This window comes from Caenorhabditis remanei, chromosome II (assembly GCF_010183535.1).
Source record: "Caenorhabditis remanei strain PX506 chromosome II, whole genome shotgun sequence".
NCBI lineage: Eukaryota > Metazoa > Nematoda > Chromadorea > Rhabditida > Rhabditidae > Caenorhabditis > Caenorhabditis remanei.
Genome location: NC_071329.1, coordinates 2,448,293 through 2,591,276, shown reverse-complemented (window position 1 = coordinate 2,591,276; position 142,984 = coordinate 2,448,293). Strand labels below are relative to the sequence as shown.

At 38.3% G+C, this 142,984-nt stretch overlaps 22 protein-coding genes across 22 annotated transcripts in view; 13 read left to right on the top strand and 9 right to left on the bottom strand.

The window, feature by feature from the left end:
* Window positions 1-82, bottom strand: part of GCK72_004092 (uncharacterized protein) — a gene marked incomplete at both ends in the record, with an annotated part of 983 nt that extends 901 nt beyond the window's left edge. The window contains one exon of the mRNA XM_053724458.1: window positions 1-82. This exon is cut by the window's left edge and continues 16 nt beyond it. Coding sequence (XP_053588652.1) covers window positions 1-82 — 82 coding nt within the window.
* Window positions 83-39,233: 39,151 nt separating this feature from the next.
* GCK72_004091 (uncharacterized protein) lies at window positions 39,234-47,695 on the top strand (the record flags this gene model as incomplete). The annotated part of the gene is made up of 12 exons (XM_053724457.1): window positions 39,234-39,273; window positions 39,320-39,439; window positions 40,518-41,360; window positions 41,765-41,871; window positions 42,711-42,836; window positions 43,297-43,444; window positions 43,493-43,902; window positions 44,688-44,802; window positions 44,851-45,299; window positions 45,352-45,441; window positions 45,703-46,225; window positions 47,562-47,695. 12 exons carry the CDS (start codon window positions 39,234-39,236, stop codon window positions 47,693-47,695), a joined length of 3,105 nt encoding a protein of 1,034 aa, XP_053588651.1.
* An 862-nt stretch (window positions 47,696-48,557) lies between these two features.
* GCK72_004089 (uncharacterized protein) lies at window positions 48,558-52,596 on the bottom strand (the record flags this gene model as incomplete). The annotated part of the gene is made up of 3 exons (XM_053724456.1): window positions 48,558-48,757; window positions 52,422-52,506; window positions 52,555-52,596. The coding sequence occupies 3 exons, from the start codon at window positions 52,594-52,596 to the stop codon at window positions 48,558-48,560; spliced, it is 327 nt and encodes a 108-aa protein (XP_053588650.1).
* Window positions 49,699-50,705, top strand: GCK72_004090 (uncharacterized protein; the record flags this gene model as incomplete). The annotated part of the gene is made up of 2 exons (XM_003098370.2): window positions 49,699-49,781; window positions 49,835-50,705. The coding sequence occupies 2 exons, from the start codon at window positions 49,699-49,701 to the stop codon at window positions 50,703-50,705; spliced, it is 954 nt and encodes a 317-aa protein (XP_003098418.2).
* A 3,577-nt stretch (window positions 52,597-56,173) lies between the features above and the next one.
* Window positions 56,174-56,836, top strand: GCK72_004088 (uncharacterized protein; the record flags this gene model as incomplete). Its single annotated transcript, XM_003098315.2, has 3 exons — window positions 56,174-56,476; window positions 56,530-56,616; window positions 56,720-56,836. 3 exons carry the CDS (start codon window positions 56,174-56,176, stop codon window positions 56,834-56,836), a joined length of 507 nt encoding a protein of 168 aa, XP_003098363.2.
* A 197-nt stretch (window positions 56,837-57,033) lies between these two features.
* On the bottom strand, window positions 57,034-58,540 carry GCK72_004087 (uncharacterized protein; the record flags this gene model as incomplete). The annotated part of the gene is made up of 3 exons (XM_003098326.2): window positions 57,034-57,380; window positions 57,621-57,702; window positions 58,064-58,540. 3 exons carry the CDS (start codon window positions 58,538-58,540, stop codon window positions 57,034-57,036), a joined length of 906 nt encoding a protein of 301 aa, XP_003098374.2.
* Window positions 58,541-61,158: 2,618 nt separating this feature from the next.
* On the bottom strand, window positions 61,159-62,739 carry GCK72_004086 (uncharacterized protein; the record flags this gene model as incomplete). The annotated part of the gene is made up of 5 exons (XM_003098313.2): window positions 61,159-61,248; window positions 61,987-62,090; window positions 62,144-62,295; window positions 62,443-62,523; window positions 62,594-62,739. The coding sequence occupies 5 exons, from the start codon at window positions 62,737-62,739 to the stop codon at window positions 61,159-61,161; spliced, it is 573 nt and encodes a 190-aa protein (XP_003098361.1).
* A 4,394-nt stretch (window positions 62,740-67,133) lies between these two features.
* GCK72_004085 (uncharacterized protein) lies at window positions 67,134-69,534 on the top strand (the record flags this gene model as incomplete). Its single annotated transcript, XM_053724455.1, has 4 exons — window positions 67,134-67,194; window positions 67,242-68,535; window positions 68,584-69,409; window positions 69,457-69,534. 4 exons carry the CDS (start codon window positions 67,134-67,136, stop codon window positions 69,532-69,534), a joined length of 2,259 nt encoding a protein of 752 aa, XP_053588649.1.
* Window positions 69,535-69,976: 442 nt separating this feature from the next.
* GCK72_004084 (uncharacterized protein) lies at window positions 69,977-70,708 on the bottom strand (the record flags this gene model as incomplete). The annotated part of the gene is made up of 1 exon (XM_003098347.2): window positions 69,977-70,708. One exon carries the CDS (start codon window positions 70,706-70,708, stop codon window positions 69,977-69,979), a length of 732 nt encoding a protein of 243 aa, XP_003098395.2.
* A 1,136-nt stretch (window positions 70,709-71,844) lies between these two features.
* Window positions 71,845-72,588, top strand: GCK72_004083 (uncharacterized protein; the record flags this gene model as incomplete). The annotated part of the gene is made up of 1 exon (XM_003098350.2): window positions 71,845-72,588. The coding sequence occupies one exon, from the start codon at window positions 71,845-71,847 to the stop codon at window positions 72,586-72,588; it is 744 nt and encodes a 247-aa protein (XP_003098398.2).
* A 437-nt stretch (window positions 72,589-73,025) lies between these two features.
* GCK72_004082 (uncharacterized protein) lies at window positions 73,026-75,444 on the bottom strand (the record flags this gene model as incomplete). Its single annotated transcript, XM_053724454.1, has 4 exons — window positions 73,026-73,103; window positions 73,151-73,976; window positions 74,025-75,336; window positions 75,384-75,444. The coding sequence occupies 4 exons, from the start codon at window positions 75,442-75,444 to the stop codon at window positions 73,026-73,028; spliced, it is 2,277 nt and encodes a 758-aa protein (XP_053588648.1).
* Window positions 75,445-76,499: 1,055 nt separating this feature from the next.
* GCK72_004081 (uncharacterized protein) lies at window positions 76,500-78,575 on the bottom strand (the record flags this gene model as incomplete). Its single annotated transcript, XM_053724453.1, has 4 exons — window positions 76,500-76,777; window positions 77,303-77,453; window positions 77,769-78,135; window positions 78,478-78,575. 4 exons carry the CDS (start codon window positions 78,573-78,575, stop codon window positions 76,500-76,502), a joined length of 894 nt encoding a protein of 297 aa, XP_053588647.1.
* A 6,435-nt stretch (window positions 78,576-85,010) lies between these two features.
* Window positions 85,011-87,303, top strand: GCK72_004080 (uncharacterized protein; the record flags this gene model as incomplete). Its single annotated transcript, XM_053724452.1, has 3 exons — window positions 85,011-85,352; window positions 86,832-86,982; window positions 87,026-87,303. 3 exons carry the CDS (start codon window positions 85,011-85,013, stop codon window positions 87,301-87,303), a joined length of 771 nt encoding a protein of 256 aa, XP_053588646.1.
* A 6,817-nt stretch (window positions 87,304-94,120) lies between these two features.
* Window positions 94,121-99,179, top strand: GCK72_004079 (uncharacterized protein; the record flags this gene model as incomplete). Its single annotated transcript, XM_053724451.1, has 4 exons — window positions 94,121-94,272; window positions 95,888-96,536; window positions 96,595-96,681; window positions 98,196-99,179. The coding sequence occupies 4 exons, from the start codon at window positions 94,121-94,123 to the stop codon at window positions 99,177-99,179; spliced, it is 1,872 nt and encodes a 623-aa protein (XP_053588645.1).
* A 947-nt stretch (window positions 99,180-100,126) lies between these two features.
* GCK72_004078 (uncharacterized protein) lies at window positions 100,127-101,752 on the top strand (the record flags this gene model as incomplete). The annotated part of the gene is made up of 4 exons (XM_053724450.1): window positions 100,127-100,224; window positions 100,854-101,217; window positions 101,265-101,415; window positions 101,475-101,752. 4 exons carry the CDS (start codon window positions 100,127-100,129, stop codon window positions 101,750-101,752), a joined length of 891 nt encoding a protein of 296 aa, XP_053588644.1.
* A 652-nt stretch (window positions 101,753-102,404) lies between these two features.
* Window positions 102,405-104,398, top strand: GCK72_004077 (uncharacterized protein; the record flags this gene model as incomplete). Its single annotated transcript, XM_003107727.2, has 4 exons — window positions 102,405-103,088; window positions 103,146-103,214; window positions 103,820-103,929; window positions 104,119-104,398. The coding sequence occupies 4 exons, from the start codon at window positions 102,405-102,407 to the stop codon at window positions 104,396-104,398; spliced, it is 1,143 nt and encodes a 380-aa protein (XP_003107775.2).
* A 922-nt stretch (window positions 104,399-105,320) lies between these two features.
* GCK72_004076 (uncharacterized protein) lies at window positions 105,321-107,240 on the top strand (the record flags this gene model as incomplete). The annotated part of the gene is made up of 4 exons (XM_053724449.1): window positions 105,321-105,995; window positions 106,049-106,117; window positions 106,732-106,841; window positions 106,892-107,240. The coding sequence occupies 4 exons, from the start codon at window positions 105,321-105,323 to the stop codon at window positions 107,238-107,240; spliced, it is 1,203 nt and encodes a 400-aa protein (XP_053588643.1).
* Window positions 107,241-108,181: 941 nt separating this feature from the next.
* On the top strand, window positions 108,182-109,846 carry GCK72_004075 (uncharacterized protein; the record flags this gene model as incomplete). The annotated part of the gene is made up of 5 exons (XM_053724448.1): window positions 108,182-108,395; window positions 108,438-108,841; window positions 108,891-108,959; window positions 109,251-109,360; window positions 109,498-109,846. The coding sequence occupies 5 exons, from the start codon at window positions 108,182-108,184 to the stop codon at window positions 109,844-109,846; spliced, it is 1,146 nt and encodes a 381-aa protein (XP_053588642.1).
* A 404-nt stretch (window positions 109,847-110,250) lies between these two features.
* Window positions 110,251-116,727, top strand: GCK72_004074 (uncharacterized protein; the record flags this gene model as incomplete). Its single annotated transcript, XM_053724447.1, has 8 exons — window positions 110,251-110,321; window positions 110,451-110,535; window positions 110,748-110,824; window positions 111,604-111,742; window positions 112,685-112,867; window positions 113,590-113,724; window positions 116,201-116,316; window positions 116,571-116,727. The coding sequence occupies 8 exons, from the start codon at window positions 110,251-110,253 to the stop codon at window positions 116,725-116,727; spliced, it is 963 nt and encodes a 320-aa protein (XP_053588641.1).
* A 3,115-nt stretch (window positions 116,728-119,842) lies between these two features.
* On the top strand, window positions 119,843-126,205 carry GCK72_004072 (uncharacterized protein; the record flags this gene model as incomplete). The annotated part of the gene is made up of 10 exons (XM_053724445.1): window positions 119,843-120,039; window positions 120,111-120,204; window positions 120,359-120,441; window positions 121,309-121,835; window positions 121,944-122,017; window positions 125,265-125,378; window positions 125,431-125,652; window positions 125,695-125,793; window positions 125,840-125,941; window positions 126,059-126,205. The coding sequence occupies 10 exons, from the start codon at window positions 119,843-119,845 to the stop codon at window positions 126,203-126,205; spliced, it is 1,659 nt and encodes a 552-aa protein (XP_053588639.1).
* Window positions 121,479-121,906, bottom strand: GCK72_004073 (uncharacterized protein; the record flags this gene model as incomplete). The annotated part of the gene is made up of 2 exons (XM_053724446.1): window positions 121,479-121,743; window positions 121,794-121,906. 2 exons carry the CDS (start codon window positions 121,904-121,906, stop codon window positions 121,479-121,481), a joined length of 378 nt encoding a protein of 125 aa, XP_053588640.1.
* Window positions 126,206-128,747: 2,542 nt separating the features above from the next.
* Window positions 128,748-138,418, bottom strand: GCK72_004071 (uncharacterized protein; the record flags this gene model as incomplete). The annotated part of the gene is made up of 16 exons (XM_053724444.1): window positions 128,748-128,867; window positions 128,953-129,267; window positions 130,775-130,873; window positions 130,919-131,068; window positions 131,190-131,284; window positions 131,335-131,408; window positions 132,726-132,812; window positions 132,890-133,234; window positions 133,722-133,840; window positions 134,167-134,626; window positions 135,353-135,642; window positions 135,687-136,057; window positions 136,724-136,828; window positions 136,886-137,042; window positions 137,116-137,264; window positions 138,142-138,418. 16 exons carry the CDS (start codon window positions 138,416-138,418, stop codon window positions 128,748-128,750), a joined length of 3,213 nt encoding a protein of 1,070 aa, XP_053588638.1.
* Window positions 138,419-142,984: the final 4,566 nt, after the last annotated feature.

The following is a 142,984-nucleotide window of genomic DNA, read 5'->3' as shown; positions in this document are numbered from 1 at the left end:
TGACACTTGTCTCTGAAACATTGGTGTCGCATCCATTGAATTCATGTGTACCACTTTTGTACTCGATTGCGCCATTCGACATTTTCGATGACTTTTCTGCAATTTTTCTCACTAAAACTATTTGAAATAATTTAATCGCGAACATTTTTTAAAAGGTTGAAAACAAATTGAAAGATCGAAAATCTGTGCGTTTTGCTGGAATTACTTTCACAAAACAAGAAAGGAACCCACGTATTTTCATCCAACTACGGTAGGCGAGAAAGTACGCAGAGTGTTTGCGGACTTGCGTACCGTACTCGTGGCAATAAATATGTTTTTCCGTTAGTTTAAAGCATACTTGCAAAATTCCGGGCTGGCCCGCCGGGCCGGCCCGGCCCGGCCCGGTCGGCCCGGATTTGAATTTTTGAATTTTTTTTCACTAGAATTTTTTTTTCAATAATTTTTTTGTCTGAAAATTTTCCAAATTTTTTCTCAAGAATATAAAAAATCAGTTTTAAGCGAGTTATGAGACCTCAAAATTCCAAAAATCGCTCCCCGTCGTCATTTTTTTCAGTACATTTCAATAGAAATTCTCCTCGTCTGAACGTGAAATGCATTCATAATTGTTCATTTTTCGAATTTTTTTTTGAAAATTTTTGAAAATATTGCTTTCACGTGTAGGACGAGGAGAATTTCTATTGAAATGTACTGAAAAAGTGCACGACTAGCATCGATTTTTGACATTTTGAGGTCTCATAACTCGCATTAGACGCATTTTCAGACATGAAACCAAAAGAAATGTATCTTTTTCCCAGACTTGCAAGATTCCGGGCCGGGCCGAGAAAGCTCCGGCCCGGCCCGGCCCGGTCGGCCCGGATTTGAATTTTTGAACTTTTTTCACTACAATTTTTTGTCCAAAAATTTATTTTCTGAAAATTTTTCATATTTTTCCTGAAGTATATTTTTCAGAAACCTTCGAAACCTACAAAAAATTGTTTTTAAGAAATATTTTTCAAAAAAAATCTGGAAATTTTCGAAAAAAAAATTTGAATTTTTTTCAGTACTGAACTTCCGGGCCCACCGGGCCGGGCCGGGCCGGGCCGGGCCCTGGATATTTTCATTCCGGCCCGGCCCGGCCCGTTGCAAGTCTGCTTTTTCCTGGCTTTCTGAATCGATTCATATCAAAAACCCTCAATTTAGAACTAGTTGTGTCCCCCTTTAAAATTTTTTGCCAAAAAATTTGAAAAATTTTCGAAAAAAAACATTGAATTATTTTAGTACTGAAAATCCGGGCCGAACCGGGCCGGGCCGGGCCGGAGAAATTCTGGTTTCGGCCCGGCCCGGCCCGTTGCAACTCTGGTTTAAAGTTCGAACTTTTGCAAAAAGTAGTATAAAAATGTCTGGTTTTTTACTCAAAACTCGGCCTGGTCGACATATTCCATGCAAATATTACATAAAGAACAAAATATTGAGGATTTGATGACCATGAAGCATGTTGAACAAGAATAACAAAAATAACAAAAAATGTATTTCTTAACCGAACTTTTGCACAATTTTCAACGATTAAAAGAATCAAAACAGAAGAATGAGTACTTGGAGATTAAACCATTTTGATAAGAATATCGAGCACTTTCACTTTGGTATTATCCGACAACATTTCATATTCCGGAGACTGATGTAATTTCTTCACCTTCTCCACTGTATCCAGTTCACGAATACACTTCTCCAGAAGACTCGGCAGCACATACTCATCAGCCAACAATATCATCTTCTCATTATCGATTTTTGAGTTGTTGAGGAGATGATAATCAGAAATACTTATGGCAGAAGAAACGAGAAAACGACGAGCCATTTCTAGAAGTTTCTCGGCAGTTTCGTCATTAGGGAACACTTGATTCGGGTAGAAAGTGCTGAGAAGAAGAGCGAAATCTTCGAATGAAACATCTTCGATTGGAATTTTATCCATTTGTCCTTCTTTGAAATTCGATGAGAAGAGTGCGCGGAAGTATTCGGAATGGTAGGAGAGGAACTGAAAGACATGGAAAATTAATCGATATTTTACGAGAAAATGAAACTGACCGCTTTGCTAACATGCAGCTTCTTTCCGTCGACAATCAGAATCGTGTCATTCTGATCGGACGGTGCAAACATCTTTCTGTATTTCACTGACTCTACAGGAATACACGGAACGAGCGTGTAATTGAAACTGACGACATCATCGAAATCGTGGGTACTGACTTGTTTAGTGATTATTTGGTGATCTTCTGTCAGTATCACATCGATTTCGGCTATGAACCAATTATCTGCTGATTCGATAGTAATGTGTCCAGTGATTTCATCGACTCCTTGTTTTTTGAGTTCACTCCAATCGAATTCCCATGTGAAATCGATTAGTTCAGAGTCATTTGTTGTTCCACTCCAAATACTGTAATTTAATTTTTTAGTCTACTGTGAAAATAATAAAGGTTCGACAAGGATTTTCAAAAAAAAAATTCGCGCAAGCGCATAAAGTTCTGGGCGGAGCTTAAACTGCAAGCTTAAATAAGCGGCGCGGTTCTAATTCCAGTTGTTTTTTCCAAATTAAGAACCGCGCCGCTTGCAGTTTAAGCTCCGCCCACAAGTTTATGCGCTTGCGCGAATTTTTTTTTGAAAATCCTTGTCGAAACGTTGTTTTTTTTTCATAATACTTCACGAGTGGCTTTACTTACCATTGAATGTTATTTTTTACACTTGTCTCCAAAACATTTGTGCTACTATTGACTACGTAATCTACGCTTTCACAGGGTCTCAGGATGAGTAGTGAAAATAAACGCGCTCCGCTGAAATCAGCTGAAATTTTAGCGCGAAATTCAAAATAATTTTTATATTTAAAAATTTTATCTATTTTTTCAATAGAATTGATCTCGAAAAGACGCGCGACGGTCGAAAAACTGACTGAAAATGCGGGAAAACAGACATAAATCGGCTCAAAAAATGATCGATTAAGCTGCGTATCAAAGTGCCACAGTGAAACAGCGAATTGCAAAAATTAAAATTTGAATTTGCCACCAATGTCTAGTGGAGCGCATACGATTTCACTACTCACACCTAGACCCTGTGCGCTTTTGTATTCGATTGCGTCATCCGTCATTTTCGTTAGTTTTCTGCAATTTTTGCTATTGATACGGTTAGAAATTGAAGAATTTATATTTAAACGAATGGAAAGCGAGAAAATCTGTGGGTTTTGCTGAAACAAGAAAAAAATCCACCTGTTTTTCAGTCAACTGTTCGAACCTTTCACGAAAACACTTGCAGATGCAAAAACCAGAAAATAAATAATAAGGATTCCATTACCATGAAGCACGTTGAACAAGTGAATCATAACAACAAATTTATTTCTTCATCAAACATTTGCAAAACTTTTAACCATCAATGTGATAAAAAATGAAACTGATATTTTTCAAATCACATCGAATCCACGAGACGCTCGTACAATTTCACCTTGGTCTTATCCGATAATTGGCCATACTTCTCCGATTTCTTCATTTTCTTCGCGTCTTCTACTGTAGTTATTTTACGAATGCACTTCTCGAGAAGCGTCGGCATTCCATACTCGTCAGCCAACCACAACATCTCCTCGTTTTCGATTGTTGAATTGGTTATCAAATGATGTTCAGCGCTACTTATAGCAGACGATACCAGAAAACGACGACCCATTTCCAGAAGTTTCTCGACAGTTCTATCAGTTGGGAACACTGGATTTGGGTAGAAAGTGCTGAGAAGAAGAGCGAAATCCTCGTAAGAAACGTCTTCGATCGGAATTTCATCCATTTGTCCTTCTTTGAAATTCGATGAGAATAGAGCGCGGAAGTACTCGGAGTGGTAGGAGAGAAACTGCAAAAATTGGAAAATTAATCGATATTTTACGAGAAAATGAGCTTACCGCTTTACTAACATGAAGCTTCTTTCCGTCGACAATCAGAATCGTATCGTTTTGGTCAGATGGCGCAAACATCTCACAGTATGATGGTTTCTCAGAAATGGAGGTGTAATGAGGAGTGAGAGAATATTCATAGTAGACAATTTCGGTATTATTAATGATTCCTAGATCTGTTGTGACTTCTCGGTTATTTTCAGTCAGTTTCACATCAATTTTCATTGGAGGGAACCAATGAAATGCTGATGTGACAGTGATGTGTCCAGTGATCTCATCGACTCCTTGATTTCTGAGTTTGTTCCAATCGAAGTTCCATGTGAAGTTGATTTTGTGAGAGGAGAAAACACTAATGTTAGGAATTCTCCCGGACCAGACACTGGAAAAAGAAATATTTCAATACTACCCATCCGCCGGTGGCTCGTTGCTCAATTTCGATTTACGGCGGCTTTTGACCGTACTTTAGCCATAAAAAAGTTTTATACTACGGTAGTCGCGTCGAGACCCACTTCGCGACCCCAAGCAGAACATGATCTCACCATTCAATTCCCTCATGAGATGTTGTCTCCAAAACATTGGTCGTTCCATTGATGTGATAAGTACCACTTTTATACTCGATTGCGGCACCCCACATTTTCGTTAATTTTTTCTAAAATTTTTGTAATGAAAACGGTTAGAAATTGAAAAAGGTATTGAAGAAACTGTCGCGAAACCATTTAAACAGAAACAAATCACAGTTTTTCCCAAAAAAGTGACCAACATTTCATGAAATTTTTCATGTAACTACGGTAGGCGAGAAAGTACGCAGAGTGTTTGCGGACTTGCGTACCGTACTCGCATTGATGAAAAATGATGTCCGGCGGCGTTAAAGAAACTTGAAAATAGTCACAAAATGTTATGGATTTTTCAACCTTGAAGTAAATTGAACAACAGTAACAGAACAAGACATTTATTTCTCAACCAAATTTCTGTTTTTTTAAATTATTAAAATAACAACGTGTCAAGAAATAAAACGACGAGTTTTCGTTATAATCAAATGAAATCCATGAGACGATCGAACACTTTCAACTTGGTCTTATCTGATAAGTGTGCACACTTCTCCGATTGCTTCATTTGTTTCGCTTTTGCCAATGTATCCAATCCACGAATACACTTTTTGAGAAGTTTTGGCATTCCATATTCATCAGCCAAAAACAACATCTTTTCATTATTGATTTTCGACATTTTAAGAAGATGATGTTCGGCGACTTTTATGACTGAAGAAACCAGAAAACGACGACCCATTTCTAGAAGCTTCTCTACAGTTCTGTCAGTTGGTAACACTGGATTTGGGTAGAAAGTGCTGAGGAGCAGAGCGAAATCTTCGTAAGAGACGTCTCCGATCGGAATCTCATGCATTTGTCCTTCTTTGAAATTCGATGAGAAAAGTGCGCGGAAAAATTCAGAGTGATAGGAGAGAAACTGAAAAAAATTGGAAAATTAATCGATATTTTACGAGAAAATGAACTCACCGCTTTACTAACATGAAGCTTCTTTCCGTCGACAATCAAAATCGTGTCGTTTTGGTCAGATGGCAAAAAAATCTCTTCGTATGACGGTTTCTTAGAAGTGTAATGAGGAGTGAGAGAATACTCGTAGTAGACAGTATCATAGGGAGAAAAATCGTATTCGAATTCATTTGTGAATTCTTGATTATTTTCAGTCAGTTCCACATTCATTCTCTTTGCAGTGAATGCATTGTCTACTGAAATGAGAGTAATGTATCCAGTCAGCTTATCGACTCTTTCATTTTTCAGTTTGCTCCAATCGAATTTCCATTTAAAAGTGATTCGAAAAGGGGAGTAATACAAGATTCTTTTGCTCCAGATACTGAAAAATGATTTGGTTTTGTTTCCGGACAATTGGACATCATCAGTGTGCTCCACCGGAATAAAAATAAAAAAATAAAATTTTATGGTGAAAAAACCGGTGTTTCCCCCGTTTTCGCCGGATTTATTTGAAATTGGTAACACACAACCAGACATTTCAAAACTGGACATTTCGTAACCGGACATTTCGAAGCCGGAAATTTCGCAACCGAACGTTTCCAAACCGGTTGTTTCGCAACCGAACACCTTGAAACCGGACGTTTCGCAGCCGGGCACTTTGAAACGGGACACTTCGCAACTGGACGTTTCGCAACCGAATGACACTTGGAAACAAAATAATTCCCGTTGCGAAACGTCCGGTTTCAAAATGTCCGGTTGCGAAACGTTCGGTTTTGAAGTGTCCGGTTGTAAAACGTCCGGTTTCAAAACGTCCGACTGCAAAATGGCCGGTTGCTGTCACGTTCGCTCACGTTGAAGTGTTTGCATCATTTAAAAAACCGGTGAAAACCGGTTTTTCAATATTGAACACCGGGGAATTTGGGTGAACACCGGTTTTCGCCAAACTTGCCTCCGGTTTTTATTTTTATAAAACCGGGAAATAAACGGGTTTTCGCCGGTTTCTTCACCGGTGGAGCACACTGGACATCATTATTTCAATAAAAGCTCAACTCACCATTTAATTTCCTTATTTGATTTCGATTCCAAAACCAATCCAATAGTATTGCCATTCACCGGATGATTACCACTTCTGTACTCGATTGGGTCACCCAACATTTTCGTTAATTTTCCTGTAATTTTTGTTATTAATGCAACTAGAAATTACAGAATTTATTGGAGAAACTGTCGCGAAAAAGTTTTAAGACGGGTAAAGACCGATTAAAAATAGAAAACTTGTTTTTTGCTGAAATTAAATTTGAAATAAATGTGAGAAACAGTTCAAGGAATCCACGTATTTTTAAAATTACTACGGTAGACGAGAAAGTACGCAGAGTGTTTGCGGACTTGCACACCGTACTCGTGGAATTAAATATGTTTCTCCGTTAGTTAAAAGTTCAATTTTACGCAAAAAAAACTTGAAATAGTATTAAAAATTTTTATTTTTTACTGAAAATCCGGTCTGGTCGACCTTATCCGTTGCAAATGTTACCAAAGCCATAAAATATTAAGGATTTCATCACCAAAAAAGCAGTTTGAACAAGAATAACAAAAATAACAAGAAATTTATTTCTCAACAAAATGTTTGTACAATTTTTAGTATTAAAATAACAACGTGTCAAGAAATAAACCGGTGAGTTTTCGTTAAAATCAAATGAAATCCATGAGACGATCGTACACTTTCACCTTGGTCTTATCCGATAATTGGTCATACTTCTCAGATTGCTTCATTTGTTTCACCTTTGCCAATTTATCCAATCCACGAATAGACTTTTTGAGAAGTTTTGGCATTCCATATTCATCAGCCAAAAACAACATCTTTTGATTGTCGATTTTCGACATTTCCAGTAGATGATGTTCGGCGACTTTTATGGCTGAAGACACTAGGAAGCGACGAGCCAGTTCCAGAAGTTTCTCGACAGTCTTGTCAGTGGGAAAAACTTGAATTGGGTAGAAAGTGCTGAGAAGAAGAACGAAATCTTCGTAAGAGACTTCTCCGATTGGAATTTCATCCATTTGTCGTTCTTTGAAATTCGATGAAAAGAGTGCGCGGAAATATTCGGAGTGATAGGAGAGAAACTGTAAAAGTTTGAAAAATTAATCAATATTTTACTAGAAAATGAACTCACTGTCTTGTTAACATGAAGCTTCTTTCCTTCAACAACCAGAATAGTATCATTTTTCTTAGAGGCTGCGAACATCTCTTTGAATAACGGTGTCTTAGAAACGTCGGTGTAATGAGGAGTGAGAGAATAGTCATAGTAGACAGTATAATTTCTACCAAATTCTTTTGTGAATTCTTGGTTATTTTCAGTCAATTCCACATTCATTTTCTTTGCAGTGAACGCATTGTACGGTGAAAAGACAGTAATGTGTCCAGTGAGCTTGTCGACTCCTTCGAGTTCACTCCAATCGAATTTCCATTTGAAATACGTTCGATAGGGGGAGCTAACAGAGCAGCTTCCGGTCCAGATACTGAAAAATAATTTGGTTTCAATAATATTTCCGTTTCGTTTTCTTACAAAACCATTGGATATCATTATTTCAATAAAAGCTCAACTCACCATTTAATTCCCTTATTCAAATTCGATTCCAAAACCAATTCATTAGTGTTGGCATTCACGCAATGAGTATTGCTTTCGTACTTGATTGGATCACCCAACATTTTCGTTAATTTTTCTGTAATTAGTCTTATTAAAATGGTCAGAAGTTGAAGGTTTTATTGAAAAAATCGTCAAAAAAAAACCATTTTAACAGAAAAAAAACAATCAAGAAACTAAAAAATCATTGTTTTTCCAGGAAAAACAGTTTAGAAATAAAGTGAGCAACAATTTGAAAAATCCACATATTTTCGATATTACTACGGTAGGCGAGGAAGTACGCAAAGTGTTTGCGGACTTGCGTACCGTACTCGTGGCAAAAAATAATATCGTGCGTTAGTTGAAATTATATAAGAGTTCGAATTTTTCGCAAAAAAATTGAAATAGCATTGAAATTTTTGATTCTTTACTGAAAACTCGGTCTGGTCGACCTTATTATCCGTTGCAAGTGTTACCAAAGCCAGAAAATATTAAGGATTTCATCACCATGAACAAGAATAACAGAACAAGAAATTTATTTCTCAACTACAGTTTTGAACAATTTTTACTGTTAAGAATAACAAAGATCCAAGAAATAAACGGTGAGTTTTCGTTAAAATCAAATGAAATCCATGAGACGATCGAACACTTTCAACTTAGTCTTATCCGATAAGTTTTCATATATCTCCGATTTCTTCAATTTCTTCGCCTTTGCCAATTTATCCATTTTGCAAATACACTTCTCCAAAAGAGTCGTCATTCCATATTCGTCAGCCAACCACAACATCATTTGATTATTGATTTTCGACATGTTAAGAAGATAATGTTCGGTGACTTGAATGACTGAAGACACCAGAAAGCGACGAGCCAATTCCAGAAGTTTCTCGACAGTCTTGTCAGTTGGGAGCACTGGATTTGGGTAGAAACTTTTGAGAAGTAAAGAGAAATCTTCAAATGACACTTCTCCGATCGGAATTTCATCCATTTGTCCTTCTTTGAAATTCGATGAGAATAGTGCGCGGAAGTATTCGGAATGGTAGGAAAGAAACTGAAAATTTTGAAAATAATCGATACACGGCCTCCTGCAGAGGCCCTCTCAAAGTACTGCGCGCAGTGCATTGAGAGGGCCTCCGCTGGAGGCCGTGTCGATATTTTATGAGGAAATAAACTCACCGTTTTACTAACATGAAGCTTCTTTCCGTCGACAATCAGAATCGCATCGTTTTGATCGGACGGTGCAAACATCTCATCTTCTGATGGGCTCGCAGAAATGTAATAAGGAGTGAGAAAATATTGATAGTAGGCAGTATCGTCAATATATTTGCATTCGAATGTTTCTGTGATTACTTGATTATTTTCGGTCAATTCCACATTAATTTTCTTTGCAATGAACGAATTTTGAACTGAAATGAGAGTAATGTATCCATTGAGCTTGTCGACTCCTTCATTTTTAAGTTTGCTCCAATCGAATTGCCATTCGAAATAGAATCGATTGGAGGGATAAGCATAGACACCTCCGCTCCAGACACTGAAAAATGTTTCGTTTCCGTACAAAATAATTGGAAATCATTATTTTAAAGAAATGGTTTACTCACCATTTGATTCTATTGGGAGATTTTTTTTTCGATTTGAAGATAGTAGTACCGCCACTCAAATAATGAACGTCACTTTCGTACTCGATTGTGGCACCCAACATTTTCGTTAATTTTCCTGCAATTTTTGTTATTGAAATGGTTAGAAATTCAAGAATTTATCAAAGAAATTGTCAGTTTAACAAATAATGTGAGCAACAATCAAAAAATTAACTTATTTTTCATGTCACTACGGTAGACGAGAAAATACGCAGAGTGTTTGCGGACTCGCATACCGTACTCTTGGAAATAATTATTTTTCTCCGTTAGTTAACAGTTCGAATTTTTGCAAGAAAAAACTTGAAAATAGTATTAAAATTTATGATTTTTCACTGAAAGCTCGGCCTGGTTGACTTAATCCTTTGCAATCGTCACGAAAATAAGAAAATATTGAGGATTTCATCACCATGAAGCATGTTGAACAAGAATAACAAAAATAACAAGAAATTTATTTCTCAACAAAACTTTTGTACAGTTTTAACAAGTAAACAATTAAAGCAAAAGAAGAAGGTATTTTGAGATTAAATCATTTTGATAAGAATATCGAGCACTTTCACTTTGGTATTATCCGACAACATTTCATATTCCGGAGACTGATGTAATTTCTTCACCTTCTCCACTGTATCCAACTCGCGAATACACTTCTCCAGAAGACTCGGCAGCACATATTCGTCAGCCAACAACAACATCTTTCCATTATTGATTTTTGAATTGTTCATCAAATGATAATCGGAAATTCTTATGGCAGAAGAAACGAGAAAACGACGACCCATTTCCAGAAGTTTCTCGACAGTTTTGTCAGTTGGAAAAACTTGAATTGGATAGAAAGTGCTGAGAAGAAGAGCAAAATCTTCGTAAGAGACTTCTCCAATCGGAATTTCATCCATTTGTCCTTCCTTGAAGTTAGATGAGAAAAGTGCGCGGAAGTATTCGGAGTGGTAGGAGAGAAACTGAATAATTGAAAATTAATCGATATTTTACGAAAAAATAAACTCACTGTTTTGTTGACATGAAGCTTTTTTCCGTCGACAATCAGAATAGTATCGTTTTGGTCAGATGGCGCAAACATCTCATCGTATGATGGTTTCTCAATCGGAGTGTAATGAGGAGTGAGAAAATATTGATAGTAGATAGTATCGGTATTATTTCTGCATTCGAATTCTATTGCAAATACTTGTTTATTTTCAGTCAGTTCCACATCGATTTTCATTGGAGGGAACCTTTGGTTTCTTGAACAGACAATAATGTGTCCAGTGATCTTGTCGACTCCTTGATTTTTGAGTTCATCCCAATCGAATTTCCATTTGTAATTGAATCGATAGGGGGTGAGATTAACGCATTTTCCGGTCCAGGTACTGAAAATGTTTCGGTTTTGTTTCCGTCCAAAACAAAAACTTGGATTATTTTGAATAAAAGCTTAACTCACCATTTGATTCCATGATGATACGCCGTCTCCTTGATATGATTGCTGCTATCGATGTAATAAATATCGCTTTTATACTCGATTGCGTCCCTCGCCATTTTCGCTAATTTTCCTGAAATTTTTGAAATTAACACGTTTGAAATTGAATGAATTTATTGAGCAATTTGACGGGACAGCATTTTAACAGGAAAAAAACAATTGGACACCAAAACTGTTTTTTCCAGGAAATATTTCAAACAGTTCGCGTATTTTCTCTGTCAACTACGGTAGACGAGAAAGTACGCAGAGTGTTTGCGGACTTGCACACCGTACTCGTGGCAAAGGTTTGCTCGGCAGGGGCAATTATCTGTTAGTTTGAACCTTTCACGAAAACACTTGGCCTGCTGCACGGATGCAAAAAAAACAGAAAATAATAAGGATTCCATTACCATGAAGCACGTCTAACAAGTAAAACATAACAACAAATTTATTTCTTCATCAAACTTTTGCAAAACTTTTAACCATCAATGTGATAAAAAATGAAACTGATATTTGTCAAATCACATCGAATCCATCACACGCTCGTACACTTTCACCTTGGTCTTATCCGATAACTGTTCATACTTTTCCGATTTCTTCATTTTCTTCGCGTTTTCTACTGTAGTTATTTTACGAATAGACTTCTCGAGAAGCGTCGGCATTCCATACTCGTCAGCCAACCACAACATCTTCTCGTTTTCGATTGTTGAATTGGTTATCAAATGATGTTCAGCGCTACTTATGGCAGACGATACCAGAAAACGACGACCCATTTCCAGAAGCTTCTCGACAGTACTATCATTCGGGAACACTGGATTTGGGTAGAAAGTGCTGAGAAGAAGAGCGAAATCTTCGTAAGAAACTTCTCCGATTGGAATTTCATCCATTTGTCCTTCTTTGAAATTCGATGAGAATAGAGCGCGGAAGTATTCGGAATGGTAGGAGAGGAACTGAAAAAGTTGCAAAAATTAATAGATTTCCTAATAGGAAATGAGCAGAGATGAGCGGAAGAGTTGGCGGAAGAAATCCTTAAATTGGCGGAGTAGCTTTTCTTTGGGACGGTAGCAAAAAATGTTCAATAGATGAAATTTGCAGCATAAATTTGTCTATCGATTGGAAAAAACAGGACATTAAAATATTATCAACTAAACGAGTTACAGTCATCAAGGCTTGTATTCCGCCTTCCGTTCTGACTATGAGACCATTTGGCGGAAGGCGGAATACAAGCCTTGATGACTGTAACTCGTTTAGTTTATAATATTTTAATGTCTTGTTTTTCCCATTAGATAGAAAAATTTATGCTGCAAATTTTATCTATTGAACACGTTTTGTTACCGTCCCAAAGAAAAGCTACTCCGCCAATTTAAGGATTTCTTCCGCCAACTCTTCCGCTCATCTCTGGAAATGAGCTTACCGCTTTGCTAACATGAAGCTTCTTCCCGTCGACAATCAGAATAGTATCATTCTGATAGGATGGTGCAAACATCTCTTTGTATGATGGTTTCTCAGAAATGGAGGTGTAATGAGGAGTGAGAGAATATTCATAGTAGACAGTTTCGGTATTATTAGTGATTCCTAGATCTGTTGTGATTGCTTGATTATTTTCTGTCAGTTTCACATCAATTTTCGTTCCAATGAAAACATTAATTACTGATCTGACAGTAATTTGTCCAGTGATCTCATCGACTCCTTGATTTCTGAGTTTGCTCCAATCGAATTTCCAGGTGAAGTTGATTTTGTGAAAGGAGAAAACACTAATGTTAGGAATTCTTCCGGTCCAGATACTGAAAAATGTTTCGGTTTTGTTACCGTACAAAACAATTGTACATAATTATGTTAAGGAAAAGCTCATCTCACCATTTAATTCCCTCATGAGATTTCGTCTCCAAAACATTGGTGTTGCCATTTACGTGATAAGCACCACTTTTATACTCGATTGGGCCATCCAACATTTTCGTTAATTTTCCTGCAGTTTTTGTTATTAAAACGATTAATACGTTGTCGCGAAAAAGTATGAAAACGGGTAAACACCGATTGAAAAATGAAACTAATTGCTGTTTGATATATATTTTAAAATAAAGTGGCAATACTTCAAAAAATCCACGTATTTTTCATGCAACTACGGTAGACGGGAAAGTACGCAGAGTGTTTGCGGACTTGCGTACCGTACTCGCATTGATAAATACATGAATTCTTTTCTTCGATTTTTCGAAAAAAAAAACTTGAAAATAGTATAAAACGTATTGTTTTACTGCATGTTCGGTCCGGTCGACCTAACCCGTTGCAAGTATCACAAAAACAAAAAAATATTAAGGATTTCATCACCATGAAGCATGTTGAACATTAATAACAAAACAAGACATTTATTTTCAACAAAACTTTTGTACAATTATTAACCAACAAAGTGACGACATATAACTGTGAAAATTTTCAAATCAAATGAAATCCATGAGACGATCGAACACTTTCAATTTGGTCTTGTCCGATAAATGTTCATATGTGTCCGATTTCTTCATTTGTTTCGCCTTTGCCAATGTATCCAATCCATGAATAGACTTCTCCAAAAGTGTCGGCATTCCATATTCGTCAGCCAAGCACAACATCTTTTGATTATTGATTTTCGACATGTTCAACAAATGATGTTCGGTGACTTTAATGACTGAAGACACCAGAAATCGACGAGCCATTTCTAGAATTTTTTCGACAGTTGCATAGGTTACGAACACTGGATTTGGGTAGAAAGTGCTGAGAAGAAGAGCGAAATCTTCGTAAGAGACTTCTCCGATCGGAATTTCATCCATTTGTTCTTCTTTGAAATTCGATGAGAAAAGTGCGCGGAAATACTCGGAGTGATAGGAGAGAAACTGAAAAAAATTGGAAAATTAATCGATATTTTACAAAGAAGTTAACTGATTACTCACTGTTTTGTTGACATGAAGCTTCTTTCCGTCGACAATCAGAATTGTGTCGTTTTTATCGGATGGCAGGAACATCTCACTGTCTGGTTTTTCAAAAATGTCGGTGTAATGAGGAGTGAGAAAATATTGGTAGTAGACAGTATCATAGTGAGCAAAATCGTATCCGAATTCATTTGTGAATTCTTGATTATTTTCAATCAGTTCCACATTCATTTTCAGTGCGGTGAACGCATTTTGTACTGAAAAGAGAGTGATGTGTCCAGTGAGCTTGTCGACTCCTTCATTTTTCAGTTTGCTCCAATCGAATTTCCATTTAAAAATGATTCGAAAAGGGGAGTAATATAAGATTCTTTTGCTCCAGATACTGAAAAATGATTTGGTTTTGTTTCCGTATAATTGGATATCATTATTTCAAAAAACGCTTAACTCACCATTTAATTTCCTTATTTGATTTCGATTCCACAACCAATTCATTAGTATTGCCATTCACCGAATGATTACCACTTCTGTACTCGATTGGGTCACCCAACATTTTCGTTAATTTTCCTGTAATTTTTGTTATTGAAATGGTTAGAAATTACATAATTTATTGGAGAAACTGTCGCGAAAAAGTTTTAAGACGGGTAAAGACTGATTAAAAATAGAAAACTTGTTTTTTTGCTGAAATTAAATTTGAAATAAATGTGAGAAACAGTTCAAGCACGGCCTCCTGCAGAGGCCCTCTCAAAGTACTGTGCGCAGTGCATTGAGAGGGCTTCCGCTGGAGGCCGTGTTCAAGGAATCCACGTATTTTTAAAATTACTACGGTAGACGAGAAAGTACGCAGAGTGTTTGCGGACTTGCACACCGTACTCGTGGCAATAAATAACATACCGTAAAAACTGTATTAGAGCGACACCTTTAATGGTGCACTCTCGTTACCAAACTGTTGCATCGTAGAACTGACTCGTTGTAAAACTGTTGCATCGTAGAACCGTTTTCAACTGGAGCGCGATTGCTTACTTGGCCCCTTACGGCTTATTGCGCGAATAAAATGTTGACTTTTTATGAAAAGTAGGTTCTGTTTAGCTTTATTGTACTATACAATAAACAAAAACTAAAACTTATTCACGCAATAAGCCGTAAGGGGCCAAGTAAGCAATCGCGCTCCAGTTGAAAACGGTTCTACGATGCAACAGTTTTACAACGAGTCAGTTCTACGATGCAACAGTTTGGTAACGAGAGTGCACCCCTTTAATAGAACGACATCTCTAATAGAACGACAGCAAAATTAAGCTCGAAAAATAGAACGACAGCCTCTAATAGACCGACACCCTCTAACAGACCGACACCCTGTTTTTGGGTATTTTCGTTTTTTTTCATGTTTTTTCATGTTTTTTTCTTCTGATTTCACTTTTATACGCTTAAATCGAACCTGACTGACTTTTAGAAATTTGTTCGAAAAATAAAACGACAGCCTCTAGTAGAACGACAGCCTCTAATATAACGACAACAAAAACCTGTTCGAAAAATAGAGCGACATGTCGCTCTAATACAGTTTTTACGGTAGTTAAAAGTTCAAAAAAACTTGAAATAGTATTAAAATTTTTGATTTTTTACTGAAAACTCGGTCTGGTCGACCTAATCCGTGAGTGTTGCGAAAACCAGAAAAAATTAAGCATTTCATCACCATCATTCTGAAGAAGATTAACAAAACAAGAAATTTATTTCTCAACTACAGTTTTGTACAATTTTTACTGTTAAGAATAACAAAGTGACAAGAAATAAAACGACGAGATTTTGTTAAAATCAAATGAAATCCATGAGACGATCGAACACTTTCAGTTTAGTTTTATCCGATAATTGGTCATATATCTCCGATTTCTTCATTTTTTTCACCTTTGCCAATTTATCCATTTTGCAAATACACTTCTCCAAAAGAGTCGTCATTCCATATTCATCAGCCAAACACAACATTTTTTTATTATCGATTTTCGACATTTCCAGTAGATGATGTTCGGCGACTTTTATGACTGAAGACACCAGAAAACGACGAGCCAGTTCCAGAAGTTTCTCGACAGTCTTGTCAGTTGGGAGCACTGGATTTGGGTAGAAACTTTTCAGAAGTAGAACGAAATCTTCGTAATAGACGTCTCCGATTGGAATTTCATCCATTTGTCCTTCTTTGAAATTCGATGAGAAGAGTGCGCGGAAGTATTCGGAGTGGGAGGAGAGAAACTGCAAATGTTGAAAATTAATCGATATTTTATGAGGAAATAAACTCACCGATTTACTAACATAAAGTTTCTTTCCGTCGACAATCAGAATCGCATCATTTTGGTCAGATGGTGCAAACATCTCATCGTCTGATGGGCTCGCAGAAATGTAATAAGGAGTGAGAAAATATTGATAGTAGGCAGTATCGTTAATATATTTGCATGCGAATGTTTCTGTGATTACTTGATTATTTTCAGTCAATTCCACATTAATTTTCTTTGCAGTGAACGAATTGAGAACTGAAATGAGAGTAATGTGTCCAGTAAGCTTGTCGACTCCTTCATTTTTGAGTTTGTCCCAATCGAATTGCCACTCGAAACTGAATCGATTGGAGGGATAACTATAGACAACGCCGCTCCAGACACTGAAAAATGTTTCGTTTCAATAATTTTTCCGTAAAAAATAACTATAAATCATTATTCTAAAGATATGGTTAACTCACCATTTGATTCCATTGTGAGATTTCTTTTTCGTTTTCAAGATAGTAGTACCGCCACTCAAGTAATGAACGTCACTTTCGTACCCGATTGTGGCACCCCACATTTTCGTTAATTTTCCTGCAATTTTTGTTATTGAAATGGTTAGAAATTGAAGAAGTTATTAAAGAAATTGTCGCGAAACCAAAAAATCACAGCTTTTCACCGGAAAAAGTTTGAAATAATGTGAGCAACAATTCAAAAAATTCACATATTTTTCATGCCACTACGGTACGCTATAATGTACGCAGAGTGTTTGCGGACTCGCATACCGTACTCTTGGTAATAAATATGTTTTTGAAGGATTTCTCCACCATGAAACGTGTTGAACATACTTGCAAAATATCGGCCCGGCCCGTTGCAAGTATGGTGTTGAACAATGTAACAGAACAAAACATTTATTTCTCAACAAAACTTTTGCAAAAAAGATGTAAAACTGTGAAAATTTTCAAATCAAATGAAGTCCATGAGACGATCGAACACTTTCAACTTAGTCTTATCTGATAAGTGTTCATACTTTTCCGATTTCTTCATTTGTTTCGCCTTTGCCAATGTATCCAATCCACGAATACATTTCTCCAAAAGTGTCGGCATTCCATATTCATCAGCCAAATACAACATCTTTTCATTATTGATTTTCGACATGTTCAGAAGATGATGTTCGGTGACTTTAATGACTGAAGACACTAGAAATCGACGAGCCATTTCTAGAATTTTCTCGACAGTTGCATCGGTCACGAACACTGGATTTGGGTGAAAAGTGCTGAGAAGTAGAGCGAAATCTTCGTAAGACACTTCTCCGATCGGAATTTCATCCATTTGCCCTTCTTTGTAGTTTGATGAGAAGAGTGCGCGGAAGTATTCAGAGTGATAGGAGAGGAACTGAAAAAATTGAAAAATTAATAGGATTTTGAAAAGAAAATGAACTCACTGTTTTGTTGACATGAAGCTTCTTTCCGTCTACAACCAGAACCGTATCATTTTGATCGGATGGCGCAAACATCTCTTTGTATAACGGTTTCTCAGAAACGGGAGCGTAATGAGGAGTGAGAGAATATGTATAGTAGACATCACCATCACTATGATTGCTATCGAATTCTTTTGTGATTACTTGATTGTTTTCAGTCAACTCCACATCGATTTTCAGTACAGTGTACGAATTGCTGACATAAATGTGTCCAGTGAGCTTGTCGACTCCTTGATTTCTGAGTTTATTCCAATTGAATTTCCAGGTGAAATTGTATTGATTGCCATAAATTCTTCCGCTCCAGACACTGAAAAATGTTTCGTTTCCGTACAAAACCATTTAAAATCATTATTTTAAAGAAACGGTTAACTCACCATTTGATTTTATAATAAGATTTTGTCTCCAAAACATTGGTCCCGCCGTTCACCAAATGATAGTCACTTCTGTACACGATTGCGCCATTCGCCATTTTCGATGAATTTCCTGCAAATTTTGTTATCAAAACAGTTAAAAATTGAATAATTGATTAAATAAATTGTCGCGCAAGATTTTAAAACGGGTAATCTCTATTTAAAAACTGAAAAAACCACAGTGTTTCGCTGAAATTTGTTTCTTTTCGAAAAAAAAATCCACGTATTTTGTCATGCAACTACGGTAGGCGAGAAAGTACGCAGAGTGTTTGCGGACTTGCGTACCGCAGTCGCGGCATGTGGCCGTTAGTAAAAAGATTTTTGTCCCTTACAATTAGTTTTCCGCAAAATAATTTTAAAAAAACAAGAATATATTGAGGATTTCATTACCATGAAGCATGATGAACAAGAATAACAAAAATAACAAGAAATTTATTTCGCAAACAAACTTTTTCACATTATTCAACCATAAAAAGTGATAGAAATAAAACTATAAGGTTTTGTCAGAATCAACTAGAATCCACGAGACGCTCGTACACTTTCAACTTGGTCTCAGCCGATAATTGGTCGTAATTCTCAGATTGCTTCAACTTCTTCACTTTTTCCATCGTATTCAGTTCATGAATACACTTCTCCAGAAGTTTCGGCATTCCATATTCATCAGCCAACCACAACATCTTTTGATTGTCGATTTTCGAATTGTTCATCAAATGATGCTCGGCGCTAATTACAGCAAAAGAAACCAAAAAACGACGAGCCAGTTTCAGAATCATTTCGACACTTTCATCACTCGGAAACACTGGATTCGGGTAGAAAGTTCTGAAAAGAAGAGCGAAATCTTCGTAAGAGACATCTCCAATTGGAATTTCATCCATTTGTCCTTCTTTGAAATTCGATGAGAATAGAGCGCGGAAGTACTCGGAGTGATAGGAGAGAAACTGAAAAAATTGGAAAATTAATCGATATTTTAGGAGAAAATGAACTCACTGTTTTGTTGACATGAAGCTTCTTTCCGTCGACAATCAGAATCGCGTCGTTTTGATCGGATGGTGCAAACATCTTGTCGTAAGACGGTTTCTCAGAAACGTCGGTGTAATGCGGAGTGAGAAAATATTGGTAGTTGATAGAATCCACATAATGATTTAATCTGAATTCTTTTGTGAATTCTTGATTATTTTCAGTCAATTCTACATCGACCTTCGTTGCAGCGAACACATTGTTCAGTGAAAAAACATAAATGTATCCAGTGAGCTTGTCGACTCCTAGATTGTTGAGTTTGCTCCAATCGAATTTCCAGGTGAAATTGTATTGATTGCCATAAATTCTTCCGCTCCAGATACTGAAATATGTTTCGTTTGAACAATTTTTCGTTTTGTTTCCGTACAAAACAATTTAAAATCATTATTTTAAAGAAATGGTTAACTCACCATTTGATTCCATTGTGAGATTTTGTCTCCAAAACATCAGTACCGCCGTTCACCAAATGAAAGTCACTTCTGTACACGATTGCGCTGTTCGCCATTTTCGATGAATTTCCTGTAATTTTTCTCACTAAAACGGTTAGAAACTGAGTGAATTTGTAGAGAAAATTGTCGCGACATTTTAACAGAAATAAAACAATTAGCAAACCAAAAAATCACTGCTTTTGCTAGGAAAACGGTTTAAAGTTAAAGTAAGCAATGTGAAAATTTCCACGTATTTTTCAATCAACTACGGTATGCGAGAACGTACGCAGAGTGTTTGCGGACTTGCGTACCGTACTCGCAGAAATAAAAATTTTTGACCGTTAGTAAAAAGTTCGAATTTTTCGCAAAAAAAAACTTGAAAATAGTATAATTTTCTGCAAAATAAAATGAAAACAAGAATATATTAAGGAGTTCATCACCATGAAGAATTTTGAACAAGAATAACAGAACAAGAAATTTATTTCGCATACAAACTTTCACAATATTCAACCATAAAAAATGACAAAAACAAAAACGGTAAGGCTTGTCAGAATCAACTAGAATCCACGAGACGATCGAACACTTTCAACTTGGTTTCAGCCGATAATTGCTCATATTTCTCAGATTTCTTCAACTTCTTCACTTTTTCCATCGTATTCAGTTCATGAATACACTTCTCCAGAAGTTTCGGCATTCCATATTCATCAGCCAACCACAACATCTTTTGATTGTCGATTTTCGAATTGTTCATCAAATGATGCTCGGCGCTAATTACAGCAAAAGAAACCAAAAAACGACGAGCCAGTTTCAGAATCATTTCGACACTTTCATCACTCGGAAACACTGGATTCGGGTAGAAAGTTCTGAAAAGAAGAGCGAAATCTTCGTATGAAACGTCTTCGATCGGAATTTCATCCATTTGTCCTTCTTTGAAATTCGATGAGAATAGAGCGCGGAAGTACTCGGAGTGATAGGAGAGAAACTGAAAAAAATTGGAAAATTAATCGATATTTTAGGAGAAAATTAACTCACAGTTTTGTTGACATGAAGCTTCTTTCCTTCGACAATCAGAATAGTATCGTTTTGATCGGATGGCAGAAACATCTCATCGTAATACGACTTCTCAGGAACCGGAGTGTAATGAGGAGTGAGAGAATAATCATAGTAGACAATATCATCATTATAAATGTTCTCGAAATCTTTTGTGATTTCTTGGCTGTTTTCAGTCAGCTCCACGCCGACATCCATTATACCGAACAAATTGTGCAGTGAAACGACATAAATGTATCCAGTGAGCTTGTCGACTCCTTGTTCTTTGAGTTTGCTCCAATCGAATTTCCATGTGAAATTGTATTTTTTGAAGGAGTAATAAATATTTCCGGTCCAGTCACTGAAAAATGTTTTGGTTGTGTTTCCGTACAAAACAATTGGACATCGACTGGTTTACAGAAAAGCTCAACTCACCATTTAATTCCCTTATGAGATTTCGATTCCAAAACTTTAGTATTGCCATCCACGTTACATTCACCACTTTTGTACTCGATTGCGTCACCCAACATTTTCGTTAATTTTCCTGCAATTTTTGTTATTAAAACGGTTAGAAATGCGCACCCGTAATTCCCGAGTACGGGAGCATAACGGCCAAGTTTTGAAATAAAAATTATAATTAAAATGATATACGTGAGCCCCGGAAAACACTTTTCGAATACATTTTTTCATTTCCAAGAATTTTACGTGATAGAAAATGTTCCCGATACCAAACTTGAGTTTTCAGTTATCCCGCTGTTAGATTTGAAGCAAAATTTTGTGCGAGCGGTTATTGAGTTCACTAAATTGAGGTATACAAATAGATAAAAAGAGAGTAGGAGGGAAAAGAAAGCTTCCGAGGGTCCCTATTTAAAGTTAATCGCTACTTCCGGGGGTCGTGAGCCAAGAGGCGGAGCGAGAGCAAGCTTCTGGGCGTCCCAGTTTTAAGGTAATCACTACTTCCAGGGTGCTGAGCCTAGGGGCGGAGCGAGAGCAAGCTCCAGGGTGTCCATGTTTTAAGGTAATCGCTACTTCCAGGGTTCTAAGCCAATGCGCGGGGTGAGAGCAAGCTCCAGGGTGTCCATGTTTTAAGGTAATCGCTACTTCCAGGGTTCTAAGCCAATGCGCGGGGTGAGAGCAAGCTTCTGGGCGTCTGTTCGTTGAAATTCACATTCCATGGCAAGCGGAATAATTGGTAATGAACAAGAAAGTGGGAAACACGCGGTGAGAAAAAAAACCTCCCTGACCTCACGTGGTCTACAAAATTCTGAAAAATTAATGTGGCCTTTATGCTCCCGTACTCGGGAAATACAGAGAGGCGTTAGAAATTGAAGAACTAATTAAAGAAATCGTCGCAAAAAGTTTGATAGCGGGTGAACACTGCTTGAAGACAGAAAAACCGCAGTATTTTGCTGAAAATTCTATCATTTCGAAAAAAGAAAATCCACGACATTTTTCTTGCAACTACGGTACGCAAGTCCGCAAACACTCTACGTACTTTCTCGCCTACCGTAGTTGCTTGACAAAATACGTGGATTTTTTCACATTGCTCCCTCCAACTTTAAACCGTTTTTCCTGGGAAAAGCAGTGATTTTTTGGTTTTCTAATTGTTTTTTTCTGTTAAAATGTTGTCGCGACTATTTTCTCTACAAATTCAACCGTTTTAATGAGAAAAATTGCAGGAAATTCATCGAAATGGCGAATAGCGCAATCAAGTACCAAAGTGATATTTATCACGTCCGTAACGACACCAATGTTTTGGAATCGAAATCTCATCATGGAATCAAATGGTGAGTTGAGCTTTTATTTAAAATAACCATATCCGATCGTTTTTAGAAGAAATAAAACCGAAACATTTTTCAGTATCTGGACCGGAACATGCTCTGTTGCCTCCCCCTATCGATTGTATTTCAAATGGAAATTCGATTGGAATGAACTCAAATATCTAGGAATCGACAAGCTCACTGGACACATTCTTCTCTTTTCAGTAAACAATTCGTTTCCTCCAATGAAAATGGATGTGGAATTGACTGATAATAATCCAGCAATTGCGCAAGAATTCGAATCTGGTCATTATATGGAGAGTGTCTACTATCAATATTCTCTCACTCCTCATTATTTCCCTCCAATGAAAATTTATGCGAATCTAACTGATAATAACCGAGCAATCGCGCACGAATTCGAATCCAGTTGTAAAATCGAGAGTGTCTCCTATCAATATTCTCTCATTCCTCATTACATTCCCCTGAAACCATCAGACCGTGAGATATTTGGGCCATCCGAACAAAACGATACAATTCTGATTGTCGAAGGAAAGCCGCTTTATGTCAGCAAAGCGGTGAGTTCATTTGTCGTAAAATATCGATTAATTTTTCAATTTTTTCAGTTCCTCTCCTATCACTCCGAATACTTCCGCGCACTTTTCTCATCGAATTTCAAGGAAGGACAAATGAATGAAATTCCAATCGGAGAAGTTTCATATGAAGATTTCTCTCTTCTTCTCAGAACTTTCCACCCAAATCCAGTGTTCGTAACCGATGCAACTGTAGAGAAAATTCTGGAATTGGCTCGTCGCTTTCTGGTGTCTTCAGTCATTCAAGTCACCGAACATCATCTTCTTAATATGTCGAAAATCAATAATGAAAAGATGTTGTGGATGGCTGATGAATATGGAATGCCGACACTTTTGGAGAAGTCTATTCGTGGATTGGATACATTGGCAAAAGCGAAAGAAATGAAAAAATCGGAGATATATGAACATTTATCTGCTGAGACTAAGTTGGAAGTGTTCGATCGTCTTATGGATTTCATTTGATTTTTTTTACAAAATCTCACCGTTTTATCACTTGTCTTTGTTGATTGTTAATAGTTGTGCAAATAACTTTGTTGAAATATATTTCTTGTTGTGTTATGTTCAACATGCTTCATGAAATTCTAAATATTATTTGTTTTCAGAATTCGAGTATTCCCACCGGCTTGGGATGACTTTAGAGACTTGTGGGGTACCTATAAGAATCGATAACAACCGTGACGGTTTGAGCAAACAGTGGGACGACCACTGGAATGTACTCTGGAAAATCGAAAATCGACCGAACTTTTGTGTTTCTTATGAAGAAACCAAAAAAATAGGAGAAATGGTGACACCGCCCTTTGATTTAGAACGGAATGGATGGGGGAATGGACACAGTAAGTCATTGAAAGGGGGCTTTCGGAATTCATTTAAAAAACGGAGAAGAAGGGAAAGAGGTTAATAAAGGTATGCGAAAGGAAGACATGATATATGTACACATTGGTATGAAGAGATGAGATTTGAAAAGTTTTTGGCTGAAAATGACAGAAAAATTGAGAGAAATCGAGGATTTTTGACTGAAAAAGCAGAAAAAGTCCTAAAATGAAGTTTGACGGAAAATAAATGAAAAATAGCCAAAAATAGACTAAATTTCCCACTATTTTCGACAGTAATTGGTCCCAAACGTAATCGTACTGACATTTGGCTGAAATTTTTTTTTTTCAAATTTTGAAATTTCTGAATAAAAAATTGATTCTAGCCGAAAAATATGTCGAACATTGATAAAAAACGGCTGATAAAAGCAGATTGACTGAAATCGCTGATATTTTTGAAATTTTCGAAAAATTCGCTTAAAAATGGCCCTTTTAGCTCAAAAATAGATTAAAAAATCGCTGATGTCAACTTCTCGATCATCTCCTAGTGAGATGAGAGAAAAAAGAAAGAAAGAGAGAATGATAATACATATGTTCTCGATCATCTCCAACTGAGATGAGAGAAAAAAGAAAGAAAGAGAGAATGATAATACATATGTTCTCGATCATCTCCAACTGAGATGAGAGAAAAAAGAAAGAAAGAGAGAATGATAATACATATGTTCTCGATCATCTCCACTGAGATGAGAGAAAAAAGAAAGAAAGAGAGAATGATAATACATATGTTCTCGATCATCTCCTAGTGAGATGAGAGAAAAAAAAAGAAAGAAAGAGAGAATGATAATACATATGTTCTCGATCATCTCCAACTGAGATGAGAGAAAAAAGAAGAAAGAGAGAATGATAATACATATGTTCTCGATCATCTCCAACTGAGATGAGAGAAAAAAAGAAAGAAGAGAGAATGATAATACATATGTTCTCGATCATCTCCAACTGAGATGAGAGAAAAAAGAAGAGAAAGAGAGGGAGAATGGAGAATGATAATACATATGTTCTCGATCATCTCCAACTGAGATGAGAGAAAAAAGAAAGAAAGAGAGAATGATAATACATATGTTCTCGATCATCTCCAACTGAGATGAGAGAAAAAAGAAAGAAAGAGAGAATGATAATACATATGTTCTCGATCATCTCCTAGTGAGATGAGAGAAAAAAGAAAGAAAGAGAGAATGATAATACATATGTTCTCGATCATCTCCAACTGAGATGAGAGAAAAAAGAAAGAAAGAGAGAATGATAATACATATGTTCTCGATCATCTCCTAGTGAGATGAGAGAAAAAAGAAAGAAAGAGAGAATGATAATACATATGTTCTCGATCATCTCCAACTGAGATGAGAGAAAAAAGAAAGAAAGAGAGAATGATAATACATATGTTCTCGATCATCTCCTAGTGAGATGAGAGAAAAAAGAAAGAAAGAGAGAATGATAATACATATGTTCTCGATCATCTCCAACTGAGATGAGAGAAAAAAGAAAGAAAGAGAGAATGATAATACATATGTTCTCGATCATCTCCAACTGAGATGAGAGAAAAAAGAAAGAAAGAGAGAATGATAATACATATGTTCTCGATCATCTTCCACTGAGATGAGAGAAAAAGAAAGAAAGAGAGAATGATAATACATATGTTCTCGATCATCTCCTAGTGAGATGAGAGAAAAAGAAAGAAAGAGAGAATGATAATACATATGTTCTCGATCATCTCCAACTGAGATGAGAGAAAAAAGAAAGAAAGAGAGAATGATAATACATATGTTCTCGATCATCTCCAACTGAGATGAGAGAAAAAGAAAGAAAGAGAGAATGATAATACATATGTTCTCGATCATCTCCTAGTGAGATGAGAGAAAAAAGAAAGAAAGAGAGAATGATAATACATATGTTCTCGATCATCTCCACTGAGATGAGAGAAAAAAGAAAGAAAGAGAGAATGATAATACATATGTTCTCGATCATCTCCAACTGAGATGAGAGAAAAAAGAAAGAAAGAGAGAATGATAATACATATGTTCTCGATCATCTCCAACTGAGATGAGAGAAAAAAGAAAGAAAGAGAGAATGATAATACATATGTTCTCGATCATCTCCAACTGAGATGAGAGAAAAAAGAAAGAAAGAGAGAATGATAATACATATGTTCTCGATCATCTCCTAGTGAGATGAGAGAAAAAAGAAAGAAAGAGAGAATGATAATACATATGTTCTCGATCATCTCCAACTGAGATGAGAGAAAAAAGAAAAGAAGAGAGAATGATAATACATATGTTCTCGATCATCTCCAACTGAGATGAGAGAAAAAAGAAAGAAAGAGAGAATGATAATACATATGTTCTCGATCATCTCCTAGTGAGATGAGAGAAAAAGAAAGAAAGAGAGAATGATAATACATATGTTCTCGATCATCTCCAACTGAGATGAGAGAAAAAGAAAGAAAGAGAGAATGATAATACATATGTTCTCGATCATCTCCTAGTGAGATGAGAGAAAAAAGAAAGAAAGAGAGAATGATAATACATGTCGTGGAAATAATACTCCATCATTATTTCCACAACTGATATCGTCTAACTTGTAGACTTTCTTACGTATTATTAAAATATACAACGGTGAACTTATTGTTACCCTCGAAGGTTGAACCCACTAGCCGAATGACACGTGCGACATACCCACTTCTGGACGACCTTTGCTACGTGTCACTGTCGATGTAAGCTATTGATTTGCAATCAATTAGTATCGGGAAATTACTATCGGAAGTTAGCATCGGAAGTTAGCCATCCACCGATCGACCGTCAGAAGTTACTCGCATACCGGAAGTTCTACACCATCAAGAGGACGTGCTCCCAACAACTGCAACAATGACACCGGATCCAAGAACTCTCTAATCTAACCAAGGTGCTCGACCTTTGGGAGTACGATAATAACCGTTTGTATTAAATGTTGTCTTGTTTCCTAAGTCACTGTCTCTCTCACTCATTGAGGTGGTTTGGGTCCACCAGCCCGATAAACCTCCTCAACATGGTGCATCGACCAGAGTTAGTCGAACTTTGGTGGGGGTGAGAGAATGCAGGGCTCGGAACCAATTCAACTAAAGCCGCGTTATTCGAACGTGAGCACGGTATATTCAAATAAAACTTCTGATCACCTTACTCGAAGGATACATCACTCTTATCGTAGAGAAGCTATATCCAATCGCATAGCAAAGCAACTCTACTCAAAGAAAGCTATAGTAAAGCAAAATTGTTGCTGAACACGTGGCTGGGTTCGGGTAGGATCCGAACGAGTGGCAACATGCGGTTTTATGTTCTCGATCATCTCCTAGTGAGATGAGAGAAAAAAGAAAGAAAGAGAGAATGATATACATATTTCTCGATCATCTCCTAGATGAGATGAGAGAAAAGAAAGAAAGAAAGAGAGAGAGAAATGATAATACATATGTTCTCGATCATCTCCTAGTGAGATGAGAGAAAAGAAAGAAAGAGAGAATGATAATACATATGTTCTCGATCATCTCCAACTGAGATGGAGAAAAAGAAAGAAGAGAGAATGATGAATACATATGTTCTCGATCATCTCCTAGGAGATGAGAAAAAAGAAAGAAAGAGAGAATGATAAACATATGTTCTCGATCATCTCCAACTGAGATGAGAGGAAAAAAGAAAGAAAGAGAGAATGATAATACATATGTTCTCGATCATCTCCAACTGAGATGAGAGAAAAAAGAAAGAAAGAGGAGAATGATAATACATATGTTCTCGATCATCTCCTAGTGAGATGAGAGAAAAAAGAAAGAAAGAGAGAATGAATACATATGTTCTCGATCATCTATGAGATGAGAGAAAAAAGAAAGAAAGAAGAGGAGAATGATAATACATATGTTCTCGATCATCTCCTAGTGAGATGAGAGAAAAAAGAAAGAAAGAGAGAATGATAATAATATGTTCTCGATCATCTCCTAGTGAGATGAGAGAAAAAAGAAAGAAAGAGAGAATGATAATACATATGTTCTCGATCATCTCCAACTGAGATGAGAGAGAGAAAAAAGAAAGAAAGAGAGAATGAAATAAATTATGTTCTCGATCATCTCCAACTGAGATGAGAGAAAAAAGAAAGAAAGAGAGAATGATAATACATATGTTCTCGATCATCTCCTAGTGAGATGAGAGAAAAAAGAAAGAAAGAGAGAATGATAATACATATGTTCTCGATCATCTCCAACTGAGATGAGAGAAAAAAGAAAGAAAGAGAGAATGATAATACATATGTTCTCGATCATCTCCTAGTGAGATGAGAGAAAAAAGAAAGAAAGAGAGAATGATAATACATATGTTCTCGATCATCTCCTAGTGAGATGAGAGAAAAAAAGAAAGAAAGAGAGAATGATAATACATATGTTCTCGATCATCTCCAACTGAGATGAGAGAAAAAAGAAAGAAAGAGAGAATGATAATACATATGTTCTCGATCATCTCCAACTGAGATGAGAGAAAAAGAAAGAAAGAGAGAATGATAATACATATGTTCTCGATCATCTCCAACTGAGATGAGAGAAAAAAGAAAGAAAGAGAGAATGATAATACATATGTTCTCGATCATCTCCTAGTGAGATGAGAGAAAAAAGAAAGAAAGAGAGAATGATAATACATATGTTCTCGATCATCTCCTAGTGAGATGAGAGAAAAAAGAAAAGAAAGAGAGAATGATAATACATATGTTCTCGATCATCTCCTAGTGAGATGAGAGAAAAAAGAAAGAAAGAGAGAATGATAATACATATGTTCTCGATCATCTCCTAGTGAGATGAGAGAAAAAAGAAAGAAAGAGAGAATGATAATACATATGTTCTCGATCATCTCCTAGTGAGATGAGAGAAAAAAGAAAGAAAGAGAGAATGATAATACATATGTTCTCGATCATCTCCAACTGAGATGAGAGAAAAAAGAAAGAAAGAGAGAATGATAATACATATGTTCTCGATCATCTCCAACTGAGATGAGAGAAAAAAGAAAGAAAGAGAGAATGATAATACATATGTTCTCGATCATCTCCTAGTGAGATGAGAGAAAAAAGAAAGAAAGAGAGAATGATAATACATATGTTTCTCGATCATCTCCTATTGAATGAGAGAAAAAATAAAGAAAGAGAGAAGTAATACATATGTTCTCGATCATCTCTAGTGAGATGAGAGAAAAAAGAAAGAAAGAGAGAATGATAATACATATGTTCTCGATCATCTCCAACTGAGATGAGAGAAAAAAAAGAAAGAAAGAGAGATGATAATACATATGTTCTCGATCATCTCCTAGTGAGATGAGAGAAAAAAAGAAGAAAGAGAGAATGATATAAATATGTTCTCGATCACTCCTAGTGAGATGAGAGAAAAAAGAAGAGAGATGATAATACATTGTTCTCGATCTTCCAAGAGATGAGAGAAAAAGAAAGAAGAGATAATACATATGTTCTCGATCATCTCCAACTGAGATGAGAGAAAAAAAAGAAAGAGAGAAGAAAAAGAAAGAGAAAAAGAGAGAGAATGATAATACATATGTTCTCGATCATCTCCAACTGAGATGATGAGAGAAAAAAGAAAGAAAGAGAGAATGATAATACATATGTTCTCGATCATCTCCTAGTGAGATGAGGAGAAAAAGAAAGAAAGAGAGAATGATAATACATATGTTCTCGATCATCTCCAACTGAGATGAGAGAAAAAAGAAAGAAAGAGAGAATGATAATACATATGTTCTCGATCATCTCCAACTGAGATGAGAGAAAAAAGAAAGAAAGAGAGAATGATAATACATATGTTCTCGATCATCTCCTAGTGAGATGAGAGAAAAAAGAAAGAAAGAGAGAATGATAATACATATGTTCTCGATCATCTCCAACTGAGATGAGAGAAAAAGAAAGAAAGAGAGAATGATAATACATATGTTCTCGATCATCTCCAACTGAGATGAGAGAAAAAAGAAAGAAAAGAAAAGATGATGATTAATACATATGTTCTCGATCACTCCAACTGAGATGAATGATAATACATCTGTTTCGTCATTCTCCAATGAGCGAGAGAAAAAAGAAAGAAAGAGAGATGTGAATACTATGTCTCGATCTCCTCCAACTGAGATGCAGAGAAACAAAAGAAAGCAAGAAAGAGAAATGATAAATACATTGTTCTCGACATCTCCACCTGAGATGAGAGAAAACGAAAGAAGACCGAGAATGATTTCATACATATGTTCTCGATCATCTCCAACTGAGATGAGAGAAAAAAGAAAGAAAGAGCGAGATGATAATACATATGTTCCTCTGATCATCTCCTAGTGAGGATGGAGAGAAAAAGAAAAAGAAGAAGAGAGAATGATAATACATATGTTCTCGATCATCTCCAACTGAGATGAGAGAAAAAAGAAAGAAGAGAGAATGATAATACATATGTTCTCGATCATCTCCAACTGAGATGAGAGAAAAAAGAAAGAAAGAGAGAATGATAATACATATGTTCTCGATCATCTCCTAGTGAGATGAGAGAAAAAAGAAAGAAAGAGAGAATGATAATACATATGTTCTCGATCATCTCCTAGTGAGATGAGAGAAAAAAGAAAGAAAGAGAGAATGATAATACATATGTTCTCGATCATCTCCAACTGAGATGAGAGAAAAAAGAAAGAAAGAGAGAATGATAATACATATGTTCTCGATCATCTCCAACTGAGATGAGAGAAAAAAGAAAGAAAGAGAGAATGATAATACATATGTTCTCGATCATCTCCAACTGAGATGAGAGAAAAAAGAAAGAAAGAGAGAATGATAATACATATGTTCTCGATCATCTCCAACTGAGATGAGAGAAAAAAGAAAGAAAGAGAGAATGATAATACATATGTTCTCGATCATCTCCAACTAGTGAGATGAGAGAAAAAAGAAAGAAAGAGAGAATGATAATACATATGTTCTCGATCATCTCCTAGTGAGATGAGAGAAAAAAGAAAGAAAGAGAGAATGATAATACATATGTTCTCGATCATCTCCTAGTGAGATGAGAGAAAAAAGAAAGAAAGAGAGAATGATTAATACATATGTTCTCGATCATCTCCTAGTGAGATGAGAGAAAAAAAGAAAGAACGAAGAGAAGATCATACCTATGTTCTCGATCATCTCCTAGTGAGATGAGAGAAAAAAGAAAGAAAAGAGAGAATGATATACATATGTTCTCGATCATCTCTAGTGAGATGAGAGAAAAAAGAAAGAAAGAGAGAGAATGATAATACATATGTTCTCGATCATCTCCAACTGAGATGAGAGAAAAAGACAGAAAGAGAGGAATGATAATACATATGTTCTCGATCATCTCCAACTGAGATGAGAGAAAAAAGAGAAAGAAAGAGAGAATGATAATACATATGTTCTCGATCATCTCCAACTGAGATGAGAGAAAAAAGAAAGAAAGAGAGAATGATAATACATATGTTCTCGATCATCTCCAACTGAGATGAGAGAAAAAAGAAAGAAAGAGGAGAATGGATAATACATATGTTCTCGATCATCTCCAACTGAGATGAGAGAAAAAGAAAGAAAGAGAGAATGATAATACATATGTTCTCGATCATCTCCAACTGAGATGAGAGAAAAAGAAAGAAAGAGAGAATGATAATACATATGTTCTCGATCATCTCCAATGAGATGAGAGAAAAAGGAACGAAGAGAGAATGATAATACATATGTTCTCGATCATCTCCTAACTGAGATGAGAGAAAAAGAAAGAAAGAGAGAATGATAATACATATGTTCTCGATCATCTCCTAGTGAGATGAGAGAAAAAAGAAAGAAAGAGAGAATGATAATACATATGTTCTCGATCATCTCCAACTGAGATGAGAGAAAAAAGAAAGAAAGAGAGAATGATAATACATATGTTCTCGATCATCTCCAACTGAGATGAGAGAAAAAAGAAAGAAAGAGAGAATGATAATACATATGTTCTCGATCATCTCCAACTGAGATGAGAGAAAAAAGAAAGAAAGAGAGAATGATAATACATATGTTCTCGATCATCTCCTAACTGAGATGAGAGAAAAAAGAAAGAAAGAGAGAATGATAATACATATGTTCTCGATCATCTCCAACTGAGATGAGAGAAAAAAGAAAGAAAGAGAGAATGATAATACATATGTTCTCGATCATCTCCAACTGAGATGAGAGAAAAAAGAAAGAAAGAGAGAATGATAATACATATGTTCTCCGATCATCTCTAACTTGAGATGAGAGAAAAAGAAAGAAAGAGAGATGATAATACATATGTCTCGATCATCTCCACCTGAGATGAGAGAAAAAAGAAAGAAAGAGAGATGATAATACATATGTTCTCGATCATCTCCACTGAGATGAGAGAAAAAAGAAAGAAAAGAGAGAATGATAATACATATGTTCTCGATCATCTCCTAGTGAGAGGAGAGAAAAAAGAAAGAAAGAGAGAATGATAATACATATGTCTCGATCATCTCCAATGAGATGAGAGAAAAAAGAAAGAAAGAGAGAGAGATGATAATACATATGTTCTCGATCATCTCCTAGTAGTGAGATGAGAAGAAAAAAAAGAAAGAAGAGAGAGAATGATAATACATATGTTCTCGATCATCTCCAACTGAGATGAGAGAAAAAAGAAAGAAAGAAGAGAGAATGATAATACATATGTTCTCGATCATCTCCAACTGAGATGAGAGAAAAAAGAAAGAAAGAGAGAATGATAATACATATGTTCTCGATCATCTCCAACTGAGATGAGAGAGAAAAAAGAAAGAAAGAGAGAATGATAATACATATGTTCTCGATCATCTCCTAGTGAGATGAGAGAAAAAGAAAGAAAGAGAGAATGATAATACATATGTTCTCGATCATCTCCTAGTGAGATGAGAGAAAAAAGAAAGAAAGAGAGAATGATAATACATATGTTCTCGATCATCTCCAACTGAGATGAGAGAAAAAAGAAAGAAAGAGAGAATGATAATACATATGTTCTCGATCATCTCCAACTGAGATGAGAGAAAAAAGAAAGAAAGAGAGAATGATAATACATATGTTCTCGATCATCTCCAACTGAGATGAGAGAAAAAAGAAAGAAAGAGAGAGAATGATAATACATATGTTCTCGATCATCTCCAACTGAGATGAGAGAAAAAAGAAAGAAAGAGAGAATGATAATACATATGTTCTCGATCATCTCCAACTGAGATGAGAGAAAAAAGAAAGAAAGAGAGAATGATAATACATATGTTCTCGATCATCTCCTAGTGAGATGAGAGAAAAAAGAAAGAAAGAGAGAATGATAATACATATGTTCTCGATCATCTCCTAGTGAGATGAGAGAAAAAAGAAAGAAAGAGAGAATGATAATACATATGTTCTCGATCATCTCCTAGTGAGATGAGAGAAAAAAGAAAGAAAGAGAGAATGATAATACATATGTTCTCGATCATCTCCTAGTGAGATGAGAGAAAAAAGAAAGAAAGAGAGAATGATAATACATATGTTCTCGATCATCTCCTAGTGAGATGAGAGAAAAAAGAAAGAAAGAGAGAATGATAATACATATGTTCTCGATCATCTCCAACTGAGATGAGAGAAAAAAGAAAGAAAGAGAGAATGATAATACATATGTTCTCGATCATCTCCAACTGAGATGAGAGAAAAAAGAAAGAAAGAGAGAATGATAATACATATGTTCTCGATCATCTCCAACTGAGATGAGAGAAAAAAGAAAGAAAGAGAGAATGATAATACATATGTTCTCGATCATCTCCAACTGAGATGAGAGAAAAAAGAAAGAAAGAGAGAATGATAATACATATGTTCTCGATCATCTCCAACTGAGATGAGAGAAAAAAGAAAGAAAGAGAGAATGATAATACATATGTTCTCGATCATCTCCTAGTGAGATGAGAGAAAAAAGAAAGAAAGAGAGAATGATAATACATATGTTCTCGATCATCTCCTAGTGAGATGAGAGAAAAAAGAAAGAAAGAGAGAATGATAATACATATGTTCTCGATCATCTCCTAGTGAGATGAGAGAAAAAAGAAAGAAAGAGAGAATGATAATACATATGTTCTCGATCATCTCCAACTGAGATGAGAGAAAAAAGAAAGAAAGAGAGAATGATAATACATATGTTCTCGATCATCTCCAACTGAGATGAGAGAAAAAAGAAAGAAAGAGAGAATGATAATACATATGTTCTCGATCATCTCCAACTGAGATGAGAGAAAAAAGAAAGAAAGAGAGAATGATAATACATATGTTCTCGATCATCTCCTAGTGAGATGAGAGAAAAAAGAAAGAAAGAGAGAATGATAATACATATGTTCTCGATCATCTCCAACTGAGATGAGAGAAAAAAGAAAGAAAGAGAGAATGATAATACATATGTTCTCGATCATCTCCAACTGAGATGAGAGAAAAAAGAAAGAAAGAGAGAATGATAATACATATGTTCTCGATCATCTCCTAGTGAGATGAGAGAAAAAGAAAGAAAGAGAGAATGATAATACATATGTTCTCGATCATCTCCTAGTGAGATGAGAGAAAAAAGAAAGAAAGAGAGAGAATGATAATACATATGTTCTCGATCATCTCCAACTGAGATGAGAGAAAAAAGAAAGAAAGAGAGAATGATAATACATATGTTCTCGATCATCTCCTAGTGAGATGAGAGAAAAAAGAAAGAAAGAGAGAATGATAATACATATGTTCTCGATCATCTCCTAGTGAGATGAGAGAAAAAAGAAAGAAAGAGGAGAATGATAATACATATGTTCTCGATCATCTCCTAGTGAGATGAGAGAAAAAAGAAAGAAAGAGAGAATGATAATACATATGTTCTCGATCATCTCCAACTGAGATGAGAGAAAAAAGAAAGAAAGAGAGAATGATAATACATATGTTCTCGATCATCTCCTAGTGAGATGAGAGAAAAAAGAAAGAAAGAGAGAATGATAATACATATGTTCTCGATCATCTCCTAGTGAGATGGGAGAAAAAAGAAAGAAAGAGAGAATGATAATACATATGTTCTCGATCATCTCCAACTGAGATGAGAGAAAAAAGAAAGAAAGAGAGAATGATAATACATATGTTCTCGATCATCTCCTAGTGAGATGAGAGAAAAAAGAAAGAAAGAGAGAGAATGATAATACATCTGTTCTCGATCATCTCCACTGAGATGAGAGAGAAAAAGAAAGAAAGAGCAGAATGATAATACATATGTTCTCGATCATCTCCAACTGAGATGAGAGAAAAAAGAAAGAAAGAGAGAATGATAATACATATGTTCTCGATCATCTCCAACTGAGATGAGAGAAAAAAGAAAGAAGAGAGAGAGAATGATAATACATATGTTCTCGATCATCTCAACTGAGATGAGAGAAAAAGAAAGAAAGAGAGAATGATAATACCTATGTTCTCGATCATCTCCAACTGAGATGAGAGAAAAAGAAAGAAAGAGAGAATGATAATACAATATGTTCTCGATCATCTCCAACTGAGATGAGAGAAAAAAGAAAGAAAGAGAGAATGATATACATATGTTCTCGATCATCTCCAACTGAGAGATGAGAGAAAAAAAGAAAGAAAGATGGAGAATGATAATACCTATGTTCTCGATCATCTCCAACTGAGATGAGAGAAAAAGAAAGAAAGAGAGAATGATAATACATATGTTCTCGACTCATCTCCAACTGATGATGAGAGGAAAAAAGGAGAAGAAGAGAGAATGATAATACATATGTTCTCGACTTCATCTCCTAGTGAGATGAGAGAAAAAGAAAGAACGAAAGAGAGAATGATAATACATCTGTTCTCGATTTCATCTCCCAACTGAGATGAGAGAAAAAAGAAAGAAGATGAGAATGATAATACATATGTTCTCGATCATCTCCAACTGAGATGACGAGAAAAAAGAAGAAAGCAGGAGAATGATAATACATAGTTCTCGATCATCTCCAACTGAGATGGAGAAAAAAGAAAGAAAGAGAGAATGATAATACATATGTTCTCGATCATCTCCAACTGAGATGAGAGAAAAAAGAAAGAAAGAGAGAATGATAATACATATGTTCTCGATCATCTCCTAGTGAGATGAGAGAAAAAAGAAAGAAAGAGAGAATGATAATACATATGTTCTCGATCATCTCCAACTGAGATGAGAGAAAAAAGAAAGAAAGAGGAGAATGATAATACATATGTTCTCGATCATCTCCAACTGAGATGAGAGAAAAAAGAAAGAAAGAGAGAATGATAATACATATGTTCTCGATCATCTCCAACTGAGATGAGAGAAAAAAGAAAGAAAGAGAGAATGATAATACATATGTTCTCGATCATCTCCAACTGAGATGAGAGAAAAAGAAAGAAAGAGAGAATGATAATACATATGTTCTCGATCATCTCCAACTGAGATGAGAGAAAAAAGAAAGAAAGAGAGAATGATAATACATATGTTCTCGATCATCTCCAACTGAGATGAGAGAAAAAAGAAAGAAAGAGAGAATGATAATACATATGTTCTCGATCATCTCCAACTGAGATGAGAGAAAAAAGAAAGAAAGAGAGAATGATAATACATATGTTCTCGATCATCTCCTAGTGAGATGAGAGGGACTAAGAGTATAAGAAGAAGAAGAAGGAATTTGATAAGAACTGACCTGTGTTCACGAGACTTCATCATTCCTAACCATTTCGTTCGTATCCATTTCGTGGCCACTCCCTCTGGTATCGTCCATTTGGTCGTTGCTGTGTTGTTGGCTGGTTATGGGGCTGGAAACTTATCAAGTTTATAGGCGGTCATGAGAATTTCTAGAAGTTTCTAGAAGAGGAGCATTCTAACTCCAAATTTTCACAAAAAAACTGAATAATCAGGTTATTTTTGGTATTTTAAGCTCAAACTATAGATTTTTCAGAGATCTCAATCGATCTCAACCGATCTTAATTGATTTCTAGTCAAAATTTCAGATTAACTGACAAATTCTGGAATTATCCCCCGAGAATTGGTCAGTTAAGCTCCTGGCTCAGTTTTCAACAGAAAAAGTGTGACTAGATCTACTTTAAGATGATAACTAACCTGAATTCAATGCACTCTCAGTTTTTCCAGATTCTGTGTCGTCCATCTGGTTGATTGATCGATTATTGTGTGTTGCTGACACTGGAAACTTGTTAGTTAAGAATACAGAATTTTTTTGCAAGGAGAGTTGATAAAAAGAGGAACAATCACGTAAGGTGAAAAAATTATTGACTAAATAAGAGAAGACCTCCTTGTAGGCCTGGATAAGGAGAGTGTGACTAAATACTACACGTCACGGTTAGTTATGGGCGGGGCCTAATAACTAGGTCAGGTCAGATTTCTCATGGAGATATGGAGTATGCGTAGAAAACAAAAGACCGAAATGGACAACGTGTGAATTAGTTGATGATGACATCTGCTGTTTGTTTAAACTACCGAGAGTCAATAACAAGGGTTGGGGAAAAATGAACTCTTCAAAAGACTACTATAACTACTATAATTAAAACCCCTAAACAAACTGACCTGTTTTCACAAGTTCCCCATTCCTAGTCCCATCGTTCCATATTGTTCTCAACTACTGTGTAACGTCCATCCAGTAGAGTTGTAGATGGTTGTGGCTGAAAACTTGTCAATTTAATGTACGGAAATTGTTTCGAATTAAAGAATTGATGATAAGAGGAGTAGTCAATGAATTTTTGAAATGAAAGAATGCCTGAATAACAAGTAAATGCGATCAATACAAGGGGAATAGTTTCTGGAGCAAATGAGAGACAAATTAGAACCACTGCAGGGGGCGGGGCATCATAACTGGGTCAGGTCAGATTTCTCATGGAGATATGGAGTATGTGTAGAAGACAAATGACCGAAAACGACAATGTGTGAATTAGTTGATGATGACATCTGCTGTTTGTTTAATCTACCGAGAGTCAATAACAAAGGGAGGGGGGTCTCCGGGAAGAAAAATTGAAGAGGAGGGGTGGAAATGGATCTAAGAATATCAATTTCTGTTAAAACTGTAACGGGAGCACCCCTTTATTAGAGGTGCTCTCTAATAGAGGCTCACCCTGAAAAACGCTTTAAATAATAGAGGCGCACTCTCAAAAGGGGTTTGAAAAGTAGAGGCACATGCGCCTATATTACAGTTTTCATGGTAGTTTTTCCTCTAAAAGTGTGGAAAGTGCAGGGTTGTGGCTAGAATATATAGATTTGATGCCCTGGGTGGAAATGGGTACTGTAGACGACTCACTCTGACCTCAGGGGCGTGTTCTATTTATCTGTGTGTCAGTTCAAATTTCCATGGAGATTACTGATAGATGGAGTCTTCTGCGGCAGTGAATAACAACGAGAACAAAGAGGACATCTTTTAATTTGTTATTATTACCTCGCCTTCCGCGTTCTCACCTGTCAAACATTCTCAGGGAAAAAGAGGTATAAGAGAGCGCACCACAATCTTACTGATTGCGTTTTAAACTTGACTAAGTTAATATGCCGCGGGCCGGGCTAGAATGGCTTTTTTGGCCATTTTCGCGTTTTTTGGCACTTTTTCCCGACCCGCGGCACATTAACGAATAGCCATCCGGCCCGTAGTACGTCACGGACATAGAACTCGTCGAGATCTACATTTTGGTATACTTTTCAACTCATAATATTCATTTTGACGCGAGTTACGAGCCGGCCTGTGTCGGCCCGTTTCGGCCCGGTTGACAAGTATGCACAGTCAGAATCATCAGAACGTCCGACTCAATTTTCCCATTTTGTTACAGAAATTCACCAGATTCTGTATTGTTGGAAAGTCACTAATAATTACGTCTTCAATTAAGCCTCGTCTGTGGGAGGAGCCACTTTGGCAAAGAGTGCGGCACAGTTTTTTCGCGCGCAAAAAAAAACGAGCCTAGACTTGCATTTTTCTATACGGACGGTCCCTGGGAAGATATTTTGATCAATACCAGTCCCCCAGTCATTATTTAACGCGCTCTTTCTCATCGAAACCTTCCCATATACATTATCGATCGACGTCACCTGCCTCCATTCAGTATTCTCTTCAGCGGTCTAGCTTACTGCCACTTTTTTCCTCTCTTTCTCCATTTCTCCCTCCCTGGCCTAGAATCCTCCAACTCGGCCATCGTCGTATGTTGAAAAGTGTGCTAATATTTTGTGGACAAATTGTTATTGATTTTTCACCGAAAAAGTTGCTTGAAAATTTCCGCGCCAAAATATTACGGTAGCACTCGTTTCCAGTGGAGTGATACCACGATGGCCGAGTTGACGGATCCTAGGCCAGTATTTCTTTGTCATAACCAAAATTTCCATATTTTCAGATATTGGGCCTCGAAAAGCGACACGTTCTCCGGACAACAGAAAATTCAAGTGGATTATCGATTGAGGAGAGATTAGCTATGATTGCCGCCACCAATTTCAATGGGAAAAAGAGAAATGGTGAGTTACTGTAGGGTTACTGTAGCGTCAATAACACATGTTCCAGATGTTCCAGATGCGGAGAAGACGACGGATGCACAAGTCGCATCGAATATTGCCAGTATTATAGCGAAAGTGGCGAAAGGTAAAGAGGAGCCGAAGCGTCGGAGAAGAAGCCAAGAAAAGAGTGAGTTTTTGACCATCTTATTGCAAATTTCACACTGATTCCAAATCTGTAAATGGTTTTACCAACAGGTATCTCTGAGAAAAGTTATTCACGTTTTTGCGATCATGAGGTGCCAAACTGAGTATTTACGGATTTCTGCAGTTTCTCTGTTTTATATGTAAAACTGCGTTACTCACTTCAAACTCAACGTTATGATCTGAAAAATATACCAGAGTCCGGAAGTTCGCTTTGTAGACCTTGGCACAGTGCCAAAAGCCTACCGTAACCATAAGATTCGCGTAGAGCGCGTACGAACGAAGACATTTCCGGGGTCCCTATGCCATCGGAATATATACAAAAAGACGTCGTGGCCTAGAACCCGACAACTAGGCCACCGTGATACCGTATCACGAAATGGCTTGACACAGCTGAAACGAGTGCTACCGTAATATTTCGAGGCGGGAAATTTGAACTTTTGATTCTCTACGATTTTTCTTGTGTTTCTGGAAAAAAGTATATACTTCCCCCCAAAATGTTATAGTAGCACCACAAGTTGCCGGATTCTAGGCCATGACTTTTTTTATATCGATTTCTGAAATTAAAACGTGAAGAACTATTCTCACACGCCCCCGTTAGGAAAACCAATTACAGATTTAGAATCAGCGTAAAATTTGCTACAATTCTCTAGTGATAGAATCCATACTTGCAAACCGGGCCGAAACGGGCCGACACGGGACGGCGCGTAAATCGCTTCAAACTGAGTCTTATGAGCTGAAAAACATACCAAAATGTAGATATCGACGAGTTCTATGTCCGTGACCTACTACGGGCCGGATGGCTATTCGTTAATATGCCGCGGGCCGGGCTAGAATGGCTTTTTTGGCCATTTTTGCGTTTTTTGGCACTTTTTCCCGGCCTGCGACACATAACCGAATAGCCATCCGGCCCGTATTATGTCAGTGACATAGAACTCGTTGAGATCTACATTTTGGTATACTTTTCAGCTCATAATATTCATTTTGAGGCGAGTTACGAGCCGAACCGTGTCGGCCTGTTTCGGACCGGTTTGCAAATATGATAGAATCAGAAAATTTTCCAGAAATCAAATTTCCGAGCGAAGAGGAGGAGAAAGCCACACAAGCTGCAGTCGCATTGAATATTGCCAGTATTATGGCGAAAGTGGCGTCTAAAGGGAAAAATGGTTATTCAGTTGCACAGAAAACAGGAACTCCTACTGTAACTCTGTTCGATTTGGAGGCGGAGTCAGAGATTCCTGCTAAGCCGTCAGGAGACAAGGATCGTAGACCTCCTTCGGTGATGATTTTGGAAGACCCACGCGCTCCAGAAGTGGTGATTCTTGATGATGACGACGAGATTCTTCATCAACGACAGGTTCTGGAACCCGACGTAGAGGAGTATCACCGGGATTTTGAGATCCTGGATCGGGATACTGTAGCTGACACAACTCGGGTGCCAGTCATCAAGGCTAAGGATCGACTTCCTCCTGGTCTTAAGGGGGAAACTGTAGCTAAGGTCGGACGGTCCTCCCACATTGTCGATATTATGAAGAAAGCCACGGAAATTTTAGTGTCCCACCTTCACGATGAGTCTACAGTAGTCCAGGAGGTCTCCACACTACTCACCAACCTGTTGGGGAATCGAGTGCAGACTTGGAAGGAGCTATTGGTCGGGGGGACGGTACCTGCTCCTAGTCCACCCTTGCCTTTCACCATCACACGATTCTTCGACATGGATGCTGTAGCTGAGCCAGAGCCTCCTACAGTAACCCGGAAACGAGTTTCGGAGCCAGAGCCGGAGGAGCCGCCGTCAAAACGTGGGAGGGTGGAGCCTGAATCCCAGGAATTGGAAGATTTAATGGCGAAAATTGGGGAGGATATTGAAGTGATTGGATGCTTGATCAAGGGAAAATGGAATGTTGAAAGTGAGTTTTTTTTGGGGAAGGGGACTAGGGGTACTGTAGCTTTGGGAGTACTGTAAGGGAGAATTTACGGGAGAGGATAGAGAAGGATTTACGGTGAGCTAGTGTAGATTTACAGGAACTTATTGTAGATTTACGGGGAGCCTATTTTGTGGGTTTACAAGGAATGGTGTAAATTTACGAGGTTACTGTACAGTTTGTCTCTAAGTGTGGGTTTACGGGAAGCTTAGTGTAGATTTACGGTATCATCGTGTGAATTTACGAGCTTGGAGCTTGGGTTTACTGGATATTCCTGTGGGTTTACGGGGAGCTAGTGTAAATTTACGCAAGTTTTTTGGCACGTTTTTAGTGTAGATTTACGAGCCCTTTGTGTCGATTTACACACTCCTAACCTTCACTTTTTTCAGCATCTTGTCCAGCATGCTACAAACAATTCAATTCCAAGTCGGAATTAGGCACCCACATCCGAAAGACTCATAATGATATGGAATCGCTGAAGAATTCTGAAATTCAGGTAGGTTACTGTAGAAAAAATCAATATTTCAGAAATTTTGTTTCAGAAATGGTTTGGCATGTCTACGATGTGTGATTGAGGCTGCAGGGATCAAAATTGTTCCGTTTTATAATGATTTTAATAAATATTTGAAAAGTTTTATCAATTTTTTTTTCAATTTTTTGTTCTTAGACCTGTAATATCTCTCAGGAAGTGAATATCTATAGTACCAGACCTTGGTACTCATTTTCTCCTGTTTTTATTGATTTTTAAAGAAGTATTTTGGATATTTTCAGACAAAAACTAATATGTCTGGAAAGCTGAAATTATGGGGATTCTGAATATGTGTTCAGATTTTCGATAGGATTTAAGCAAACCGAGTTACAAGAGTTTGAAGACAAAAATAAAGGCATTTTTAGAGAAAAATCGATGTAACTCGGCTAGTTTTAGCGCTAGCCGGATTCAGAGCACAGATTCAGAACCCTCACGTCTTCAGCTTTCCAGTTATATACAAATACTATATATTTTCTGAAAGTTGAAGACGTGAGGATTCAGAATCTGCATTCAGTTTTCAGGTAGCATCAAATTGAGCCGAGTTATGAGGTTTTGAAGTATTAGGTCAATAATTTTTGAATTCTAGAAATTCAAACCACTGTATCTTGGCTAGTTTTAATGCTAAACGGATTCTGAAAACAGAATCTGAATTCTCACGTCTTCAGCTTTCCGGAGACGTAAAAATATTTTTTGGAAAAAAAGTTTAACCCCAAAAATCGCTATTTTGATCAATATTCCTCAATACATCGCGCTTGGTGTAGATTTACGCCGTAAATCCCCACAAATATACACTCCTATTCTTTCAGATGTCACAACAAGAAGATTTTCCACAATCAATATCACAACCAAAAAAGCCAAAAGAGGCGTGCAGAGTGTGTGGTGACCAGTCGTATTCATCCGCCTTCGGAGTTCCGGCATGTCAGGCGTGTCAGGTGGGTCTAGACGGTCTAGGGTACGGTACCATGTCTGAAATTTTTAATTGGTTAGAAAGACCAAGCCCAGTTCTTCATTTTTCTAGTTTGCCACTTTTTTCTACGGGAGGTCCTTAAAGAGTTAGTGCAATTTGAAAAAATTTCTTTTTTTTTTAATTTTAGTGAAAATTGGTAGACTTTGAGATCTCGTCTTGTGCTTCCTGGTATTTCAAATTCTTTGAGTGTTATATTGATTGTGTAGATCAAATCTAGATCTTGATTTTTGTAGTTGACCATTTTTTTCTACGGGCGGTCCCTGGGGAGATACAACGCGCCGAACCAGCTTACCTCCTGTGGAGCCTCGAGAGGGTATGCGACTTCAGAGCGTTATAACTTTCCGGGGACCGCCCGTAGAAAAAAGTTGTCAACTACAAAAATCAAGATCTAGATTTGATCTATTTATTTCAATTAAAAATTTTAGAAATTCTTCTCGCGAAAAACTTCCATCGGCCAGGCGAACTATGTGTGTTGGACAGGACTGAATAAGTGCCCAATCGACATAACAATTCCAAGAAAATGTCATTATTGTCGATATATGAAGTGCCTTGAAGTGGGGATGACAAGAGAACGTAAGTTGCAAAACGTCCCTTCCGCTTCTAAAACCGTCTCCTTTTCAGCACACGCTGGTACAGTACTCCAACTACTGAAAGAAATGAACAAGAATGAGACAGCAACAGTATCCCGAGCTCCTCCCACTGCTACAGTAACCCAGGGAGCTACAGTAACCCAAGAGAATCCCAACATGAGTCACTTGGACTATATGAAGTCGCTGGAATCGCCCGTCCCCAAATCCGTTCCTGCTACAGTAACCCAACCCACCACCGCCCGTAATCTCTTTCATAACTCGGTGGTCACGATTACTGCACCGGATACCAAACGGAGTTCTGAGGGATCCGCGGAACCGTTGAGGAAGATTTCTGAAATTTCGGTGCAGAAATCTGAGCAAAAGCTAAAAGAAGCGTGCAAAGTGTGTGGTGACCGGTCGTTTTCAGCCGCCTACGGAGTTCAGGCTTGCCATGCGTGTCAGGTGAGTCCTAGTGGTTTAGGGCAGCGTACAGAGTCTTAAATTTTTGTGTTCATTGGAAAAATTAAGTCCAGATGTCCATTTTTGTAGTTGATCATTTTTTTCTTAAAGAGTTAGAGCCATTTGAAAAAATTTCTTTTTTTTGAAGTTTTTGTGAAAATTGGTAGACTTTAAGATTCCGTCTTGGGTTTTCTGGTAGCTCAAACTTTTAGAATTCTATACTTATTGAATAGATCACACCTAGTTCTCCATTTTTGTAGTTGGCAACTTTTTTGTACGGGCGGTCCCTAGGATGGTACAACGCGCCGAACCAGCTTACCTACTGTGGCGCCTCGAGAGGGTAAGCAACTTCAGAGCGTTTTAACTCTCTAGAGACCGCCCGTTCAAAAACGTTGTCAACTACAAAAATTAAGATCTAGGTTAAATCTACACAGTAGATATAAATTTGTAATAATTGAAGTAACAAGAAAAGTCGTGACGGGCTCTCAAAGTGTATCAAAATTTTGAAAAAATCATAAACTTTTTTTTTCGAAAATTAACAAACTATGAGAGGCTGTCACTACTTTCCTTTTTACCCCAATTATCCCAAACTTACGTTCATTATGTAGATCAAATCTAGATATCCATTTTGTAGTTGACCACTTTTTTCTACGGGCGGTCCCTGGGGAGTTATGGCGTGTTAAAGTTCATCGGGGCCGCCCGTAGAAAAAAGTGGTCAACTACAAAAATGTAGATCAAAACGTGCTTTTTTTCAGAAATTTTTTTCGCGAAAAACGTCTTCCGGCCAGGTGAAGTATATATGTTGGACAGGACAAAAAAAGTGCCCAATCGACACCACAATTCCCAAAAAATGTCATTATTGTCGATACGTGAAGTGTCTTGAAGTGGGGATGACAAGGGAACGTAAGCTGCGAAACGCCCCATCCCGGTTCTAAACCGTTTCTTTTTCAGCACACGAAGGTACCGTACTCCAACTACTGAAAATGAACACACCGGTGAAGTTGTTCAACAAGGATGAGAGGACTACAGTACCCTACTCCGCTGGTACTGAGACAGCTACAGTATCCCATACCCCAAGAACTCCTCACACTGCTACAGTAACCCAGCAAACTACAGTACCCCAAGAGAATCCCAACGTGTGCTACAGGGATTATATGAAGTTGCTGGAACCGCCCGTCCGATTCTTGGATTATCCAGCTACAGTAACCCAACCAACCACCGCCCGGAATCTTTTTCATAACTCGGTGTTCACGATCACTGGAGCACCGGCTACCAAACGGAATTCCGGGGGACCCGTGGAGCCGGTAGGGAAGATTACTGGAATTTCGGAGCCAGCTAAGCAGGAAACTGCGCTCACGATCCCCGAGCAACTTCAACAAATTGCCCATAATTTTGATACGGTAACCGATTTTTTTGTTGTAGATCACAAATCCCCAGAATTCATTGTTGTAGGTTATCACGATGATCGTCGCCAATCATGAGAAGTTTTTGGAAAAGACGTCAGCAATCGATTACTCGGATAATATACGACATTTTGAGATGGTACGGTGTGTGGATTTACGGAAAGATGTTGGGGTGGATTTACTGGGAGAAATTTGTGTAGATTTACGAGTTTCAGTGTAGATTTACAATGGATGGTGCAAATTTACGAGAGAGTCTTGTGTGGATTTACGGCGGAAACTTGTGTAGATTTACAGAAGGCCTTGTGTGTGGATTTACGGAGGAATAATGGGGATTTACAGAGCTATTTGTAGATTTACGGCGTCCGCTGTGAATTTACGGTCTTCATATCCCATTTTTCAGATAAAAACCACCAAAAACGATCGAATCGACGTGTGGAACGGCTACGCCCCCGTTCTCCAAAACGAAATGGGACAATCGATGGTGTATGCAATGGGAATGCCGTCTTTCAACCAATTCAACTCGAACGATCAATCGATATTGTTCAAGACGTACGGATTTTTGATATACTTTCTCAGATGCATCCGGGATATCACTCCGCAGGGATTATTCTTTCCGAATGGACTGTTTATCGATTTTAAATTTCTGAAATTGATCTACGGAGACCTTGCCGATGAGATGATTCAATTCGCCCAAGAATTTCAAGAGATGGAAATGGAGGAGACGGATCTGGCGGTCTTCATCGTCGCCTCATTCTATCAGAATTTGATTCCAGAATTCCAGAAGATTACTGGATTCAAGGCGGGGGAGAAATTGATGGGTGTCTGCGCACTTTATAAAAATATTCTGGAGTATCAGATGGTGAAACACGGAGAGGAGGTGTTGCAGAGAGTTCTGGAGTTGAAGATGAAATTGTCTGCGATTCGTGAGTTTAATTTCTATTAATTTTGTATAAAATATATTTTCTGAAAACTGAAGACGTGATAATTCTGAATCTGTTTTCAGAATCCGTCTAGCACTAAAACTAACCGAGTTACAAAGGTTTGAAATTCCAGAAGCTCGAAATAAAGAACCTAATACTTCAAATCCTCATAACTCGGCTCATATTGATGTTACCGGAAACTGTTTACAGATTCTGAATTCCCACGTCTTCAACTTCCAGAAAATATAAATTATTTTTGTATTGCTACGAAGCTGAAGACGTGAGGATTCTGAATCTGTATTCAGTTTTCGAATTGTGTGGAAATGAGCCGACCTACAAGACTTTAAAATTCCAGAAGTTGAAAAAAATTGGCCAAAAACTTGATAGACTCACAACTCGGCTCAATTTGATGCTACCTGAAAACGGCGAACAGATTCTGAATCCTCACGTTTTCAATTTCCAGAAAATATAAATTAGCTAGACATATCATAGACGAAAAATAATGCATGGTTAGGAAGCTGAAGACGTGAGGATTCAGAATCTGTACTCAATTTCTAGGTAGCATAAAATTGAGCCTATAAGAGCTTATAAGGGTTTGAAAATGCTCAATAATTTTAATTTTGAAAAAAAATGCAAGACCTTGTGTCTCGGTCCAATTTTATGCTATCCAAAATTTGAAACCAGATTCAGAATCCCCATAATTTCAGCTTTCCTGTAATATCAGTTACAAAAAATAATGTATGACTAGAAAGCTGAAGACGTGAGGATTCTGAATCCAGACTTTATTTCCATGTAGGAGTAAATTTAGCCAAAAAAAAGTTTCAAAGTCTTGTATCTCGGTCCAATTTTAGCCTTTTCAAAATTTGAAACCAGATTCCTAATCTCCACGTCTTCAGCTTTAAAATCATATAAAATTGTTTTATATATCCAAAAAGCTGAAAACGTGGGGAGTTTGAATCTGTATTCGGTTTTCCGGTAGCACACAAGTGAACAGAGATACAAGAATTTTAAATTTTCAAAGTTTCAATGCTTCGTAACGTGGTTTGATTTGATGTTATCTAAAAACCAAAGACTGATTCAGAATTTCCACGTTTTCAGCTTTCAAATTATATATGTTATATGGCTGGAAAGCTGAAAACGTGAAGATTCTGAATATGTTTTCAGAATCCGTCTAGAGCTGAAACTGGCCGAGTTACAACGTTTGAAGTTTTGACAATTTCAAAGCCTTGTATCTCGGCTCAACCTGATGCTACCTGAAAACAGCTCACAGATTCTGAATCCCCACGTCTTTAGTTTTTTACCAATATATAATTTCCCATATAACTCCCTCCATTTCCAGACGTGACCCACTTCCAAAAATTGTTCATCGTCGACATCAAGGAGCATGTTTGCCTACCGGACTTCCTCAATGAATACATGTGGCTTGACGAATTTCAGACATCGACTCAAAATCCTGTTCCTCAAGAGGAGTAGTTCTTGATAATTAATTGTGCATTTTCTTCAAAATTATTCTTCGAAAATCTTTGATAACTATGCTTTTTTTTTGTATTTTCAGAACATTCACATTTTTGAAATTGTTATGGTTATTGCTCATTTTCAAATAACATTTATGTTTGATCATCGGAATGTAAAAAAAAATGTATTATAACGGCATCTTCTTCAAAATTCCTGCACATTTTCCATGATTCTGATTAAAATCAGCGTCACTAGAATAGCCTGTACAATAGCGAGCAGAACATCTAGAAAAGTTTCAAGTGAACTTTTAAAAATCTGAAAAACCACCAAAACTTCTCTGGAAAGCAGTTGATAAATATAACGGCATGCCGTTACAGTACCGCTGTGTATTAAGTTTTGCCGTTTTCACCGGAAAAGGCCCGATTCTGAGAGTGTTCCAAAAATAACTTTTTATGGGGTCAAACAGATCAAAAGTAGAGCTCCATTTTTGTAGTTGACAACTTTTCTGTACGGACACTTCCTAGACAGTTACATACCGACAAAGTAATTTATTCCTCGATTCGAGTGCAATTTTTGAGCATGTCCCCTTAAAATTACTATAACTCTCTAGGAAGTGTCCGTACAAAAAAGTTGTCAACTACAAAAATGGAGTCCTACTTTTGATCTGTACGATCCCATTATTTTGTGGGACAGTTAGTTTTACTATGGCACACTCTCTGACCATTTTCAACTGAAAAAGGCAACATAGGATATTAATTTGACCGGTACTGTAGTTCTATCTTCTTTTTCCAAATACACAATTCTTCATATCAAAATAGAACACGTTTTGATAAAGGACACGACGATCGGCTGGTGCCGGTTTGGCTTCTTTGATGAAGAATTATGGACCCAAGTAGCACGATTGATCAGTACGAGCCTTGAAGACTTGTGCTCCTGGATTGGTGTTGTTCGATCCACCAGATCCTCCAGAAGCATAATCCTCACAAGCGTATCCAGACGAAGAGGCGTTGGATAACATGTATCCGGAGCTGTATCCTCCAGCGGACATATATGCGGACTTGACAGCTATTTCGAGATGTTCTTGAGTTGTTGGTTTTCAGAATATGGAGTTGTTGGTTCTCAGGTATTTTTTGGCGAGGGTTGGGCAGTGAAACTGTTAAAAGTGCCATGTGGTCATTGAATAAGGCAAGTTGCCCACAAAAAGGGCCACATGGCCCAGTGGGAAGTACGAAAATGTGTAATCTGGTTAATTATAGTGCTAAATGGGAGCGAAAGGGGAGGAATGCCGCTCGTTGTACCAAATCTCGGCACTTTGCCCACGAAATGGGCCATGTGGCCCTCAAATTCGGCACGATTGCCGGCGTAGGGCAGGCGCCGCGGCCCTTTTCTCTCGGACATGCTGCCCATTTTGTGGGCCAACTGCGAAAAAAATACCTGAGTTCTCATAGACAGAATACTATTTGAAAACTACTGCCAATTATCAAATCTCCATACTTGTCAACCGGGCCGACACGGGCCGGCTTGTAACTCGCGTCAAAATGAATATTATGAGCTGAAAAATATACCAAAATGTAGATCTCGACGAGTTCTATACCCGTGACCTACTACGGGCCGGATGGCTATTCGTTAATATGCCGCGGGCCGGGAAAAAGTGCCAAAAAACGCGAAAATGGCCAAAAAAGCCATTCTAGCCCGGTCCGCGGCATATTAACGAATAGACATCCGGCCCGTAGTAGGTCACGGGCATAGAACTCGTCGAGATCTACATTTTGGTATATTTTTCAGCTCATAATATTCATTTTGACGCGAGTGCCCGTGTCGGCCCGTTTCGGCCTGGTTGACAAGTATGCAAATCTCACATTGCACAAATAATAAAAAATTGGGGCCACTTATGTATGTTGCTCTAGGAAAGACGAATGACGCTTATGGGAACCATCTGCTAATGTAAAGGGGCCCATTGAGAGGAGGCCTTCACTCTCCACCGTTCTTGTTTCTCCGCATTACATACTATTGATTCTCCAATGAATTCTCCGCATTTTCCATTTTACCGTCTAACGGACGAAGCTATCAATCTGGTACTTTGGAATATGGATTTAGTTGAACAGTAAGTTAACTTTATTCCCTAACTTTATTCACTAACAAATTACTTACTTTTAGAATTGTATTTGCCACCCTATCCCAGAAATCACGGAAATATGTTTCCTCATTGAAACTCTCCGCTGAAAAGACAGAACTGCGTGTGGAGAGATCTTTCGACTTTAACATCACTTGCCAAGGTCACTTTCTACGTATCGAATTCGTTAAATACATAGAGCACCAAAACTTTCGACGCCGAAAAATAGTCATACCGAACGTGATTAAATTCCATATCACCAATACGACTACAAACGATATAAAAACTTATGGATGGAGAAACTGGTCATTGGATATAAGGTATTGGGTCGGACACTGTCTTCACGTGTTGCACAGAGATAGAGTCATCGATGAGTTGGTTGTGAACTATCAAATGTATGCAGTGGAGTCTTTACAACAGGCTGTTGAAGGATTGGAAATTGACAAACTTCTAATTAGTGAGGCCACGCCCATTCGACATATGAAAAAAGTGATAAAATGTATAAAACCCATGAAGTGGCTGCTATTGGATTATAATCCGTTTACGGTCAGAAATGATGTGTGCTTGAGTGAAGTCTTGATTCAAAACCTCAATAGACTAGTAATATCCCACTCTCCACACTTTTTTCTGGACGACTTGCTACTTCTAAATGCTTCGAATGTGATCATTAACAACACTGAACTAACGGAAAACGAGTTGAATAAGTTTTTGAAACACTGGATTGCTGGCTCGAATCCTAGACTGGAATATTTGGCGATAGGTGTCAAAAACCGTGCAATTAATAAGGAAGTGCTCTGGAAAGGTATTCGATATTGGCAGGAGCCAGAATCGATTGGGTACAAGATCAGAAGAAAAGATGGTGCCGACGCCACAGTTCAAACTGGCAGTTATAAATTTATAATGATTGTGAGTTAATTCTCTAAGCGCCTTGTTAACATTGTAATTTAATGATTTTTAATGAAATTTGAAATTTGATAATCATGTATCAAAATGGAATCTTGTTTTAAAATTGCAAAGGGTATTGTTTGACCAAGGCTGTCAAAAAGGCCGTGGGCCGATTCTATATCAGTGTTGTTGGGAATTCCCATACTTGTCAACGGGCCAAAACAGGCCGACACGGGCCGGCTCGTAACTCGCGTCAAAATGAATATTATGAGCTGAAAAATATACCAAAATGTAGATCTCGACGAGTTCTATCTCCGTGACCTACTACGGGCCGGATGCCTATTCGTTAATATGCCGCGGGCCGGAAAAAAGTGTCAAAAAACGCGAAAATGGCCAAAAAAGCCATTCTAGCCCGACCCGCGGCACATTAACAAATAGCCATCCGGCCCGTAGTAGGTCACAGAGATAGAACTCGTCGAGATCTACATTTTGGTATATTTTTCAGCTCATAATATTCATTTTGACGCGAGTTACGAGCCGGCCCGTGTCGGCCCGTTTCGGCCCGGTTTGCAAGTATGGGAATTCCGACTTCCGACTTCCGGATAAGAAATTTCACTTCCGACTTCCGACTTCCGGATAAGGAATTTTATTTCCGACTTCCGTCATTCCATAATTGTGAAATTTCCGAAAAATAAATTTCGCAGAAATACATGGAAAAATGGTCTAAAAGGACAGAAAATAGGCTTTTCTTCAGCTAAAAACTAATTTTCCACTGATTTTCGCGAATTTTATGAACTTTTTCTAGGAGTTTTTGAATCTTTGCGAAAAAATCTTCCGACTTCCTACTTCCGACTTCCGGGTGTTTTTTTTACTTCCGACTTCCGACTTCCAACTTCCGGATAAGAAATTTTACTTCCGACTTCCGACTTCCGACTTCCTGATAAGAAAAATCACTTCCAACTTCCGACTTCCGACTTCCGGATAAGAAAATGTTCACTTCCCAATATCTCTGTTCTATATCCCAGTTCCCAGCCATGGAAAATTTTCGCTTCTTCAGGCGTCCTTGTAGAGGACCAAAAGATTAGTCGATGTACAAATATTCAGCCCATTTGGTTAATCCGCGGCCGTGCGACAGCCTTGTGTTAGACCAAAATAGCCCTTTATTGTTGATACCGCCTAATTGGGTCAATTAATGAAAATTATGATGTACATACTTCCTGAAACAAACAACAACAACATCGGTGTCCTCTAGATAATTATAATTTATTAAATAGAAAGAAATATTGAAATATATAGAAAAAAACAGACATCTTTTTTTTTGATTAGTGTTATGCCTTTTGCTTTGATTGATTAAGAAACGTTCTCCTCTTTGTCTTCATATTGTAAAAGGCTGAACCGCCAGCTCTGGACTTTTATCATTTCTGTCTGTTTTAGGTACATTCAATGTAGATTGCAATCTTTTATTATCCCGGTATAGCAAGGAGAAGGGCCGTCCTAGAGAGACACTCAACCGGCAGAGGGGTGTTTACGCCTCGCTGAGCAAAGAATAATAAATCCAGGTCAGACGAGAGAGAACCCGAGGAAAAGAGAGTAGAGACAGGTCAGAGACTGGCCTGTGACAATATATCGATTTTCCGAGACCGTCACCCAACAAGTCTTTGCCATGTGGTTGTTTGAACATGACACTATTGGTATCTGGGAAAAAAAAACACTTATCAGTTTGAAAAGAAAATGAGAAATTCTCACCAACTCGTTGCTGCCGAGGTTGTGATTGCTCCATACATGATGTTGGTGTTGTAACTAGATTTACATGGGTTTTGAGCAATATTACCTGCAAGTCAAAATTAGGTACGAACACAATTGCATATCAACAAATTACCTCAAGCTTCAACAAGATTCGGATCGATACGAACGCCGTCATTTTTCTCAATTAGTCTCGTAGTCATGTTGGGGCGGGTGCCATCGACTTGCTTCATGTTTATAGTAATTGGCGTCGCATTTTACAGAATGATGCTTACCTACAAGTTTGGCGGCACAATTGATGCAAAATCTAGGTACAGTACCGGACAAATAGGAATCAACTTTGACTGTTATCAGTGGAAAATGACCAACTTTGAGAGTGTGCCATAGTAATTCTGAATGTCACACCAAGAAAACTTTTAATGGATCATATAGATCAAAGATAGAACTTCATTTTTGTAGTTCCCTAGCAAGTTACATATCGACAAAGTAATTTCTCCCTCGAATCGACCAATTTTAGTGCAAACTAGTGCGATTTTTGAGCTGTCCACTTAAAATGACCATAACTCTCTAGGGACAGCCCGTACAAAAAAGTTGTCAACTACAAAAATAGAGCTCCACGTTCAATTTGTATAATCCATAAAACGTTTTCTTGGTGTGACAATCAAAATTACTATGGCACACTGTCAATGTTGCTCATTTTCGACTGAAAACAGCTAAAGTTGATACCTTTTTGTGCGGTACTGTACATGATAAGTTTGAGCTTGCTCACGTCGTGTATATATATAAAAACTCACTTTGATTATTTTTTGAATTATTTCGCATAAATAGATTAATATATTTTTTAGAATTCACAGAAAATCAGAATACATAGCGACCACAACACAAGTAGTCTAGGGCGGAGGATAGGATAGGATAATGAAGAATATAATTGTGAAGGAGATGGCTTATATAGGAAAAGCAAAAGGGAGGGGAGGACAACCCCTGGGGAGAAGGGGGGGGGGGGAATGCCATCTGCCGTTTTTGAAGAGGAGAGGGAAGCAGATGGTATCAGACTGGGTGGGGAGGGTGATGGATGAATAATGAGATGAAACGCCACAATTCCCCGTTCTCCTGACTCAAAATGATCTCTGGTGGAAGAGTTTTTTACATACTTGTCAAATGACGGGCCGGCCCGCCGGCCCGGCCCGGCCCGGCCCGTAAAAAGCCCGGCCCGGCCCGACCCGGCCCGCCGGGCCGGGCCGGGCCGGGCCTGAAAAGCTTCGGCCCGGGCCCGGGCCCGGCCCGTCAGGCCCGTCTTTTCAGGGGTATGGGATTTTTGAGAAAATTTTTCAAATTTTTTTCAATTTTCAATTTTTCATTCGGAAAAATTTCCAAATTTACTCGTTTTTTCATACTTTTTTCATGATTTTTTAGTAAATTTTTCGAAACATTGACTGAATTTTTCAGCGAGACGCCTCCGGCGATAATCAAATTAAAGGTGTACTAAGGTCAACTTTGATTTTTTCATAGAATAATGTATGAGTGTCAATGAGTGCATTTTCATACCGAAAAAGTTATTCGATTCGGTCCAAACCTCGCTGAGAACGAGCGACTTTGGGCATTTCTGTGAACGTGGAAGGAAACAAAAAAAGAGCAAAAGTAGTCATAAAATTTGAAAAAAATTCTTACGATATGAAAATCAACTCACTGACACTCATACATTATTCTATGAAAAAATCAGAGTTGACATTAGTACACTTTTAATCAAATTTGAAAAAAAATCGAAAAAAATTTGAAAAAAATTTGAAAAAAAAATTTCCCTCCAAAAAGACGGGCCTGACGGGCCGGGCCGGGCCTCGGGCCGGGCCGGGCCGGGCCTGACGTTTTGAAAAAAAAGCCCGGCCCGGCCCTCGACAAGTATGGTTTTTTAAAGGGGCTGTGTAGTCCTCTCGAACAATATTTTTGCTCAACTTAAAGACGCATATCTCACTAGGGAAGGATCCCGAGTCGAGATGGAGTTACAGGTCGAGATATATATCACTAGAACTAAAATTTTGCGCTGATTTCAAATCTGTATTCCAATTTTGCAAAACAAATTTCTGAAAAAAGTTATTTGCGTTTTCGTAGCTTCTCAGTGCAAAAATGAACATTTTCAAGACTCCCAAAATTAACTTTTTTCTCATTTTTTTCAAATTTTTTTGTGCTGTACGTATGATTACGGATGTAAAGAAGATTTTGGCATAGTTTGATTGCAGAATTTATTTTCAGAAAAATTTTTGTGGAGTTTCTTAAATTTTCAAAAATGACGCGTCTACAAATAATTTGTTTGAAAATTTTCTAAAGTTCCAACACAAACAATAAAAACTACATGATTGGAAATACATGTACAGCACAAAAAAATTCGAAAAAAATGAGAAAAATGTTATTTTTGGGAATCTTGAAAATGCTCATTTTTGCAGTGAGAAGCCACAAAAACGCAAATAACTTTTTTCAGAAAATCGTTTTACAAAATTGGAATACAGATTTGAAATCAGCGAAAAATTTCCGTTCTAGTGATATATATCTCGACTCGGGATCCTTTCCTAGTCAGCAACCATCAGGGATAATTCGAGATATTTAATTGGCAAAATAATAATCATAAAATTCTACACATTTTGTTAGTTGAAAACTTTTTCCTAGCATTAATCACACTAAAGATACCAGTGGTAGAAACTCGTCACAGAGAAATTGTCAGGGAACATCTTTGTCAAATATTTTTAATTAATTTTTTTTCTCCTGAGGTACAGTGTTCAGTCGTAAATTGAAAATATGAAAAACAATTCTGTGAAATTGGTTGTCGTCATGTCTCTTACACCATTCGATGCAGACTGATAAGATAAGAAAAGTTTTTAATTTTCAATTTTTTGCTATCGGTTTCATTTTTAATTTGGTTTTCACTTTCTTTTTGGTTTAGTTTTTTTTATTTATGGCTCCGGAATGTTTCGAAACCGAGATACTGAAAATGAGATATTCGTACAAATTGAAGATTTCATAGTTTCAAAACGTCTAGTTTTGAAATGTCTCGTTTCAAAACGTCCCGGATATTCTAAAAGCAAGAAATCAACTTTTTTCCTTTTTTTGTATGAAATTACCCAATTTCCACAAACCATTCAGAGTGTGTCACGAGGCCCAGCTAACAATGGTATGTATTATTCCAATTTTTAGGATATGTAGATCGAATCTGAATCTCCATTTTTGTAGTTTACCACTTTTTTGTACGGGTGATTATGGGGGTAACAGCAACTACAAAAATGGAGATCGAGGTTTGAGCTACGTGATTAAAGGCGTATTGTGGTCTGTTGTGATGTTTTCATATCATAATGTATGAGTTTCGGTGAGTTCATTTTCATACTTCAAGAATTTTTTAATTCGGTCCACAACCCGCGAGCGCCGGAAAGTTTGGTCATTGAAAGGGTCGCAGAAAATTGGTGGCCGTGGCCTAGAAATTCGACTTCAAAAAAGTTGATTTTTTGAATTTTGACGGTATTTTCGGTCATTTTCGTTGTATTTCTTTAATAAATTCGATAGAATACGTCAAATATAGATAGAAAAACACTAAAAACTATCGAAAATAACGCCAGAAATAGCAGAATACTGAAATACTGAAATTATAGTTGCTCAATCCTAAAAGTTGCTGTGCCGCCCGTCTCCAGGTCATTTTACTACAGCCTACCGTAACTCCTTAGGGACCGATCATACCAAAAAGTGGTCCCCTTTTAAAACAAGAAATTTCCAGAATGTCCACCTCCTCCTTCCCCGACCAACACCACGTTGTTATTTCCATTGACGCCCTCAGATGCAAAGTATGCTCCAGAATGTTCCCTGGAACTCCCCAGAAAATGAATTGCGGACACTCCCTATGCCTCCGTTGCTATGACCGCTTCGCAATAGAACACGAATCATTCCACTGTCCGATATGCGGAAAACCCGTCTGGAATACCTGCACAGCGCCGAATTTCGAGTTGAAAGGGATATTGGATAGTATGGATAAGATTGCTGGGGATCAGAGAGGGTTGCTAGAGAATAATCTGGATGTGGCGGTGAGTTTTGAAAATTTTAGATAGCGTATAAAGTAGTTTTGTGGTTTTTTTAGACAGAGAGGATGATAGAGGACAATAAATTGATGGCGAAGCAAGTGGAGAAGCTAGAGAGGGAGAATGGACAGTTTAGAAGGGATAATGTGAGTCTTTGAAACTAAAAGTTTTGAAATTTCTTGGTTTTGACTAGTTCAAGAAGGGATTTCAAAATGTCCCAGTTTCCTAACGTCTTGTCACCAATTTCAGGAACAACTCCGACGAAAATACTCTATTCTGAAAGAGTACAGCTCCTTCCTTGGATTGCTATTTGGGTATGCTGCTATTGCTGCCGTATGGTTAGCTGTCGATCGTTTTATTTTGTAGTAGCCTCTCTGAACATGTTTTATGAATAAATGTACATATATAAAATTGTATTGAATGAGGATAAATAGGGAACAGTCCACACATACCTGTGCAGATTCGTGGCGAAGCGTAACTTTTTTTTAAATCCAATATTCTTTGCTCGTGTGGATTTACGAGAGATCAAATATTCATTTATAATCAATCAATCAATCACTCAATTAAATATGTTTCTGAATCTCATCATAAATCGCCAACACCAACGCTCCTCCAGTGCCACGGAACACATTCGACAGCGCTCCCTTATACAACGCCATCGTTCCCTCGTCCCTCGTGATCTTTTTCAGACAATCCATGGTATTCTTGTACAAAATATCCTTGCGATTCGATTGCATCATCATTCGTCGACGTACAGTATCCCAGGGGTACGATAGGATGCCTGAGGATACGGTAACCACTTGAGCGATGGCCCAGGAGGCGAAGAAATTGAGTTGCTTCCCATCCGGACTGAATAAGGTTTTGGTGGTGTCGAAGAGACCGAAATAGGCGGCACGGTAGATTATTATACCTGAAAATAGCGAAAAATTGAAGAGACCCAGAGAAGCTAGAGTGTCTGCGCTGTCTGCGCTCTCTCATTCTCTCTCATTCTCTTTCTCAACTTTGAACCTGATTATCTCAAAAACTAATGAAGGTACCAAAAAGTTGTCAACTAACAAAATGCGCGAAATTTTATGCTCTACATTTTTGTAGTTGACAGCTTTTTGATAGCACACATGGTTTTTGAGATATGAACGTTTAAAACACTTACCTTGAACAGAAACCACGAATCCTCTATACAGACCAATTGCTCCGTCGGATTTGGCAGTTTTGACAAGACAATCGGTTATTCCCTGAAAAAGGAGAGTTGATGTAGATTTACAAGAGCTTAGTGTGGATTTACGAAACCTTGTGTAAAGTTACTGATCTAACGGTAGGCAGTGTGGATTTACGGAAGCTAGACATGACCTCAACTACGTTCTCAAGGTTTTATGTACATAGATGTACCGGGTCTGATGTAGATTTACGGGACGTAGAGTAGCTTTACGCAGGTGGGGCGTACTTACGCAAGCTAGACGGTTTTTACGGGAGGTTGTGTGGATTTACGGAACTATTTGTATGTTTTCGGGAGCTAGACGGAAGCTAGACTATTTCCTTGTGTGGGTTTACAATTCCTTGTGTGGATTTACGGAGGTTACTGTAGAAAATACTCACCTTAAACTCTCTTGCATCCCCCTTTCCCACATCTGCCGCCAGTCTCGTCCTAGCGAAATCAAATGGGTACACAAAACACAACGAAGTGGCTCCAGCGGCACCACCAGACGCCAGATTCCCAGCGAAGAACTTCCAGAATTCCTTCTCTCGGTCTACTCCTTTTTGGAATATATTTTTGTAGGTATCCTTGAACGCAAAGTTCAACGCCTGCGTCGGAAAGTACCGTATGACGTTGGCAAGGTTGCCACGCCAAAGAGCCGAGTAGCCCTGCTCCTTGGGCACCCGAGTCAACACATCCATTATTCCTTTGTACCGTTTGTCGACTGCTATCGTTTTGGACGTTTCCTGCACTTGCATTAGCAGTTTGACACGTTCAATGGGTGCTACGGCTGTTTTGGAAATAGCTGCGGCAGTACCACCGGAGGCGAGATCGATGAGGAATTTACGCAGGTTGAACGCCTCTTTTTTTTCAGACATGGTGTGTGTTTTTTTTTCTGGAATAATGAAAAATATTAGTTTCAGCGGATGATATTTGGAGAAGAATCGGGAGAAGACAGTCAGTACTTGCGAACCGGGCCGAAACGGGCCGGCCCGTAACTCGCGTCAAACTCAATATTATGAGCTGAAAAACATACCAAAATGTAGATCTCGACGAGTTCTATGTCACTGATATAATACCGGGCCGGATGTCTATTCGTTAATGTGCCGCGGGCCGGGAAAAGTGCCAAAAAACGCGAAAATGGCCAAAAAAGCCATTCTAGACCGGCCCGCGGCACATTAACGAATAGCCCTCCGGCTCGTATTATATCAGTGACATAGAACTCGTCGAGATCTACATTTTGGTATATTTTTCAGCGCATAAAACTCAGTTTGAAGCGAGTTACGGGCGGCCCGTGTCGGCCCGTTTGGGCCCGGTTCGCAAGTATGGTAATGACCATAATTCTAACAACTTCGATCGTTTTTAATTGAAAATGTCTAACTTTGAGGGAGGGGTTACGGTATTAGTGATTGTCCCACCATGTTAAATTTTTATGGAGCATACAGAACAAAGATAGAGCATCATTTTTGTAGTTGACAACTTTTCTGTACAGACACTCCTTGGAAAGTTATAGTCATTTTAGGCAGAGCACTCAAAAATCGCACTATTTGGATTGAAACATGCGTGTCAGGTGGGTCCTAGTGGTCTAGGATAGTGTACCATGGCTTATGCTTGGATAGAGAAAGTGTTGAACTACATTTTTGTAGTTGACCACTTTTTTCTACGGGCGGTCCCTGGGGGTTACAGCGCTTCGAACCACATGACATCTAGGGGCGCCTGTGGGGGTACCCAACTTCAGAACTCTTTGACTCTCTAGGGACCGTTTGTACAAAAGAAGTTGTCAACTACAAAAATGGAGCTTTACTTTTGTTCTGTACGATCCATAAAAATTTAACATAGTTCGACAATCACTAATACCATGACAAAAATTTTTGACTTAACACTTAAAAGCCTTATAACTCGGCTCAATTTTATGCTACCTGAGAATTGCTTACAGATTCTGAATTCTCACGTCTTCAACTTATAGCAAATGTATTATTTTCTATGTATTTAAAAAGCTGAAGACAAAGGTATTCAGAATCTGTTTTTGGAATCCGTCTAGGGCAAAAACTAGCCGAGTTACACCGGTTTTTCTCGGAAAATGTCACATGAAACCCTTGTTACTCGGTTCCCTGTAATCATATCCGAAATCTGAATACATATTCAGAATCCCCACAATTTCAGCTTTACAGTCATGTAAATTTTAGTCTGAAAATTATGAAAAATCCCTGAAAAATCAAAATTTCGAGGATTCTGAATATGTATTTGGACTTAGAACGGCCTAGAAATAAAAGGAGATTTACATACCGGCGTCATTATTTCAAAAACATCTACAAAACATAAAAATGACAGGTTTTATGCTGGGAAAACTCACTTTTTCCTTGAAAATACACAAAAAAAACTGTTAAAAAAATGGAAAACTGTCTTTGACTGAACAACCTTATCCAAAAAAATGGGGGAATACCCTTCTTTCCATATGATGTGTATACATAAACATGTTGTTTTCCATTCCATTTCCCTCATTTTTCCATTCAGAAGAGAAATCGGAGAATTAGACGACCAAACATCTGGTCAACAAACGAAAAAGTATATGGGGAAGTAAGGAGACGCAGCGTGTTCGAATTTTTTGGTGTTGTTTTTCTGTTTCGACAGTTTTTGATTCGTTATTTGTATAGAAATCTTTAAAAATGACTGGATTGGGTTATTTGGAGTGATGATATCATAGTATGACTTTCAGAAGTTATCAAAAAAGGAGGCTGGGGCGCCTGAGACGCGTTAGAGATTCTAGCAAACGGAGCAGAAGAGGATGCCATTCTGCCTTTAATTATACTTTTTCTTTTTTAAGGTTTCAACAATAAGAGACACAGAGAAGCTAGAGTGTCTGCGCTGTCTGCGCTCTATAGCTCTCTCTCTCTTTCAACTTTGAACGTATATATCTCAAAAACCTTGTATGCTATCAAAAAGTTGTCAACTACAAAAATGTAGACCATAAAATTTTACACATTTTGTTAATTGACAACTTTTTGATAGCACTTATCGTTTTTGAGATATGCACGTTCAAAGTTTTTGAGAGAGGTGGAGAGCGCAGACACCTAGACACTCTCGCTTCTCTGTGTCTCTCACTCTTTAAGGACCGCCCGTACAAAAAAGTTGTCAACTACAAAAATGAAGCTCAATATTTGCTCTTCACAACAAATATAAATTTGAGTTAATTGGTCAATTAGGAAAATCGAGACACCCTTCCGAATTTGGTTATAAATAATTATTTTTCAGAATTGTTTTTTAAATTTAGACCAGTACTGTATCAGGTATGTCAGACTAACTGCGGGTACAAGGAAATCCGGACATTAGGACACACAAGCAGACATCTGGACGACCGGACACACAGACAGAATTCTCAATGTTCGCTAATTTCCGCTGAAAATGAAAATAAACCGCCGAAGAAAAAAACGATTTTAAAAATACAAGTTTATTATATTCATGTCATAGCAAAAGTCAAAAAAAAGTAATAAAAAAATTATTTTCCCTCCTTGCATCCCTTGTAATCCACTTTTTCTCCATACTTGGAATAGAAGGTGACAGTGCATTGGGTCTTCTTTCCGGTTCTCTGGAAATTTGATAGGTTTGGGTTACTGTAGGTTAAAGAGAGGGGTGATGTAGTAGGGAGAAATAGTTTGAGCAAGATTACTGTAGCAAGACGGTTTACCAGGTTACTGTAGGTGATAGTGGGGGTACTGTAGTAGGTACATTAACCTAAGCTAGATTACTTTACCAAGACGGTTTACCAGACTACTGTAGCTAACATCGGGTTACTGTACCTATCCTAAGATTACTGTACTCATCTATTGGTTACTGTACTTATCTTAGAGATGTAGTTTCAGAAATTGGGTTACTGTACCTATCTTAAGGTTTTTGTGTGACTAATATCGGTTTCTGATTACTGTACCCAAAGTCTTACTGTGCCTAGCATAGGGTTACTGTACCTATTTTCGGACTACGATGTCTTAGACTGGGTTACTGTACCTAGCTTCAGGTTACAGTACTTATTCCTAACTACTGTACTTAGCTTCAGGTTACTGTACTTATTTCTTGGTTACTATAGCGAACATTTGATTACTGTCGCCAACATAGGGTTACTGGACCTATCATGAGGTTCCCGTGGTTAACATCGGGTTACTGTACCTGTCTTACAGTACTTATCTCACGGTTACTGTAGTTACTGCCTCTGGTTACTGTACCCAAAGTCTTACTGTGCCTAGCACGGGGTTAATGTACCTACTTTCGGAATACGACGGCTTAGACTGGGTTACTGTAACTATCTTTAGGTTACTGTACATATTCTCACCTCATCAAACGCATTACAAGTACTGTATGGTGGAATATACAGATGAAGGGAGACTGCTCCATTCGAGTGACTCAAATTCTCCATCCGGTGAAGGCCGAGCTCATCTGAAATCAATTTTTTCCTTAAATTTCAAATTTTTCAAAATTTTCCGACCTACCATTCATATAAGACACCCCATTCAAGCCATACGTCTTATTCTCGATAGTTTCCAGTGGGGTGTGCTTCTTTTTCGGCCAATCGTACTTGGTTTCAGTCAACTCGCCGTCCAGGATTTTCACGAAGCAATGAGCGTCGGTGTGGTCGTGGACACTGGAAGAAATACGGCGTAAATCGACATAAACTGGCGTAAATCGACAGAAGACTTTGTAAATGAACGCAACCAAGCGTAAATCCACACTAGGCTCCGTAAATCGACACTAACTTCCGTAAATCCACCCCACCCTCCGTAAAACATACCTGCTAGCCATACCAGGTCCCCAACACAAAATCATCAGATTGTACTTTCCATTTCCGATGTCAACCAAGTTACGGGTGTACCTGAAAACACATTGTTCCTCGCTACAGTATCCCCCAGTGGCCGAGTTGCAAAAGTTAGGCCACGACTCACTTATTCATATCAAAAATGGCGAATCGTCTCCACTCGTTGATATTACTCTTGTAAGAACCCATCAACTTCTTCACCTCATCCACGTCGACCATTTTTTGGCCAAAGATTTCACGGATTTGCACGACTAGTTGCACGAATGATACCATTTTTGGAATCTGAAAAAAAGGAATGCTGAAATTTTGAAAAGAGTTAAATATTGGCAGAAAGGGGCACAAGGAGGAAGGGTTACTGTAGGTACCGAAAGAGAGACTAAAAACGGTGTATCTTGGTTCATTTTAAAGCTAGAATTGATTTGAATATAGATTTAGAATCCCCTAGACTTCAGCTTTCTAGTTACGTAAGTTTTGTTTCAAAAATTGGAATTTTTTCCTATAAAAATTAGATTTTAGCGCCTCAGGGTCCCTGAAGATGCTTTCTAAGTAGGCTACTGTAGATACTACAAATATCGACTCAGAACTTTGACGTTTTAAAACCATGTCGTTTTAAAACTGAGACACTTTGAAACCATGTCGTTTTAAAACTGAGACACTTTGAAACCATGTTGTTTTAGAACTGAGACGATTTGAAACTTTGTCATTTAGATAATGGTAGTGAGAAAGAATGAAAAATTAGACCTTTTCAAAACCAGGACATCTGGAAACTGGGATATATTGAGCATAATTGTTTAAAACTGAAAATTTCTAAAACAGGGACATTTCGAAACTACGACGCTTTGAAACCGGGACATTTCAGAACCAGGGCTTAGAAACAGATCAAAAGCGGACGTCTTAAAACTGACTGAACTGAGAAATGTGGAAACTGAGAAATTCAAAATCACCACGTTTCAAAACCAAGACACTTTGAAACCGGGACATTTCAAAACCAAAAAAAAACTTTAAAAATAGTTGAAGCCCTAAATTTGACACGATCGTTTAGTACACGAGACTGTTCTAAAGTTTCCGGTTGTGAAATGTCTCTGTTTTAGAATGTCTTAGTTCCAAAACGTCCCAATTTTTTTCAGGTTTACTACTGTACCACCTACCGCCCTGAGTTACTGTACCACTACTCATTATAATTTAGTTGTGATCTACTTATGTATCTTTCTATAAATAATTAACAAGATATTTTGAAAGTGTCAGAAACGAAAAAATACCCGATTTCTCGTAGACAGAATGCTTTAGATAAGATCAAAAAGTGAAAATATTCATATGTATATAAATGTTTTCGGAAGAAAAAATCCTATGTAGATTCTGAATTTATGTCCAAGAACAGAAAATTAATCCAAATCTAAAAATGAAAAAAAGAAAAAGAAATTTGTGATAAGAATGGTCAAAAAGAAGAAGACGCCGTCTTCAGTTTTGATAAAAAAGAAATGTGATTGGTAGTGACGTCATCTGATTCAAAACTGATGTAGCCGTCGTTGTCTTCGTCGTCCCCTCTTCTTATCATCTTCTGATAATTGATAATTGCAATTATCACGTACGCAGGAGGGGGACGGATTTCATTTCAACGACAGATGTTTTCGTGTCATGGACAGGTTGGGGGGAGGCGGCGTGGTGGTGAAGAGGGGGTCGGATGAGTCAAAATAAGTAATTCAGAGTGATGATTGGGAGATGCGCTCTAATTGGAAGAGTGACGAGGGGGGAGGAGAGACGCAGAGAACAAGAGAGGAGTGCGGTGGGGCGAGATTGATGGAGGGTTGCAAGGATAGTACATAGATGCAGTACCGGTATCAACTTTGGCTGTTTTCAGTGGAAAATGACCAACTTTGACAGTGTGCCATGGTAATTCTGAGTGTCACACCAAGAAAACTTTTAATGGATCATACAGATCAAGGGTAGAACTCTATTTTTGTAGTTGACAACTTTTTTGTACGGACACTTCCTAGAGAGTTACGTATCGATAAAGTAATTTCTCCCTTAAATCGACCAATTTCAGTGCAATTTTTGAGCTGTCCCCTTAAAATGACCATAACTCTCTAGGGATCATTTGTAAAAAAAAGTTGTCACCTACAAAAATGAAGCTCTACGTTCAATCTATATGATTCATTAAAACTTTTTATGGTGTGACAATCAGAATTACTATGGCACACTCTCAAAGTTGGTCATTTTCTACTGAAAACAGCCAAAGTTGATACCTTTTTTTCCGGTACTGTAAGTAGCATGGAATTCCGACTTCCGGATAAGAAATTTTCACTTCCCTGTAATTCTGGTTGGTAGGACGGTTGGATACGGTAGGAATACGGTAGTGAAACCCATTTTCTCCAAAGGTGAAAATTTCTTATCCGGAAGTCGGAAATCGGAAGTCGGAAGTGAAAAACTGAAGTTTTTCATGGTGTATAGCGGTATAAACTAACACCAACTCTATATAATTCAATGCACATGTTTTATTTACTCTTTAAAAAATAAACAAATAAATACTTGTCTATGATAAGAGAACCTTTTATAGACCCTCTTATCAGTACCGCTTCGGGGAGGTAGTTCTAGAAAAGCGAAAACAAAATGGTATCCTGACACGGAAGTCGGAATTCCTGGAAACTCTGATATGGTCCTATTTTAGAAACCATAAATTAGTTTTTTGGTCATGTTGCGTGTCTTGACGATGTTTTTTCTGCTGCGGGGCGGTCGCGTCGCGTGGCCTTTCACATTCATGGGAAATGAGTTCTTTGACCTTGCGTCACGTGTCGCGTAGCGGTTTTTTGATTACAGTAAGTGAAAGTGAAGTTTCTAAAGTTTTGAGACCGGTTCTAAGGCTAAATAAGTTTTTTGGTCATGCGGCGCGTGTCGCGTAGCGCTTGAAACTTGCAGATTCAAAAAGTGCGGTATTTTATGTCATCATGTGGGGGTTGCTCGGTTTTTGTGTCCATTTCATTAGAAATAGACAGAAAGTTGTGAATTCAGGGGCGGTTTTCAAGAAAATGGGTTTTTCATTAAAACTTTCAGGTTCTCCGTAAAATTTCCAAAGTTTTGAGCCCCACATTTCAGAGAAAAACAGTTTTTCTACAGTCCAAACAGCAAATCGATTTTCTGTCAAAACAATTTGCGACAGTGCGTCGCGTGTTGCGTCGCGTGTTAACACTGTCAGGCTGTGATCTTCTGATACACATACACTGAGGCCAAAGTACAATATTGCAGAATTACAATATATTAAAAAGTTCCGCAATCAAAAAATAGGTATCCATTTCTCTTTCTGCGAATCACAACGCATCCTTTCATCATTGTTATCAATGATGAAAGAAAGATAGTTTGAAAACTGGTTTCTTGGGGCGGAACATGAAAAAACTAACAAGAAAAACAGAAGAGAGAAGAATGTGTTCAAGACGTTGAAATGAAATGAGAAAAATCAGGTGATTATAATCAATTTAGTGAAGAATTGAATTGATGGATTGATTTGAGAAGTGGTGGGGAACTTTGGTTGTTGGTATACATATGTACATCAAACATCACTAAGAAAAGACACTTTGCAACTGGGGCACCTCGGAACTGGGACGTTTCGAAACTATGAACAGTTAACTACTGTAACTTCTAGAATACCGGAAATTTTTCTAGTTTCAAATCGCTCCACCAGTGCCACGGAACACGCTATCGTTACCTCGTCCCTCATAATCTTTTTCAGACAATCCAATCTATTCTTGTACAAAATATCCTTTGATTGCATCATCATTCGCCGACGTACAGTATCCCAGGGGTACGATAGAATGCCTGAGGATACGGTAACCACTTGAGCGATGGCCCAGGAGGCCAACCCGTTCGGACTGAATAGGGTTTTGGTGGTGTCAAAGAAACAGAACGATAAATTATGATACCTGAAAATATCAAGAGAAGAGACGCAAAGAAGCTGGAGTGTCTGCGCTGTCTGCGCTCTCTCATTCTCTCTCATTCTCTTTCTCAACTTTGAACCAGATTATCTCAAAAACTAATGAAGGTACCAAAAAGTTGTCAACTAACAAAATGTGCAAAATTTTATGTTCTACATTTTTGTAGTTGACAACTTTTTGATAGCACACACGGTTTTTGAGATACACACGTTCAAAGTGTCACCTAAAAGGAGAGAGAGGGAGAGCGCGGAGAGGTCAGACACCCTCGCTTCTCTGCGCCTCTCAACTTATTTTTTGAGGTATCAATACTGTGATTAAGTTATTCGAAGTTTAAGATTTAACATTTTCAGCAAATATACACTTTTCAGAAACCGTGAACTTAAAAAAAAATTCTACAATAAATTGACCCCTTGGCCCCCCAACCCTTTTCATTAAAAAAATCATTTCTCTCCATCCAGACCTTCTAGAAAATTCATTACGAACCAATAAGTTCCATAGAGTGTAAGTCAACTAACTCATAGAGACTGGCTTTGAAATTATTTCCATTTCAGATACTATTTCCTACTCAACGAAGTTGAAAATATAATTGCATCAACGTTCTGGGAGCGCCCTTACCGTAAGTTTGGCAATACGTGAACTTTCATTTTTAAAACTAAGTTTTATTTGGAAAAAGTGAACTGACCCCTTGACCCTCTGCTCCTAAAAAAACCATTTTTCCTCCAGAATATTCATTATTCGATGACGATGTGGTTGTCACTGGTGAGCACACTTCTACTCTTCTTTGGATCCACAAGTTCTACTACACGTAAGTTTTTGGACCTTAAATTTCTTTTAAAAAGTCTATAATTTCAGACAGGAACTTCCAATTAAAAGATTTATATCACAAAACTGCTTCACTTTCCAAAACTGCCGAGAAGTTATATTTGGAATCACAATTACTGACTGGAAAAGTGACTCCAATCAATTTGACTCAGTTACTATTGGAACGGCCAATCGATGAAACCACTTTTGAGGAATACAGTAAGATGGAGATATACAGTGGATTGAAAGAGCAGAATGAGATATCGAAAATGTTAAATGAAGCAAAGAAAAGTAGAACTACTGATGAGATGAGGGCGGCTATAGAAGATGGATTGAAAACGCTGGACGGCTACAGTGATCTGAAATCAATTATCGAAGAGATTGACTCAAATTCAGTAATCAGTGATATTCAAAAGACTGAGGAGAGATCAAGGGTCGACCTCGATTTCAGTGTCATCGATAGTAGATTGTTGCTATTTGTTGAAAATATGAAACGCCTGGTTGAGAACCTGCAGTCTATAACCAACGAAAACAAAGAATTAGATGACAGTAGTAGATCTGATGCTCACTTTTATGTGAAAATTACACTTTTTGTATTTGATCGCATCGATTTTTCCAAATCTCTAAAAAAAGCAGTTAAAAAGAATAGTGCGTTTTTCGAATCGAATATCACCGCCTCGTTTGATACTATCAAAAAGGTGCTTGATGAAGTGATGGGAAAACTGGCGGAAGTTAAAAAGTTGGAAGGATTGGCTGAGAAGTTGAATTCGATGAAATCAGATATGGCTTTGCTGGAAAAATTGAGAGATAGTAAGGCAGTCAGTGGAGTGAATACATTGGAGCAAAATCTGAAAGCGACTACGGTACTGATAGAAAGAATCAAAATGTCGAAGGAGAAATACGAAAAGTATCAGAAAATTGAGTCGATTTTATCGGTTCTTCAACAGATTGTGATATTCTCCAAGTCGATGAAGATTCTGGAACTGAGGTCATTCAAGATGTCCAATGATTTGAAACCTTTTTTGAAACACTTTGAAGATTTCAAAATTCTGGACACCTCAATATTTGACGGATTACAGAAATGTCTGGAGGGGTTTGATTTCAAAATTGATCTCTCTACGGATAAATCTCGCTTTGAAGCCCTTCTTGAACCCTTGTCAAAGATTCAGTCGATGGATCAAAAGTTTAAAGAATCATGGGATAGATTGGTAAAGTACACTGACCCAGAAGAATACAAAGATCTGATAAGTATAACGCGTGATAAGACATTGACTCACAAGAAACTTGTTAAACTGTTGTCCAATTTTAACTTAAAGGATTTGAAACAGCTTGAAATGAATTTGAAGTGAGTTTTCATAAAGTGAGGTAATCTAGTAGTCAAGTCTAATTTCAGCGTAACAATCAATGCGCGAAAGGGAGAGCCAATGTCATATTACGAAAAAACAGCCAAAGAAATACAAGACTTGCTGGTTAAAGTGGAATATGATAAAATGAGGAAGGAGACCAAAGCTATTATAGATAAGCTTAACAATGTAAAACAGTTTCTGGAATGTCATTCTGATTTGAAAATTTCGATCGACGATACAGTTGAACTGATGGAAATAGCAAAAGAAACATGGAATTTTAATCCGTTGAGGTTGTTGGGATTGTTGGATATCGTGAGTCTATTCCAAGATGCATACGAAAAGATGGTAGAGATTCGGGATTGGAAACTAGAAAGTAATTCGCCGATTGAGAAGTTTCCATTGGATTCTGAAGATCTGAAAGCGATTTCTGATGGAGTGGACGCTTTGGGATCCGTGATGAAGATTAATGAGTACTGGGAAGAGATGGAAGATTGGGATGAGGAGGAGTTCGAAGGACACGATGTTGAATGGAAATCTATTCGTGATGGTGTATCTAGTCTGGTGAAGAGTTTGGGACAGTTGAAATGGGATCCAAAGCTATCCGATGTTCAACAACTAATTGCCACTATTCAGTTTCCAGTGGAAATGCAGATAGATGAGTTTAAGACATTCATCAGAGGGGATTATGAAGGGAATGGACGATTTATTATATTGAAAGTTCTGAAAGATCTAGAAAAGCTGAAAACGGACTTTCCGGATATCGCAGGTAAACTGGAAAAGATGAACCAGTCGATAGCTAAGATGAAGGAGTGGGAAGAGAAAGAGCATCCGAAGACTGTAGATCATAAAGAGCCATTTGTGGATTGTGCAGTGGTGAGAATTATTTTAGATTGATGGAAATTATAGTAGAACATTTTCAGAGTCACCTCAATAAATGCAGCGAGCCCTTGACACTCCCAGACGGGTCACTTGAACCATTGAAGAAAGTGGAGCTGTAAGAAGTTAGACAAGAAGTGACCATAAAAAAGTTTTCTCTCTATTTTTGATTATGCTGAATAAAATAATGTATGATTGGAATGTTAGTTCAGTTGGTAGGGTGTTGTTGAGCCGGGAATTCATCAGAAGACGAGAGTGATTTTGAAAATCGAATGCCGATGCTTCCCGAATCAAGACATCGAAACATCGGAGTGCCGCTTGACCGGATTTGAAAATCGAGGGTTGGTGCTGCTCGAAATAGAGCTCGTATGAATCAGAACAGTCAGATTTAGGTGTAATGATTACACTATAATGATATTTTGATCGGTTCTAATTAAGAACAGCCCCACTGTGTCAAATTAAAACAAGTTAGAACTACAAGTCTTTAAAAAGTATATTTATTTTTGAATCAACACGAACTTTATACTTAACATCATAATTCCAAGCATAATCTCATATGAGATCTCATTGTCTTCCCCATCCGGGCTGTCCAATAATGTCGGTGACCATCTGGAAGAGTGTCTTCACTCCCAACGCATTCGCCGCACACAACACTTCCATCAGCTCCTGATTCCCGATTGCCAACAGCTCCTTATCCCAAGCAGTCATCACTCCTACAGTACCATCCATCTTATGATGCTCACACCATTTAAAGATAATGGTCAATGGAGCAGCAGTGAGCTCCAAACGGATCGGGCTCTCCTTATTGTTGATTTGAACTGCATTTGTTGAGATCATTGTGCAAATAGTTCCGGATAACTTGGCAGCTTTTGCGGTCAGCTCGAACACCTGTCCGTCTTCCGATTGGATACTGTAGCAGAGCCCATCATTTTTCTGCTTCTCCTCCAGTCTCTTCTGTTGGGTCCTCTCACAAAGTGCTCTAAAGCAGATACCCATCAATGGGGGCACTAAAAGCTTGCGTGCCGCCGTGAGAACATCTGTTAGTTGGGAGTCCTCGATTGCCAAAAACTGACGGTCCCAATCTGTTGGTGGATGGTGGGTGTACCCATCCTTATACTGTTCACACCAGGTCGCAACCTTCTTCAACTCGTTGCCACCTGCCGTGACAGGGATGACCAACTGGGGGTTGGCTTGGAAGATGTTGAAGACTCGCTCGCAGTGCCTAGCAGCTCCTTTACTAATCCATATGGACTTGTTGTCGTTCGATTTGATCATGTAGTGGGTAGCCGGGTTCATGGTCTGAAAAATTTGAGAAATTAGGGGTTAGGGGTGGTAAACAGGGATGTGAGGTATCAAATAACTTGGAGATTCCGGGATTCGGAGATTTAGGAGCTTGGAAATTTCAGAACTCGGTAATTGCAAAAAATCGGAACTCGAAAACTTAGGAATTTGAAAATCTCAGAAATTGCGGAACTCGGAAACTTAGGAACTCAAAAATTTCGTAATTTGAAAATTCCGGACCTCGGAAATTAAGGAACTCAATATTTTCGGAATTTCGCACGTCTGGTGGCTGGGAATGTTTGGGATAGCTTACAGCAACATAGGGTCGTCGGAAATGCCTTTGATTCGAATTTCATTGTCGCGGGATTTCAGGGAGGCGTTGCGGTCGCGTCGCGTACTAATTGTATTCAATAGAACATTTTGTAAAAACTTGAAATCGCTTTGACAAAAACCTATTAGCACGACACGCGTCTTACAACCTTGCTCTACCGAAAACCTTTTGAGAAATTTCTCATTTCTTCTGAATCTCTCAATTTCTCACGCAATTTTTCTGGTTTCGGTAGAGCGCGGTTGTAAGCCGCGTGTCGTGATAATACTGTAGCCCTAAGATTCGCGTTTATCAGTAAAGTGCGTCAGATCAAAAATGCATTTCCGACAACCTTGCGCAGCAATTGGAAGACAGGACAAAAAAATGCTGCTGGAATCAATAAGAGGATGCAAGAGTAAGAATCGATAGAGGTATGTCAGATGGCCTAACTTCCCACAGGACAAAACAGGACAAGAAAAATGAAAAAGAGAGAAGGACTACTCACCATTCAGAATGCCCGTAGACCAGATGAATGAGAAACCGTACCTCGACGCTGCTCCAGAAATGCGCCTTCATCTTCCCAGGGGCGTACGCAGGAACGGACGCGCGGGAAACCAAAGGCATCTGTCCGCGGATGACATCTGTCATCTGTCCAGGTAGGCATAGGATGTCTCATTCATTCATTCATTCCTTACCGTCCGGTGAGCAGTCCCCTCTCTCCTTCCTCTCTCTTTTCCTGTTTTCCTGTCTTCCCATTGCTTTCCTGGCGCTGTGGGAAGTTATTGACTCTTTGTCTTGCCTAGTCATCCCGTCCCCTTACTAATGCCATTTCCCATTCCAGACAATGAACTCGACCACCACTAGAATCTCCACCAACTACATGCTCCAATCAACCGACGGAAAATCCACGTGGATCAGTGAAGACGCCGTGAAGCACTGTCAAAACGTCAGGCGCGCCATCGAAACCACACGCCAGACCGCCATCCAAGTCAACGCCGCTGACGCCGAGCTGAAACAGATTGTTCGTTTTTGTGAGCACTATAAAGATGGGTACACCCTCTACCAGCCACTCACCCAATGGGACCAACAGTTCTTCTGCATGGAGGACTCAGAGATGATGGATCTGTTGATGGCGGCGACGGAGCTTTTTGTGGCGCCAATTATGAATATTTGCTTCCAAACACTCAAGAACAAGACTCGTCAGATGACACTCGAGGAGAAACTCAAAGCCTGCGGATTGTGCTACAGTATCCTATCTAAAGATGGTCAGATGTTCGAACTCACTGAGAACGCTGCTAAGCTATCGGGCTTTATATCTTCGTACAAATCTACAAATGGAATTTATCTCAACAACAAGGCCAACCCGATTCTCTTGGATGTCATGGCCGCTCCACTGAGCATTATCTTGAAATGGTGTGAGCAACACAAGATGGAGAAATCTGTAGTGATGACTGCTTGGGATAAGGAGTTGTTGACAATGGGGATGCCGGAATTGACACAAGTGTTGTGTGCTGCCAATGCGTTGGATATTAAGGGAGGACTCGTTAATATGGTAATAGAGATGATGGGACAAGCAGTTTGTGGATGAGAAATTGGATGACCTCTACCGCCTAATACAATTTTTTCTGTTAAATTGCGTAAGACATTTCTTGTAAACTCTCCGTCTCCTGTAAACTGAAAATTTCATGTTTTTTAAAATTCTAATAAATATACTTTTCAAATACTTGTAGTTTTAACTTCTAACACAGAGAGGCTGCCCTGAATTATAACTGGGCCAGATTGAGAACCGTCCAAATTGGATCCGATCAAATTATATAAGAAATTAGACCTAGATTCGACGGTTCTAATTCGTCCTAGCAGCACCAACACAGTCCTGGATTTTCATGATCACGCCTACAATTTTATAACGCATTCCGTGTTAAATGACACCCCAACCAACCAACCTAACATTCTAATAATACATTTTATTCAGCATAATCAAAAATAGAGAGAAAACATTTTTATGGTCACTTCAAGTCTATCTTCTCACAACTCCACTTTCTTCAATGGTTCAAGTGACCCGTCTGGGAGTGTCAAAGGCTCATTGCATTTGTTGTGATGACTCTGAAAATGTTCTACTATAATTTCCATCAATCTAAAATAATACTCACCACTGCACAATCCACAAATGGTTCTTTCTGATCTACAGTTTTTGGATGTTCCTTCTCTTCCCACTCCTTCATCTTAGCTATCGACTGGTTCATCTTTTCCAGTTTACCCGCGATATCTGGGAAGTCCGTTTTCAGCTTTTCCAGATCCTTCAGAACTTTCAGTATTTCGAATCGTCCACTCCCTTCGTAATCCCCTCTGATGAATGTCTTAAACTCATCTATCTGCATATCCACTGGAAACTGAATAGTGGCAATTAGTTCTTGAACATCGGATAGCTCTGAATTCGATTTCAACTGTCCCAGACTCTTCACCAGACCAGATACACCATCACGAATAGATTTCCATTCAACATCGTGTCCTTCGAACTCCTCCTCATCCCAGTCTTCCATCTCTTCCCAGTACTCATGAATCCTCATAACGGATTCAAATGCCTCTTTTCCATCATACATCGCCTTCACATCTTCAGAATCCAATAGAAAGTTTTCAATCGACGGATTACTTTCTAGTTTCCAATCCCGAATCTCTACCATCTTCTCGTATGCATCTTTGAAAAGACTCACAATATCCACCAGTCCCAACATCCTCAACGGATTGAAATTCCATGTTTCTTTCGGTATATCCATTAGTGCAACTGTATCATCGATCGAAATGTTTAAATCAGAATGACAATCCAGGAACTGTTTAACATTGTTGAGCTTATCAGTAATAACTTTGGTCTCCTTCCTCATTTTATCATATTCCACTTTAACCAGCAAGTCTTGTATTTCTCTGGCTGTTTTTTCGTAATATGTCATTGGCTCTCCTGCTCGCCCATTGATTGTTACGCTGGAATTATATAATAGTACTAGGTCATTTCGATTTATGAAAACTCACTTCAAATCCATTTCAAGCTGTTGTAACTCCGTCACGTTAACCTTGGACAACTGTTCAACAAGCTTCTCGCGATTATATTCTCTATTACGCAATAAATTTGTTAATCCATCGTATTCTTTTTCATCAGTGTACTTTACCAATTTATCCCACGATTCTTTAAACTTTTCATCCATTGCTTCAATCTTTGAGAACTGTTTGATTGTTGCTTCAAGGCTGGATTTTTCCGTAGAGAAATCCACTTTGAAATCAAACGCCTCCAGACATTTATGTAATCCATCGAATGGGGTGGTCAAGTTTCTGTCCGGAATTTTGAAATCTTCAAAGTGTTTCAAAAAAGGTTTTAAATCATCGGACATCTTGAATGACCTCAGTTCCAGAATCTTCATTGACTTGGAGAATATCACAATCTGATGAAGAACCGATGAAATCGAATCAATTTTCTGATACTTTTCGTATTTCTCTTTCGACATTTTGATTCTTTCTACCAGTACCGTAGTCGCTTTCAGATTTTGCTCCAGTGTTCTCACTCCACTGACTGCCCATCTCAACTTTTCCAGTAAAGCCATATCGGATTTCATCGAATTCAACTTCTCAATCAATCCTTCTAAGTTTTTAACTTCCGTCAGTTTTCCCATCACTTCATCAAGCGCATTTTTGATAGTATTGAACGAGGATGTGGTATTTGATTCAAAAAACACACTGTTCATTTTAATTGCCATCCTTAGAAGATCGGATAAGTTTGTAATGTGTCCCATCGCCCTATGAAGATCTATCAGTCGAAGTTCAACTTGGGTTTTATTCCTGCCATCTAACTCTTTGTTTTCTTTGGCTATAGACTGCAGGTTCTCAATTATTTCTTTGATTTCTCCTATTATTTCTAACAAATACTTTTTTTCGTCACGCATCCAGAAACCGTAAGCGAGGTTGACTTTTGATCTCTCCTCAGTCTTCTGAATATCACTGATTACTGCATTTGAGTCAATCTCCTCGATAAATGATTTCAGATTACTGTAGCCATCCAACGCTTTCAATCCATCCCCAATAGCCGCCCTCATCTCATCAGTTGTTGTACTTTTCTTTGCTTCATTTAACATCTTCGATATCTCATTATGTTCTTTCAATCCACTGTATATCTCCATCTTACTGTATTCCTCAAAAGTGGTTTCATCGATTGGCCGTTCGAAAAGTGACTGAGTCAAATTGATTGGAGTCACTTTTCCAGTCAGTAATTGTGATTCCAAATATAACTTCTCAGCAGTTTCAGGGATAGACACTGTTTTGTGATATACATCTTTTAATTGGAAGTTTCCGTCTGAAATTATAAACTTTTTTTTAGAAATTTCAGGTCCAAAAACTCACGTGTAGTAGAACTTGTGGATCCACAAAAGAGTAGAAATGTGCTCACCAGTGACAACCACATCGTCATCGAATAATGAATATTCTGGAGGAAAAATGATTTTTAAGGGGCAGAGGGTCAAGGGGTCAGTTCACTTTTTCCCATAAAACTTAGTTTTAAAAATGAAAGTTCACGTGTTGCCAAACTTACGGTAAGGGCGCTCCCAGAACGTTGATGCAATTATATTTCCAGCTTTGTTGAGTAGGAATTACTATCTGAAATGAAAATAATTTCAATCCGAATGAGTTGGTTGACTTACATTCGATGGAACTTATTGATTGAAAACAACCACAGGATATTCAGTGAATAAATTTCTCGGGAGAGAAAGGAATACCTTTTTTGTTAGAAAGGGGTTAGGGGGTCAATGGTTATTGGGGAATGAGAAAAATTAAGGTTTTATTAGTATTTACGTAGAAATGAATCCTTTCTGGAAAATTGCGAAAAGTCTGACATTCTCAAGGCTAGCAAGTAAGCCTTCTGTTTTTGTAGCTGACAACTTCATACTTCTGACGATGAGAGACGCAGAGAAGCTAGAGTGTCTGCGCTGTCTGCGCTCTCTCATTCTCTCTCTCTCTCAACTTTAAGCCTGATTATCTTAAAAACTAATGAAGGTACCAAAAAGTTGTCAATTAACAAAATGTGCAACATTTTATGCTCTACATTTTTGTAGTTGACAACTTTTTGATATCACACATGGTTTTTGAGATACACACGTTCAAAGTGTCACCTAAAAGGAGAGAGAGAGAGGTAGAGCGCCGACAGGTCAGACACTCTCGCTTCTCTGCGTCTCTAAGAGTGTCGGAAAGTTGTCAACTACAAAAATGGAGAAATTAGCACTTTTTTAAAAGTTAAACGCGGTTCAACCAGTTGTGAATTCCGATCAATAGTCAGCGATGCGTCAAGTGTGAATTCTTCCCAGAAGCCAATCTCAGAAGGTGTTCGCCCACAGCGTCTGGGTCATTATGAAGACTGTGTGCAGTATAAATAATTGTTCTCCGTTGCATCTAACTCTCGTTTTTCTTGTTTTCGAACAACAATGGTAACAGTTAGAAAAATGTTATTTTTAACAAGAAAACAATTCAAACAATCTGAACAAGTCTTTCAAAAAGTCTAGCCTTCGTTTCATTCGACAATTCTCCATATTCATTCGACATCTTCAATTTCTTTGCTTTCTCGGCAGAGTCCATCTGAGATATGGTCTTCTCCATCAACATCTTCATTCCATATTTGTCAGCCATCCACATCAGCTTCTCATTGTTTATTTGGGAGACGGTCGCCAAGTGGTTTTCGACTTGACGGGTGACTGACGGCATGATGAAGCGGTCAGCAAGTTCCAGAAGTTTCTCGGCGGTGGGGTCTGGAGGATAAGGTTTATAGATAAGTACTTCTAAATGTGCGGCACTTTGTAAAATTGACCTAAATTTAAGCGGAGCACAAGTAATCAGAATGATTTACTCATTTTGTTAAAATGTGAGACTTGCCGCTCCTTTTGTGTCTAGTTTCCAAACGTCTTGGTTTCGAAACATCCAGTTTTGAATCGTCCCGGCACTCATTGAGTCAGTTTGAATTGGAACATGACCTATATCATTGAAAAGCTGAAAAACGCTGATTCCAAATATATATTCAGTTTATGCCCTGGAGACCTGGTATTCGAGAAAAACAGGGTCAATTAAATGCGAAAAAATCAACGTTTTTCAGAACTATGACCCCGTTTTTCTTGAATACCAGACCTCGAGGGTAAAAACTGAATAAATATTTGGAATCAGCATTTTCCCAGCTTTACAATGATATAGATAACGTCCCTTATTTCCAAAACGTTCCCTAGTTAAAAAAAAAAACACGCGACGCAGCCGCACCGCAGCGCAATAAGTAAAAACCATACCATTCGGAAACACATTCTTCGGATAGATTGTACTCATGAGTAACCCAAAATCCTTGAAAAAGATATCCTTGATCGGGACCTCATCCATTTGGCCTTCCTTGAAATTAGAAGAGAACAAGGCATTGAAGAAATCGGAGTGGAGGGAGAGGAACTGGAAAAAAGGAAAAAAATTGGAAACATTCGGCTATGGGTTTACTAGGAAAGGCCATGGAGTCAATTTAGATATAAGGGATGTCCCATATATCATTGTAAAGCTGAGAAAACGTTGATTCCAAATATATATTCAGTTTTTGCCCTGATGGGATCAAAGTTGCGACCCTTGATCTCATTTTTCTCGGATACCAGACCTTGAGGACCAAAACTGAATATAGTTTTGGAATCAGCGTTTTCTCAGCTTTCCAATGATATAGATCACGTTCCTTACCTCCAAACTGACTTCAAGACCTTCCCTAGTTAGTATACTCACCGACTTATTCACATGCAGCTTCTTGTCTCCAATCACTAAAACTGCGTCATTCTTCTCCGATGCTTCAAACATCTCCTCATAACTTAATTCCTCCGGATACTTATGTGGAGTCAAGCTGAACTCGAACGTCGCTTTGAAATCATCGAACGATGTATCTTTCTTGATAACTTTCTCGATAACTTGATGCTCACTTGTCAAGTCGACTTCAACACGTACTGGTGGTTGTTCAGTATTGTTGTCATAGTAAGTAACGAGAATATATCCAGTGAGCCCATTGATTCCTTTCAACTTTTTCAGTTCTTGCCAATTGAAGCTCCAGGAGAGGCAAGCGGATGATAGTTTATCAATCATAGAGCATCGCCAGATACTGAACAAAAAATTAGATATTAATGTGTGGAGCTGGAGCGTTCCATCCACCGAGTGACAGTAAAATCTGGTATGAAAAGAAGTGCCGGCCTAGAATCCGTCAACTCGGCCATATCGCACAACGAAAATGACGCCAATGCTGAACCAAATGCTACCGTAATATTTTGGTCGGGAAATTTTTAATTTAACTTAATTACGGTTGCACTAGTTTCAGCTGTGTCGGATGATATCATTTTTGTAGTTCACGATGACCGAGTTGTTGGATCCTAGGCCACGACTTATTTTTCCGATTTTGAAAATGTATCATTGGAAAGCTACCGCCAGTTTCAACTTTTCAACTCACCATTTCAGGCCACTAGTTTCAGAAATGTCAAGGACCGAGTTACTCGCTCCTGCTTGTTTTTTAGTATCCAATTTGTAAGTTATTGGTGTCTCCGTCATGGTCTAGTAGTCTACCTGAAAACTAAGGTTGTGTATGTACAGTACCGCTATAAAGGTTATCAACTTTGGCCGTTTTCAGTAGAAAATGACCAAGTTTGACAGTGTATTTCGGTGTCACTTGATTGTTCGGCAAACTCAAGTTCATATGGGTTGCACAGAGCAAAAAAAACATCATTTTTGTAATTGACTATTTTTTTGTAGGGGCACTATCTTGAAAGTTACAGGTTGGCAAAGTTTTTTTTCGGGTTTCAGAGAGAAATTACTTTGACAACCTGTAACTTCCATGGTAGTGCCACTACCAAAAAAAGGTCATTTACAAAAATGGTGTGATATTTTTGCTCTGTTCAACCCGTACAAAATTGAGTTTACAGGACATCCATGTGACATTGAAATACACTATCAAAAATGGTCATTTTCAGTTGATAACCTTGTGAGCGGTACTGTAATTTCATGAAAAAAAGCAGACTTGCAACGGGCCGGGCCGGGCCGGGCCGGGCCGGAATGAAAATTTCTAGGGCCCGGCCCGGCCCGGCCCGGTGGGCCCGGAAGTTCAGTACTGAAAAAAATTCAAATTTTTTTTTCGAAAATTTCCCGATTTTTTTTGAAAAATATTTCTTAAAAACAATTTTTTGTAGGTTTCGAAGGTTTTTGAAAAATATACTTGAGGAAAAATATGAAAAATTTTCAGAAAATAAATTTTTGGACAAAAAATTGTAGTGAAAAATGTTCAAAAATTCAAATCCGGGCCGACCGGGCCGGGCCGGGCCGGGCCAAGCCGGGCCGGAATCTTGCAAGTCTGAAAAAAAGTTTGAGTCATGAAAGTAAAATCAAGAGGAAAAAATTGAAAGACTGGCCACTCTTACTCACAACAGCTGCCATCTTTCTTCTTGACCGGCGCCGTGTACCCCTGGTAAAAGATACTAGACGCAGACAATCCAATGAATCACATCTTTGCAACAAGACAAAGGTCATCTCTCCGTCTCTATCTCTCTTCTCTCTTCTTCTTTTTTACGATTCGTATTGCTCAGTTTAAAATTGATTCTTTCTATCTATCCTAAAAAGTTTTACTTTCAAGCTTCAGAACAACATGGTGTACGAAATCATCACGTACAAGTCTGCTGAAAAAACTACAAACAGTAAGGAACTGATTTCACTAGATACCAGCACAACAAATGGATTGGTGTGGTGAGTTTCTCTTTTTTTAAAGTTTTAGTTCCCAGGAAAAAGTTAAGTTACAAACTTTAATACACTGTTATACACTGCCCGACATAAATATACACTTTTTGTGTGTTTTTGTGAGTAATATACACTTTTTGTGAGTGGCTCTATACTTATGTCGGATAGATTGAAGCCATTTTTCACATTTTTTCGATTTTTCCAAAAACAAAGAGGCAGAGTTAAAATGTTTTGCATGCAACATTTTTCAGCTAATAAATGTAAATTTTTGCCATTCTGAAAACTTCCTGATGTATCATCATTTTTGTGAGATAGTCGATAATCACAAGTGGCTCTATATTTATGTCGGGCAGTGTAGTCTCAAGAATTGTTCCATGGTATCAACCTTCTAGTTTTAGCAATGAAACTTTTAGCCCAAATATTGCGGTTCTAGGAGCTACGATGCAAAATTGAAGCGCAGATTCTTAATCAGCGTAAAATTTGCAACAAGATGGGATATGTGTTAATAGAAAGTTTATTTTTGTTTTCAAGGAAAAAAAGTTTTATCGGAACAATTTTTTTTAATTTCACATACCGTAAAACCTATGATACAGGCTAGCAAGAGATTAGAGCATCCTATCTCGGCTGTGTTTGAAGATATAAACTGAAGAAGTCTTCTATGAATGTAAAGCTATTTTGTTAGTTAACAGCTTTTTGCTATTTCCTTTGAAAACCGAGAAATACCGTTGCAAACAGGCACCGCTTGGTCCTCGTCTAATACAGGTTTTACAGTATTTAATAGAAATTAAGCCATTCTCAACAAAATTCAGCAAAATCCTCTTGAAAAATTGCCCTCGGCTTGAATTCGGTCAATTTTTGGAGTGCCTGGGAATAAGAGGGTGTCCCAACAAAATCCTTTTGATAAATAACTATATTTCTCTGCGTCTCTCGTTTTCTAACGCTATTCTTTTTACGTTTCGACAAATTGCAGTTGTAAGAAAAGCGCTGTATTGATAGAGGAAATACGATAAACTTTGTTCGAATACAAACTCTAAATTTCCTTTTAAAATGTTATAAATTTTACCTTTTTCAGTGTGATGAAAGCCTCCGCTGGCCAAATGTCTCAAATGTCCTGGACTTTCATTTGGGAAAAGCTGAAGCCTGAACGAGTCATTGGGTTTACTGGAGAGATCATTGTCAAGAAACCACAAGAGCTAACTGTTCCGGTGGATATCTCCACGGAAAAACAAAAGGTGTCACAAGTTTTCTTCAAGCTGACTGACCCAGAGAAGTTCCAATTCGAATTCTCTCTTCTCCCAATATTTTGCACCGAAATTTACGACGAGATGTTCCTTCCATCGGAGAAAAATGATGCGATTCTCGAAGTCGGTGGCGTCAAGTTGAACGTTAATAGAACGGTCAGACCATGCTTTCCAGAATTCCAGAATTGGAATTGAAAGTTGATTGCAGTTCCTCTCCTACCACTCGGACTACTTCAGTGCTCTATTCTCCTCTAATTTCAAGGAAGGCCAAATGGATGAGATCCCGATTAAGGATGTGTCCTATGAAGAAATCGGGTTACTTTTTAGCACGATCTACCCAAAAGCCACTTTTCCAAATGGTGAGTTTTTGAGATTTGCCTAAATTCTTACAATCTATTTCAGACAAAACCGTGCCAAAACTCCTCGAGCTCGCTGATCGATTCATGATGCCTTCTGTAATCCATCACGTCGAATATCATCTTCTGAACAACACCAAAATCAACAATGAGAAGTTGATTTGGATGGCTGATAGGTATGGAATGGAGTTGCTGTTGGAGAAGATGATTCGAGAATTGGATAGCATGGCGAAGGCGAAGATGTTGAAGGACTCTCCAGACTATGGGGAGTTGTCTGACCAGGCAAAGGGAAAGATTTTGGATAAGGTTATGGTGATCATCGATTTGGTACAACGAGGAGTTCAACAAAATGTTCAACAAGATGTTCCGCGGCTTCTGTTTTAAAACAAACTTTGATGACCTAAACTTCAAAAACGATTGCCCTCTTTTAACCAATCTGTTCTCTATCTCTCATTTCTTGTTTCCCCCTTGGCCTTCAATGTTTCATATGCTTCAATGTTCCAACAAGACAACGGTCAGCACCCTCTCATTCTCCTCGCTCTTTCCCTCCTTTTCAATTCAAAACGATTTGTATTGCCCGTCTCTCGATATCACATCTTCTATCTTCTTCCCCATTGCTCACTCTTAAATTTTCCTTACCGTCCTTTTCTTTTCTGTTACAACATTTTCTATTTTGTTTTCAAGTTGGAAAATGTTTCAACCCTCATTCCTTTATATAAAATGTTCCAGTACATGCATGCTAAATATAGTTTAAGCCTTTTTTGGTAAATTACAGTTGTTTTATAACTATAAAACATGAACAATTGAGTAAAAATTGAGCATCATAGTTTTTTGAATTCAAAAATTCAAAAAAAAAATTTTCGAAAGTCTTGATTTTCAATTGGAATTGTCTGAAGTATCATAATTTTGAAATAAAAAAAGTGACATGAGTTCCACCTTTAAAGAAACCACTGACAAAACTCTCATAAAATTTACACAAAAATTTTACACAAACACAGAATTTTCACCTGCTCCGTTTTCACAATTACAATTTTTTTGATTTCTTATGCTCCAGAAAATAAAATAATATATCCTTATGCCGGCGAATCATATTTTTTTCAACAAGACAAAGGTCATCTCTCCTTCTCTATCTCCCTTCTCTCTTCTTCTCTTTCACAATTCGTATTTCTCAGTTTAAAATTGATTATTTTTTATTTCCTACAAAGTTTCACTGTGAAGCTTCAGAACAACATGGTGTACGAAATCATCAAGTACAAGTCTGCGGAAAAAACTACAAACAGTGTGGGTATGGTTACACTTGATACCAGCACAACAAATGGATTAATGTGGTGAGTTTCTAAATTTTTTTGTTGTTTTAGTTCTCAGAAAAAGTAAAAAAGGGAAATTTTAAAAATAAATTTAGATGTTGTATTCGACTAAAATTTATCGCATTTCCTCTATTAACACAGCGCTTTTCTAGCAACTGCGCTCTACCGAAACGTAAAAAGAATATAGGATTTTGCTGAATCTTGTTAAGAATGGCGGAGCATGTTTGCAGCGGTATATCTCGGTTCCCGATGGAAATATCAAAAAGCTGCTAACTGACATAAAATAGCTTAATGTTCATAGAATATTTTCATACCATTGAAGACAGCCGAGATTAACGGTATGTAAAATTTTTGAAAACTTGTTCCGATAGAACGGTTTTTTTCCTTTCAGTGTGATGAAAGCCTCCACTAGCCCAACTTCTCGTATGTCCTGGGCCTTTTCTTGGGAAGAGCTAAAAGCTGAACGAGTCATTGGGTTCACTGGAGAGATCATCGTCAAAAAACCACAAGAGCTAACTGTTCCGGTGCATATCTCCACGGAAAAACGAGAAGTGGCGCAAACTTTCTCCGAACTGACTGACCCCATGAAATTCCAATTCGAATTCTCTCTTCTCCCAATTCTCTGCACCGAAATTTACGACGAGATGTTCCTTCCATCGGAGAAAAATGATGCGATTCTCGAAGTCGGTGGCGTCAAGTTGAACGTTAATAGAACGGTAAGATCTTGTTTATTTCGGAATTAAAGAAAATAAAAGCAACTTTCAGTTCCTCTCCTACCACTCCGACTACTTCAATGCTCTATTTTCTTCAAATTTCAAGGAAGGAAAAATGGATGAGGTGCCGATTAAGGATGTGTCCTATGAAGAGATCGGGTTGCTTTTTAGCACGATCTACCCGAAAGCAACTTTCCCAAATGGTGAATTTTGGAGATTTGCCTAAATTCTTACAATCTATTTCAGACAAAACCGTGCCAAAACTCCTCGAGCTCGCTGACCGATTCATGATGCCTTCTGTAATCCATCACGTCGAATATCATCTTCTGAACAACACTAAAATCAACAATGAGAAGTTGATGTGGATGGCTGATAGGTATGGAATGGAGATGCTGTTGGAGAAGATGATCAAGGAATTGGATAGCATGGCAAAGGCGAAGAAGTTGAAGGACTCTTCAGACTATGGAGAGTTGTCTGATCAGGCAAAGGGGAAGATTTTGGACAAGGTGATGGTGATCATCGATTTGGTGCAACGGGGTGTTCAACAAAATGTACAACAAGATGTTCCGCGGCCCCGGTTTTAAAACAAATTTTGAAGACCTGAACTTCAACAATGATCACCCTCTTTTCATCTACCCCTTTGTTCTCTATCTCTCATTTCTCGTTTTCCCCCTTGCCCTTCAATGGTTCATCGTCTCTAAATATCGCATTGTCCCTCTTCTTTTTCGTCGCACACCCTTAAATTCTCATTGCCGCCGTCTTCTTTTCTATAACACTATTTTTCTATTTTGTTTCCATGTTAGAAAATGTTTCAATGTTTGAAATCATTCTTTTATATACATATTCTTTTATATAAAATTCTGCGGTATTTTTCTTGGGATACCTGCAAAACCTGCGTTTATTACTGATTACTTTAATTGTTATAAGTTTTCCGACCAAATTAGTTATTAACAAATACATCTTACTTTTTAATGAACCCTGAACTACTTAATTATCATTAAAATCGGTTTAAAAATACGTTCTTCTTTTCATACCGATTTTGGTAATAATATAACTATTATACATATCTTTAAACATTTTTATTTAAGATTCTGGAGGAATGGAGAATACGACTTTTGAATATAGCAGTGCCAACACGGTTATCGATATCGGACTACTGGATACAAGCGATGTAGAAGGGTTGAAATGGTAATTTTTAATTCAAGTACAAAATATGCAGTTATTGTCAAAACCATTCTTGTCAACCGGGCCGAAACGGGCCAACACGGGCTGGCTCGTAACTCGCGTCAAAATGAACATTATGAGCTGAAAAATATACCAAAATATAAATCTCAACGAGTTCTATGTCCGTGACCTACTACGGACCGGATGGCTATTCGTTTATGTGCCGCGGGCCAGGCTAGAATGGCCATTTTTGCGTTTTTGGCACTTTTTCCCGGCCCGCGGCACATTAACGAGTAGCCATCCAGCCCGTAGTAGGTCACGGACATAGAACTCGTCGAGATCTACATTTTGGTATATTTTTCAGCTCATAATATTTATTTTGGCACGAGTTATGAGCAGGCCCGCGTCGGCCTGTTTTGGCCCGGTTGGCAAGATGGTCAAAACAAAAAAGTTCCGACAATAATAATAATAACGTGGAATGTTCAGTGAATGCACGTTCTCTGACAATAATGTGAGATGGAAATTCGACTGGGATGAGTTGAAGCCACACGGAGTATTCGGACTCACTGGACATATCAAAGCAACAATTCGTGGTCAAGTGCACACCGTTAATGTAGATGTTAAAAACCCTGTCAACACTGTCCTATTCCGTTATTCTCAAGATAATATTTTCTTTACCACTTACGAACCATTTAACTTCAAATATGCTCTGGTCGCCCGTTATCTTCCAATCAAACAGTATGATGCCCTTTTTCTGCCTTCCGATTTTACTGATATCGTTTTAAAGGTAGAAGACAAAACGCTTCATGTCAACAAAGTGGTGAGTATGTTTTCTTCAAAATTATTCAACAAAAAAGAACAGATATTAGTTTTTTTGTACTTAACCAAAACCTTCTCAAACTCTCTTGAGCCTCCAACTTACTTTTTTATGGCCTTATGTGCACAGCAGAGTTGTACGGAATCCGGATTCCGGAAATTCCGGATTCCGGAATTCCGGATTTCTTTTGACATTCGGTTCCGGATTCCGGAGAATGAAAATCTTCATTCCGGTTCCGGATTCCGGATTACGGTTTTTTGAGTCTCCTTTTTCCGGCATCCTGAAGTTAACATTTTTGAATTTTTTTGAGTTTTAAAGACAACTGCATTACTTCTTTTTCGATTTTGAACTTCAAAAGTAGTTTAAAACTTTATCTATCATCGAAAACACTCGAAAAAATGACTTGGCCTTGCAAATTTATCGAAACATTCCGAATTCCGGATTCCGAAATTCCGGAATTCCGGGTTTTTTTTGTCACTCCGGATTCCGGATTCCGGATTCCGGAAACTGAAAAATGGCATTCCGTACAACTCTGGTGCACAGTATACTTCTGACGCCTTTCCCGTCGCGCTGACGCATTAAAATAACATTTTAAGAGGTAGGGTGCCGTGAAACTCTTTTGAAACTAAATGTGCACTCCTTCCCAACGATTTTGATATTCAAGTCGATAATCAAATTCCGAAACCTTAATAAGTACAGATAGTTTTTGTAAATAGCTATTTTCTGAAACTGTCTGAGTGTAACAAGGAAAGTACACGACGGACCCTGTTGAACTTTTTCTATAAATTTGACCATAAGTAATTACGACCCTGAGAATTCCAAATCTGCAAGAAAAACCTGAAAAATGTTCCCCTGTACCGAGTTATGAGCCGTCAAACTTTTCCTATGGTTAAGCATTTTGACACAAGGCACACGTTTTCCAACCATTGGTGGCGCAGGGGTTGTGGGTGCGTTTAGTTTGACGGCTCATAACTCAGTACAGGGGAACATTATGCGAGTTTTTCTTGCAGATTTGAAATCCTCAGGGTCGAAAATACCTATGCTCAAATTTATAGAAAAAGTTCAACTCGGTCCGTCGTTTACTTCTCTTGTTAGAGAAAAAATACAAACATTTTAGAGATAAACAATGCTTACAAGGGAAATCTTTGGAGACGCCACTTTCAAATGACCTATAAATTTGATTATATGTATTTTCGACTACGAGGAGTCCATTTCTGTAGTCGAAACCTGATAAATGTGTCTGTGAGCCGAGTTATGAGCACTCAAACTTTTCATATGAATAAGCTGGAATTCCGAATCGGTGAATAGTATACTTAAGATGTTCTCATTTTGGCGGCGTACGACCAAATTTATAGGGCATTTGAAAGCGGCGTCTCCACGGCCTCCTGCAGAGGCCCTCTCAAAGTACTGAGCGCAGTGCATTGAAAGGGCCTCCACTGGAGGCCGTGCGTCTCCAAAGCTACTACCTATTTTCTTTTTCAGTTCCTCTCGATTCACTCCGAATACTTCCGCGCACTCTTCTCAGAAAACTCCAAAAAAGGACAAATTAATGAGATTGAAATTATGGAAGCTTCTTATATAGATATATGTTTGCTATTCGGCACGATATATCCAGAAACCATCTTTCCAGATGGTATGTTAGCCAGATTGTCAATTTTCAAGTTCTAAATTTTCAGACAGCACTGTTGACAAGTTACTGGAACTTGCGGATCGCTTCATGATGCCGTCTGTAATCCGCCACGTCGAGTATCATCTTCTGAATAACACCAAAATCAAAAATGAGAAGTTGATGTGTTTGGCTGATAAGTTTGGCATGACGAAACTTTTGGACAAGACCATAAAGGAAATCAGAAGCATTCAAGAAGCAAAACTTTTAAAAACTTGTGAAGCGTGCAAGGAGTTGTCTGAAAGCACTAAAGCCAAGCTGTATCACAGATTAATGGAAATTATTTAGTTCTTTTTTGAGTTTTTTGTATAATTTTTTCTAAAAGTTTAGATATGGTTGCAAATATGCTCAAAATTAACTTCATTTTGTTTAGATTATTGCTAACTAAACTTTTTTGTTTTGATGAATTTTCTGTTGAATAAAGTATCAACTATTGGTAAGCTTGGCTGAATTGATATAATAGCCCAAATTAGCCGAAGAAAATTATCAAAAATTTGAGAAACATTATTTTTTGAATTTTTCAACTCTAAAAGCTTTCATTTCTAATTTTTACTCAATTGCACAGTCTCCCACACAGCGAAAAAGAACTGCAAGAAACGTGAAGCCGATTTTTTCACGTTTTAATTCAATTCTTTTATTTTTTGCACTGAAAATTCAGTTTTTTCAGATTTTTAGACTGCGCAATGGATGAAAAAAGGTCCCGTCCTACAGAATTGTAGAAAATAAAATTCTCTATCTTATGAGCCAAAGAACGTGAAATTTGGTCTGAAATTGACTTTTTCTATACAGAAAAACTGATTTTCAGAATATTGAGATTTTCTGCCATTTCATCCAATATTTTTTTTCGAAAAAATTGTAACAGTTTTGGAGCATCCTCAAGAACATTATGTGCAAGTTTTATTAGAAAACGTTTTCTACCAAAAAAGTTATATTCAATATTCTGAAAATCAGTTTTTCTGTATAGAAAAAGTCAATTTCAGACCAAATTTCACGTTCTTTGGCTCATAAGATAGAGAATTTTATTTTCTACAATTCTGTAGGACGGGACCTTTTTTCATCCATTGCGCAGTCTAAAAACCTGAAAAAACTGAATTTTCAGTGCAAAAAATAAAAGAATTGAATTAAAACGTGAAAAAATCGGCTTCACGTTCCTTGCAGTTCTTTTTCGCAATGTGGGAGACCGTGAATTGTTCATATTTTTTGGTAAAATTCTTAATTTTCACTTGTAATAAATGTCGAACTTATAACCTCTTGCAAGTTCTTCAAGGATGAGCCCATATAATTTCATTCTCTAGCGTTGCAAGAGCGCTTTACGGCAAGCTCCAGGTCAACTTTTAACTTCTTCAATTAATTAATTTTATCTTTCAGCTAATTGTCAAAGATTTTGCTAGAAAAAAGCTAAAAGCATGAAGTTTTGGAGTTGAGGTACATATTTTTCCATTTTGAAACAAATTTTCTGTTTGTTTACTGAAGTTCTGAAGTTTAGGTTCATTTACCGGGCCGGAACGTTTTCTCCAATTGAAAAACGTTTTCTCCAATTCAATATTTTTCTTTTTACGCGACACATGTCTGCTCGAGGCATTTGACTCCTCTAAGGTTGATTAATGATGGTAAATCGAATTGCTCCCTTGATTGTTGCAAACACCCTTCACTTTACACCATACCATTGCTCAGTCTAAAAATTGTGATCACTTTTTCTTCATTTTACCAAGTGATCCCTTTTAATGTTTTGATTTACTACCCCGTTAGCCTTATTTTGATGCCATTACTTGAACATTATTTTGCAATTCATTTCGAATTAAAGGAACATTAAAGAACAGAAATGGCTGATGACAATCACATCAAGGAACTCTTGTCTTCATCGGATAGTCTGATTCTCAAAACAGTCCTGTTCGATAGCCGGAAGGGACAGAAATGTGGTGCCATCTATGTGGAGTATCCAGTGGATTCGAGTAAGATATTGTAAAGTGGGCGGGGCTTATCTTACTGTGTTTCCAGATGGATCCCCGATATCTTCTGAATCTGAAATCACTACTCAAAACACAAAACGCGCCGGATTCAACATCTTTAACAAACACCAGTACTTGACGGCTTTCTACTCTCTTGGTCAGGCTCTAAAAGTTGGAAAAATTGACCAACTAACAATTCTGGAGGGGTTCTACCCGGCGGACTTCGATGCGTTCGTGGATGATTTTGAAACAAGTGGTCCGTTTGATGTTAAGCATCTGAAAATTGTGAATCTGAAGAAGGATTCGGTGATGGTGTTCATGAAGAATATATCCGCGGGTCTGGAGACGATTTATCTGGATGCAGAGGGTACCAACGATTTCCCGTTTGATGAGTTGATGGGTTTCCCCGTGGTGAGTTACTAATGTTGGGCATATGAACACGGATTTTGTGAGAAAAGGAAACTCACGCGGCGCAACCGCAACGCTCAATTCGAAGTGAAAATGGATAGATTCTCATAGATTCACAGAGCTCATCATGAAAACGAACAAAATAATTGCCGCTTGGTTCTTGTTGACATTATGTAACTTGTTCTGCTTCCTCATTATAACAGTCATCACAATACATATATTGTTATTGAAAAGTCATGAGGTTCGTATCAATGTCTCAGTTTTGAAGCGTCTGGTTTTGAAACGTCTCAGGACCATTTTTACGTTTAGAGAATATTATTTCGAGTATAAGGATTATATTTCTGCAATTAGAAATAAGTTAATGTTGACTGGGATTGAGTTATGACATAGCTATATACAGTACTGGCCATAAAAAATGCGACACTTGCAGTTTTCAGTTGAAAATGGTCAACTTTGTGAGTGTGACACGGCCTCCCTGATAGGCTCATCATATTGATTGTTCATGGAGTGTATAGATCACGAATACAGCTTCATTTTTGTAGTTGACAACTTTTTTGTACGGGCACATCCTAAGAAGTTATCAATTGTCAAAAAAATTTCTCGCAATTGTTGCCTTTTTTCAGTGCTAAAAGTAGAGCTTTTTACAAAGACTGCCTGTTACTTCTTGGGATGTACCTGTACAAAAAAGTTGTCAACTACAAAAATGAAGCTCTACCTTTATTCAGGATAGTTCATAAACAATCAATATTGTGAGGCTATCAGGGAGGCCGTGTCACAGTCATAAAGTTGAACATTTTCAACTAAAAACTGCAAATGTCGCACTCTTTATGGCCAGTACTTTATGTCCCTGGGACCAAAATTTTTTGAAAAGTCTCAACTCACCTGTTACAGTCCGACCACTTTCTAACTTCAAATTTTACAGTTCTGCAACTGTAAAACCATTCGAATCGATGCACTTTTGAACACGGATGCTGTTCCGACACTTGTGAAGGTATTCCTGGATTTCCAGAGCATTCCGATTATAACTATTTTCAGAAATGGATTGAAAACGACGCTGAAATCGACACCAAATTTCAGTATCTTGCAGCTGGAGATCACTCTGTTATGATGGAAAAATTAGTGGAAACCTTCTCTGATCATGTTGTGTAAGTTTCCTAAGAAGTCTGGATATATTTTTTAGATTTTTCTTAGCTCACTATTTTCTATTTTCAGATTTAAAACCGGAAGTCAAGCTAGAATCCGTACTAACATGGATTCAAAGCATATTCTCATTCAACTTTTCAATCGAGATTCCCGCAACTTTGTGGTCTGCTCAATCATTTCCTCTACTACCGTAGATTCAGAATATGACAATGATCTATCGTGGGGCAACGAGATGGGACGGAACCCAAAAATAAATCAGAGCGACTTGTCTTGGTATAAGAAGGAGATACCAGAGAATGACGCAGATGCGAAATTTTGGGCAGAACATGGGAAAGGTATAAGACAAGCAGCTTTCCTTATGCACTGATTGTGCTATGAACTTAAAATTATTCAATTTTTATATTGACTAATGAATAAATACTAGTTGAAATTTCAAAGCAATTTTTTAATTTTTTTTGTTTAGAATAATGCTAATTAACCTTTCTTATGTATTTTATTGTTTTTCTATTTAAAATCTAATAAATATTGTTTAACTTAAAAACCTTCTTGAAAATTAAAAACTGTCATTCTACACATTATTTTTCAGACTTAGTTTTCTCAATGAATTCTCCTTCGACTTTTTAGAATGTACTACCAAAAATGTAGCCCGATTTACGATTTATCATTTGTATAACAAAAAAATTGAGAAACAGCAGTTCTCAATTGTTGCAAGTGCGCTCCACGTTGAATTTAAGCTCATGCCACGTGGTAAAATTTGATTTCCTCAATTTATCCATTTCCTCCAACTTTTCGCTATTTTCAGCTAATTTTTTTTGTTCGAAATATATAGTAAAACTCTTAAAAAGAATTATTTATCTATTTTTCAGCAAAGTTTCAAAGACTTCGTTAGAAAAATAGTTTCAAAGGCATTGAACTTGTAGTAGAACTCTGAAAGTGCAGTAAAACTTATAGATCCACAGAAGAGTGTGCTCACCAGTGACAACCACATCGTAATCGAATAATACATATTCTGGAGGATCTGATAGAAAATCGTTTTGTAGACACTGGGGGTGAGTTCACTTCTTTTTCTTGAACTAACTAGGGAAGGTCATGGAGTAATGAGTCGCGACCCATATCACTGGAAAATAGGTCACTTTCCCATAACTCTACACTGACTTGGTGGCCTTCCCTAGTTAGTGCGCTTCCATGAGCTTCCTCGATACAGATATATTTTCTACTTTGTTAAACAGGAATTAGTATCTGAAATGTGCCAAAGTCATTCTGGATCTCAGAACTGCTCCACTTACATTTTGAAAAATCTCAAACATGAAAAAAATCTACTGCTTCTTTTTATGCAAATAACTTTTATCAAAGACAGAAGTTGCGAGTCCATCCCTGTTTGTACTCGATTGAACAGTGTGCACTCTCTAGCTTTCGGGCCCCTTTCATCTCATTGCTCTTCTATGATTCACCGTCTAACATTCATATTCATTTCCTGTGAATAGACGAGGCCCAGATTCGTAACAAAAATCTTCGGCTCTGCATGTTTTTTTAAATATTGCACAGTCTCCCAGCCTCCGAGTAAGAACTGCAAGGAAATTTTTGATCTACCCTCATGAAACGAAAAATTTGAGAAATTAGCAGGTCTAAAACGTTATTACTTTAATTTTTAGCGTAAAGCTCAAGGTCAGAAGTAAGAAAATTTAAGTTTTAGAATTATTCTGAGAGCATTATCCACCCATTCAATCCAAAATATTCTGGTTTCAGATACTATATAAGTCGAAAAGGAAATTTTTCATTTTGATTTCGGAAAAAATCTACGGGATTTGTTTATTTCTCAATATTATCTAGCGAATGATAGCTCAAATCGTGCTCCGGAGATTTTTACACATTTCTGTAGGACGGTTTTTCAATTTGCTCATTAGTTTTCGAGAAAATAACAAAAAATTGAAAGAAATTCGGAATTTGATCGATTTCTCAAAAACTAATGAGCAAATTGAAAAACCGTCCTACAGAAATGTGTAAAAATCTCCGGAGCACGATTTGAGCTATCATTCGTTGGATAGTATTGAAAAATAAACAAATCCCGTAGATTTTTTCCGAAATAAAAATGAAAATTACCATTTTGACCTGAAATAATATATAAAACCAGGACTTTTTGGATTGAATGGGTAAATAATGCTTTCTGAATAATTCTAAAACTACAATTTTCTCTTTCCTGACTTTGAGATTTCAGCTAAAAATCAAAGAAATAAATTTGTAGACCTGCTAATTTCTCAAATTTTTTCATTTAATGAGGGTAGATCAAAAATTTCCTTGCAGTTCTTTCTCGGAGTCTGGGAGACCATGTATTTTTATCTCTTATTTATAAACCAGCCTGGCTGCCGCGCCTTCGGCGCTTCATCCGGCTGGCCTCTTCTTATTTTCCTGTTTACCCTCTCACAAAAGTGTTCACGTGGCCGAATGGTTAACGCTCACGCCTGTCGCTGAAAGGGCGAGGGTTCGACTTTTGCCCATGGCGCACTCTCCCCTTTATTTCTCAAAAAACTGGCGGACATCCTGAAAAACAGACAGACAAATCCACAAACAGAGCCCACACGCGTTTTATATATAAGAATGATGATTTAAAAATGTGCCAATGGACAGTGCATATGCGCTCTTTCGAGCTCTAAACAGAAAGTTCTGGAGTGTGTTTCGAAATAGTTTCGTATTTTTTTCAGTATTTAAGTTATTTTATAGTAACACAAGTCGACTTCTTACTCTGCTTTTCAAAATTTTTGTGCGTCCAATATTGGACATGTCATTATTCAGTTCTTACTCTATTTATTTTAATTTTTTCACCACCCTAGACCCTTCTATTTCCACGAACGTATTAAAATAAATGGCTCCGCGACAATTCGCAACTGCGACATTCCGCAACTGCGACATTTCGCAACTCACGTAGGTTTCGCAACTGCGACAATTCGCAACCGTTCATTTCGCAACTGCGACATTCCGCAACTACGACGTTTCGCAACTGCGACATTCCGCAACTACGACGTTTCGCAACTGCGACATTTCGCAACTACGACGTTTCGCAACTGCGACATTTCGCAACTACAACGTTTCGCAACTGCGACATTTCGCAACTCACGTAGGTTTCGCAACTGCGACATTCCGCAACTACGACGTTTCGCAACTGCGACATTTCGCAACTACGACGTTTCGCAACTGCGACATTTCGCAACTACGACGTTTCGCAACCATAGAACTAGCAATAGTTTAACCTAGTTTTGTCTAAAAATGGGTCAGATAACTTTTTCTTCTATTTAATGTTTTCAAATATGTTCCCAGACCCTTCGGTTTCAACATTTTCAACTGACCTAAATATGCAAATGCGGTGTGGTTGCGAAACGCCGTGGTTGCGAAACGTCGCAGTTGCGAATTGTCGCGGAGCCAAATAAATGAATAAATACTTAAGTTTTCTGATGTCTATGTATCTTTCGTTCCTTCCCTGTCTTTTTAATCAATTTGTAGCATGGCTCATTGTTTTTGACTCATCGTTACTCATTGTTCTCATCGTCGTTCTTTTAACCTAAATTTATGCCAATACTTTTTCTATTTAGTTTGTGTTTCAGAATCAAGTCATGTCGATTGAAAGTGATCATTGCAAAGAGTGCGTCAGCGGCAACATTGAAGTTGTCAAAAAATTAGGAGAAGGATCGTTCGGATCAGTTTACCATGTGATGGTTGGAGAAAAAAAACGACATTTGGCAATGAAACAAATGTCTACAAATTAGTAAGCCAATGCTTTTATAGAAAACTGTAGTCTAGCTCGCCTGAAATCATAAGCCAAAGGTAGCAACAGTAAGGAAAAAAAGTTATCAACTTTGGCTGTTTTCAGTGGAAAATGACCAACTTTGAGAGTGTGCCATAGTAATTCTGATTGTCACACCGTGAACATTTTTAATAAATCATATAGATCGAACGTAGAGCTCCATTTTTGTAGTTGACAACTTTTTTGTACGGGCGGTCCCTAGAGAGTTATGGTCATTTTAAGAGGCCAGTTCAAAAATCGCACTATTTTCCACTGAAAATTGTCGATTTGAGGGAGAAATTACTTTGTCGATATGTAACTTGCTAAGGAGTGTCGGTACAAAAAAGTTGTCAACTACACAAATAGAGTTCTATTCTTGATCTGTATGATCCATTAAAAGTTTTCTTGGTGTGACACTCAGAATTATTACGGCACACTCTCAAAGTTGGCCAATTTCAACTGAAAACAGCCAAAGTTGATACCTTTTCGTCCGGTACTGTAACTGCGTGTGACAACCTGGAAGTTTTAAATTCTGAGATGCATTAAAGGCGTATTGTGGTCTATTGTGATATTTTTGTATCATAATGTATGAGTTTCGACGAGTTCATTTTCATACTTCAAGAATTTTTAAATTCGCTGCACAACCCGCTGAAAGCGAGCGCCGGAAAGTTTGATAAGTAAGAATGTTTTAGAAATTTTGGTAAAGTTGGATTTTTCCGTATTCTACTATTCCTGACGTGATTTTCAATAGTTTTCAGTGTTTTTCTATTAATGTTTGCCGTATTCTTTAAAATTTAACGAGGATTACAACAAAAATTATCGAAAATAGCGTCAAAATTCAAAAAATCCACCGCTCCCATTTTTTCCTTGGTCATCTCAATGACCAAACTTTCCGGCGCTCGCTCTCAGCGTCCTGAGAACCGAATTAAAAAATTCTTCAAGTATGAACATGAACTGGCCGAAATACATCATTATAGGAAAATATCACAACAGACCCTATTACGATTTTAATATTCAGAAACCTTATTTTTGAATGGTGGTATGTCTTTCAAGAACGTCCCCTTTTCAAAACTGTTAAGAAAATACTTGAGGGAGAGAGAGAGAGAGGAATAGCCATGAAATTGGGGAACGAAAGTATTTAGTACGACCGTTACGGATAGTAAAAAAAGGAAAATGTAAGTACAAAAAATAAGAAGAATGGTTTCTGCCATGTCGGAGAAATAGGGGCGGGATGAGAGAAATATAGATAGAAAGAAGTATTGTTACAATAACAGAAACAGAACAAAGGGGGCAAAGGGGGCAAAAAGCTAACAAATAAAGAATGACGAATAGATTGAGGAGAGAATTTGAGGGTTGAAATATAACAGAAGAAAATAGAAGTAATATAATAAAAAAACATATTGTGAGAGTTTTGGAAAGGCGACAGTCCTGGAAAGACATATTAGAAAACCGATATTGTCGCACTATGACAGTAGTAACCGTTAAAACCTCTATAAGAACGACACTTTTTGTAGAAGGTAGTCAGTACCAATTTTCACGTATGATTGAAAATGACTTGAGTATCAGTCAACAGCGTTTGTAATCACATTCATTTCAGTTCGAATATTTTCATTGACTGCAAAGAAGCCATCCGAGTTGCGCATAAAAATGTGATTGCTTTCTTCTGGTGTTCATGGATGAAACACGAAAATGGAACAGAAGGCCATTTGAACATTTTCATGGAGCTGTGCATGGAAAAGAATCTAAGTGATTGGATAGATGAAAATAAAACTGTCGAAAGCCGTAACTTAGAGGACATGAAGTTTTGGATCAAGCAGATTCTCAGTGCACTAGACTGGTTCCACGCAATAGGACTGATTCATAGAGACCTAAAGCCAGCCAACATCTTTTTTGCACGTAACTCTGTTTATGGAGCAAGAGGGACGCTCAAAATTGGAGATTTAGGAATGATTAAAATTCGGGAGCATCAAGAAAGTCTTAAACCAGATGAGAACGGATTATATCCACCACTATATCCACCACTTGAAGTTGGTGAACACAAATACTGGTACGGAACCGAGGAGTATGCGGCACCGGAACTATTGAGTACAAATCCTTATAACAACAAAGTGGATGTATTCTCATTGGGAATGATTGCTGCTGAACTGATATGTCCATATAAAAACGAGGGATATGGGTATACTGTCAGAAAAGCGTTCAGAGAAGAAAAAATTCCGAAGGGCTTCGAAGGTTTCCCGGATGAAATAGTTAGTTCATTTGAACTGAACTGGTCATTTGAACTGAAGCTTAATTTATTACTTTTAGAACGATTTCTTGTCAAAAGCTACGAAACGAAATCTGAAGGACCGCCTATTTGCTCGTGAACTTTTGGAGCATCCGTTTTTGTCAAATGTAAGTTACATTATCGGTAGTTTAAATTTGAAATTGAGGCAGTGCTACTGGGGCAGTTGTTCATTGTGGTCGTATCGGTAATTTAAATTTTGACATTGAAAGTGTGCTATACAGCGGGACATACCGTACTGGCAATAAAGAATGCGACACAGGCAGATTTTAGTTGAAAATGGTCAACTTTGTGAGTGTGACACGGCCTCCCTGATAGCCTCACAATATTGATTGTTTATGGACTATACATATCAGGGTTGGGAAATTCCGGGCCGGGCTGACGAGCCGGGCCGGGCCGGGCTGACAGAAATTTTTTGCCGGCCCGGCCCGGTCGGCCCGGTCGGCCCGGATTCATAAAATGTGCACAATTTTTTCACAAATTTTTTTGAAATTTTCATTAAAAAATAATAAAAATGCTCCAAAATTCTCGTACACTTCAGTTTTTTATCGATATTCCAAAACAGTCGAAAATTCGACCTTTTTGCAAAAAAAAAACTCAAAATTTTTTCAAAAAATTTCAAATTTCTACAGGAGCCGGGCCGGGCAGGCAGGCGGGCCGGGCCGGGCCGAGGAAAATTTTTCAGTCGGCCCGGCCCGGCCCGGCCCGGCCCGGAATTTCCCAACCCTGATACATATCACAAGCAGAGCTTTATTTTTGTAGTTGACAACTTTTTTGTACGGGCACATCCTAAGAAGTTATCAATCGTCAAAGAATTATATTGAAAATGTTGCTCTTTTTCAGTGCTAAAATGAGACATTTTTGATCTGTTTACATTGACTGCCTGTAACTTCTTAGGATCTTGGGATGTGCCCGTACAAAAAGGATGTGCCCGTACAAAAAAGTTGTCAACTACAAAAATGAAGCTCTATTTGTGATCTATGCACTCCATAAACAATCAATATTATGAGACTATCAGGGAGGCCGTGTCACACTCACAAAGTTGACTATTTTCCACTAAAAACAGCAAGTGTCGCATGCTTTATGGCCAGTACTGTAACTAAGGAGCCCACTTGAAATTTTTGAATATCAATTGATAATTCTTCAAGTATGTTTTGATGTGTCAATAAATTACATTTAAGAACTTCAATATGTTGCACATATAAACTACTACACCTCTCTGTTTTCGAAAAATAAAAATAAAATCTGAAAATTGGCTTCAATCTAGTAATATTCAGACTTTTTCGATTTTCCAATTTTCGATTTTTTGTGCAACATTTTGGAATTCCTAAATGTAATTTGTTGACATATCAAAACGTACTTAAAGTATCATCAATTTTGTGAGATATTCAAAATTTTCAAGTGGCTCCATACTTATGTGTATTTTTTGATTTATTGAATCCGAGACTGAGGTCGCCGCGGGGACCAGAAGTTCAAAAGTATTATAATATAGCTTCTTAGTTTTTCCGTGTCACTGGAAATATGGTATTGATTAGGAAAATTGCACACTTCTTTTATATTAGATTATTTGTTCTGCCGCTGTAAAACTAAAATTGACTGAATCAACACAGACTTGTATTTTCAGGTTCCTACGCTTGAACAGGAATTGAAGAAGAACTTTTGCGAAAACAATCCACAATGTTTGTTAGTAGATGAAGCATTTGTTCGAGTGGGATTTGCTGAGAAAGCGTTCAATAAACTCAAAGCCATCCAAATATCCGACAATGATGAAGTGAAACTGGTCGAGAAAGTCGTAAAGATGCAAATGATTTTGGCTGGTTCTGCAGAAGAAACGGTTTATTGCGAGAAATGCTCCATTGAAAACATTAATGATTATTTGTCGGATTTGATCTATTATGGAGAGCGAACGAAGCATATGAAAGTAGCTTGTTTCGGTTTGGAAACTACTTCATTCGATGCAGTGAAGACCAGCTACACGTCTGCGCACGTGAAGCTGATACCATCGTTCAAAGTGTGGCTGGAAGATGAGTGTCGAGAATGGATGAAGTCCATGTTGGAAGAGAACAGTGAAGAACTTGTGTTCTCAAATGGAAACCAACCACTGCGTTGGATCACAAGAGAAGATTCTGGAAGCTCTACATCTCAAGAACAAGGACAAGAAATTGAACGCCTCCTGGCAACTTTTGAACGTCTCCTGACTACGGAAACTGTTGTCAATGAGCCTTTGACAACCACCAAGTTTCAGAAAGCTGAGAATAATACTGATGAAATCACTTCAATCAAAGCATATCTTCGCTTTCTTCTGGGAGCATGCAAGTTCATCACGAGTTGGGGAAAAGAAGATTTCGACATTGACTTATTGAATGATATCGATGGATTCTCTGGAATGTACATCACCAACAACAGTTTCGTTCTACCAACGTTCGAAGTGTATCGAATGCAGCCAATTGAGCATTGGGAGTCGTGGTCTGAAATCGTGTGGCCTGCGTGGTGGAAGGAAGAATCTGAAAATGAAGCTGATGACAATAAAACGGATTTAACGGCACCGTTTCCCTGGCAAGATATACTGAACAGATCACCTCGCGATTCGGTTACATACTTACTTTAATTAACACAGGTAATCACGAGGCTCGCAAAAGTTCTCTATCGTTTTGAGAGGTAGTGGACAAATGCTCATTAGGGGGGACTTGCCGACTACCGGTCAGAACGATATCAGAAGGTGATAGCTTGAGGGTAGAAGGGGTCGGAAAGTGAGCTTTAACAAGAAACAGACATGCAACAGATCAAAAACTGTACCTATACAGCTTTTGGTCTAAATATAACGGTCTAATTATCCCAAACACTCGACGAACTAAAAATAGTGACAGATCCGCTCTTCATTACAAACTGATACAATCTATTTCCAGACAAAACCGTGCCAAAACTCCTGGAACTTGCTGATCGATTCATGATGCCGCCTTCCGTGATCCATCACGTCGAATATCTTCTGAACATCACCAAAACTTCAAAGATCTAAACTTCTACAACGGTCAAACTCTTTTCAAATACACCTTTGTTCCCTATCTCTCATTTCCCGATTTCCCCCTTTGCTCTTAATGTACTATCGTCTCTTAATATCGCACTATCCCTCTTCTTCTCCAATTCTCAACCTCAAATTCTCCTTGCCTCGTCCTTTTCTTTTCTGTTACCCATAATTATTCAAAATTTTCAATTTTCATCCTTTTATATTCATAAAATGTATATTTTTTTTATCGTTATAAGTTTTCCGACCAAATTATAGCTCACATTTACCAGAACCACTCGAATAACTCTTAATTCTTCTTTTTTCACATCTTTTTAATAAAGGTGAGACTAACAAAGAGACACAGACATAGAAAAAAAAACGGACATTTCCAACTGGTCATTTCCTCCGTCGATTGCGAAACACTCCCTCATGTTTGCATTTATCGGAGAAAAGAAAGATTTTTGGTTTTCATTCACATTTTTTCGACATCAGTTTCGCAATGTCTTCTACCGTTAAGAATTTTTTTAAAAATTTAAGTTTTCAGTTAAAAAATGTCAGATGATATAATAGAGTATGAGTGTGTTGATAATAAGGTGGTGACAGGAAGAAACAGGATTCTGGACACTGCAACAACAAATGGAGTGAAATGGTGAGCCAATTTTTTATATGCATAATTTTTTTAATTGGGGCGGGTCGGGCCTTGTCAGCGAAATTTAGCCCGGGTAATTGGCGCCAAAATTCAATTTTTTTTTTTTAATTTTCGAGAAAAAATAAAAATTTCGATGATTTTTCGAAATTAGAAGAATAGGAGACGAAAAATCATCAAAAATGTTCTTATTTTCAACGAAAAAAGGGCCTTCGCCCTTTCCGGCCCTTGACAAGTATACATTTTCATGTGTTTCAAAGGTGACTATATCAATGTTTAATGTTTAAATTTTTTAGAGTAGTGCGTATTTTCAATCATGTAAAGAGAATACTGGCAACGGTTCAGTAAGAAAAATTGAGCTTGAAATTTTTAAAATCAAACTCTCAAAATTTCAGAAATACCTCAAAAAAGGGTTTTCAAGTTTTTGGTTCTACTAACGCTAGTGAGTTTGTCTAATATGAAATTCCTAAAAAATGCATGAAATGGTTTGAAAGATTAAGAGAGACAATGTTGAGACACGTGCAATTGCACCATAAGCTCACAAAAACGGGAATCTTCAAAATCAGCGCAAAATTTGCTATCGGATATCATTTGTCTCCATTCAAAACCAAATCCTATAAATCATTTTCCAGTGTCTGGACCGGCGCCATCACCAACAACCGAACCACTGTTATGATGTCTTTCAACTTTGACTGGAACGAACTGAAAGATCAAGGTGTCGACACTCTCGAGGGTCGTCTTTCCCTGCAAGCACTTGCTGAATTTGACCCGATCCCTGGAGAATTTCATATTGACTTAAAATTAAGCGATCCAAATCAGTTGGTAGAGAAAAAGTTGGAAAATGAGATCTGGTGTGAAGAGAGATTTTTGATCTGGAAATTCAATTTGAAGCCATATCGGTTATGGATTGAAAACTTTGAGAGGATGTTTGCACCGTCGGATAAAAATGATGGAGTACTGGTGGTTGAGGGGAAGAAGTTGAATGTTAATAAGGCGGTGAGTGGTCTGCAAACGCGCTCCAGTGATATTTTTAAAATTTTAAGTTCCTTTCTTACCACTCGGATTTCTTCCAAGCCTTGTTCACCACCGGTATGATAGAAGGTAAACTTGAAGAGATCCCCATCAAAGACGTCTCTTACAAAGATTTTGGACAACTTTTAAGCGTGATTCATCCGGATACAGTATTCCCGGATGGTGAGTCCAGACTCTGGGTGTCTCAAATTATAGCGGTCAAAACAAAAAAAAAATTCCAGACAAAACATCCGAGAAACTTCTGGAACTAGCTGATAGATTTATGGTACCAGCTGTTATCAAAATAGTGGAATACCACCTCCTGAATAACTCTAAAATAGAAAATGAGAATTTGATGTGGATGGCTGATAGATATGGAATGGAGATGCTGTTGGAGAAGATGATTCGAGAATTGGATACTGTGGTGAAGGCGAAGATGTTGAAGGAGTCACCGAGATATATGGATTTGTCTGACAAGGCGAAGGGGAAGATTTTGGATAAAATTATGATGATTATTTGATTTATTTTAATGATTGATGTGCGATTTACATTTGAAAAACTTTCATTCTAAAAACACATATTTTTCCCGACTCCGTTTTCTCAATGAATTCTGCATCAATTTTTTAGAATTTACTATCAAAATGAAGCCTGAGACTTGAACTATCATTTGCATAAAAAACATTTTGAGAAAAAACTGTTCCAAGCGTAATATCAGTCTGAAAACAAAGCATTATTTCGACTGCTGCAAGCGCGCTCCACTGCGAATTCCAGCTCATACCACGTGGCAAATTTTAATTTCGCTTTAAATTTATCAATTTTCTCAATTTTTTCTCTATTTTTAGCCAATTTTTTTTCTTAAAATAAATCTTAAAACGCTTAAAAACAATGATTAATATATTTTTCAGCTAATTTTCAGAGATTTTGTTAGAAAAATCGTTCAAAAAGTATGAAATTTTCGAAACGAGGTATTGAGCCGTTTTGAAACGAAATTTCTGCTTTTTTGACAAAAATTTAAGCTTTTTAACTTCAAAATAGTGAGAGAAAACCGGACTTGCAACAAAAAATGCAATTATTTGAAATTTTCTGAAATTTTCGACCCCTTTTTTCTTCATTTCCTTTATTTTACATTCCTACACATATAACGTTCCTTCTTTTTTTCAGAACCTCAAAAAATGTCTGATGATGCTCTAATTCGTGCATTTGATGGAAAAATGGGCTCATCGCATAATCGTCAGAAAGCAATTAATTGGATGAGACTGCCAAGAGATGAAAAACTGAAGAAAATCAAAAAATATCTGATACTAAAAGAAAAAAACAAACCGAAAAACTGGTGTCATTTGCCACCGGAGATCAAACTAGAAGTTATCAAAGTGCTGGATTTTCCGGCCAGACTGAAACTTCGAATGACTGCGAGAAATGAGAGAGATCTCGTCGATTCGCTGAAAATCAATTTCAAGTCGGTGACATTGATGAATGACGGAAGTCAAAAATGGGGTGAAATTGAGATGACTCCTGCTCCAGAACTTGGTGGTTTTCTCAAAAAATTCGTCTCGTTCCGCATCTTCAACAAAAAGTTGTACTCATCTGCCGTCCATTTCCTTGCATATGGTCTGAAAATCGGAAAAATCGATAGTCTCGAGATTCTGGAGGGCTATTCGGCGAAAAGATTAAACAAATTCCTGAAAATTCTCGAGCAAAGCGCACCATTCAACGTCAAGAATCTGAAGATTAAGAAACTGAAAAAAGACACTGTGATGCTTTTTATGAAAAACTTGGCACCTGGTCTGGAGACGATTCATTTGCACGCAGAGGGTTGTGAGAGTTTTGCATTCGATGAGTTTTTGACTTTCCCAGTGGTAGGTGTTGAGAAATGTGGAAGAAATGTAAAAAAAAACAAATAAATAATTTTTCAGTTCTACAACTGCGAAACCATCAAAATCGAATCTCTTGCCACTGGTGATGCCACTTCGAAACTTGCAAAGGTTGGCTGTTCAGATTTTCAGAACGAAAATTGGGGCTCCGAGACATTTCGCAGCCAGACGTTTCGCAGCCATGAGCTCCACAGCCTCAATTCTCCCGGTTTTTCTGTGATAATTTGACTTTTTCAGATAATTTATTGTTAGAGAAGTCAATTAGAACATTTTTTGTAAATTTGATAGAAGGAACCACGAGAAATTTTGCCCAAAAAACCGAAAAAAAATTTTGTTGAAAAAACTGAAAATTGTTATTCTCGTAGAAGTAGACGTACAACCAAAAAGTTAAAAGGTGCAGAAAATGTCAAAAACCGCTACTTCTACGAGAAAAACAGTTTTCAGCTGTTTTCAACAAACTTTTTTTTTGATGATTTTTTGGACGAAATTTCTCGTGGTCCCTTTTATCAAAACTACAAAACCATGTTCGTTCTTAATGACTTCTCTAACAATAAATTATCGGAAAAAGTCAAATTATCACCGAAAAAACGGGAGAATTGAGGCTGTGAAGCTCATGGCTGCGAAACGTCTTGCTGCGAAATAAAAAATAATTTTTTTAAAGCAACAACTGGACGTTCCAAGAGTAAACCTGTTGAAATGACAGCTATTTTTTTCAGAAATGGATCGAAAATGATGCGGAAATCGGCACCAAACTCCAATGTGGCTTAAGAGCCAATTCAGATGATTTTCTGCTGAATTTTGTTGAGGAATTTTCCGATCGAATTGTGTTAGTTATCTTTGGGCAATACATGATTGAAAAGTCTGTAATTTCGGAGAATTTTTTTTTACCTAGACAATCATTGAAAAAAAAATTCTCATTTTAAACCATTTTGCGACCTTAAATCCAGACAAAAACACGTATGCTTTGGGCATCTAAAAAAGTATTATTTAGGTTATCGATTTATCGATTTTCCAGGTACCAGAACGGGAAAGAAGCCAGGATTTGGACAAACAACGACTCGAAGCACATCCTTCTCAGAATTTTCAGTCGGGACAGTATGGACGAATACCTCACGTGCTCCATCATCCCTTCCGTTTTGGAGAAGTCTGAATATGATCTCAATATGGATTGGACATTTTTTGAAATGGATGCCTATTATTGCATGGATGAGTGGAATGGAACCGCTTTGAGCGATCTAGAGGAGCTCGAGAGTTTACGCGACATTAGCATTTCATACGGAAGCGATTTCTACTGAAAATAGAGAAAATTAATGAATTCCTTCCCGTTTTTCATCTTTTCTTTTGTTCTCTTTGTTATAATTCTTTTTTTTTAAATCATTTTCTGTTGTTTTTTGTTTTTTGTTCAAAACCCGTTATATTGTCAGATGTCTTGTTTATCTCAATAAATTGTTTAATTTACATAGTTTTTTGTAAATTTTCAGATTTTTCTTTATTCTAGACACATTTTCGTTGCTTAATTTCAGCGAAAATCTCATATTTCCTCTAAAAACACTGCTGAAAACCGGAAATCACCGCGAAAAATTCGGTTATTGCAAGCGGAAAACTGTCATTCTACACATTATTTTTCAGACTTTGTTTTCTCAGTGAATTCTGCATCAATTTTTTCGAATTTACTACTAAAATGTACCCCGAGACTTGAATTATCATTTGTACAAAAAAAAGTTTAAGAAAAAACTATTCCTAGCGTAATATCCGCCTGAAAACAAAGCATTACAGCATTGAATGTTGCAAGCGCGCTCCACTGCGAATTGCTCATGCCACGTGGCAAATTTTAATTTCGCTTAAATTTATCAATTTTCTCCTATTTTTCGCTATTTTCAGCTAGTTTTTTTGCTTAAAACAAATCTTAAAACGCTTAAAAACAATTATTTATTTATTTTTCAGCTAATTTTCAAAGATTTCGTTAGAAAAATCGTGTCAAAAGCATTAAATTTTCAAAACGAGGTATTCTGCCATTTTGAAACGAATATTCAGTTTTTTTGACTGAAATTTTAAGCTTTTTTACTTCTAAAAACGTTATATAGTGAGAGAAAACCGGACTTGCAACGAAAATACTTTTTTTTTTTGAAATTTTCTGAAATTTTCGACCCGTTTTTTTCTTTATTTCCTTTTCCTGCTACACAGATAAGGTTCCTTCTATTTTCAGAACCTCAAAACATGTTGCCTGATGACGTCCTACTTCGTATAATGGAAGAAAAAGTGCGCTCGTGGAAAAATCGTCAGAGTGCAATGAATTGGATGAGACTGTCAAGAGCTGAAAAACTGAAGAAAATTAAAGAACTTCTGTATTTCAAAAAGTGCAAAAACTGGTGTCACTTGCCACCGGAGATTAAGCTGGAAGTTATCAAAGTGCTGGATTTTCCGGGCAGACTGAAACTTCGAATGACTGCGAGAAATGAGAGAGACCTCGTCGACTCGCTGAAAATCAATTTCGAATCAGTGACATTGACGAATGACAGAAGTCAAAGATGGGGTGTGATTCAGATGACTCCTTCACCACGTGGCATTCTCCTTGAAAGCTTCGTCTCGTTCCGCATCTTCAACAACAAGTTGTACACATCGGCTGTCCATTTCCTTGCATATGCTCTGAAAATTGGAAAAATCGATAGTCTCGAGATTCTGGAAGGCTATTCGCCCAAAAGATTCAACGATTTCCTGAAAGTTCTCGAGAAAAGTGCTCCATTCAACGTCAAGAATCTGAAGATCAAAAACCTGAAAAAAGACGCTGTGATGCTTTTTATGAAAAACTTGACGCCTGGTGTCGAGACGATTCGTTTGGACGGAGAGGGTTGTGAGAGTTTTCCATTCGATGAGTTCTTGACTTTCCCAGTGGTAGGTGTTGGAAAATGTGGAAGAAATATGGAAAAAAATCAATAATTTTTCAGTTCTACAACTGCGAAACCATCAAAATCGAATCTCTTGCCATTTTTGATGCCCCTTCGAAACTTGCAAAGGTTGGTTGTACAAATTTTCAGAACAAATATTGGAAATCTCAGAGAACTTTATGATTTATCCGGTTAACTCATTGCTTTTGTGTCGCTGAGTTTGCTTACAGTGTGTAATTATCGATATGACTTTTTCGATACTAGTCTATTTATTTCGAGAAATTCCTCGGGAAAAATTTCTCGAAAATTCCCGGGAAAAGTATCGAGACGTCTCGAAAGTATCGATACTTTCTCGAGAAATTTTGAGTGATTTCTCGATACTTTCGAGACGTCTCGATACTTTTCCCGGGAAATTGTACTTTGTCAACAGTGTTATTTTTCTTCAGTGTGTTTTGAAACCGGACGTTTCAAAACCGATCATTTCGCAACCGGTCATTTTGAAACCGGTCATTTCGGAACCGGAAGTTTTGAAACGGTTGAGAAACGGCCGGTTTCGAAATCTCCAGTTGCGAAATGACCGGTTTCTAAACATCCCGCTTCCAAACACACTGCAGACTGTTAGAAATTTCTCGAGAAATTTCTCGGGAAATTTCTCGAAGCGGTCTCGAAACCACACACTGTTTGCTTACTCATCTGAAAATGAAAAAAAGCAAAAAAGTTGAAATGATAGTTATTTTTTTCAGAAATGGATCGACAACGATGCGGAAATCGGTACCAAACTCCAATGTGGTTTAAGCGCCCGTTCAGATGTTTATCTGCTCTATTTTGTTGAGGAATTTTCAGATCGAATTGTGTTAGTTAACTTTCGACGTCTTAATTCAGGTTAATTTATCGATTTTCCAGGTACCAAAACGAGAACGAAGCGAGAATTTGGACCAACAACGACTCGAAGCACATTCTTCTGAGATTTTTCATTCAGTACGAAGGCTTGAGTGGGGACGAATACCTCACTTGCTCCATCATCCCTTCCGATTTGGAAAAGTCTGAATATGATCTCAATACGGATTGGACAGTTGGAATGGAAGCCTATGATCACTTCGGTATGTATGGAACCTCTTGGAGCGAACCAGAGCCAGATCCATTGGAACTTTTTCCCGTTTCGGAAGATACCTTGGATGATATCGAAGAGAGATTCCGCGATATGGGCCTTTCAAGCGGAAAAGACACTTCAGAAGATGAAGACAATGACTGACTTCCTTTCCTTTTTTCACCGTTTTCTGTTCTTTTTATGTCTCTTTTTCAATCAATTTCTGTTCGAAACCGGTAAAATTGTCTGATTTCTTGTTCTTCTTAATAAATTGTTGATTTTACCTAGTTTTTTTGTAAATTTTCAGATTTTTCTTCACTCACAATCATTTCCCACAAAAATCTCATATTGTCTCTAAAAAATTTAGCTGAAACCAGGAATTAACCTTGAAAAATTCGTTTTTTGCAACGAAAAACCGTCATTCTACACATACTTTTTCAGACTTTGTTTTCTCTGTGAATTCTGCATCAATTTTTTATAAATTACTACCAAAATGAAGCCCGAGACTTGAACTATCATGTGTACAAAAAATATTAAAGAAAAAACTGTTCCTAGCGTAATATCCGCCTAAAAACAAAGCATTACAGCATTGAATGTTGCAAGCGCGCTCCACTGCGAATTGCTCATGCCACGTGGCAAATTTTAATTTCGCTTTAAATTTATCAATTTTCTCCCATTTTTCGCTATTTTCAGCTAGTTTTCTTGCTTAAAATATGTTTTAAAACGCTTAAAACAATAATTGATTTATTTTTCCGCTAATTTTAGAAGATTTCGTTGGAAAAAATCGCGTCAAAATCATGAATTTTTCGAAATAAGATGTTTCCACATTTCGAAACAAAATTACCGCTTTTTTTGAAGAAATTTTTAGAAATTTATATTAAAAATATTGAAAAATCTCTCGTGCGCTTGAGTTTTTATCGATATTTGAAAATATAGTCGAAAAATTGACTATTTTGCAAAAAATAATATAAAAATTCAAGTTTTCAAATTTTTGAACTGAAATTCAGGCGGGCCGAAGACAAAGTGCCCGGCTCGTTGCAAGTTTCTTCAACTTCTTTATTTTCCTGCTTTCTGACATCATCATTTTACTTTCAGAACCTCAAAAAATGTTTGATGAAAACTGGTGTCATTTGCCACCGAAGATCAAGCTGGAAGTTATCAAAGTGCTGGATTTTCCGGCCAGACTGAAACTTCGAATGACTGCGAGAAATGAGAGAGACCTCGTCGATTCGCTGGGAATCAATTTCAAGTCGGTGACATTAATTGATGACGGAAGTCAAAAATGGGGTGAAATTGCGGTGGAATATCCGACTCATCCAGGTGAATGACTGTCTATAAGCCGTATTTCACATTAAGTTTCAGATGGAACAGATGAGGAGATTCTTTCGCCAGGTGGTATTCTTATCAAAAGATTCGTATATGGAGTGACTCCTTTACCACTGCCTCGTTTTCTTGAGAAAACCTTACGCATCAGCAACAAAGAGTTGTACGCATCTGCTGTCCATTTCCTTGCATATGCTCTGAAAATTGGAAAAATCGATAGTCTCATTATTCTGGAGGGTTATTCGCCAAAAAGATTCAACCAATTCCTGAAAATTCTCGAGCAAAGCGCACCATTCAACGTCAAGAATCTGATGATTAAGAAACTGAAAAAAGACGCTGTGATGTTTTTTATGAAAAACTTGGCGCCAGGTCTCGAGTCGATCTTTTTGAACGGAGAAGGTTGTAAGAGTTTTCCACTCGATGAGTTCTTGACTTTCCCAGTGGTAGGTGTCAAGAAATCTGAACAAAAAGGGAATAAATCAATATTTTTAGTTCTACAACTGCAAAACAATCAGATTCGATTCTCTCGCCTCCGATGATGCCGCTTCGAAACTTGCAAAGGTTGGTTGTACAAATTTTCAGAACAAATATTGGAGATTTCGGAGAGCTTTATGATTCAGCCGGTTATATTGTGCTACTGAGTTTGCGGAATCATCTGAAAATGGGAAATTTAATTATTTTTTGCTGGTCTCATGTGCTCAAAGTGACTGACTGTGCGCCGGTAGTCTTTTTCCGGTGCAAAAAAGTGTTTTGGGCCTTGCTTTCTGTTAATTTCGCATGCAAAATTGATGGTTGGCAGCAACTGAACTCGGCAAGAGTAAACCCGTTGAAATGCTAGCTTTTCTTTTTCAGAAGTGGATCGAAAACGATGCGGAAATCGGCTCCAAACTCCAATGTCATGTGATCAACAGTTCAGATGATTTCCTGTGGAATTTTGTTGAGAAATTTTACGATCGGATTGTGTTAGTTAACTTTGAACCCCCTAAATTCCTCAAAAGAAAAATTTTCGACCTAAAACAGTCTGCAATTCTAGACAAAAAACACGTATGCTTTGGACATTTTAAGGAATATAATTCAGGTTAATATATCGATTTTCCAGGTATGAAAACGAGGACGAAGCGAGAATTCGGACAAACAACGAGTCGAAGCATATTCTTCTGAGAATTTTCACTGTTGAGTCGCTTTACAGTCTGGACGAATATGTCACCTGCTCCATCATCCCTTCCAATTTGGAAAAGTCTGAATATGGTCTCAATATGAATTGGACAGTTGGAATGGAAGCCTATGATCCCTTCAGTATGTGTGGAAGCCTTTGGAGCGAGCCAGAGCCAGACACAGTGGAACTTTTTCCCGTTTCGGAAGATACCTTGGATGAGATCGAAGAGAGATTCCGCGATATGGGCCTTTCAAGCGGAAAAGACACTTCAGGAGATAAAGACAATGACTGACTTCCTTTCCTTTTTTCACCGTTTTCTGTTCTTTTTATGTCTCTTTTTCAATCAATTTCTGTTCAAACCCCGTAAACTTGTCTGATTTTTGGTTTTTATCCATAAATTGTTAATTTTACATAGTTTTTTGTAAATTTCCAGATTCTTCTTCACTCAATTCCCCGCGAAAATCTCATATTTCCTCTGAAAATTCGGGTAAAAACCAAGAATTAGCGCGAAAAATTCGATTAATGCAAACGCGCTCCATTGCTCACCTCCGTGTACTCCTCTCGGACAAACAAGTCGATTCATGGATTTATTTATTTTTATTCATTTTTCTTGGTTTTTTATCATTTTTCCCCATTTTTTTGTGGAAATAATGGTTTTTAAGTCGAAAAATCGATAATAAATCTATTAAGATCGCAATGGCGTCATCGTCGTCGACAGAAGACGGTGTAGAAGAAATCGCGAGGCGGTGGATGGAAATGGAGGAAATGTGAGTTTTGAAGCGGTTTTCGTGGTTTTTAAGGTTTCTAGACGAAAAATGCGAAATTTGAGGTCTGAAACCATAAAAAACGCGAAAAATAAGTGAAAAATCGCAAAATTTTGAATTTTTCGGTTACAGAGTGCCAATTGCGACGGCGGACCGACTTCTGGAGCGGCCGTGTAAGCTGAAACATGTCTGTTGGAAGTTTAATGATACTTGCAATGTAAGAATGAAGAAAAGAGTTCAAAAATCGAAAATTCTAGAAAAAATTCGATAAAAAATGAGATTCCAGCCGAAATCTTCGATTTTTCTATTGAAATCTTGCTAAAAACCTCGTAAAACTCATTTTTATCGTAAAAATCTTGAAAATGCGGGTTTGAAACCGCGAAAACCTCATTTTTCTGTGGAAAATTCGTTAAAATCGCATTTTTTTAGGAAATCTGGATCGACGGACGGCTCGGAGTCACATTCACACCGAATCAACCCACCGAATCGGGTGGAACCCAGACAAAGTGTGTTTTTAATGGAGAAATTGCGATTTTTCAGGAAAACTGCAAAAATTAGGCTCGGAAAGTGATTTTTAAGAGAAAAAATGAGTTTTAAAATATTTTTTCAGCAAAAAATAGGAATTTCAGCATGAAAAACCTTATTTTCAGCGGTTCCAAGCCATTTTTCCAAGTTTTTGAAACCTTTCCAAACCTCAATAATTTCCAAACCTCAATAATTCAGTTTTGCACAGTTTTTAAGCTTTTTTGGCTCGAAAAACGAGTTTCCCCTCCGAAAAATCGATTTTTTGCTGCTTTGCAACTTGTTTCCTCTCAAAATTTGATTTCTGCGTAGTTTTTAAGCTAAGAACAACAATTTTCGCTTGAAACACCATTTTTAACCTCAAAAATGTGATTTTCAGCATGAAAAATGAGTTTTTGAGGGTCACACATGATTTTGAAGGTAAAAAGTTGATTTTTCGATATAAAACTGCACAAAAAGTATAATTTGTTACCAAATTTCAGTTTTTACGTGCTTTTTCAGCCAGTTACAAGGATTTTGGCTCGAAAAAACGAGTTTCCGATCGGGAAATCAGTTTTTGGTGCCCAGGCACTTGGAAATACCATTTTTCGCCAGGAAACACCGATTCCGGACCTCAAAATTCGATTTTTGGGTAGTTTTTAACCCCAGAATGACAATTTTGGATCGAAAAGTCAACATTTTGACTATTTTTCACCACAAAACCCCGTTTTTCTTCCTCAAAAACTCATTTTTTCCATTCAAAATCCTCAATTCCTCATTCCAGAGTGCACTACGACGTCGAAATTGACAAATCCGAGTCAAAAACCGCGTTCTACGCATTCGATTTGGCCGAATTGGCTCGTTGGCATCTCGCGTGGCTCACCGATCCGAATGTTTGGATCGATTCGGCCACTATTGATATGGTAATGGGGTGAAAATGAAGAAATTGAGTGGAAAATGATGAAAAATAGCGAAAAATAGAGAATTTCAGGGTTAGAAAAGTCAAAAACTCGATTTGTAGCCTAAAATTGAATGATAATCGGTGATTTTTGAGTGAAAAAAGGGTTTTTCTATGTGTTTTTCGCACATTAATCGGAATTTCAGCATGAAACACCTTATTTTCAGCGTTTTCGAGCCGTAAAATCTTTTTTTTTTCTATTTTTGGAGTCTGGAAATGCCGTTTTTTCTATGAAAACCAGTTTCCAAATTTCAATAATTCAATTTTGCACAGTTTTCAAGCCAAAAAATCCAACATTTGGCTTGAAAAAGGGTTTCAGTTCCGAAAAATCACAATTTTCACTGCAAAAAATGTCATTTTTCGTTTTGAAAAACCGATTTTTTCGCTCAAAATTCAATTTCAGCTAGATTTCTTGAACCAAAAATGAAAATTGGCTCTTGAAAAGCCACTTTATTGCGATTTCCTTTGAAAAATGCATATTTTTAACTCACAAACCATAAAAATCCGGGTCGAAACAAAGAAAACTGTCAATTTTCATCACAGAAATACGAAAATCACGATTTTTGAGTCATTTGAAGTCAATAAAGACTGAAAATCGAGAAAAATGCAGGATTTTTTCTTTAAAAAGTGAAAAAAAATGGATTTTAGCGCAAAAATTCCGTTTAAAAGCTGATTAAATCATTAAAAATGATCGTTTTCACTCACTTTCCACTATTTTTCTGCAAAAAATAGTTTAAAAATGTCGGATTTCAGCTAAAGAAACACTTTAAATAAATAAATAAAAAATTTTCGGCCCAAAAATACAAAAAATCTAAAATTTTTGCTATTTTTCCACGATTTTTCACTAATTTTCATAATTTTTCTCTATTTGTCCCGATTTTTCACTCATTTCTCCCCATTTCTTTAGGAATTCGACCAAAAATGGATGGTCGAGAAGCGAAAACTGCAAGTGAAGGAGGTGAACATCACGGTTCAAACAAACTATCCGTCGATTCACGGATGGTTGGCACATATGACAAAAGACGTCGAATCGTTCATTTATAGGGGAAATGGCATTATGGATGCGAATCGGTTTCTTCAGTTACCTTTTGTAAGGGAAAATTTAATTTTTTAGCTCAAAAACTACAATTTTCAGGCTATTTTGACTCTGAAACATCAATTTTCACCCAAAATTAGGGTTTTCAGATCGAAATTGGGCGATTTTAGCTCAAAAAGTGGCCAAAAATTGCATGTTTTGACCTCAAAAACTGCAATTTTCAGCCAACTTTTACCCAAAATTGATGAAATTCGGCGATTTTAGCTCAAAAGTGGCGAAAAACCGGATTTTTCACACTTTTTTACATACTTGTCAAGGGCCGGGCCGGGCCGGGCCGGGCCGGGCTTTTTTTTCAAAACGTCAGGCCCGGCCCGGCCCGGGCCGGCCCGTCAGGCCCGTCTTTTTGGAGGCAATTTTTTTTTTCAATTTTTTTTCAAATTTTTTTTTCAAATTTGATTAAGGTGTACTGAGATGAACTCAGACTTTTCTCATAGAATAATATGAGTGTCTTTTTGTCAATTTTTCCGCCTGAAAAATTGAAAATTGAAAAAAAAAATTGAAAATTTTTCTCAAAAATTTCATATCCCTGACAAGACGGGCCTGACGGGCCGGCCCGTCATTTGACAAGTATGCTTTTTTACCCTAAAAATCGCCATTTTTCGGCGATTTTAGCTCAAAAAGTGGCGAAAAAAAAAAAGATTTTTCCCACTTTTTATGCCTAAAAACTGTAATTTTCAGCCGATTTTCAGTCAATTTTCACCCAAAACTGATTCCAGGCCGCAAAACTTCGAAAATTGATGTTAATATACGAGAGCACGTTCGACGACCGGCTGTTACCACAACTCGGCGCCCAACACCTTCAGATTTCAACGGATTTCGCGACGGATGCTGGAGTGAATAAGTTGTTGCATGTATGTGGAGTAAATTGAGAATTTCAGAGAAAATTTGAGAAAAAATCGTAAAAAATTGATTTTTTCACTTAAATTCGGCCCTAAATGGCCTAGAAACCCAAAATTGAAAAGTTCGCGCCATTTTAACGTAGTTTAGCTATGGGGCGCAGTTGCATAAGCTGGGAAAGTTGAAATTTCGGAACTATGCAAATGCGCCCTATTGATAATCGAGTTAGAGCAGTTTTCGAGCTTTCCGACTCGACAACAACGAATTCGGCCAGATTTTGGCTATGGAGCGCATTTGCACAGCGGGATTACGGTATTCAGGGAACGTGTTTTGAAATTTGTTGAAAAATATGAGGATTTCTATGATAACCAGTCTGAAAACACGATTTTTCAGCCGGCCAAATGCTCAAAAGTGGTCTCTGGCCGAAGTTTTCTGTGCGGGGTTTCTAGGCCACCGATTTCAAAGTTCTTCCATGACAAACGAACTGTGGAAGAACTTTGAAATCGGTGGCCTAGAAACCCCACACAGGAAACGAGACCACTTTTAAGCATTTTTCCGGCTGAAAATTCGTGTTTTCAGACGGGTTATCATAGAAATCCTCATATTTTCCACCAAATTTCGAAAGATGTCCCCTGGTTACCGTAATCCCGTTGTGCAATAGCGCTCCATTGCAAAAATCTGGTTAAATTCGTTGTTTTCGAGTTGAAAACCGCTCTAACACGATTATCAATAGGGCGCTGTTGTGTAAAATACGAGCTTGCGCCTGCTCCGTATTCTATATTTCTGTCTGTTTTAGGAACATTCTTGATGTAGATTGCAATCTTTATTTGCCGGTATAGGAAAGAGAGCGACTTGGGGAGTCACCCTCTTCCACCAGTGTCTCCAATATATATTGAATGTAAAGGGAAATGTGTCCGCCTACCCGTGGTTGTTTACACTCCCGCCGGGCAGGTGGTAATTAATCTTCTCAATCGAGAGATAGAACCCGAGGAAAAGGAGAAAGAGACAGGACGGAAATTGACCTGTGACATCCTCCCCTCTTCGGAAAGATGGTTTCGTCCTCGAAACTCTATTAAAGAGATCAAGTAAAAAACTACTTTCCGAAGGGTTTCCCTAAGGCTCTCCCCTCCTCTCAAGAACTGCTTCGTCCCCGAAGCGTCAACCAACTTGGAATTTTTTTAAAGTGGTTGGAAACTTGTGGGTAAAACATTTCAAAAGAGCCTAAAACAGTAAAACAAACTATGAAACAACATAAAATACACAAAAATAAACAATCGTCATCGGGGTCTCAAATACAAACATCAGATTCTCATAGCGTCTTATCGCCCTAATCTTATCTAGTGACCGAAGTTTCGTCAAACTGGCGGCGTTAGGCAGTTGCGGAGACATACAATAATATACTATGATGTTTTGAGGCGAATATCTACAAGAAGAAAATCAAACATTCTAAAAATAAAAATTTTAAGCTGTGTCATACAATTCAATTAACATTTGGGGAACAATCTTTTCAATTATTGGTTCTATTCAAATCAGACTCATTTTTTCTGTTGAAATTTTTGAACACTTAATTACTTAATAACCATGCGCTTCCGCGCATGTGCTCATCCGCTCATTATCCTACACTCACTCTAGGGAACTTTTGTCTCAACTAGGGGTGGGAAATTTTTCAAAATGGTATTAAAACAATTTATAATTATATTGACTTTCCTTTTTTCCGGCATTGAAGATTCCTTGACAGCTTTTCACATAAATGGCCAATCCTTTTCCTTTGATTGAAGCCAAAACAATCCAAAATCAAAATCCGCGATCGATTGAAATCGAGAACATCGCAACTGCATTGCACTGAGACTGACGACGATGAATATTAGAGTAATATACTAGAAGTTATAGCATGAATAGTAGAAATGGGGTGGGTGGGTTCAAATAGGGGTGGTTCCAGTGGGTGTAGCGGTTAGCACTGAGGAGTAATTTGAATCCTGCGAGCACCAAGAGTTTGCGGATGATAAAGTTGAATAATAGGGCGCCAACTTTATCACCCTACTCGAGGTGGGACTTCCATGTAAAATACGAGCTTGCGCCTGCTCCGTATTCTATATTTCTGTCTGTTTTAGGAACATTCTTGATGTAGATTGCAATCTTTATTTGCCGGTATAGGAAAGAGAGCGACTTGGGGAGTCACCCTCTTCCACCAGTGTCTCCAATATATATTGAATGTAAAGGGAAATGTGTCCGCCTACCCGTGGTTGTTTACACTCCCGCCGGGCAGGTGGTAATTAATCTTCTCAATCGAGAGATAGAACCCGAGGAAAAGGAGAAAGAGACAGGACGGAAATTGACCTGTGACAGTTGCATAGTTCTGGAATTTCAATTACCACAGCTTATGCAACTGCGCTCCATAGCTAAACTATGTTAAAACGGCGCGAATTTTCTCTATTTTGGGTTTTTAGGCCAAATTTTCAGTTTTTTATCATTTTCACCTTTAATTTTCAGCGCTGGAACGACCAAAACTACCCGATTCGGTCGCAATTCGTCATCTATGTACAGATCAAGAGCTCGGCGAACGTCGTCAAAAATTTGAAAGTGATGCAGTCGCAGCATCAGGATAGGTATATCAAGTGCTCCGTTTTCAGCTAAAACATTTCTGAAAAATGATTTTTTGGCCTAAAAAATGAAATTTTACGATCAAAAACAGGCTGAAATCGCTATTTTTAGCCCGAAAATAAATTTTTGTCTGAAAATTTCAATCACTATACCTAACTTTTCGATTTTCAGTCACTATACCTAACTTTTCGATTTTCAGCCTCACTATACCTAACTTTTAGATTTTCAGCCCCACTATACCTAACTTCTCTATTTCCAGTGGTGTCTCCGAGTTCCTCATCGAAATGAACAACCCGAATACCCGAATGCGTGTCATCACCCGCCCCAGCTCCGTCATCTGCACCATCTTCGCGATCGATAACTCACAGGCTCCGCCCCCTTTCGTCACGCCCACAATTGATGACAAACAGAATTAATTTTTTTCTTTAATTTTTTGATTTTTTTTTTACCTATTTTCCTAAACTTTTAAATTAACACGTTTCTCGCTCCTTGCCATACCATCAATGATCTCGAATTTCAGCTTTTTTTTCTGATTGAAAATGTAATTACTCTCTGAAACTCCGCCCACTTTTTCACTTTTCTCCCCGATTTCTCTCTACTTTGAAAATCTCGGTATTTAAACTAACTTTCCCAATTCTTTTGAATATTTATTTATTTATACCTCGGTGGAGACGCAATGAATTATTAGTATTTGAAGAGGGTTTTTGGAGAAATTGGGGTTTCAGCAGAGGTACGTTAGAGCGCGATTTCATTTAAACGTTCAATGGAGCGCAGATTCATTGAGCCGCTACGCAGTTAATTCTGTAGGGAAAGTTGATACAGAGTGTGAAATGGAAGTTGTGAGAACTCAAAAATTGCTCAATTTTGAGAACTCGCCACACCTCCAGAATTTGATCTACCGTCTCGAATATTCATGCATTGTGTAGATCAAATGTAGATCTCCATTTTTGTAATTGACAACTTTTTTGTACGGGCGGTCCCTGAAGAGTTACAGTACTCCGGAGTACGGTACCTGGCAGGCCGCGGTCACCATTGCTCTCTCCGGCAAGCCATAACTCCTCAGCGACCGCCCGTATAAAAAAGTGATCAACTACAAAAATGGAGATTTAGGTTTGATCTACAAGACAAGCCTAAATTCAAAACAGTCCGTCAAATTCTGGTGCCATGAGGCAGTGGTCGATTTTCACCAAAATTCTGTACAAAAAACTTTTTTTCGAAATGAATTTTTTTCAAATTTCCTTCAATTTTAATTACGAAAAATACTTTTCAGTCTCATTTTCTATGTTTGGAAAAGAAAAAAAGTTTTTACTCAGGGCGGGCTCGAACCCGGGTACCCCTCCGTGGGGACACGCCGCTCCGAAAATCCCCACTGCGCCATCTGGTCACTTTTTTCAAAAATGCTCAAAAACTCATTTTTGCCAATTTTTGGTTGAAAATATAGGTTTCTGGGCGTTTTAAACCTCATTTTTCGACTTTTTTGGTCTACTTTACTTAAACCGCCGATAACTCCCTAGGTGCCGCCCGCACCAAAAAGTTGTCAACTACAAAAATGAAGATCTAGGTTTGATCTACACATCTACCCTAAATTGGAGTTTATTGGTCAATTAGGGAAGTTGTGACGGAATCTCAAAGTTAGTCAATTTTCAAATAGTTTGGATTTAACTGAGTAGCGACTCAAATCCGTCAAAAACCCGAACTTTTCCAAAAAAGTCGAAAAATGTGGTTTTATAGATGGAAAAATGTCCAAAAACCTATATTTCTCACCTAAAAACCATAAAAATAAGTTTTTGAGCACTTTTTAAAAAAGTGACCAGATGGCTCAGTGGGGATTTTCGGAGCGGTGTGGTCCCACGGAGGGGTACCCGGGTTCGAGTCCCCCAGGGGTAAAAACTTTTTTGTTTTTTTTTCCTAACATAGAAAATGAGTCTTAAATGTATTTTTTGTAATAAAAACTGAATGAGATTTGAAAAAAAAAACCATTTCGAAAAAAACAATTTTGCACAGAATTTTAGTGAAAATCGACCAACTTTGACTGTGCCTAATGATATAAAAATTCGACGGACTGTACTTAATTTAAGTTAGTTGTGTAGATCAAGTCTAGATCTCTATTTTCGTAGATGACCACTTTTTTGTACGGGCGGTCCCTAAGGAGTAAAAACCTATATTTCTCACCTAAAAACGATAAAAATAAGTTTTTGAGCACTTTTTAAAAAAGTGACCAGATGGCGCAGTGGGGAATTTCGGAGCGGCGTGTCCCCACGGAGGGGTACCCGGGTTCGAGTCCGCCCTGAGTAAAAACTTTTTTGTTTTCTTTTGCAGACATAGAAAATGAGTCTAAAAAGTATTTTTTGTAATAAAAACCTTTTTAAAAGTTTTTTTGGAAAAAAAAAGTGATTTCGCTGAGTAGCGAGACTCCAAAACTTCAATAACCCCTCATTTTTAACTTTTTATGTTGTTTTTTTTCTATTTTTCCTCCCCCAACTCATTCCTCTGATCTCACTAGTCGGAAGCCGCCAGCCCTCCCTTTGTCAATTCTATTACACTCTCCTCGTCCCCCTTCTCACATATTTTCGAAACCAACAGGTGTTCCGTGAAGGTCGGAGCCCCCCGGGAGAGAGCACATTTGCTCTATTTCACTGCTCTTCTTTTCATTCTTTTATCTCGGAAAATTCTTTTTGGTGGACCCGACCGTTTTTCATTCTTTTTTTTTTTTGGAAGGATTTATTGAGATATCCCTCTCAGATTTATCAATTTATCATCATTCTAAGATTTGACTGAGCAAGTGCGCTCTATTGATAATAGTGATAGGCTTCGAGTTCCAGCCAAAAATATGTTAATTACTGTGGAGCGCAATTGCATTGTCTCCTAAAAATCTAAAAGTGATGGCCTAGGAACCCAAATATGGGGAAAACTAGTCCCCTGTGCTTTTTCAACGCAGAAATTGCAGAAATTATAGTTTTCTTGCAAAAACCAATTGAGGGACTAGTTTCCCAGTTTTTAGGGATTCTAGTCCATATGGAAACTAAGACGTTCTGAAACCGAGGTGTGTGACATTTGGTTAGACGGCGGTGTCACTTTTTTGATAATATCAAAGTTGCTCGATTTTCGCAAAAATTCTGTACAAAAAAACGTTTTAATAATATTTTCTTTCAAATTCATTCAGTTTTATCTATGAAAAATACATTATAGACCCATTTTCTATGTCTGCAAAAGAAAAAAAAAGTTTTTACTCAGGGCGGACTCGAACCCGGGTACCCCTCCGTGGGGACACACCGCTCCGAAATTCCCCACTGAGCCATCTGGTCACTTTTTTCAAAAGTGCTCAAAAACTCATTTTTGTCGATTTTAGGTTGGAAATATAGGTTTTTTGGACGTTTTTTACCCTAAAAACCTCATTTTTCGGCTTTTTTAAATGCCCCGGTTTCGAGATGTCCCGATTTTCGTCATTTTTTCACTGATTTTTTTTGTTTTTTTTAACTTTCAAATTTTCAATTTTTTTCAGGACCCCCCCCCCTTTATCCTCAAACCACCATGCTCCCCCTAATACCACTACTACTACTCCTCCATCTCCACATCTCCCCCATATCCACCCTCCACCCCATCCATCCGTGCTCTCCGAGCCCGTCCATAACCTTCCGTGGCTCCAATGACGTCACGAGAGCCGGTGGCCCGGCTCTCATCGTTTTCGCTCCATTGCAATGTGCCAATTGTTATAATTATTTGAGAAGGTAAGTAAGTACGCTCCACCGCACTTTTCACTATTTGGGGGTCCAGTAGAGCGCATTTTCTCTTTTTCCAGACTCAACGACTTGGCCGCCTCGAGATCCTACCGTATCTCAGTGGTGGCTCCGGATTTCGAGTCGAATCATATTATTCAGAGGACTAAAACGGCGGTGAGTGAGCAAACGGACGTTTTGAAACCGGTTTAAAACGTCCCATTCTCTGAAAACCCTCGATTCCCAGTTTTTGCCCCCATGGCCTAACATCCCAAATTTTTGGTTTTCTAGGCCACACCAAATTTCTTTAGTTCCGTTTTTCTTGTTATAGTTCCCCAACCTTCAAATCGACAGAGCTGGTGAAGGATGGCCACGTCTTGGAGCCAAGAATTTCGATGCGATGGTGCTGGATGCGTGAGTTACTTTTTTTTCCAGGAGGGTTACTGTAGTTGGTACGGTAGCTGGTCTATTAAATTGTAAATTTTCCCGATGTTGGCTTAGCATCGTGAAATCGCCTAACTTTGACAGTGTGCCATGGTTTCTCTAATTGGCCAATTATCAATTATCTAGAATTTATATTCGTTGTGTAGATCAAACATAGATCTCCATTTTTGTAGTTGACCACTTTTTTGTACGGGCGGTCCCTAAGGAGTTATGGCTTGCTGCCGCCCGCCTCCTAGTCACCTTACTCCTGGCTACCGTAACTCCCCAGGGACCGCCCGTACCAAAAAGTGGTCAACTACAAAAATGGAGATCTAGGTTTGATCTACGCAACCAACCTAAATTTAAAACAGCCTGTCCAGTTTTGGTACCATCAGGCAACGTCAAAGTTGGTCGATTTTCAAAAAAAAATTCTGAACAAAATTTTTTTCGAAATGATTTTTTTCAAATTTCCCTCAGTTTTTACTACGGAAAATACATGTTAGACCCATTTTCTATGTTTGGAAAAGAAAATAAAAAGTTTTTGTTCAGGGCGGACTCGAACCACTCTCCCCCAAATCCCCACTGCGCCATCTGGTCACTTTTTTTAAAAATGTTCAAAAACTCATCTTTGTGGTTTTCAGGTTGGAAATATGGGTTTTTAAGCGTGTTTTCACCCTAAAAACCTCATTTTTCGACTTTTTTGGTCTACTTTACTTAAACCGCTCATATCTCCTCAGGGACCGCCCGTACCAAAAAGTGGTCAACTACAAAAATAGAGATCTAGACATGATCTACAAGACAAGTCTACATTGAAGACGGTAGATCAAATCCCACCACCCTAAAAGTCCTTTTTTTCAGGTGTTCCCGAGTAACCGACACTTTCCAATGGCCTCAATCCGATGTCACCACATCGTCAGCTATTCAGACGGCGTTGGACTCCACCTCCATCAAATGTGGGGGCGGAGTTCAAAAGTGTCAGGTGGTGACGTCATCGGGGAGCCACTCGAAGAAGCGGGTGAACGCGTGGATTAAGGAACAACAGGAGGCGGCGGAGCAGTTGAGGAGGCGGAGTCAGAATCCTCAGAATCCGCAGAATCCCCAAAACCTACAGTACCACTATCAGAATCCTCAGAATCTCCAGAATCTCCATATCCCATCAAATCCACATCAGCAAGCCTACTATCCTCAGAATCATCAGAATCAGAATCCGTCACACCTTCAGAATTCTCAGAATCATCAGAATCCTCAGAATCCCCAAAATCTGAATTCCAATTCCTACCAGAACCATAATTCCTATAACAATGGCTATCAAAGCTTGTACACCCCGCCGCCACCGCCAGTACCCCCACAAGTTGTGCCAACCGAGAAGGCGACGACGACGACGAGTGAGTTTGCGCGTTTCTCGAGCCTTGGCGCATTTCCCGTGTCTTGACGTGTTTCCCGTGCCTTGGCGCATTTTTCGATCCTAACGAAATACCGTAACCCGTTTGCAGCTACCGATCCGTCTAGCGACTATGACTACTACCCGGAATCCGATAGCCTCCCGATCACAACTCAGTCAACGCAGGTAAGCGCGCTCTACTGAGAACACTTAGCACTTTGTCAGTAGAGCGCTAATGACGTCATTATGCCCTTCGCTCTGTGTGATAACGTGAACTGTACATACTTTACTGATAAGTATGTATAGTACCATCTGAGTTATCAGGCACACATGGCACCCCTCTATACTAAGAAATGGGAAACTTTTAAGACTGAGCAACTTTAAGAGCGGAAAATAAGGTTTTATAGGTGAAAAAACGTCCAAAACCCGTATTTCCAACCTAAAAACGATAAAAATGAGTTTTTGAGCATTTTTGGAAAAAAGTGACCAGGTGGCGCAGTGGGGATTTTCGGAGCCATGTGTCCCCGCGCAGAGGTACCCGGGTTCGAGTCCCCCAGGGGTAAAAACTTTTTTGTTTTCTTTTCCTAACATAGAAAATGAGTATAAAATGTATTTTTCGTAATAAAAACTGGATGAAATTTGAAAAAAAAATCATTTCGAAAAAAACATTTTTGCACATAATTTTAGTGAAAATCGACCAACTTTGACATTGCCTCATGGTACCAAATTTTGACGGACCGTCTTAAATTTAGGTTGGTTGTGTAGATCAAACCTATATCTCCATTTTTGCAGTTGACCACTTTTTTGTACGGGCGGTCCCTGAGGAGTTACGGTAGGTTGCAGGAGTGGGCACTGCAACCTACCGTAACCCTTCAGGGACCGCCCGTACCAAAAAGTGATAAACTACAAAAAAGGAGCTCTATGTTTGATCTACACAACTAGCTTAAATTCGGAACAATCAGACGACTCCAGACGCCATGACGCCTTGTCAAAAAAATTAAAAACCAATTTCGTAATTTTTCAAACTTTCTTCAGTTTTAATTACAAAAAATACATTTCAAACCCATTTTTTCCCATCTGAAAATCTGAAAGTTGTTGTTTTTGATACAGGAGACTCGACCGAAAATATGCTTTGCAAATCATTCCAAATTTCACAGGAAAATCCTTTTTTCCATCTCTTTTTATGCCTGAAATCTGACAATCCGAAAATCCGCTTAGCTTTATTCCAATAACAAGATCGTTCAATCCGGATCAGGTTTTTATTATATTTTAGCTTGGAGCATCGAAAATTCAGGGACAAAAAATGTTGTCAATGGAGCGCACTTGCGTCTCAAAAGCTGAAATTATGGGGATTCAGAATCTAGTTTCAAAATTTTCAGAAATTCAAAATGAGCAGAGTTAAAACATATATTGTCTGAAACATCCCCACTTGGGGGATATTCCAAACAAAAATGTCATAACTCGGTAAAATTTTAACTTCTGAAAAATTTGGAGACATTTTCAGAATCCTCTTCCTAAGCATACGAAATTCTTTTGGGTTCAGGTAGATCAAATTTTGAGCAACGCTCATTCTTCACAATTTCCGCGATTTGATACATTCCAGAAAATTTCGAACGGAATTAGAGTCTTCCGCAAGACATCGATATGATTAGAAAGCTGAAATTATGGGGATTCTGAATCTGGTCTCAAAATTAGTGAGAGATCAAAATGAACCGAGTTACGACACTTTTTGTCTAAAATATCCTCACTTGGGGATATTCCAGACAAAAAGGATCACAACTCGGTTCATTTTGACGCTATCAAAAAGTTGGAACCAGATTCAGAATCCACGTGACGTCAGCTTTCCAGTCATACTAAAATCGTCCGGAAATTTTCGAAATTCAAGAAGATTCCGGTTGAAGTTTGGACTATCCTTGAATTCGATCCGGGGACGTTTCGAAACCAGAGACATATAGAAACTGACTGAGACATTTCCAGACCAACCGTGAGAAAAATCACTGAAAATGAGGATTTTTTTCAAAATGTCTAGTTTCGAAACGTCCCGAAGCAGCCGGTTCAAATTCCAGACATTTTGAAAAAATACCTCATTTTCAGAGATTTTTCTCACGGTTGGTCTTGGAATGTCAAAGTTGACAAATTTCTCAGTTTCCAAATGTCTATGGTTTCAAAACGTCCCCGGAGCTGAACCACCATTCTAAAAATAGCCTACTGACCCCAAATGTTTTTCTCTACCCCATCCCAAACGGCAACATTTCCCTTATTTTCTCTGCAAACCGCCTATCCATCATTGCAACTCAACCATACCTTCACAAATATTTCCCCCCTCCCTACTCTTCCGCTTCTTAGTTAAGGTCAACCTCTCTCCCCGCTCTGTGCTCTTCCCTTCCCGCCGAGCCCCCCCATCACCAAAATTTGAGAGCAAATATACTACGTGTGGTGCTCTTCGGAGCTCTATGTGCACTCTGCGTCTCTCCACTCGTCTACACTATTTCGTCGGTGCACTGTCTGACTACTGTCAGAGAGACAAATAGACTGTCATTGAGGCGGTGAGGCGGAGGTACAGTCAATAATATTTCGAAATCAAACTCATTTATGTTGACCCGAGTGGAGGTAGAGAGAGAGAGAGAGAGGATTTTCGACGTGTTAGAGAAGCAGACGGATTACTGTATGCACTTTTCAATAGTGCAATTCGATACCCTTTTGTAGAGAGCCACTTGCTCTTTTGTACTTTGACCCCCAGGAAGCTCTGTCATTGGAGCGCACTTTCGTCGGATCTTATATGACTGATCCGTTTTTAGTATGACTGGAAAGCTGGCGTCGTGAGGATTCTGAATCTGGTTTCAAAATTTTCAGAAGGTCAAAATGAACAGAGTTATGACAGATTTTGCCTGAGACATCAACAACTTGGCGGATATTCCATACAAAAAGTGCCATAACTCGGTTAAATTCGAATCTCTGAAAAATTTGGAGACGGATTCAGAATCCGCACGACGTCAGCTTTCTAGTCATGCAGGATTTTCAGATTTTGGAAAAGTATATCAAATTAAAGCGGAGCGAAGCTAAGCTAAGCTTCAAGTCGAGTATTCTCAAAAGAGCGCATTTACATCCAGTCCTAACAAAATTTCCAGATCGATTTCTACATGGTTAGAAAGCTGACGTCGTGAGGATTCTCAATCTAGTTTCAAAATTTTCAGAAATTCAAAATGAGCCGAGTTATGACACTTTTTCTCTGAAATATCCTCCAGTCTCAAGACTTGTGATGCTTCAGAAAAAAAGTCGCATAATTCGGATAATTTTGAATTTCGCAAAAGTTTGAAGACGGATTCAGAATCTCCACGAAGTCATCGTCAGATCCTTTTTATCAGTATCTAGGCTATCTACCGGCATTTAGACCTCAGAAGGCCTCAACCAGTCTACAAACCTAAAATTCCAGACCCAAATCCCTCGTCCACCATCATCATCCCCATACGGGAACACGTGGCCAACCTACTCCCCATTCTTCCAGCACCCACAGAACCAATGGAACGCTCAGTACCCCTATCAGCAGGTCCGCGGCGAATCTCTGACTTCCGTTATACCAAAGTTTTCCGGAATTTCAGCAAAATCCCTATCAGAAAAGTGGACCGCCGCCACCCAACATGATGGACGCAAATTTACCATGCAGCGCATTTACCGATGATATTTGTCATCAGCAACGCGAGCAAATGGGAGCTCTCGTGTCGAAATGTTGCAATAAGGGAATCTACCTAACCGATGTGTGCATTCCTGGAAAATGCTCGAATAGCACAACTCAGCTGTGTTGTTTCCAGAAGTTTTTGCAGGTCTGTTGGTAGTTCTCTTTGTCCGGAATCCCTTTATTTTAGGCCAAATATTCCTGCTGCAACGACCCGACTCAAGACGAGGGCGCGCCGAAAATGACGAACAAATTCAACAAGTGTTGTCATAACCTCTTCGTGACGGATGTAAGCCTGTTATCTACGGGGGGTACTGTACTGAGAGACGTTTCAGGACCCATGTTGCCCGGAATCCGCAGCACGGCGCTACTGGTCAACCGCTTATGAGGTGTGCATGCCGACAGTGACAGTGGATTTCTCGCCGGTCAGGTTTGAGGTAAAGCTAGAGGACCCTAGGAAGGTATAGTGGAGCACCACCTTGAACACCGTTTTGCCGTGTTTTCGCACCACTTTTTGGCGTTCCTCCCAGATTCTAGAGCCATCCCATTTCCAGGTCCACTTCACCGAAGGCGTACGCGTTCTGGATCTTTCCGTGGATCGTCAATGGGAATTCAACTGCACCTACGGTGTCAAACAACCGCAATTCGCGTATTTGCCCTCCGATCACATCGTGGTCGCGGATTTTATAAGGGGGCTCTAGGGGGTGTATTCTCTGTATTCTTTGTTTGTATTATTAGGTACCCGAATGAATCGATTTGTATAGTCTTCTAAGGGATTATTAACCTAAAAACTCACCATAGGTATAAAAATTAGACTCTAGCCAATGCGTGGCAGTATGTGGCCGAGCTGAGCGCCAAATTGCATTCAGCTATGCCAACATCTTGCCTAGCTTTGACGAGTCTTACGGAATAGTAGTGAATATAGCGGTTGGGGGATCACCATGGAAGACATCGCTAGCTCTCAAAAAAAAGGCGAAATGGAAAAACGAGAGCATAACGACGGGGGTGGCGGCGGCAACGGCGGAAGGGAGGGGAATAGAGAGGAGCAAAAAGAGCACACAGCCGATCGGTGGAGGCCGAAATGAGCAGAGTGACGAAGGGCGACGAAAGAGGAGAAGACTGTGTGTGTGTATGCACACTATGTGTGTGCTCACCTCTATTTGGCTCCGCCCCATACCTTCACGGCCGAGCGCAGCACGTACAGGGAGGGATACGCCCACTTTTTGTGTGCTGTGGGAAGGAAGAGGGGAAAATCGATAATTTTAGGCCAGAAAATGGAGGGAATTTTTGGGATTTTCAGATTCGAAATGAGCGGAAACACGAAGATCGGAACATCGATGAAGGAAAACCTGGGAATAAGAAAAAACCTCAAAAAACTGGGGTCATTTTCGATAATTTTTGTCGAAATGGCTATTCGAGTAGATATATGAAAAGAGCTATGCATATCTGATGCGATTAGGCGAAAGCCTAAGTCAAACAGCTCAAGACCGGGTGATGAGCCTAACTGGTGCTACTAGTATCGAAAAATAGTGTTGGACACCGAATTTCTCAAAAAGAGCCTTCTAACTGAGCTAAAACACAGAATATAAGAGCTTAGAGCGGACAAAGTTCAATGGAATAATCGAGACAAAAGACTTTTTGCCAAAAGTGTTATTTCTTATCAGGAAGACATTGACTCAGCCGTGTAACTGGCGGAAATTTTGCGGGAAGGGAGTTATTGCAGCGCTTTTATAGCAACTTTTCATCGATCGATCGCCTACACAGTCGCTGGTGTCAAAAGTTTGCAAAAAATTCCCAAAATTCCAGTTTTCAACTCAAAAACACCGGAAGTGAGCTTAATTTTCGTGTGAACTCTGCACAGAAGCCATAATTCCGAACGGAAATTGAGGTTTCCCAACTAAAAATAGACACAAAACACACTTTTGATTTTTTATCGAAAACGACATTTTCGAGAACATAAAGGGCACAAATGTGGCCAAAACTATGGAAACTTGGATGAGAAAACGTAAAATGTGTGTTTTTGAGCAGAAAACCGAATCTGACGTCTGTGGCAATGGGAAAAAATGAAAAATCTCAGCTAAAGGAAATCTCAGGGAAAGAAAAACAGAGCATCGACACATTTGTCGAGTTTCAGATCGATAATACTCACTTTTGCAGTGAAAATTAAAAAATAAACTACTTCAAAAGCCATACATGTCTAAAATGCACGAAAATTGACTCCGAAAGTCAAAAAACGCCCGAAAATCTCAAAATTTTCGAGAAAACGACTAAATTGAGTCGAAAACGACTTGTCGGACATAATTATAGCGGTTTGGTGATGAAAATGAGCCCAAATAACACAAAATGATACTCGAGAAGCCAGAAAACGGGATATGGCTGTCGAATATTACGGAACTATGATGAAATCGACGAATCCGGGGTATTTAAGCACAAAATTTGTAATTCTTGAGAAAATACTAACTAAAAACTCTGAGAAAATGCTCCAGAGGCCAGAAATTTGGTCAGCGTCTTAAAAATCGGCTGAAAATAAGTGTTTTCACGACGAAAATCAACGAAAAGCCGATTAAGCCCAAAAATCCCATTTTTCACCAACATAACAACGAAAACTAGCAAAATTCTACCTAAAATGACGAAAAATCACCTCGGAAACCTATAAAAACCACTGAAAATTTCGAAAAATCATATTTTTAAATTGCAAAATTCAATTTTCTAAATTTTACCATTTTTCTGATTAATTTTTCAGGGAAAAAGACTGTTAATTAGCTTAACTTTCAATAAATTATTCATTTTTCACATTTTCATTTAAAAAATCGGGTTCGGGGACTCTGAAATAGGCGAAAATCACCAAAATTTAGGCCGTTTTGCGTCGAAATTCGTGGTGGCCTAACTGGAGAAACCTAGTCCCCCAGCCACGGCCGGCGGCGGGAAAGTCGAAAATTCAAATTTTAAAAACTGTTATTTTTTTATTTCTCGGCTAATTTCACGGGTTTTTTCTATAGTTTTTCTATAAAATTCCAATAAAAGAAGGTGAAAAAAATCAATAATGTATTAATTATGAAAAATACCAGTCAAAATCAAAAAAAAAATCACAAAAAATACAGAAAAATCAGAAATAGCTCAAAATCAATAAATACGAAACGAGGTATGGCAATTGGTAGAAAACATCATCAGTATTAAGGAGAGGGAATGTAAAAATAGATCAAAATTTTTAAAAATTTTTTGGGCGGGAAAAATTCTGTGATTTTAAATGGTAGATGTTGGTCCGGAGATGTCGAGACGGCCATAGTTAAGGTAGGCGTAGATCATGACACCGATCTCGCGATGGTCGTTTTCCAAAGCGATTGATAAGGCGGTAGAGTTGTCCTGAAATGTCAGAAGTTTGAATTATCACGTGCGCGCCGACCGCGCCGCGCGGCGCGGTCGGCGTCGCGGCTCCTTCTCCACCTACCACATCCGTCAACGATGCGTTACACGTGTTCTCCGCCAACAACATCTTCACCAACTCCTTATGTCCGTGCTCGGCGGCACACATCAGCGCCGTCGACCCATCCTGATCTTGCTCATTCACGTTGGCTCCGCACGCCAAAAGTAGCTCAGTCGTGGTCTTTTTGCCGTGCGACACCGCCAACATCAGAGCGGTCTGACCGTGTTGAGACGCCTTCGCATTGACATCACCCATTTGGAATAGACGGTGCACGACGGCCTTCTCGAGCTCGTCGTCGAGTTGCGAGAGAGCGGCGAGCATGACGGCCGTGTAGCCGGCCTGGAAATTTAGTTATTTATCGAAATTTGAAAAAAAATTGTTGGAGGCGTCGCGGTCGCGGTTTTAGCCGGAGCGATGCACCATGTCGAAATGGTGCATCGGTTTTAGGGCAGTTTTTGATTAAAATTCTGAATTTTTGGAGCATTTTTAGTGTTCACGTCAATTTTGATCGCGTTTTTAGTAGTTTTTAGTGTCATAAGGGTATTTTTAGTTTTGGACAGGTCTGGAGCTTGATTTCCAATGTCTTCAATCATTCTTAATGGGTTTTCTTCACCTTTCTTGGCGGTTTTTTGCTTTTTGGCCGATTCTGACCACTTTAGACCGTTTTTCGACGGATTTATCAGTTTTTAGCGGTATTTTTAGGCAATTTTGACAAATTCCAGAAACCGTCAATAGTGATCAAGTTTGACCCTGTGTAACTGGGTTACTCACGGTTCAAACTTTGAAAATTTAGGTTGGTTGTGTAGATCATATCTAGATCTCCATTTTTGTAGTTGACAACTTTTTTGTACGGGCGGTCCCTAGGGAGATATACAGTTTTCAAGCTGCCTCTATGATTTTTTCAAAGATCCTCGAGCTCTAAGCGGTATATTTCCCCAAGGACCGCCTGTGCGAAAACGTTGTCAACTACAATAATGAAGCTCTATTCTTGGTCTATATCATACTAAAAATTTGAAGTAGTCGGGTAACTTCTGACGTCGTGATATACCTCCAATCGTGACGGATTTCAGAAAATTTCGAAAAACGTTTTTTTTTTTCAATTTTTTGGGATTTTTTCGAAATTTTTTAGGCTAAACTTCAAAAAACACTGTTTTTACATCAATTTCTCAGTCTAATACAACAATGCAAAAAACATTTACCCCACCGCGGGCTCGAACCCCGGTACCACCACCCGGAGTGGCTCTCTTCAAAATCTGAAAATCCCCACTGCGCCACTCGGACACATTTTTCAAAAACACTCCAAAACTGGTTTTTTGGGTTCTTTAGGGTGAAAATATGAGTTTTTCATGGTTTTTATGGTATTTCTGGTAGTGTTTTGCAGTTTTTGACCGTTTCCAACACCAAAAACATTATATTCAGGTTCCCAAGCCGTCTGACCTCTGCTAAGCCTAAGTAAGCCTAACTTAAGCTACTGTCACACACACTAATGTACACAAGTGTTATTTTGTGTATTGTGTCACGTCATCATCCTCCATCTACTTAAGATAGTGCTAAGATCTGTCGCTATTTGCTTAATACGGCATCATCACCTTATATGGATGATGTTTGCCCGGCAGGGGGTCAAAAATGTGGGAAAATCAACCAAAAACCGTCAAAAACCACCTAGAAACCCTCTTAATGTCCAAAAATGCAATTTTCCAAGTTTTTCCAAAAAAGCGTACAGATGGCTCAGTGGTCTCGGTCTCCACCACCACCTCCCATATCCCCCCCGCAGACTACCAGGGTTCGACCCCCGCCTAGGCTCAAAATTTTTTTGTTTCTTTTTTTTTTGAAAACTTTGACCTACCCGATTAGGCGCGTCCAAATCGCACTCCCCGCTATCCAAAATCGAGGAAACCACGGCGAAATTCGCGTGCGACACAGCGTAATGTAGAGCAGTGTTACCCTGAAAGTACAGTAATCCAAAGGATTCAAGTTTTGATCTACTCACATTCTGATCACAAAAATTGACAACCATATGAAGGATTTGAGGGCCCAAATTGCCTAATTCGCCGACAAATCTGTCGACATTCTCGTATCGTGACGAAGCGTTGCCAGCTGTGGTCATCCACACATGGCGGACCAGTTTTGCGGACCATTCCTGAAATTTTTACAGGGGTTTGGGTACATCAATCGATGGAGAATTTCAAGGGCTACAACTTTCTAGTTGAAAATTTTTCGCTAGGAATTTTGGTTCTCGAGATACAGGCGCTTAAACTAACCACAGTCTCCTCAGGCACACTACCCGGCTCGAGGATCGATGAGTTGAAATTCTCAAGAGCTTCACGAAGACGATCAGACACTTCGAATGGGGCGGCTGAAACTTTTAAAATAGTCCGTAGATCAAATTTCTACAGTACTACTCACCATCGAACACGTCATCGTTGACCTCAAACGTTGCGTCACTGTGTGCAGAGCAATCGGATTCCGCGTCGGAGTCACTGTAAATATAGAAATGGGGGATTAGGAAACCAGGGGGAGTTGGTCAAGAAATGGTTTTTTGGTAAGGAGGTGTCGTGAGAAATTTGAAAAAAGTTACAAAAAAATTTGAGGAAAAAAATTTGGACCAATATTTTTTGTTGGGTTTTTAAGCCCAGCTAGGATGTTAACTTTCCAGAAATGGTATATGCCTTAAAAGCTGAAAACTTGAGGATTCAGAATCCGTTTTCAATTTCTGTCCAACATCTAAATGAGCCAAGATACAAGGGTTTGAAAATTTGAGAAAAACTTTTTTGGTCAAATTTTTTTTCGGATGCGTTTTTTGAGCCTGGTAAAAAAGTGTCTATGTTAAGTTTTTGAGAAAGAATGGTACATTTTCAGAAAGCTGAAAACCTGAGCATTCTGAATTTGTATTCAAATTTCGAGTAGCGGCAAAATGAACCGAGATAAAACTGTTTCAAAATATGAGAAAAAATGTTTAAACATTTTTCTGATACGATTTTTTGAGCGTGGCTAAAAGAAGGCCTACATTGAGTTTTCAGCGTGAATGTTATATGTTTAGAAAGCCGAAGATTTCAGAATTCTGAATCCGGTGTCTGATTCTATGTAGAATCAAAATGAAGCGGAATACAACGGCTTGAAAATGTTGGAAACAATTTTTTGTAAACATTTTTTCTGCTACGATTTTTTGAGCCTGGCTAAGAGGAGGCTTACATTGAGTTTAAGGGGGAATGTTATATGTATAGAAAGCTGAAAATGTGAGAATTCAGTATCCGGTTTTTGATTCTATGTAGCATTATAATGAATCAAGATACAGAGCCTTTTTAGAGCCCTTCGAGTTTTTGACAGTCCCTGTTTGGAAGAAGTGTATCTCGGTTCATATTGAACTTTAAGACAATTTAAGAACATATTTGAGATCCTGACGTTTTTAGCTCTATAAATATATAAAATCTTTCAGAAAACATTAAAATTCAAAAATTTTAAAAAGTAAATTTGGCCAAAAATTGTATTTTCGAAAATTTTAAGAATGCCACTATCTAAGAATGTTTTTACTTGATATGCCCAAAAAGCTGAAATTCTAAGGATTTTGAATCCTTTTTTAGATCCCGTCTACCATCAAAACCTACCGAGATACGGTGGTTCGAAAATTGTTACCAAAATTTTTTTTGCAATTTTTTAAAACCTTAGCTAACACCCTTAAAACTCAAATGTTCTAAACCAACCTTATATCCCCAAAAAGCTGAAATCCTGAAGATTCTGAATCTCTTTTCAAATCCCATCTACGCCCAAACCCCGCCAAGTTACAACACTTTTCCTACCTCATATCTTCCTGTTGTGCCGCCGCCGAGCCGGCATACGGTAGGTGTTGAGTGTTGGTGGCGGCGTTGTTGACGCCACGTTGCCATCTGAATTCAAAATGTTGTCTGTCTGTCTGTGTGTCTGTGTGTCTGTGTGTCTGTGTGTCCGGATGTCCACTACTCACCTATTTCCCAACTGCCTCATATCACTTCTCAGTGGTGTCAACCTATCCTGAGCCTCCTCCTGCTCGTCGGGTGTCTCCGCAGCTTCCTCCTCCGACGTCACCGCCCATTTACTAATTTTTGGACGTGGAATTCTAGCTGGTATGGGGTCTGGGAGCTGCTTAGCTGGCGGTGCTTCGATCACCACCTCTTTTTTCAGAATCACTTTCGACTTCAACGGCGATTCGGAGGGATCTGGAATTGTGGGCGGAGCCTCGTGGGTGCCTGTGGCGGAGGACACTGCGTTTTTCTTGTCGACTATGTAGTCTAAGTCGTCAACAGAACGTTTACGGTCGAAGCGGGCGGATCTGAAATTTTTAAAAAATTGTTGAAAAAAAATTATTGAGATCGAAATCCTACAAGAAAGATTTTCATTGTCAAATTCAAATTCTCCTCAAAATTTCCAAAGTTTTGAGCCCCATATTGCCTAGGTTTGGAGCAAATTGAGTTTTGACCTACTGACCGCGACGCAGCCGCGACGCGTCTGAAAATTTTTGGCTTAACAACATCTTTCGCACATTTTCAAAACAGAAACCGCTCAAAAACCAATTTTCATCAAGTTTCGGCTAGTTTGTGAATTCGGGTGCAGCGCGGTCGCGTCGCGGTCGGTAGGTCAAATCTCAATTTACTCGAAGCCTAGGCAATATGGGGCTCAAAACTTTGGAAATTTTGTAAAAAACTCGAATATCACCATAAAGAAGTCCATGGGCGACTATTTCAGCCCAAAACTGAAAAAAATTTAAAAACTATTTTTTCGATTTTCACAAAATTTTCAAAAATTTTCAAAAAACTCACTTCGAAACCGCGGTGCCTCTCTGAAAATTGCTCTTTTGTTCATTTGTTAGTAATTTCTTGACGGCGTTCGCTTTAGCAATCTCAAATTCCCGTTGCTTTTGGTCATCCTTTGGGTCGATCTGGAAAAAATTGTATTGGAGAAAATTTGGGAAGGTGAAATCCAAAAATTTTTATGGTATACTGTAGAAAAAAATACGGGCTACATTTTTGTTGTTGACAACTTTTTTGTATGATGTCATCCTGGGGAGATATAACGTGTTTTAGCTAGCTCATTTATTTTTAGGTTTTCAAGCTCGCAAGCCATACCAGAGCTTCTAGGCGCTATAACTCGTCAGGGATAGCTTTTATCAAAAAATGGTCAACTACAAAAATGTAGCGCGTGTTTTGATCTACAAGATGCATATAATTTCAAAAAAGTTCGCTGACACCTGAAACCGTGACCTACCTTAAAACCCGGCGCCTCGTTCTCGTCGGCCTCCTCCACTTGCTTATCACAGCTCACGCAAATTTTATCAGAAATCGAGCAGGCGCCCACTCCGACATTCCTTGTAAACACATCCTGTCGTTTCACGCATTCTTGACATTCAGATGACGTGGCGGTCGCAGTAGGTACCGTAACCACCTTCTCCACTTCCTTGATAACTTCCCTGACTTCCGGCTCAAACCCGACCGGACTGCAAGCCCGATCTACCGTAACCCGCTTATCTGTCTGCGTCTCTCCGTGTAATAACTGCAATGGCTCAACGATGTCTGGCACGGTGCCAACTTCTTTCGTGGAAGTTGGCTCCGTGCCAAGTGCCACGTGGCATTGCTCTAGGGGGTCGGAGCCGACGGATTGGTCGGTTAAGGCGAGCGGGATGGTGGAGGTGGACACGTGGCAGGTTTCCGCTGGTGGCGGGGGGATTCTGAAAGGAATGTGGGATTTGGTTTAAAAAATCTCAAAAAGTTAAAAAAAACAGATAAAATTGGTTAAAAACAGTTAAAAAGGGTAAAAAACCACTTTTCGAAAAAATGCATTAAATCTTGAAAGTGGTCAAAAATGAGTTTTTGACCTCAAAAACATCTCAAAATACCATTAAACCCCTTGAAAACCACTATTTTACCCTAGAAACTGCAAAAAAACCTGTTTTTGAGCATTTTTGAAAAAAGTGACCCGGATGGCGCAGTGGGATTTTGGAGAACATATCCCAGGTGGGGGTACCGGGGTTCGAGTCCGCACTGGGGTAAAACTTTTTTGTTTTTTGTAATAAGCTAGAATAATGAGTTTCTGACGTTTTATAACCATCAAAGTACTTGAAAACGAAAAATCCAAACATTTTCGATAAAAATTTCAAAATGTTTTTTCTATTTTTCAAATTTTTTGGAATTTTGAAGCCCCAATTTAGGAAATTATTGATTTAGTTCGGTTGCTTAGTCCAATAAAGCTATGCAAAAAACATTTGCCTCACCGCGGGCTCGAACCCCAGTACCACCATCTGGGGCACACAAAATCCCCACTGCGCCACTCGGACGCATTTTTCAAAAATACTCCAAAATTGGTTTTTTGGGTTCTCTATGGTGAAAATATGAGTTTTTCATGGTTTTTATGGTATTTTTGACAGTTTTTGGCCGTTTTTAACACCAAAACTCACTTCTCGACCGCCAAAAACAACTCCTTTCTCAGTCCAGCGCACTCTCCGCATGGCTTCGGCGCGGGGAGTGGTCCCGTCGACACAGCTATGGAGCGTGTGACTACTGGCTTCTGAATATTGTGGGCGTGTCCATTGACGCCATTTACTGGTTCGAAGGCTGAAGTTTTAGGGGATGGCGGCGGTGAGGTACTAGTCGACTGAGTCCTCGCCAACACTTTTTGACCATTTTGAGTTTGCGCATACGTGAAATGCGATTCCACGTCGATGGATGGTCCCGCTTGAAGAGTTCTCTGCAAAAAATCGATAATTCAATTTTCAATCTTCTACAGTATACCCTCTGAACTTTTGGTGATGCTGAGAAGAATCTGACCCTCGAGTGATGCTGATGCTCTTGTTCCGGTGGAAGAGCGAATTCTCGGCCACGTCTCAGACTAGCAAAGTCCCCCGGACCAGCGCTAGCCGGTACGTGAGAGTAGTGACGTGGCAGGTCGCCTTGAGACGGTGCTCTTCTGAAAGTCGGTGTAGGCGTCGGCGGTAGATCATCATATCTGGCGAATCGGGAGCTAGGCGTTTGATAACCGTTTGTGGTGGAGGTCTGGTGGAGACCCAAGTCGATTGGCGTCCCGACACGACTGTCGGGAAAAGGGGACTCGGCGTTTCGAGCACGGATTTCTGAGACGGTTTTCGCCAACGCGGTGGAGTAGCCTGAAAATCGGTGAACTTTGAGATCCCGTCACGGTACACGATTTTGCCCTACTAGTTTAAATTTTTGGTATGTTATAGCCCAAGTCTAGATCTCCATTTTTGTAATTGACCACTTTTTTGTACGGGCGGTCTCTAAGGAGATATATTCATTCGAAATAGGTAGGCCGTTTATTTGAGGAAGGAAGGAGGGGGGAGTATGCCTACTTCGACATGTCATAACTTCCAAGAGACCGCCCGTATAAAAAAGTTGTCAACTACAAAAATGGAGATTTGGGTTAGGACTGTAACATACTATAAGTTTGTGACTGTCGGGCAACTTCTGAAGTCGTCATGCTCCTTCAAATTTGACGAGTTTTTTAAAAATTTCGAAAAAATTTTTTTTTCGATTTTTTTTTGGAATTTTTAACGCAAGAATTGAGAAATTATTGTATTACATTATTTTTTTGTTAAAAAAAAACAATGCAAAAAAATTTACCCTACCGCGGTCTCGAACCCTGGTACCCCAACCTGGGACACAGAAAATCCCCACTGCGCTACTCAGACACTTTTCTCAAAAATACTTCAAAGCTGGTTTTTGGGGTTCTCTAGGGTGAAAATATAAGTTTTTATGGTTTTTAATGTTATTTTTCCCATATTTTACACGTATTTTCACCCCAAAAACCTTACCATTAGCACTTCCATTAGTTGCCCCGAATCTAGTCGGGGTATTGCTGCGACTACCAGTGAACCCAAGATTCAAGTTTACCGGTCGTGATATTGGAGACGGTTTGACTGCAAGAAATCAATCGATAATTTTTATTTCAAAAAATAAATAAATTGTTGACCTACCCGGTTCAAACTGCGGCGCCGCCCTTCTCGGTAGCTCTGGTGGGTAGTGGTTTGGTGGTGGTCCGTGAGGGGCGTGGCCTACACGTCGATAAGTGGTATAATCTGAGTTGTAGCCACCTTGTAACCGGTTTCGAATGTCTGACACGGTTTTCTGGGTCTGAAAAAAATTTGAAAAAAAACCTACTTTGAAAATTTTTCTTGAAATGTTCGAAATCAAAATTTTTACCAACCTTCTCAATCTCCTTATGCGGTGACAGGACATCATCGAAATCACTCATCAAATTCTCCAAAGAATCACTGAAAATACTGTTATCCAGAAGGGGTGACATCAGCTGACGGTCTACTCCATTGCCACGTGGCATCATGTTGGTTGGGGTTCCTGAAAAAGTGGGTTTTAGGGTTAAAAATAGTAAAAATTAGTAGAAAAATCATTCAAAACACAAAATTTTACCCTAGAAACTGCTAAAAACCTGTTTTTGAGCATTTTTGAAAAGAGTGACCCAGATGGCTCAGTGGGATTTTGGAGAACATGTCCCAGGTGGGGGTACCCGGGTTCGAGTCCGCACTGGGGTAAAACTTTTTTGCTTTTTGTAGTAAGCTAGGAAAATAGGTTTCTGATGTTTGATAACCATCCAAATACTTAAAAACAGAACAATTTCTTTAAAATGTTTTTAAAAGTGAAAAACCATTAAAATTGAGCTCTAAAAACTGCTCAAAACTCTGAACAAAACACCTAAAATTGAATAATTTCAAGTCATTACTGGTCAAAAACGTATTTTCTTAAGTTTTATTCAAAAAATCTCAAAAGAGCACCTAGAAATGGCCCCTTTGAAAAAATGCGTCAAATTTTAAAAAGTGGCAAAAAATGAGTTTTTGGCTTCAAAAACATTTTAGAAACCCTAAAAATCACAATTTTTACTCTAGAAACTGCTAAAAACCCGTTTTTGAGCATTTTTGAAAAAAGTGACCCCGATGGCTCAGTGGGATTTTGGAGAACATGAAAATCTTGTCCCAGGCGGAAGTACCGGGGTTCGAGTCCGCACTAGGGGAAATTTTTTTTGGTTTTTTGTAGTAAGCTAGGGAAATAGGTTTCTGACGTTTTATAACCGTCCAAATACTTAAAACAAAAAATTGGAAAAAAAGTTTGAAAATTTTTTGGTCGAAAAATTTTTTAACCCCCGATTTCGAGTCCACCAAACTTTTTTTTTGAATTTTTTGTCATATCAAATTAAAATGAATTCAATTAAAATTCGCACCTTGTCTCGATACGAAACCATTGCTAACATTCTGTGCAAACGAGACGAATCCCAAATCGATATGATACCCATACGGACAACAATCGCATTTCTTGTTATTCTGATTCTGATCATGCTCCCCACCGGATGACGTGTTTGGTGACGTCATCGAATTCGGGGAGACTTCTGAAGACACTCCCGACGACGTCGTCGAATTATTGTTCCCATTTCGTTTGATTATTGTGGCGGATGTGCTGGCGGAGGAGGCGGACGACATGGCTCCGCCGAAATCACGCATTTGGTTCTGGAAATTGGGTGGTTAGATGAGGGTAACAGTTTTTGTGCGAAAGGAGACAAAAGAAACAAAAACTACAAAAAAATTGATTCAAAACGGTCTAAAATTCATTAAAAATGAAGACACATGGGAGACTGAGGGAATTGAAATATCACCAAATTTTAGATTCCGTCACGGTACACGATTTTGCCCTACTAGTTTAAACTTTTGGTATGTTATAGCCCAACTCTAGATCTTCATTTTTGTAGTTGTCAACTTTTTTGTACCGGCCGTCTCTAGAAAGATATAGCAATTTAAAGTAAGGTAAGTAGACACCCCTTTGCGTGAGGCCATGAAGGTATGCTTACTCCGCTGCACCATATCACTCCATGGACCGCTCGTACAAAAAAGTGGTCAACTATGAAAATGTAGAGCTAGATTTGATCTATATAACCAACATAGTTTTGTTATAAATTGGATAACAAAGCACCTCGGGACAAAGTCTTAAAGTTGGTCAATTTTTCCTTAAAATTGAAAAAAAAAAGAAAATTTTGTCAAAACCAATTTTTTCGGAAAAATAAGAGTAGAGAGGAGTGGGAATAAAGCGGAAAGAGAAGGTTATTAAAATTTAAGGATGTTTTCTATACAAAAAATCAAAATAAATGGAAAAAATATAAACTTCAAAAAAAAAATTGCAGAAAATTTTTTTCTTCGATTTTGCTGAAATCTTTTCAAAATGTCCTAAATGTGATCTTGCAAGGTTTTGTACTAAAAAATACCCAAATTTTCCAATTTCCAATAAAAAAACCCGGAAAACACCTGAAAACCTGATAAAAACGGTAAAAAACTACCCGGAGACTAAAAATTCAGAAATATTTCACTTCTAAAAACCTGAACATCCAAAAAATTTTAGAGGTACACTAAATATTTCACGGATTTTTTTCAGGTTACTGTGAAAAATTTAGAGTCATTTTGAAAAATTTGAAAAATTTCGAAAAAAAAGATTTTCAAAGAAAAAATACAAGCCGCCTCAAGGTACCCTTTAGTGTAAAACCCTAGATTTTCAACATTTTAACTGAAAAATAACAAAATGGGTTTTTTGAGTATTGTTATAAGAATGTCCATATTTTTCGCCACATTTTAAACATATTTCTCAATTTTCGAAATACCTCTTTAAGTCTTACTATAAGGATTTTTTGTTAAGTTTTAAAAACTGTGGAACACCCTAAGAATCTCAAATTCAGAAAATGTCGCCAACAAAAACAGATTCCTATAAAAAGGGTTGTAAAAGCATGTCTTCCCCCTCCCAAAATGAAATCATCTTGTCACAATTCAACTTGATTGATAGAAGGCGCGGCGCCAAAAATGTGAAGAAATTTAGAGAAAAAGACGAAAAAAAAGGGGAGAAATGAAGACGACGCAAAAATTATATGTATAAGGAAAAAGGAGTGAAGGACACCCATGAGGGGGTATAAGTTTCCGATGTGATGATAAAAGGGTGTGGTCTCCTGCCTCCCTTCTGTATGCAAAACATTTTTGGGTGGTGAAATTGAATAGATTAAGGTGGATATGTAGATATGCGTGTTGGGTGGTAACGGGAAACATGCTATATGAAATTGAGGGAAAATTTGATTTTAACAACTTTTAAGACATAGAAAATCGGTTAAAACAGTGAAAAAACGGTTAAAAACGGCCAAAACCTCATAAGACCGAATTTTGAAAAGGGGCAAAAAATACGTTTTTGACCTCAAAAACACCTCAAAATACCATAAAAGCCCATTAAAAACCACAATTTCTACCCTAGAAACTGCAAAAAACCCTTTTTTGAGCATTTTTGAAAAAGTGACCCAGATGGCTCAGTGGGATTTTGGAGAACATGAAAATCTTGTCCCAGGCGGAGGTACCGGGGTTCGAGTCCGCACTGGGGTAAAACTTTTTTGTTTTTTGTGGTAAGCTAGGAAAATAGGTTTCTCACGTTTTATAACCATCCAAATACTTAAAAACAAAAAATTGGGGAAAAAATTGAAATTTTTTTTGGTCAAAATCTGTTTTACTTCCGATTTTGACTCTTTGTCAGGGTGTCAAAAATTGGACAAACTTGCCAAATTTTGATTGTATGTTGTAGATCAAACCTAGATCTCTATTTTCGTAGTTGACAACTTTTTTGTACGGGCGGTCCCTAGGGAGAAATGGGCGGTTTAAAAGACTATCCCAATCAGATTAGAGAAATAGGTCAAAAACTAGGCTCCTAGACCCCGAAACACCCCAAATCTCCTTTTCCACTGTAAAAACCTCCAAAAATCAAGTTTTCCCGCACTTTTCACAAAAAGTGACACAGATGGCTCAGTGGGAATTTGGAGAACGTAAAAAACATGTCCCCAGGCGGAGGTACGCGGGTTCGAGTCCGCATTGGGGTAAAATTTTTTTGTTCTCTTTTGCAAACCTATAAATTGGTTTTTTATAATTTTGTGGGTGTTAAAACTCGAACTTTTTCAAAAAAAAATTTTCGATCACAAATGTCGAAAAGATTTTGCAGAAGAACACGAAACACTTTCCCCGAAATGTTGTTATCTCGTGGTGATCGATAATATAATTGATTTGATATCTTCTCTTATATTATTGGGTCATTTAATGGATGGACAGGAGGGGGGACGGGACGGTTGGCGGAGAATAAGGGATAGCGGATAGCGGTGGGAGGAGGAGACCGGAAATAGCGAAAACACACTTTTTTGTTTAGGTCTTTAAGGTACAAAGTATGAAGTGCGCTCTATTGCTAATTTGAAAATTTTGAGTTTTAAGAGGTCTAGGATCTAGGGTCTAGGGTCTAGGGTCTAGGGTCTAGGGTCTAGGGTCTAGGGTCTAGGGTCTAGAGTCTAGGGTCTAGGGTCTAGGGTCTAGGGTCTAGGGTCTAGGGTCTAGAATAAGGCTTCAAGACTTTAAATTTTCTATGGATTATCAATGGAGCGCACTTGCTCAGTGAGCCTGAGAACAATACAAAATGTGTATTGAAGGGGGCAAGGGAGAAGCTAAAACAAATAAAAATAGGTCAGAATCATATGTGGGGGAGTGAAACGGTTTGTGACGGAAGGGGAAGGGAAAATGTGCATAATGACGAGGATAAACAAATATGTAGATCAGGTGGTGGGAGTGGTGATAACTGAATTGCGGGTTCGGCTGGCTCGGAAACGGTTTTAACTTCATAATTTTGAAAAGGAAGTGATACCACCAGAAAGCTAAGGTTATGAAGATTTTGAATCTGTTTTGAAATTTTTTAAAATGTTGAATTTTGGAAGAGATATGGTTCCAGAAAGTTTTTATGCTTCTAGGAAAAAAAAATCACTCCCCCAACTTCAACGCGTTGTAACTCGACGTATTTTCAACCTACATCAAATTTAAATATATATTCAGAATCCTTGAAATTTCAGCTTTCTGAAAATATACGGATTGTTATAAGAAAATGAAGTTTAGCTAGGTGTAAACGCGCTCTAATGAAATCAGTGTGGAGAGGGGAGAGACGCAGAGGAAAGAAGGGGGTTAGTGAGTTTCAGGGGTAATTTTTGAAGTAAATATGAATGAAAAGTGGATTTATGACATATGGAGTTATAGAAATTACGGAGTTTCAGATTTTTTCAAAATCCAAAAAAATTGAAAAACAACTTTTTTTCCAAAAAAACTTTTCTGGCAAAGTAGTGGAAAATATAAAGGATATTGGTGAAAAAACACGTATGTACTAATAAAACAATTTTTAGTACTAAAAACGTTTAAAAAACCCAAAAAATCAACAAAAAATCAATTTTGACAAAAATTTCATTTTTTCAATTTTTAGAGAAATTCGACCTACTTTGAGGCTTTGTCACGAGGTCACCTGTTTTTCAATTTAATAAAAACTATATTGCTTTTGTAGATCAAACCTAGCTCTACATTTTTGTAGTTGACTACTTTTTTGTACGGACGATCCCTGGGGAGTTATGGCATGTTGAAGTAGGTGTACCTTTTCCTTTCGATTACTGGCACCTTCAAATGACTATAACTCCCCAGGGACCGCCCGTACAAAAAAGTGGTCAACTAGAAAAATGTAGATCTGGATTTGATCTACACAAAAAACTAAAATTGGAAAAAATTGGACAATTTTTGGTAGTGTGACGGGATCTGAAAGTTTTTCAGTTGATTTTTAAAGGTTTTCTGCTTAAGGGCCCTAGTGAATTCCAAAATGAATTCGAAAAACATTTCCGAACCCATTGTGATGTTGATTTCTTCCTCCGAAACCGTTCCTCTCTCCCACACTTTTTCCCATTTCTTCCTCTTCGTTTCCCCCGCGCAGGAAATGCAAATAGGATTATCACAAGAAAAAAAAGTGAGGCGGTGGAGAGAGAGTGTGTAGGCATCAGAGACCGCAGACACATCGTTTTGATGATTTGCACAATTTCGGTGCTCTTTTGTGATTTGAATTCGAGAAAAATAGAGTGGAAATACCAAAACAGGAAATTCAAGTGATGAGGGGAGGTGGGAGGAGGCGGAGTCAAGCAACATAGTTTACAAAAAAGTGGACACAATTTACTTTGTGTACTTGTACAATGCCAAAAACATGTT